This window comes from Dama dama, chromosome 2, assembly GCF_033118175.1.
Source record: "Dama dama isolate Ldn47 chromosome 2, ASM3311817v1, whole genome shotgun sequence".
Classification (NCBI taxonomy): domain Eukaryota; kingdom Metazoa; phylum Chordata; class Mammalia; order Artiodactyla; family Cervidae; genus Dama; species Dama dama.
In genome coordinates this window covers 19,537,343-19,681,521 of record NC_083682.1, presented here as the reverse complement: position 1 = coordinate 19,681,521, position 144,179 = coordinate 19,537,343, and the positions used below count along the sequence as shown (strand labels likewise).

The 144,179-nt window shown below is 39.6% G+C and overlaps 1 pseudogene; it reads left to right on the top strand.

The window, feature by feature from the left end:
- The first annotated feature begins 72,168 nt into the window (after nucleotides 1–72,168).
- Nucleotides 72,169–139,031, top strand: LOC133067966 (cytosolic iron-sulfur assembly component 2B-like; annotated as a pseudogene).
- The last annotated feature ends 5,148 nt before the right edge of the window (nucleotides 139,032–144,179 follow it).

The following is a 144,179-nucleotide window of genomic DNA, read 5'->3' as shown; positions in this document are numbered from 1 at the left end:
TCCTGGGGCACTGGCTTGAGCTCCTGTGGGTGCCCCAGGAGTGTACAGTGGTTTTACATGGGCCCACTATGTTACAGAGGCCGCAGTTAGACCTGTAATCATGGTGGCTGCCAGCACTGGAATAGCTGCTGCATTAAAGCGAACCCATCCAGCTACGGTTGCAAGACGACACTACCTTTTTTAAAAAAATATTCGTTTATTTGGCTGCATTGAGTCTTAGTTGCAGCACGTGGGATCTTTGTGGCATCATGCAGATCTTCGCTGCAGTGAACAGATTCCCTCTAGTTGCGTCGCATGGCTCCAGCGCTCGTGGGCTTCAGTAGTTGTGGCACACAGGCTTAGTTGCTCCACAGCATGCCGGATCTTAGTTCCCAGACCAAGAATTGAACCTATGTCCCCTGTGTTGTAAGGCAGGTTCTTAACCACTGGACCACCAGGGAAGTCCCTGATAGTGCAGTTTGCGAGCACATCCTGTGGAGCTCTGCACGTTACTGCAGAAAGAATACCAGAACCATCAATTGGAGTAGAGGCTCTCAAGCTTTAGCAGGAATCAGAGTCCCCTGAGGGACAAGCTGAAATCAGATTTCTTGCCCACATGCCCCTGGTTTTTGACTCATGAGGTCAAGAGTGGAGTCTGAGAACTTATATTCCAAACAGGTTCCCCCACGATCATTGACGCTGATCCAAGAAGCCCACACTGAGACTCTCCAAGCTTGTGTGGCCAGGAAGCTGTGACTTACAGAAAGTCCACATCAAGGTGTGTCTGTCCCACCTTATTCTATAAAAAAGACCCACCCGAGTGCAAATGACAGCAGAGTCTACAAATGCCATTTAAGAAAGGAAAAAAAATTACCATCTACCTGTAAATATGGCACTGATTCCACCGCAAAGCTCACATAGCTTGCATTTGCTTTTTTCTTTTTTCCCAAGATAGAACCTCACAGGTTGAGAACTATGTTATCACCATTTTCAGTAAAACCAATCGATGCAGATCTATTTTCTAAAACCTCAACTCAGAGTGTGGAATCCCACTTGGAATTAAACTCTGATGGAAGTTTCATTAGGTATGTGTTCTTACTGACCTGTTTCTTCTACTTTTTAATTTTAAAAAAGTAATAAACCTTAACCTTGATTCATTTTCAACAGCTAAATAATTTTATTTCCTAATGATGAAAAAGTAATAAAAGCTTATTTAAAAATAGAATATGAGGTCACTAAAAAGCTTTATATTCACTCAAGTATTTTACAAATTTGAGGGGAGTTTTCCCACATGTTGTATCATATCATAAGTATTTTCTCATAGTAGGCTTCCCTGGTAGCTCAGACTGTAAAGAATCCACCTGCAATGCAGAAGACCTGGATTCGATCCCTTGGTTGGGAAGATGCCCTGGAGAAGGGAAGGGCTACCCATTCTAGTACTCTTTCCTGGAGAATCCCATGGACAGGGGAGCCTGGCAGTCCATGGGGTCACAAAGAGTTGGACATAGCTGAGCGACTTTCACTTTCTCGTAGTATTAAAATATACTTTGGAGAAAGAAAAAGATTCTACCCAAAGGCCAAAGTGAAATAGGAACTGTAATGACCCAAAAAATAGTTGTATGTGTAAATAGGAGACAAGATAAAATTGTAGATGGAAATTAGCTTTTATTGTTTAATCAAGTTCTACAACCCAAAACGTAGAGATGGGAACACAAAGTACAATTTCCAAAAGGAAAGTTGCCCTAAGCTCTCAGAGAGATGCAAACAATTACATTTTATATACCTACAATTCCCATGGGAATTAATAAATGTATCTTCTGCTCCAAGTTCAACTTGTGTTGCTCTGTTAATTTATAAATACTGCATATCTGCCTCTTTCTATCCTCAAGTTGTCCTTTCAACCTTGCTCCTTTCTACCTAACAAAATAGTGTTTTAATGCCAAACCCTACCTTCACAACCAAAAATCAAGCCATTATTTGGATTAGCCAAATAAAATATTTCTCTAGCATTAACCAAGATAGCCTTTGTTAGTGGTTTTCAGCTTTGGTTGCAAAGCAGAAACACAGGGAGATTTTAAAAACAACAACAACCACACTACTAAAGCCAGAGAGACTTCCACGGTGGTTCAGTGGCTAAGACTCTGCAGTCCCAATTCAGGGGGCCCGGGTTCCATCCCTGGTCAGGGAATTAGATCTTACATGCTGCAACTAAAGATCCAGCATGCTGCAAAGAAGATTGAAGATCTGCATGCTGAGCTAAGACCTGACACAGCCAAATAACTTAATTAATATTTGAAAAAAAGAATGCTAAAGCCAGATTCAGTTTGGTTGTACCACTTGATTTGTGAGATCTTAGTTCCCTGACAGGGATCAATCCAGGCCCCCAGCAGTGGAAGCACAGAGTCCTAACCAGGGAATCACCAGTGAAGTCCCAGAGATTCTACTTTATATATAAGGGGCAGGGGTGGGAGGTTGCTGAACTAGCAGAATAGGCATTACCTGGGAACTGTCAGAAAACCTGAAGTTCCATCCTGGACCCAGTGAATCAGAAATTCTGGGACCTCTGTGCTTTAACAATCCTCCAGGTGATTCAGGTGCTTGCTGAAGTTCAAGAATATCCTAGGCAACTGAATCCTTTGCATATGCAGAAAGGGGCAAAGTGTTTGTTCAACATCATGAATAATGAACGTAGACATACCTTGGCAATACTACAGGCTGGATTCCAAACCGCCACAATAAAGCAAATACCACACAAAAAAGGGATCACACCAATTTCACACCAATTTCCCAGTGCATATAAAAGTTATGTTTACACTATATGGTAGTCTGCTAGTGAACAATATCATAGTCTAAAAGAATGTATACTTCTTAATTAAAAAAGCATTTCATTGCTAAAAAATCCTAACCATCATCTAAGTGTTCAGTGAGTCATAATCTTTTCTTTTTAAACTATCACTTTCAGTTTACTTAGATCTTATTAAATGTCTCTCAGCAGCGTTTTAGTTTCCAGTGTATATGTCTCTCACATCTTCTGTCATATTGACCCCAAGGTATGTGCTTAGCCACTCAGTCACATCTGACTCTTTGTGACCTTTCCTTCTGCAGGAGATCTTCCCCACCCAGAGATCAAATCTGCATCTCCTGCATTGTAGCCTGCCAGGCTCCTTTGTCCATGGGGATTCTCCAGGCAAAAATACTGGAGTGAGTTGCCATGCCCTCCTTCAAGGGATCTTCCCAACCCAGGGATTGAACCCAGGTCTCCTGCATTGTAGGCAGATTCTTTAATGCCTGAGCCATCAGAGTATTTAATATTTTGGCAGTTTTTTTAATTTCCAGTTTTTCCTTGCTAGTTTACAGAAATACAGTCAAATGTGTATTCATCGTATGTCTTACAAGCTTGTTAAACTCACATAAGAGTATTAAAAGCTTTTTTCTGTATTCCATTATTGTTTCGTTGTTGTTTAATCGCTAAGTTGTATCCAACTCGTTTGCAACCCCATGGACTGTAGTCCACCAGGCTCCTCTGTCCATGGGATTTCCCAGGTAAGAACACAGGAGTTGGATTGCCATTTCCTTCTCCGGGATATCTTCCTGCCCCAGGGATTAAATACGTGTCTCCTGCATTGGCAGGCAGATTCTTAACCAATGAGCTATCAGGGAAGCCCTCATATTCCATTATATTTTCTAAATAGATGATCATGTAGTCTGCAAAGTCAGACAATTTTACATGATCTTTTTGCTGGTAGATGGTTTGAAATATTGCTGGATTTATCCAAATGTGTCACAAAGACAAGAAGTAAGCAAATGCTGTTGGAAAAATAACCGCAATAGACTTCCTGGACAAAGGGTTTCCACAAACCTTTAATTTGTAAAAGACACAATTTAATGTAATGGATTAAATCAAAGAGCAATAAAATGAGGTATACCTGTAACCACAAGCAGTGAAGAGCACTCACGTTGCACTAGGCACTGTACTAATTGTTTTACATGATTTTACATTGATCATTTCAACAACCCACTGAGGAAATACCATTACTATGTCTGTTATTTTAATGAGAAAACAGACACAGGGGTAGTCATTTGCCCAAGTACACACAACAGCTAAGTGATAGATTTGGGATTCAAATTCGGAAGTCTAATTCTAAAATCTCAAGCTCTGAGCCAAATGATAACATCATAAAGATTCTAATATGTGCTTCTCTATTCTGCCCCCTACTTTGGCTGTAGCTACCTAACCTCCAAACCATCCAAATGTTATTAAATGCAGTTTAACAATATAATGGGCTTCCCTGATGGCTTAGATAACAAAAAAACCTGCCTCCTAATGCAGAAATCTTGGCTTTGATCCCTGGGTCAGGAAGATCCCCTGGAGAAGAGAATGGTTACCCACCCCAGTATTGTTGCCTGGAGAATTCCATGGACAGAGGAGCCTGGTGGGTTACAGTCTATGGAATCACGGAGAGTCTAACACCACTGAGTGATGAACACTTTCACTTAACAATATAGCACTTTATAAGTAATATTCTTTGCTAGCAAATTTCAGAGGTCTTCCCAGCTAGGGCCTCTTTGTCATGTTGAGTATCTCCACCAGTGTAACAGGGAATTTAAGGTTCATTTGCAAGAAAAACAATCACAGGGTTAAATTCAATGATCTACTAATACCATCTGGACCGTGCTCACCTCTGGCAGAATCAAAAACATAATATCTGGAACTCAAAACCCTTAGCCCTGTCTCCTAATGTTAAGTGGATTTGCCTTAGTTTCTGGACTTGAACTTGGATCTTGACTCATAAACTGAAGAATGATGCCCTAAATAGCTAGCTACTCAGGGATCTGGATAGTACTACTTTCTAAGCAATGAGTAATGTCACTTATGGGAAAGTGTCCTATAGATAGTAAAGCTCTATACAGCTAGAAGGAATTGCTATTAAGAACATGTACCTCCAGGGAGAGACTTAAGCCATTAGGAACAAAGAGTTTGGCTTGTTTAAAGAAAGATTCTGCATAAAATCATGTCAATTGACGAGATGGACTCTTTCCATCTCTTCCCTGGCAAGATGTAAGATACTGGGGAAATCACCGTTATCTTTAAGTCTCAGTTCAAGTTCTGTGCTGATGTTAACATGTTTATAACTAGACTTGACAAGTCTCTTTTCTTTCCTGTTTCAGAACCACATACAGTAGTAAAACATTTTTTGCACTTGTATCTGATATTTTCTTCCCAAGGGAAATCCCTAAGTGGGCTTTCCTTTCTTAACATCATTTCCTCCTTTGCTATGACCTAAGATCCTACTCTTCCTCCTACTAACCCAAGAGGCCCATCCTCTCTTGTCTTCTGTGCCTCATTAGTTGCTCTGACCCCAACTAGCCCATATCCTGCTGTGTTCTTGATGACTCTGACCCGGTTCACCGGAATCTTTCAACGAGCCAGTGGTTTTCTTACTCCTGGGGTACTTTGTGTTTGACCCATGGGATTGCTTTTCAACAATTCATTTGAAAACAAATCCTTAAAGATAAAGTAAAATAATCAGTTGGGTATGGTAAAGCTGAAGCTCCAATCCTTTGGCCACCTAATGCGAAGAGCCGATTCATTCTGCTACTGAGAAAGTTTGAGGGTAGGAAGAGAAAGGGGTGACAGAGGATGAGATGGTTGGATGGCATCACGGACTCAACGGACATGAGTTTGAGGAAACTCCGAGAGATAGTGAAGGACAGGGAAGCCTGGCATGCTGCAGTCCATGGGGTTGCAAAGAGTCGGACATGATTTAGTGACTGAACAATAACAAAATGGTTAAGTCCAGAAGTTAAAGGACTTAATGCAAGAATTGGGAAAGAGATCCAGAGGTAGATTCACTCAACAATATTTAGATTTAGTTTTCTCCTCTTCTGCTTTTGGGTGCAAGTATGTGTACCTGATGCACAGTGAAGCCAAATAAAATGAAATGTCAAAATTTGGAGCAGAGAAAGATTTATTACAGGGAGGGACATGAGAAGGGCTTCCTTGGTGGCTCAGAGGGTAAGGCATCTGCCTGCAATGCGGGAGACCTGGGTTCAATCCCTGGGTCGGGAAGATCTCCTAGAGAACGAAATGGCAACCCAATCCAGTACTCATGAGAGAACAGTATATAACTAGTGGAATTTTGAGAATTCTACATCTTGACCTGAATTTTATGGGTCCTGACTCTTTGGAAATAAGTCAAAGCACAACTGCGGGAAAAACAAATCTCTTCCAACAGCCTTGCTTCTAGTTTAGACTTTATCATGTATTAAACAAATGACTTTAACAAGTTGGTTGGTGTTTCCTGTCTAAACTATATGGTTGCCAAGTGAGGTCTACACATCCTGTTATAATTATTGCTCAGATGAGACCATGTGTGCAAAAATATTTAGGAAACTTAAAATACTCTAAAACATTAAGAGTGGTGATATTTATTTGACTGTAGCGTGGTCATCTCTCACTAGATGATGGATCTCGTTAAGGGCAATAAGAGGTCTGAGCCCAGTTCCAGCAGTGTGTTTTTGGGGTGGGGAGTCTCCCGCACCTCCAACCACTTCTCAGGCACTGGGGGGTATCCTACCTGGAGACAGTGTCAGACCCCACAGGTGAAGGGCTCTGTTTGCAGGATTGCCCCTCTCTCATTTCAGATGGCAGTGGTCAACCCAGATTATCACCTGAGCTTCACATAATGACTATAGATCAGAGGTTTCAATGATCCTCTCCTTGAGTTCGATTAATTTGCTAGAGCAACTCAAAGAACTAACAGAAACCTTTTACTTACTAGATCACTGGCTTATTATAAAAGACTATAACTCAGGAACAGCCAAGATAGCAGAGATGAAGAGGAAAGGAATGAGGAAAATATTGGGGGCCTCCATGCCCTCTCCAATCTCTCCCCCAATCTCCCCCAGTCTCCACATGTTTGCCAACCCACAGTGCCTCTTGGTTTTTATGGAGGCTTCACAATTTGGGCACGGTTGACTAAATCATTGTTATTAGCAATCAACTCACCTTACAGTCCCTCTCCCTTCCTAGAGATGGGGCAGAGGTGTGACTGTAAGTTCTAACCCTTTGATCAAGTGTCTGGCTCCCCTAGCAAGCAGCCTCCATCCTTACGTGCTTCTCAAAAGTCACCTCTTAAAATAGCTGAAGACATCTTTGTAGCTCTCATCGCTTAGGAAATTCCAAGTGTTTTAAGAGTTCTGGGCCAGAAATGGGGACAAAAACCAAAAGCATATTTCTTATAAATGTCACAAGAAGACTATTTGTTTGTATACCACACAGAAGCAGGACTGTACTTTAATAAACATTTCATAAATATTTGTTGGTAAGTTGCCCAATATAGTCTCTGCCCTTAACTTCAATTTTGCTATTACTTTTGTTAAAAGGGAATATTCCTAATATGGAGTTTTTATGTGAGGAGGAAAATTGCAAGCTGTTATTTAACAAGATGTTCAGGTTGATGCCAGAATACAACTTTTCAGCTTCATCTTCCTTCCAAACTAAAAATGACACCCTCTCTTATTTTTCTGAGCAAAGTCTTATGCAGACTATAGAGCAACTCCAGGGGTGTGGTTATAATGAGATAGCCATCTCCCTGGGGCTTCACAGGCATTGGTTCTGTACGCAGACTTTACTCCAGGGGTATGACTACATCTCCATAACCACCCCCTCTTCGCCGCTTAGCCCCCATCCCACTAGTTCAGACATCCTTATGGCTTACCTCATTTAAGTAGAATAATAATTTTAAAAGACTTGCAAAATTGCAAGTTAATTGTGTCTTAAATTTCATGAATGCAAATGTTTCAGACTCTTTTCAGCATATTAGATCAGATGCTGTGGTCCTCAGTCTGCCCCTGAGGCATCCGGCTCAGTGATGGGAAAACCGACTGGAGAGCCTAGTGCCAACAAAGGATGCAACTTAATTAGCTCAGATCTTTACAGTTTTACAGCCTGAATGGAGAGAGGCAAGTCCCAGGACTCCCTCCCAGGAAATCAGGATGTGCACAATGATGCAAGAAGCCTGAGATTTACACGGTCACTTTTTGATTACTGCTTAGTATGGGGTGCAAATAGCTTTGAGGAAATGGAGCCCCAGAGAACTTTTAGTGTGAGTGAGATGGTGATCAGAATGCCTTTGATGGTTGTTGGATCCTCCACGTAGGTCATTTCAAGGATACTGCTTTGTCCATGTGGAAATGAGTCCAGAATCAGGTGAAGGAGAGAGAGCCCCCCTACTTCCCGACTCACCACCTTGCAAAAGCTGAAATAAATGCACAAGAAGCTGGAGAACTTTCTACTTCTTTAGAAATTGATAACATTTGGGATATGTTTAGGATAATTTCCAGTCAGCAAACTTTTTTATTCTTTAGCTATTACAAAGTGCTCGGTACTAAATGAAACATTGTGTGGATGTGTATGAATTAAATAGTCAGTGACAGATCACTTGGGAAAAACCAAAAGGGAAAATAATGAATGAAGGCAAAAAAAGACTTTGAAAATGTAAAACCACCCTTTTTTAAATGAATTATAAGTTTAATGACATTAGGGATTGTGACTATTCTATTCATATTTTAAATTGTATTTCACCTTTTCTCAATCCAGTAGCAAAGAACATATATTCAATAGATATAAATAGATAACCAGTGGGAATTTGCTGTATGAAGCAGGGAACTCAAATTCAGTGCTCTATGAAAACCTAGAAGGGTGGGTTAGGGTGGGAGGTGGAAGGAAGGTTCAAGAAGGAGGGGACATATGTATACCTATGGCTGACTCACGTTGATGTGTGGCAGAAACCAACACGATACTGTAAAGCAATTACCCTTCAATTAAAAACAAAAAAAATTAAAAATTTTTTAAAAATAATGGAGGTGTCCTTTTAAGTAACAACAATAAAAGTAATGATTACTAAAAAAAAAAAATACACAGTGCTTATTTCTCCAATGAACTATAAGTTTAGTGAGATTAGACACTGTGACTATTTTATTCATTTTTAAATGGTACCTCACCTTCTCTCAACCCAGGGTGGAGCGCAGCACTCAGCATCGAATAGGTATTCAATAATTGTTGAATGAGCATGCAAATGAGTGGTGAATAGTGTGAGGCAGGTGGTAAGGACTCAAGGAGATGAGTGCTCGGGAGAAGCAGTGGTAGTTAAGCTGGACCATTACACCCAGGAGGAGCTGGTAGAGAGTGAGTGGTGAATAGGGTGAGGCAGGTTGTAAGGACTCAAGGAGATATGAGTGCTCAGTAGTGGTAGTTAAACTGGACCATTACATCCAGGAGGAGTTGGTAGAGAGCCGGCAGAATAGCACAGTGCTTCTTCTTTGTTAAATAGCTTTATTGAGATGGATTCCATATACCATACGATTCATCTATCTACATTGTATACCACAAGATTGTTTTAGTATTTTCACAGGGTTATGAGACCATCATCTAATTTTACAACGTTTTCATGTTCCCCAAAGGAAACCCTGTGTCTATGAACAGTCACTTTCCCATTCTCCCAACCCCAGCTCAAGTTCTAGATAACCACTGATCTCTTTTCTATCTCTATAGATTTTACTATTCTGGACGTCTCATATAAATGGAACGATATAATAAGTGGTCTTTTGTGACGGACTTACTTTGTTTTCCAGGTCCATTCATGTTGTAACATACATTAGTACTTCATTCTATTTCTATAGCCAAATAATTTCTATCCTATGGCTATCAGATTTTATTTAACCATTCGTCAATTGATGGGCATATAGATTATTTCCACTGTTTTACTATTATGAGTCACAACTACTATGAAAATTTGTATACATGTTTTTGTGTAGATATATGTTCTCATTTCTCCTGGTTATATACCTTAGGGATAGAATTACTGGGCAGTATAGTCACTTTTATATTTAACATTTTTAAGAATTACGAAACTCTCTTCCCAAGCGTCTGCACCGTTTTATATTTCCGTCTAAAACATACCCATCGTCCAATTTCCTTACCTTCTTGCTAACACTTAAGAGGGTCAGTCTTTTTGATTATAGCCATTCTAGTGGATATGAAATGTTAGTTCATGAATTTGATTTGCATTTCCTTAATGCTTAATGTTGATGTTGAACATCTTTTCATGTGTTTATTGGTCATTTTAATTTATTTATTTATAAGGTCTATTCAAATCTTTTTCACGTATTTTTATTTGAGTCATTTGTTCTTTTGTTAATGAGTTATAAAAGCTTTTTATATCTGGGTGTAAGTCCTTTATCAGATACAAAATTTTCAAATATTTTCTCTCAATCTATGGGTTGTCTACTTCATTTTCTTGTATGATAGTTTAGAAATATATAGTATATTAGACTTTGATTTTAATACAGTGGGATTTATTTTGTGTGTATGTGTGTGTCTTGCTGTACTTTTAGTGTAGAATATGAGAAAAGAAAGATTTCTTGGCTTCATGTATAACTTAAAGTTATGAAGAAATGCTTTTATGTTTTCTCCTAATAGTTTATGATTTTAGCGTTTACATTTTGAGTTCATTTTTGTGTATGGTGTGAAGTAGGAGGGCATAAGCTTATTCTTTTAATGCGTGGAGGTTCAGTTTTGCCAGTACTATTTGTTAAAAAGGCCATTCTTTTTCCCACTAAACTGTTTTGGCACTCTTATTAAAACTTAATCAACTATACATATAAGGTTTTATGGGCTTCCTAGGTGGCACAGTGGTAAAGAATCTGCCTGCCAGTGCAGGAAACTCAAAAGACACAGTTTTGGTCCCTGGGTCAGGAAGATCCCTTGGAGGAGGAAATGGTAACCTACTCCAGGATTCTTGCTTGGGACATCCCATGAACAGGGCAGCTGGTGGGCTGCAGTCCATGGGGTCCCAAAGAGTTGGACATGACTGAGCATGCATGAGAAACTGATAGTGTTTTATTTCCTGAATCTAAACTCCATTCCACTGTTCTATTTGCCTTTCTGTCAGTACTATAGTGTTATGATTATAGCAGATTTGTAGTAAGTTTTTAAAATCAGAAAGTGTGAGTCCTCCAACTTTTTTTCTTATTTTTCAGATGATTTTGGTCATTCTTGTTCCCTTAAATTCTCACATAAATTTTAGGATCAGGTCATCCATATCTATAAAAAAGCACCTGGGATTTTGGTAACGAATGTGTTGAATCTGTAAATCAATTTGGGTTATGTTGACATTTTAACAATATCTAGTCTGTCGATAAATGACCATGGGGTATCATTCCATTTATTTAGACCTTCTTTCATTTCTTTCAATAATGTTTTGCAACTTTCAGTGTATAAGTCATACACCTTTGTTAAGTTTATTCCCAAGTATCTTATTCTTTTTGATGGTAGTTCAAATGTAACTGTGTTTTAAATTTTGTTTTTAGAAGGCTCATTTTATGGCTGTTGTAGACAAATACATTGATACTTGTAGTCTACAACACTCCTGAACTTCTTGATTGGTTCTAATAGGTTTGAAAGTTTATTCCTTCGTATTTTCTATCATTATGTTTAGAGTTTCTACTTAGGGTTGACTCCTAGCATGCTTGCACATATTTCATTTGCCAAAGCGTATCACCTAGACAAACCTTAGTTGCTTTATGCATTCATCACATGTTTTCATACATGCTATAAAAACTATGAGTACTTAGGTATCAATACTTAATAACAGCAATAATTTTACTACTTTAGTGAGGACAGTCCAATGTGAAATTCCCTTTTTTTCCTTTGAATTCTTTTTCTTACAAGTGCATGGCAGTGATTGCAACGACTGCTAGTATAGTTTATATCCACTGCACCATTCATCATTTTTTCCATCACAGCTTGTGGATGATACACACAAATGTTAGTATAGTGAAAAATGCAATTATTTTTGTATTAAAATAATTTGACCCAGAGGGCTCCTTAAAAGGATCTTAGAGAATCCAGGAGACTATGGACCACACGTGGAGAACCCCACTACAATGTACCATTGGTGGTGTTGGTTTAGTAGCTAAGTCATGTTCAATTTTTGCAACTTCATGGACTGTAACCCTCCAGGCTCCTCTGTCCATTGGATTTTCCAGGCAAGAATACTGGAGTGGGTTGCCATTTCCTTCTTCAAGAGATCTTCCTGACCCAAGGATTGAACCTGCATCTCCTGCATTGCAGGCAGATTCTTTACCACTAAGCCACTAGGGAAATACCATAATATACCATTGGGAGGTTCAAAAGAAAGAGGGGATTCACCAATACAAGCAACGGCATGAAAGTATATACAGGCACAAGCAACATGTAGTTGCTGGAGAGAATACTGCATATTTAAAAGGATCTAATGGAGAAAAGATGAGGGCAGATTAGGTATTTAAATGATATTGATTTAGTGGAGCAGGAAATTGTAAGACTTGGAAGTTTGGTAACCACACATAAGATCTACATAGTAGTTTTGCTTGATTTGGTTTGATTTCTGACTTCTGAGTCAAGCATAATTAAATGGCCCCAGAGCCACTTTTATTGTCCATTATCCCAGGTCAAAGGTTCTTAAATACAAATAATCACAAATAATGTGCCACATCTGAGGAGTTGCCACAGATTTTATATTGGGTTAACCAAAATGTTTGGGATTTTCCATAAGATGTTACAGAAAAACCTGAACAAGCTTTTTGGGCCAACTTAAGACATTGTATAGTATTATACTTCTTACTTCAAATCAAAAAGCACTGCACTCGTTATTAGAGAAATACAAATCCAAACTACAATGAGATATCACCTCATACTAATCAGGATGGCCATCATCAAAAACAAACAAACTAACTAACAAAAAACTACTAAGAATAAATTCTGGAGAGAATGTGGAAAAAAGGAAACCCTCCTGGTGGAAGATAAACTGATACGGCCATTATGGAAAACAGTTCAGTGGTTCCTTAAAAAACCAGGAATACCAGCAATCCCACTATTGGACATATACCCTGAATAAAACACAATTTAAAAAGACACATGTATCCCAATATTCATTGCAGCACTACTGGCAATAGCTAGGATGTGGAGGCAACCTAGATATACCTCAACAGATAAATGGATAAAGAAGTAGTGGTATGTATATACAATGGACTATTCAGTTCAGTTCAGTTCAGTCGCTCAGTAATGTCCGACTCTTTGCAACCCCATGAATCGCAGCATGCCAGACTTCCCTGTCCATCACCAACTCCTGGAGATTACTCAAACTCATGCCCATCAAGTCGGTGATGCCATCTAGCCATCTCAGCCTCTGTCACCCCCTTCTCCTCCTGCCCCCAATCCCTCCCAGCATCAGGGTCTTTTCCAATGAGTCAACTCTTCTCATGAGGTGGCCAAAGTACTAGCATTTCAGCTTCAGCATCAGTCTGTCCAATGGACTATTACTCAGCCATAAAAAGGAGTGAAATGGAGTCATTTGTAGTGATGTGGATTGACTCAGAATCTGTCATACAGATTGATGTGAGAAAGAGAAAAACAAATAGTGTATATTATGCCATATGTACATATATATATATATATATATATATATACACACACACACACACACACGCGCGCACACACACACACACACATATATATAGGGACGGCCGAGCCTGGTGGGCTGCTATCCATGGGGTCACACGGAGTCAGGCATGACTGAAGCGACTTAGCAGCAGCAGCATATGGGTATATCTATTATACCCATATATATATGGAGTCTAGAAAAATAGTCCTGACGAACCTATTTGCAGGGAAGGAATGGTGTTGCAGATGTAGAGAATGGCCTTGTGGACACAGCAGGGGAAGGAGAGGATGGGACGAATTGAGAAAGTAGCGTTAGCATACATACACTATTGTGTGTAAAATAGAGAACTAATGGGAAGGTGCGGTATAGTGCAGGGAGCTCAGCCCAGTGCTCTGTGATGACCTAGAGAGGTGGGAGGGGGGAGGGGAGGGAGGCCTAAGAGGGAGTGGAGATGGATAGACCGATAGAGAGATAACAGATAGGTATGACTGACTCATGTTGCTGTACAGCAGAAACTAACGCAGCCTTGTAAAGTAACACGTTTTGTTTTAAATGGAGCACTGAAGTGATCATTGGAGTGGGCAGTTCTATGCATGAGCGCAGGCAGCAGAGGCAAACACTGCAGATGGGTTTACGTGAAGCTCCTGAGATTTGTTTATCAAGATCACTCACTTTATCAGGCCCCTTCCAAGACCATGCACTTAATTTTTGTATCTGCAAACGTATATTGTTTTTCTTTGAGAGGTTGCCTCAATGTTTGTAAATTGGAGGGCCCACAAAGCCAGGTTCATCCCTGGTGGCGGCTGATCCCCAGGGACGAGGTTTCATCTGCAGTGTGCTCCATGCTGTGTCTGACTTCTCTGAGACATGGGCTCTGAGAGGCACGCAGATTTATCATGACAGACAGGCACTCACAGGAAAGGCTCAGGATATAACGCAGAGTAAGGGCCTGCTGTCAATGCCGGACGTCTTCTTCCCCCCGACGGCAAGCTGAAGGCCCTTCCAAAAGCAAGAAGGACTGACCACTTTCCAAGGTGAACCCAAGTTGATTCCTGAAGTCAGATGTGAACCTTCAAATGATAAAACCAACTCTAATGTCCCAGTAATTTGCAGACATACTGTGTCTTCTTTCTCTATTTTTATGGAGTCGTTTGAGAGCATTTAGCCCACATTGTCTTCATGGACTTTAAAACAACTCAAAAGAGTAACAGAGGCCTCAAGAGTAACCCGTGTGTCACACAGACATCCCTTGGGGCCTCAGACAATCAGTTATGGATTCGCTCTACATTAATGCTCTTGGTAGTTTGATTCCCAAAACAAGGTAGCACTTTCAAATGAAGTTCAAAACAGCATAAAGCCAAATAATAAAGAACATACAAACCTGGAGTTCCTCCCCTGGGGACCAAACAAACTCAGAACCATCAACAAAATGAAAAGAAAACACATTTTAATGAGAGGAAAAATACACTGACATTTTTAAAGAAATAAAATTCCATTTTATTCCCTATGGGGTTATATGGATCAAACCATCTGATACCATGTAGCCCCATGGATTTGAGCTGGGCCTTCAGAGTTTAGAAAATACTCATTCCTCTTTCCATGACATAGTCATACCTCATCCTACAAGGATATATGAACCCTCCAGAGAGGCGGGGATGTGGATAGTGGAAGAATGAAGAAAGGGGTTGTATTTTTCAGATTATTACGCACTGAAATATGCAGGAAAGACTAGATTTCTTGTTAGCCCAGCCAACAGCAATGGGAATCCAAGCTTTCTTGTTGATGCATCTGATATCTGATAACTTACATTACAGATACCCATGGTCTGTCTTTTCATTTCTTTTTATCCACCTTAAGTCTGACTATTTAATTAGGTTAAATGGGTCATATTCTAGGGCTCTGGTTATTTATACAGCATTTCCTATGTGTATATGTATAGTCAGTCAGCCTCAGGCTATGTGATAGTCTTTATTGTGTTGCTGGGCAACTTTACCTACCTGGAGGCAAAATGCAGTATCTACAAACTGAGGCCATGGCCACATGGAGGCAGTGTACTCTCTTGAGTAGCTTCCCATCCTTACTCAGCAACAACAAACAAGATCTACAACAAATAATCTAGGACTTCCCTGGTGATTCAATGGATAAGAATCCTTCTGCCAATACAGGGGACACAGGTTCAATCCCTGGTCCAAGAAGATCCCACACACCTTGGAGCAACTAAGCCACAACTATTGATCCCGTGCTCTAGAGCCTGTGTTCTGCAACAAGAGCTGTTTTTGTTGTTCAGTCACTAAGTCATGTCCAATTCTTTGTGATCTCATAGACAGCAGTATGTCAGGCTCCCCTGTCCTTCACTATCTCCCAGAGTTTGTTCAGATTCATGTCCATTGAGTCGGTGATGCTATGTAACCATCAGGTCCTCGGTCGCTCCCTTCTCCTCTCGCCTTCAGTCTTCCCCAGCATCAGGGTCTTTTCCAGTGAGTTGGCTTTTCCCATCAGCTGGCCACAGCAAGAGAAGCCCCCACAATGAGAAGCTGGTGCACCACAACTAGAGAGGAGCCCCCCGACTTGCTGCAACTAGAGAAAGCAACAAATAACCCAGTACAGCCACAAATAAATAAATAAAAATACAATTTTTAAATAATTAAAGAAAAGAAAATCTTTAAAAACAATGTGTTCATATAATCTACATCTCAGCAACATAACATAAAAGGTAGCATGCCCAACTGAATGTCCTTGAGAGAATTTCCTAAAACTAGGATGCTCTAGATTTTCTTTGGGATTGCCTTTCTTTGGGATTGGAATGAAAACTGACCTTTTCCAGTCCTGTGGCCACTGCTGAGTTTTCCAAATTTGCTGGCATATTGAGTGCAGCACTTTCACAGCATCATCTTTCAGGGTTTGAAATAGCTCAACTGGAATTCCATCACCTCCACTAGCTTTGCTTGTAGTGATGCTTTCCAAGGCCCACCTGACTTCACATTCCAGGATGTCTGACTCTAGGTGAGTGATCACACCATTGTGATTATCTGGGTCATGAAGATCTTTTTTGTACAGTTCTTCTGTGCATTCTTTCCACCTCTTCTTAATATCTTCTGCTTCTGTTAGGTCCATACCATTTCTGTCCTTTATCAAACTCATCTTTGCATGAAATGTTCCCTTGGTATCTCTAATTTTCTTCATGCGAAGAGTTGACTCACTGGAAAAGACCCTGATGCTGGGAGGGGTTGGGGGCAGGAGGAGAAGGGGATGACAGAGGATGAGATGGCTGGATGGCATCACCAACTCGATGGACATGAGTTTGAGTAAACTCCGGGAGTTGGTGATGGACAGGAAGGCCTGGCATGCTGCGATTCATGGGGTTGCAAAGAGTCGGACATGACTGAGCGACTGAACTGAACTGAACTAGATTTTCTTCCATTGCCTCCATGGTTCCCATTTTCCTTTCACGGGTCCTCAGCATCTATTTATCCATGTCAGAGAAATTGAGACAAGGATTTTGTTTTTAATCCCAGAATGGACTTATCTTTGTTTATCAAACCTGATGGAGGGCTAGGCCTTAGGCATCATCATCCTCTCTTTCAGGTATTCACATTCTGATAAGAAAACACTCTTGAGAGATAGGCTAATGCAACTCAGTGAGAAATTGTTATATGCTGCACTTTGCACTAAGTAAGCAAGATGTATCAGCTTTCCCGGGGTGGCCTCTTACTGAAAAGGATGTAGTGAAAGAAGGAAAGAGGATAAGGCTTCCTCCAACCCTCTACCCCCTCTCCAGCCCCACCAGAGTAAGAATGGCTTTGTTATCTTAGGGACCTAAGAGATTCACAAAGTCAAACAGTATCTCCCTTAGCTTTTCTGAGTCCATTTACTTTAGAGGCAGTTATGATCCTTAATGCATATGTTACAGGCTAAATTAGAGAAGAAAATGGCAACCCACTGTGGTATTCTTGCCTGGGAAATCCCATGGACAGAGGGGCCTTGTGGGTTATAGTCCATGGGGTTGCAAAGAGTTGAACATGACTTAGCAAATAAGCAACAATAAGGTAAATATATTCACTGGCACTATGGCAGAGTGTAAAAAGCCTGGATTTTGAGTCAGAATTTATGAACTTTCTACCGCTTTCATTTACATGATCTGAACTTCAGTACCTCAAAGGTAAAAATGAGGCAACAGATATTTCAAAAATCTGTAGTTGTGAGAAAACAATAAGGTGAATTAAAGGGGTGATAAACTAAGAATAAGGACAAATAAGGACAGAATCTCTGTTGTGAATAATTTCTAGTGAAGTGAGTTTGCTCAGTCGTGTCCGACTCTTTGCGACCCCATGGACTGTAGCCTACCAGGCTTCTCCATCCATGGGATTTTCCAGTACTGGAGGGGGTTGCCATTTCCTTCTCCAGGGGATCTTCCCATCCCAGGGATTGAACCCGGGTCTCCCTCATTGTAGGCAGACACTTTACCCTCTAAGCCAGCAGGGAAGCACTGAATAATTTCTAGAGAAACATTAAAACTTTCTATCAAAACTAATTTATTCTCCTCCTGTAAACTATATGGCGAGGTTCACAGGCCGCTAGGAGTTATCATGCAGAAGTTATCATGAGCTTTCCTGGTGGCTCAGATGGTAAAGTGTCTGCCTGCAATGTGGGAGACCCAGGTTCGATCCCTGGGTCGGGAAGATCCCCTGGAGAAGGAAATGGCAACCCACTCCAGTACTCTTGCCTGGAAAATTCCATGGATGGAGGAGCCTGGTGGGCTACAGTCCATGGGGTCGCAAAGAGTCGGACACGACAGAGCGACTTCACTTTACTCACTTTATGTGATTTCCATCTGCTATCTCTATGATCCACTGATTCACATGAAAGTTAGAATCTTCCTGAATCATGCATACACTTCGATCCAAGTTCATGCTTGTTTAAATTGTGGGTCCCTAGTTGGATTTCAGGGACCTCTGTTAGAAAATCCACCATGAACTAGATGAACCTAGAATCCAGAGAGGAGAATAAAAAACTGAAATGTTTCAAATAACAAAATGGTGGATCTGCAAAATTCCAGATGTGTATGTGTAAAGGATAGGTCTCAGAGCCCAAGCAAACCTACTGAACAGCCCAGAGAAAGAATAGCTTCTTCTGAACTTGAACAAAAAAAGTGTGAGTAACGGTGACCTGAAATGGTAATAGCAACAGTGAGTGCCGGGACACTCTGGGTAGTGATCATTGAACATCCACAGTGAAGGATCACTGGAGAATCGCTATGTCAGTCATTTTCATGGTAGATTTTATAGCATTATAGGAGCTACTGACACAGGCACACAGCCCAGGAAGCACTGATACCATTTGAACAACAGACACGGAAGTATCGACAGTCATCAGTGGCAGTGTGGCCAGCATCAGTCCAGGCGAAACAGAAAAGAGTAGACTGTTGGAGGCATGAAAACACTATGGTTAAGACCAACCAAGTGTTCAGAGAATGGCTCTGAGCAGAGGGCAAAATAACAGTCACTCAGGACAAAATTCATAGGCCTCCCCTAGTGGTCCAGTGGTTAAGAATCTGCCTTCCAATGCAAGGAACATGGGTTCAATCCCTCGTCTGGGAGCCAAGAGCCCACGTGCCATGGGGCAACTAAGTCCCCTTACGACAGTGAAGGTTCTGCATGCTGCAACTAAGATCTGACACAGCCAAAAATAAATATGTTTTAAGGTGAAATTCATGATTAACAACCAGAGCAGTGCAGGACACCAGGTCTCATCCTAGACAGAAATGACTTGAGAGTACAGATGAGTTGTCTCTGGAAACTACCAGGTGTCTGACCAGTACAGAGCCTCAAAAGCAAGGATTCAGATGATTCAGGTGACCTCAGGTTACACATGTAATTAACCTCAGCCTTACCATTATTATGCACTTATCTTGTACAGTCACTGTGTGAATAAATTCAGATAAAGAAAATTCTTGGAAAATTCATGTGAAATGTTTGTGATCTATCTTCCTTCCCATAGAATGAAAGCTCCCTGAATTCCATAAATTTATCTATCCTATATTCTCTATATGTCAGTAACTAGAACAGTATCTAGAATACAATAAGTGCTCAATATGTACTTGTAGAATGAACTTGTGGCAGTTATTTTATTACCCCTGAAATAGCAATAGCCAGCAGAAGTCCTTGGATAAATGTATTTGGTGACAATTTAGTGGGATGAGGACAGTCCACTGAATCCATAGATAGGATTGATTTATTGGATCAGAGCACTGATTTTAATTATTCCTGTTTCCTGAAGGAACTCAAGTTCAGAGAGAGGAAATGCCTTTTACTGACCCACTGAAAATTGAATTTTGAGATTTGGAAAGAAAGCCAAGCTATCGAGCCTTCCAGCCCTGAGTGTTCAGATTTCAGTCAAATCCTCTTGCACATCAAGTTACGTGTCTGTTTCTCTAAATTCTAGGTGAAATTACACCCAACTGCCATTCCCCAAAGGTTTTTCTCTCTTAAAAGATTTGGGGACATTTATCATTGTCCCTTATAAGATACCATGATTGATGTGGTCAATTTTGTTTTGTGCACGATTATTAGCATGGGCATTCCTTTTCACCTTTCTTATGGCACACAGACATTTTTTTTCCCCAAAAAACCACAGGTTAATATGGACTACATCCCACTCCAGAATCTAGCTGTTACTATCAACAAAGGAGAAATTCAAGTTTAACTAATTTCATTTCTGGGCTTCCCAAGTGGCTCAGTGGTAAAAATTCAGCCTAACAATGAGTCAATAGAGTATTCTAGTTTTTAAGAAGGAAGCTATCAAAACATTTAGATTAACCATAGACACAAGCAGGAGACATAAGATAAAATTGCAAGCAATTCTATTAAAGCAAGAAAAGAGACACTTGCTTTTTTCAGTGTTGTTGTTCAGGGAGGGAGCTCTCTGAATGATTGATAGAAATAAATAAAATTACTAACAATAGAAAGAGTTGGCATACCTCAGTGTTCAACTGACTAAATTGAAAAATGAACCAGGGCTAATTGCATCTTTTTGGGAGACAGAAAGCATGGAAATAGGACAGGCCCACTGCTTGGGCCTTAAATGCTGTTATATCCAACATCGATAGGTGGCTCAACGGTAGAGAACATGCCTGCCAATGCAGGAGACACAAGAGATATGGGTTCAATCGCTGGATTGGGAAGATCCACTGGAGGAGGAAATGGCAGCCCACTCCAGTATTCTTGCCTGGAGAATTCCTCAGACAAAGGAGCCTGGTGGGCTACAGTCCACGGAGTTGCAAAGAGTCAGACACAACTGAGCAACTGGGTATAAGGCACACAAGACAACATCTCCACAAGTGGGATAATGTTATTTATGAAGCTTGAGATCTGCCCATTTTGCATATGGTAAAATCCAGTGAATTAGAAAATGATAATGAAGAGCTTATAATAGTGTCTGTAAACATCTAGGAGAACTTTTTTTTAACTTAACTTTTAAATTCCCTTTTTTTTTTTTAAACATGAAGGCCTATAGGATTTTCTATTAGCTAATCTAAAATAATATTATAATACCCTACTGGACGTCCAGCCCTGAAGAAGTAGTCTAATGTGTCATATGGAGATAGGAAAGTCTTCTACCAATTATTCTTTTCTAAGTTACTACAAAATATTGAATATAATACCCTGTGCTGTACAGTAGGTACTTGTTATTTATCTATTTTATTTATAGTTGTGTGCACATATTAATCCCAAACTCCCAATTTATCCCTCCCTCCCATTTTCCCTTTAGTAAACATAAATTTGCTTACAATGTCATGAGTCTATTCCTGTTTTATAAATAAGTTCTTTTGTGTCATGTTTTAGATTCTACTTATAAGTGATATCATGTGATATTTATCTTCCTATGTCTGAGTTTTGTTGTCATTGTTTGCTATCAAGTCATGTCCGATTCTTTGCTACCCCATGGACTGCAGCACACCCGGCTTCCCTGTCCTTCACTGTCCCCAGGAGTTCGCTCAAACTCATGCCCACTGAGGTGGTGATGCCATCCAGCCATCTCATCCTCTGTCATCCCCTTCTCCTCCTGCCTTAAATCTTTCCCAGCATCAGGGTCTTTTCCAATGAGTTGGCTCTTCACATCAGGTGGCCAAAGTATTGGAGCTTCAACATCAGTCCCTCTAATGAATATTCAGGGTTTGGCTGACTTATTCACTTAATATGATCAAGGTTCAAGGGAAGCCTGTTCTTCCCAGCTAATTCTCTCTCTCTTACTTTCTCGCCCCCTCACACAGATTCACTTGCACACACAGACACTGATGTAGACACCCACAGGAGACCACTGCTGAGTAGGTCATGAGACAGTTTTCCATTATCCAAGGGAGAAGCTCTGTCTCATTACTTCATAAGTTGTCCTTGTAATATGCAATGCTCTGTATCCTATCCCACTATTTTCCTTTTTATTACTTCCTCCAATCTCTATATCTCTAGCCTATTTCTCTCTTTCTAGGGGTTAAGTAGCCTAATGAAAAATCCCTAAGGCGAAAAAAAAGTCCTCAGGGGCAAAAGTGAGGACTGTGTGTCCATAAACTTTTATGAAGACTCACACTGCAGACAGGAATCCAGGCTTGCAAGCGAGCTGTAAACCCAGAGGATGTGCCAAGTGCAGACGGGCCTCCCCCACCCACACCTCCCCATGCCCTGCCGCAGATTTCTTATCAGGCTCTAACTGCCAAACGGAAAGTGTGGCCTAAAAGTAAAACATCACAGGAATTAACAGTTGTGAGATATTTAGTGGTGAAGTCAATATTTATGTACCCTAGGGATGCTTGAGAGGGAAGAGGAAGGAACATGGAGTGAGGGTGGCAGAGAAATCTGCTTGGTTAATTTATCTTTCTTCTGATTATCATGTTGTTGTTGTAGTTTAGCCACTGAGTCTTGTCCGACTCTTTTGCCATCCCATGGACTGTAGCCCACCAGGCTCGCTTGCCCATGGGGTTTTCCAGTCAAGAAAATCCCATGGTTAGCCATTCCCTTCTCCAGGGGATCTTCCTGACCCAGAGATCAAACCCAGGTCTCCTGCATTGGCAGGCTGATTCTTCACCACCCAGTCACCAGGAAAGTCATAATTGTTGTATTATTTGGATGCAAACCTTTTGCATTTGGATGCACCATTTTTCTCCGAGCCCACACTCAAGTCAAAAAGGAACATGTGAGTGATTAGCATTCCTCTCTTGTTTGTTTGGATTATTCTAATATCGTCCACACTATTTTTCCTGTTAACAATGATTATTGCTAATAGGTTTTAAATTATCTTGCTAAGTTACTATTGTTGATTTAAGAAGAAAGATGGCATCAGGCCTCTTTCTGAGATGTGCGGAGAGCCTCCAGCAAGCGCTGTTCAAACCTAATTTATACATTCGCAGGGAGGCTGGAGCCAAGGCTTCCTCAGGCCATTAACCTAAACTGGATTTCAGAGAAGAGATTCTCCCTTGGACAATTTAAAAGGCAATCTTCATGCTATTACAACTTTAATTTTTTAAAGCTTTGCCTTTTTACAAGACACGCTTTACCTTCTTACATTGTCTTCACTCTCTCTCTCAGCTTAATTCTTCCTTTTCCCAGAGCACATGTCTATTTATAACCCCGCACTCTGGCATGAAGGTACATTGGAAAGACTGTAACCCTGATAATAACTGTTGGTGGCAGATTATTCAATTATGACTTCTCTTATTTCTCTAAGGATTCCTTAAGACTCTTTCTTGGCTGCCGTTTGGTTCTTTGTGCAATCATTGCAAGCAAGAGGGGAAAATGGCAGTGCATTAAAATTTTTTAATAAAAATAGAAATGAAAGACAATCCCCGGCTTTATTTCCAAAAAAGGGTAGAGGGGTGAACTTTTAATAGCAAAAAAAAAGCTTGGTAATCAGGGAACTAGTGGCTTGACAGTAGGCAGTGTCAATTAGATCCCCAGAAAATAGTGGAATAGCTTCCACATCAATAAGGATTCCCAGGAATGGAAAAAGAAAGTAGGAATCCTCAATATGAGTCATTAAAAACTTTTTGCCCTAAATTAGTGAGGCTTTTTCAGTATTTGTATGGGAAATGTGAAGGTGAAATGACCTAGGGAAAACGAAGCTATAACAAGTTAGGGAAATTACCTGAAAAATTAGAAATGTACACTTTTCATCTGATAGCAGTCATGTTCCTATTGTGTGATCTGACAAAAGATTAAATTCTTCCTATTTTGTAACACTGACACTTTTAGAAAGATATGGTAAGAGAATACGATATTTAAATTTTTTACTTTTAAATATTTATTTATTATCATTTTGGCTGCATCTAGTCTTAGTTGCATCACTCAGGATCTTTCATGAAGCTGCACAGGCTTATTTGTCCCACTGCATGTGGGATCTTAGTTCCCCAACCAGGGATTGAACCTGCATCCCCTGCGTTGGAAGGCAGGTTCTTAACCACTGGACTACCAGGGAAGACCCAGGAAATTTTAAACTGTCCTGTCTCCACTGTCACTATCCTCTGCATACTTTATTTATTAACTCTCCTTTGTGCTTCTGCCTGGCTTTTATTTTTCCTGAGTGGTCTTCCCCTGCAGACTAGTCATCTGCAAAGGCAATAAAGAAGATGAAAGGATCAACATTCTCACTGCTGGTAGAAAAAGTTAACTAACAACCTGCATGGACAGGTTAGGGCTGATAAAGATTTAATCAAGCAGAGGAAACCAGGCTAAGACCAGAATGCTAAACAAATACCCATAAATGTGGAGTCTTGCATATAGGTCAAAAAGACAAGACAGAGGAAAGAAGTCCTTCATTAGCAGGAGGTGAAACTCATGGGGCAATGCTAGTTGATGTTAAATGTAATACAAGTCATCAGTATTTTGTGCCTTATGGAAGATCATATTGTTAGGAACATAGGGTAGACATCTCATTTCATTTCATGCTGGGTAGACTGTCTAGACTGTTTGGGACACACTGTGATCATCATGCTTTAAGAAACCTGGATAGCCTCAAATAGGGTTTCTACCTGATAATGAGAAGATATAAATTGGGGCAGGTGAGAAACAGCCAGAAGTTTGAGAGTCCTCTTAGGTTTCCTATTATTTCCTAGGCTGTACAGTTACCAAACTGCTGTTAAAAAGAGTAGAAACAAGGCCAAGAATGGACAATGTCAAATTTTAAAATGGTATCTTTTAAACCTCCAACTCAAAAACCTGTGAGTTTTATTTTAAAGATTTTTTTTTTTGATAGGGACCATTTTTTAAAAGTCTTTATTGAGTTCATTACAATATTGCTTCTGTTCTATGTTTCAATTTTTTTGGCCACAAGTCATGTAGGATCTTAGCTCCCCAGCGATGGGGTGAACTTGCACCCCCTGAATTGAAAGGTGGACTGCCAGGGAACTCCCAATGTAAATTTGAGAATCAGGATGTCATTTTTTTTCCCCCTGTTTGTCCTTGGGAAGTAGGCTTATATATTACTACCTCTGTTTTTCCATCATTGAAATGAGAATACATGAGCTAGTCTTCTTTGTTTTGGTATATTACACTTTGTGAAATATTTTGCAGTGAGCGAGATAGTGTGCATATGCCAAGAATTAATTAGCACTGGCTTCTGCCCTGCACTGCTTACCTCGGAAAACTGAGGAAGGCTCTGAGTCATGGCTGCATGGAGGTGGCTGAGAAGGCGGGAAGTAATGAGAAAGGGCTGTGCACTCTTCGGGCACACACACTGGCACTTTTCAATAATTTATGCAGCTTAATCCCATTGAAAAATCACATTCTCCAAAGAACACCCCCAGGTCTTCTACATGTTCGAGCTGGCTGAAAGTAATATGGGGAAAATGAGAGCAAGGGCTGTGCTTAAGGGAGCTTGTCTGACCTGCCCAGAGACCCTTGGTATTAAAACCGGCAGTTTGCTTAGCTAATAATAACTATACTCAAGACTTGTCATCTTCAAAGAACTTTAATTAATCCTCATAACACCCTGGTGGGCTGCAGAAGGTAAGTGTTATTATCTCCATTTCATATGAGGCAAAATGCAGGCACAAATAGAGAAGGAAAATGGTTTGTTCGAGGTAGCAGGTGTAAAGTTAAATTTAGCACTAAGGAATACCTTAAACCACATGCCTTCCTGAAGCAAAGTCCCCTTAGTGATGTATATGGGGCAGAGTGCGTGGGGCTGATGTTAAGAGCTACAGCTGATGTCAAGAGGGGGCAGGTGGAAAACACAACCTGACCAAAATGTCTTACCTGAGACACAGGAGTAGAAAAAGGATAACCAGTGAGAGCAGAGGAAAAATGAATCTGGGCAGAGGGTGTCATTAAAAAAATAAAGGAGTCAGTGAGACCATCTAGTTTTGCTCTGAGCATACAAAATTATTCATCTCTGATGCAATAATCTTGCAGTCCAAAATAAAACAACTAAAATAAAAGACTTCAAAGTCTTAATTGCAATAAAAACAGAGATGGAGGAAGAGATGGAAGCAGAACTGTTTAGGGACATGATCGTTCTGAGGTTTTTGACTGGGTGGGTGAGTGACCACTGTGGATGGATGGCAGTTTTTTTTCTTCTACATCACAAATGTCTCCTATTACGTATCTGACACCCTTTGCCTCTGTGATTACAGCCTACAGAGTTTATGCTATGTCTGTCATTTTACAAACTCCCTTTAGTTTGCGTTTCCTTAGGAGGATAAAAGACTTGTTCCACTGTCTGTTGATAGTGAATGGCACCCACCAGATTCTGTAGTCACGTGATTAGGGCTTGGAGGGTCTTCAGGAGAGTTTCGGCTGACATTATCTTTTCCAGAGGAGGATACAAAGGTCAGGAAAGAAATTTGACTTGCTCAAGCTCAACTTGATGGAAAATGAAGGCATGGGAAATGGAGACCAGGTATATTGCCTTCTGTGATCAGTCTTCTTAGAGAAAATTCTTAAAGTCACACTTATAACATTTGCATCAGTTGCCTTAAGAGTGCCTACAATGAAAATCTTTGGAAAAGCTATTAAACACTTCAAGAACACAAGGTCAAAGATGGTGGACCTTAAGGAGATGAGAGCCAGAGATGTGGCCGAAACTCCCTAACTGCAATTTAGCTGTATAACTTTTTTTTTTTTTTTCCAGATTGGCGTGGGACATTTTTAAAACATTTATATTCTTTTTGGCTGTGCTGGGTCTTCATAGATGCATGGGCTTTCTCTAGCTGCAGCAAGCAGGGATTATGAGTTGTGGTGAGCGGGGGCTACTCTAGTTGAAGTGCGAGGGCTTCTCGTTGTGGTGACCTCTCTTGTTGCAGAGCAGGGGTCTACAGTGGGCACAGGTTTCAGTAGCTCCTAGCTGAACAGTCCTGAGGAGCTTTAGCTGCCAAAACAAAGGTCTGCATTCTGGATTGGTGAAGTCACAATGAAAAGAGAGATGCAGGAGTATATAGCCCTTGGTGATCCCCTTACGCTTTCATAATTATCTGATCCAAAAAGGTCAATAATTATCTGTCCCATTGCAAGTTGAGAGAGAAAATAGAACTGTGGGTGTATTTCTGTAGCCATTTCTCTGAAATAGAATAAATCATGTTAGGAAACTCAAGGAATCATCTTATATCTTCTGAGTTTCTAAAAATAGTATATTGAAAAGGCCAAGGAAAATGATCAGAGAACACCAACACTATATGAAAGAAGGAATTTGAAATGATACCTGAAATGGGGCCTGGAATGTATCCAGCAGCTCAACACACTAAGCTAAATTGTTTCCAGTTTATCTGAGATGATTTTGCTATGTGTTTGAAGGGAACGCATAAAGAAAAACAAGAGGGGAAAATCATGGTAATTTCACAACAGGACATGTCTGAACTCTGAAGGAAAACAAAACAACGTTATTTCTTATGAGTCCCAGTGAGAATGGCAACAGATAACAGGGAAGGAGAAAGCAAAGATTGCAGCCACCTTGAGGAATTAAGTTAGGAAAAACAGGATTTGACAGGAAAAAGTGCGTGTGTTTAAGTCAATTGTTTGTGTTTGTTTCTGGAAGAATGCTGGCATATTCAGGAGGGTTTTCTTAGAGTTGGTTGGTTATTTTTTACTCACTCACATTTGCATCAGAAGGAGGCATCAGTCTCTGCCTCTGTAAACCAGAACACCAAGTGGAAAAGTCATTTCTCCATTTCCCAGACATCATGTGAAATGGACTTGTTCCAAGGCAGGTCCTGTCTCGGGGGCAATAGACGTCAGAGGACTACGGAAGGATCTTCCTCCTCTCAGGCCGAGTGGTCCACAGTGAGTGTGAGACGGCCACTATTATGGGATGTCAGAGGCTCCCAGGTAGTGATGGAGACTCTTGCCCATCTACTGTCACCTGGATCCTTTCTCCCTTCGGACAGTGAGTGTGCGTGCTGAGAAGCTTCAGTCGAGTCCTACTCTTTGCAACCCTATGGACCTTAGCCTGCCAGGCTCCCTTGTCTGTGGGTCTCTCCAGGCCAGAATACTGGAGTGGACTGCTGTGCCCTCTTCTAGGGGATCTTCTCAACCCAGGGATCGAACCCGAGTCTCTTATGTCTCCTGCATTGGCAGATGAGTTCTTTACTTCTAGCGCCACCTTGGAGTACCCGCCGCCGAATGTTTAGTGTGCTTCACCTACGAGGAGAGTCTAGTGAAAGGAAGATTCGGGTGACAGCTTTGATAATTCCCTGATGTATGCTCTTCCCTAGAGACTAGACTCACTGTCTTATGAAGAAATACCTCTTTACGGGGCTGTAGATTTCTAAGACAAAATATGTATGCCTACCCTCCCCATACCAGCATTTCTTTCTGTAGAGGAAATTAGAGTGAATCGTGTGATTTTTTTTTTTTTTTTTTTTTTTACGTTCATAGGTTTGGAATGAATCTACAGAAAGAACATTTCTCACAGAGAAATTTGATTTCTTTTCTATATATGCTATGGCAGAATGCTTCATTTGGGGCTGAATATTTGTTTTCTCATGTTCAATCTGCTAGGAGAACATCTTCCAAAATCCACTCCAATCCTGCAAACAACCCACACTCCAACTACTTGAAACAATTCTATTTATCCTTCAAAGACAAACCCTCCTTCATGTCTCTAACAGATTTAATTGCTCCCATTTTTGTCTTCCCATAATCATTTGTGAATAAAAATGCATTAATGTCAATTAAGTATGAACGTTTTGATGAATGAACACAACTTACACACTCTACTATGAGGGTAATGAGTTTGGAATAATAAAAAAAAAATCCTGGGTTTAAATCCAGACTTCACCACTTGGTAGATCCCTTATCTCTTGGAGACTCAGATCCCTCATCTGTATAATGGGAATATACTGACCCTGCAGGATAGTTGTGAGGTTTAGGTACCTTCTATATAATGCACTCAGCATGGTACTCTTAAAGGGGCTCAATAAATGGCAGCTATTATTAGCCTACTGTATTATGGTCAATTATGCATGCAGTTTTATCTTATAGGCAATGAGGAGCCATTAAAGCTTATTAAGAAGGGAAGTGGCATTAGAAAGGTGATTTTGGAATACAAACTAGGGAATGTGTAAGGAAATGAAGAGCTGACAGGTGATTTAGATAAGAAATAAGCAAAATCAAAATAATACGCTTGGTTGTATCAGGACCCTGATGAGCTGGGAAGAAGCTAAGTGAAAATGCCCAGCCGCAGAGATGGAAGCAGTTCCCTGGATCCTTGCCTGTTCCTCTGTTATTCTCCTCGACCATTGACTGCCCTTTGTTGCTGTGCATCTGTTTCTTCTTCTGTTTCCTCTATCTGAGCACACAGCTCAGCATTATTGCATCACTTGGGCTAAAGTCCTACTCCATTCCTTCTGTCTCAGGAGCAGCAAAAGCCAGTTACGAATGACTCATTCCTCGAATTTCTAATTCTCCTTCATTTTACCTCAATATTTGTAGCGTAAGGAAGAATATCACGAGAACAGGCTTTTCTAGGTATAAAATACATGGCACTGTCCTTTATTAGTCAAATTAGAGCATTTTTTTTAAGTCTTTATCAAATTTATTACAATGTTGCTTCTGTTTTATGTTTTGGTTTTTTGGCCACAGGGCATATGGGATCAAACCCATACACCCTGCATTGGAAGGCAATGTCTTAACCACTGGACCACCAGGGAAGTCCCATAGAAATCTTTTTCAGAGAAGAAGAAAATAGACTTGAATAGGGCATAGTTTTGAGGGACCACCACAGCGCTGTTCCATTGCGAACAGGGAAAAGAGAGGACAAAACAAGCAGAGAGTTAAAGCGAGGGATTAGAGTTAGACTACATGGGGAATGCCCTGAACTGCAGGATGGACATATAACAAGATAAGCTGTACAGAAACATTCCCCAAAATCTTCTTCCCAAGTACATTGAAAGATAGGAGAAAGAAGCTGGTACCTAATCAGCTTCAAGTCAGGCTGGGTGTGACTAGGTCACTCTGAAGGACCCTTGGCAATCCTGGTCTCTTGTGCCTTTGGATGCAAACCTAAGAATAGAAGCTATGCTACGAGTGGGAAAGAAAAGCCCATCCTGCACTCCTCCATACCCAGGCTGGGCTCCGAGGATCCAGTGAGATATCAGACTTGCAGGTTGTTCATCACAGATGATGTCCTGAGGCCCCTTCAATAAAACCAGCGCCCCCAAGACTCCACTACCCTGCTTCTAAAATCCCTGAGACCTGAGCGGGCCACAGCATGTAGATCACAGGGAGGTGAAATAAGCCAATAACACAGGCATCTTAACCATTTTAGAAGAGTGAAACCATTTAACCCCCAATGTAATGGCTGTGGCGTCTCTCCAAGGAAGAAATAAATTGGTTTTAACTTACGCAGCTTGGGCTTCGGAGAGAAATAAAAAGGCAAAATAGAAAAGGCAAAACTGTTGAGTATCTCTGGGATCTTCCTTTTAGCTGTTTGTGACTGCAGAAACAAGAAGCATCGGCGTGGAGTAAATCTAATCACATTTAGACACAGCCCTGTAGTCAATAGAGAGGAGAAGGAAGATATTACAGGACTCTAATCTTCTTGGAGATGGAAACAGGGAAGAAAAACCCAGCAAAGGATTATGAAGTTAGCTGGCCCTCTGTTAAACACAGAAGAGTCATGGAGGTGAGCTCTGCCTGGACAAGTCCAGCGTGCGCTGGGTATTAACAGCGTCCTTAGGAACAAGGTGGGTAGGGCTGGATGTAGCCTGCGGTGTTGCCTGAGTTTAACAGGGGCTGGAAGGAACTCAGCAGAGAGCTCTGGGCTAGCTCTGTCTTTTGTTGCCACCTGCAAATAATTGCAAAGAGGTTACTTGAGAGATGCCTTGCAAGACCTGCCATACTCTTTGTCCCCACGATGCTCCTCCTTTTATACAGTGAAAGCCACTTATCTCCATGTGCTGGCTACCATGTCATCCTGACACCTGGGACCAACGTGTCTTTAGTCAGTGAGGGATGGAAGAGCCATGGTGGGATAGACAGCATCAGGGCTGTCTGATGCTGATTTCCTCTGACCTTGTATTGCAATTCTGGAAATTTTAGAATTTCTAAAATAACATTTGTATGTTATCTGCATCAGATTATCTGCATTTATGAAAGTACACAAAACTTTTAATATTTGTACTTTACATATGAATATATTATATAATACAGTGTAGCTCTCAGATGTGTTTATTATCATAAACACACAAGACATAACATATATGCTATATATGTATAATATTGATATGTTTATGTTATATATTATATGTAATCATAAATACAGCTAATCTGAGAACTAGATGTGTTACACACATACACACACTCATAATTTCCAAAGCTAGTGACTTCCCTTCAAACAGTGGTTCAGGGTCCAGTCTCATTTTGTGGCTCCATCACCTTCCACCATGGTTTCCAAAGTCTCTTTTTCATCTGTATCAGGTCAGCAGAAGATAAGACTATGGAGAGTCTGGAGGGGAGGTTTTGCTGGACCCGATCCAAGTGAGCATTGTATTTATTTTTTTTAAGATTTTTTTCTTTTTGACATGGGTCTTTTTTAAAGTCTTTACTGAATTTTGTTACAATATCGCTTCTGCTTTATGTTTTGGTTTTCTGGTCACAAGGCATATGGGATCCTAGCGTCCTAATGAGGGATTGAACCCACACCCTCTGCACCCGCTGCATTGGAAGGTGAAGTCTTAACCATTGGACAGCCAGGGAAGTTCCCGGTGAACATTCTTAACCTGAAACTGGGGCCTCATTTCCTTTAAGGCTTCTGTCTTGTTTTCAGTGGCTGCTCCTTCCACTCCCCTGTACAATTTCCATCCTTTTGTAAACTACGTTTGAAAGGTCTTCTTGGATTAGAAACTGGCCCAAATGAGCGAGGCTTTGACAGAATACCTTGGCTCTTAATCCTGTGAAATATTCTGCCATGGTAAATAGCAAGCATCATGAACATGAATGTTTTCAGCTCAGGTAACAGCTGGGAAGCCTCTCTCTCAGCATGGAATTGAAAAGGAAGTTTCCCCACCCACTAATTTTGTGATGTACTGTTCTGACTATACAAGGACAAGAAGTAATGCTTGAAAATAAGACAAGATCCTGTTTAGTTGAAAGTTTTAATTACACTTATTAAAGCAATCGTTATTATAATATAACACTACTTGCATAATACATTTGATTTACAAAGTGCTCCTTAAGAACTAGTTCCTAAATAAAATAATGAATTTGCAAACATTCATTACAAAGTCGGCTTTCTGGTGACTCAGAATCTGCCTGCCAATGCAGGGGACACAGCAGGAGCTGTGGGTTCAATCTCTGGATCAAGAAGATCCCTTGGAGAAGGAAATGGCAACCAGCTCTCGTTTTCTTGCCCGGGAAGTTCCATGGATAGAGGAGCCGGGTGGGCTACAGTCCATGAGGTCGCAAAAAGTTGGACGTGAAAAAAAAAAAAAAAGTTAGTATATGGGACTTCCAGTTGAGTTTAGAACTGGGGTTTCTTTCCCTAACAAGGACACTATCTCTTTGGGTTTCATAATTCCCTGACTGGAAAATGGAAGACTAAAAACTCAGTGAATATTGTAAGGATCAGATCCTGTTTGAGCATTAAGAATAGTCCACGTTAAGGGCCTGTTACATATTCATAGTGTGGGAGAGCGTAGATAAAAATATGACTTTTGAAATTTTGATTTGTGATCATCTCTGAATCCATATGTACTCATTAAATGCCACTGAATACATTTTTAATAATGAGAAGGAATTTGACAAACGACCTGTCTGAGCTGAACAAAGAGATTTAACACAGCAGATCTCACACAGCAGAGAAAATACCTGGAGAGTGTTAAAATCCCATTTGTTAAAGTATATCGTATTATGTTCAAACTGTCCATTTTAAGACCAGTTGCTTGTAATAATCACTGTCACAGTGCCTTATAGTCCTATCTTAGTCACTGAAGGGCCAATTTACTCCGTATCTGCAACATTAATAGGTTTGATGCTAGTCTTGAGTACACACATTTCCTAACAATACCGTTCCAGGAAGGGGAAACCATTCTTATCGTCACATTAAGCAGTGCCATGGAACAAGACTTCAACATTTTCTCTTTTGTGTTTGGTATCTCTTTCTTCCCCAAGGATTGGAATTAATAGAGAAGAAGATAAGAAATGACCTTCTTACAAATGCACTGTGCTACGGCATTTACAGTCTAGGTCTTTTCAATTTTGGGATGGTAAACAGGGCTGAGCATATTTAGTTACCTCCCCATTATTCAGTGGATACATTTGATTAACTTTGGAAATCTTAGTCTTAACTCTTTGCTTTTATTTGTGCAAGTTCAGAACCCTTCATCTCCATACCTAGCTGATAATTTCCTGGATAATTCATAATTCCCTGGAGAACTCACATTTTATATACAGTATAATTAAGAAAATATTTTATAGATGGATAATGGGAAGCTCGGAGAAGGCAATGGCACCCCACTCCAGTACTCTTGCCTGGAAAATCCCATGGACAGAGGAGCCTGGTAGGCTACAGTCCACGGGGTCGTGAAGAGTCAGACACGACTGAGCGACTTCACTTTCACTTTCATTTTCATGCATTGGAGAAGGAAATGGCAACCCACTCCAGTGTTCTTGTCTGGAGAAGCCCAGGGACAGGGGAGCCTGGTGAGCTGCCATCCATGGGGTCGTACAGAGTCAGACATGACTGAAGCGACTTAGCAGCAGCAGCAGCAGCACTGGGAAGCTACTAAATAGCACAGGGAGCTCAGATCAGTGTTCTGGGATGACCTGGAAGGGTGGGTTGAAGGGAAGAAAGGGTCAAAGGAGAGGGGATATATGTATACATATGACTGATTCATCTTGTCTTACAGCAGAAATTAACACATTGTAAAGCAATTATACTCCAATTTTTTTTTATACTCCAATTTTAAAATAATAATAAATAAATAAAAATATACTATCAATTCAGTTCAGTTCAGTTCATTTGCTCAGTCGTGTCCGACTCTTTGCGACCCCATGAATCGCAGCACGCCGGGCCTCCCTGTCCATCACCAGCTCCCAGAGTTTACTCAAACTCATGTCCATCGAGTTGGTGATGCCATCCAGCCATCTCATCCTCTGTCATCCCCTTCTCCTCCTGCCCCCAGTCCCTCCCAGCATCAGGGTCTTTTCCAATGAGTCAACTCTTCGCATGAGGTGGCCAATGTATTGGAGCTTCAGCTTCAGCATCAGTCCTTCCAATGAACTATACTGTGATATACATAAATGATCTAGTGGAAAAAATATTCTTGTAAATAAAATCACAGTATGACAAATCCAAATATAAATGACTTTCTAAAAAAATGTCTGATGTTCAAATTACCACCAATGATAACAAACTACATTTGTGTTGCTAAGAATGATCTGTATAGATCACTCTATTTCCACTCATTTTGTCTTTTAAGAAGTGAAAGAAAACCACATGCAACTCATGTTCATTTAAAGTTCATTTTTAGCAAATAGCAGATATAATTCCAAAATAATTGAAAACAGGTAAAATACCAAAGTCAATGTGATAAATATAATGAATATAAAGAAATGGAAACCTAAGCCTAGGTAAATGCTTAAAGATCATTCAGTTACTCCAGTTTACAACATAGGTTGATGATTCACAGTCAGACATGTTAAGTGACTTTTCCAAAGTCCCACAACAGAGAATAGCAAAGATTCAGTCATCCTAAATTTCTTAACAGAAACCTAAGGATAGTATTTCTTTTGACATTTATCAAGAAGGGATTGTTCATGGAGTAGATTCCATTCCTTCATGACAGGAAGTAGTAATGACATTTCTAGATGTTCCTTGTTCACATTTCTGCCTGAAACAAAACAAAATAAACCCTACATGTTAAAGGCATTAACTGCCCACTGTTGTCTTTTATATTCCTGAAGACATTTTTTTTCCTTCCTCCTCAGCACCCAACACCTGTAATTGTTCTTTAATATGGCTCAACACTCTGATTCTTTCTTTAGCAATAATCTCTCCACAATTTTCTTCAGCCACCCCATCCCCTGGCTTCTGGTGCTCCACCTTTAAACTCTTCATATCAAGTAGTCCTTTCTCTGCTCTTCATCTCTTCTCAGCTCAATTTCTCTGACATTCACTCTCCTACAATTCACTTCCCATCTAAATCTTCAACTTAGTAACACGGCCAATTTCTCACTGTCTCCAAGCACCCTCCTGTCTTCACTTTCCTCTCTGCCCATCTTAGATTTCATGATCCATCGTTCAATATAATCATTATATACAAATACCACCCTCTCCCCTCTCCCTCTTCATCTTTCATCCTGCAGTGGCAAAACTCCTGGTCATAACCAGCAATTCTTTGTCTTTTTGGTACCTACATTTAAGCCTGCCAAATATAACAAGAGAAAATAATATGACTAGGATGACTAGATTAACTTTAAATTCATAATTTAAAAAGCTATAATAGGCACTAAACATGTCCTGGAAATTCTATTTTTCCATCCACTAAACCCTCAATCATCTCCTCCTTTCTCCCTCTTGTTAAAACCGAGAGATTTCTTACTTCCTATTAAAGGCTAGTTCTCCACTTGTGCCCATCATTTTTCTCCAATTCAAGTTTCTTACACCATCAGCACTCCTTTTCCCCCTTCATATATTCATCCATCAGACCTATATCATAGATTATATAGAATATAAAAATGTTGTTGGTTTGATGGCAGCTATAGGAAGGAATCCGTGTTTTGTTTCAAGTGTCTGAACAGGATACTGGTAAGATATGATTTACATTTAAAAAAATAAAAAGGTCATTGCAAAACTATAAAGAGAGAAAGTAAGAGGAGGGATACCCCTTAGTATCTGTTGAAACAGAATAGAGAAGATGGTGGCTTGACCACAATGGGTTTAGAGAAGTGATGGCAAGTGGCAAGATTAGAGACATCTATTTCAATATAAAATCAAAATGACTTGTGGACAGTGTGAATAAAGGGTGATGAGGGAAAGAGGAATTATGAATGAAACTTAGATTTGGGACCAGAAGAATTGGCTCATTTATTCCATTTCCTCAACTATTATTCATTTTTAAATGAATGATTATATATTTCAAACATATAGAAAACTGCAAAAATAACATCATAAATTTTCAGGGAACCACTATGCTGTGCTTAGTCGCTCAATCATGGCTGACTCCTTGTGACCCCGTGGACTGTAGCCCACCAGGCTCCTCCGTCCTTGGGGATTCTCCAGACAAGTGTACTGGAGTGGGTTGCCATGCCCTATTCTAGGGGATCTTCCCAACCACGGGATCAAACCCATGTTCCCACATTGCAGGCAGATTCTTTACTGTCTGAGCCACCAGGATTTAAGCTTGAGCTTCCCAAGATTTAAATAAGGATGTTAATATTTTGCCATGTTTCTTCAGATGTCTCTCTTTTAAGAATGAAGTATTACAGAAAAAGATAAAAGTGTATGCTATTTCTTCTTCCCTTCCCTCTTTAGAGGCAGCTATTTTTCCTGAAATGGATGTGTATTTTTGCCATGAACATTTTTTCAATTTCATTTTTCTCTATACGTATCTACCCACCAATTTTTAAATACTGTGTCATGTTTGAAAATTTAGATAAGTGGTATATTTTGTGGGCTTCCCAGGTGGTAAATAATTCGCCTGCCAATGCAGGAGATGCAAGAGACTTGGGTTCAATCTCCAGGTCGGGAAGATCCACTGGAGTAGGAAATGGCAACCCACTCCAGTATTCTTCCCTGGAAAATCCCATGAACAGAGAAGTCTGACGGGCTGCAGTGCATGAGGTCGCAAAGAGTCAGACAAGACTGAGCAACCAAGTACACTTGCATGCATTATATTTTGCAATTATTTATGAGCTCTCCTTTCATTCAAAATTGGTTTTTGAAATATATCCATGCAAATGTAGATTAGTTTTTATATTTTACTGTTTACATGTTATAGAATTGTTTGAATAAATTTATTTTACTTATTCCCCGTTAATGGGCAGTTAGCCTGTCTGCCCTGAATTTCTCATAACAAGGCATCAGGGAACATCTTTGCAGAAGTCACCCCCTGCAGGCAGACTATTAATACCAGAACTATCAATACTTTCCCCAAGGATGACTCTAAGAAATAAAGTAGCTAGGTCATAAAGATAGGCATCTTCTGTTTTGGGGTTTTGTTTTGTTTTGTTTTTAACATACTGCTAAATTGATTCCTGTTTTCTGGCATTGTGTCTATTTTTAAAAATTTTTATAGGTGTATAGTTAATTTACAATGCTGTGACACTTTCAGAAGTACAGCAAAGTGACTCAGTTATCAGTTCAGTTCAGTTCAGTCGCTCAGTCATGTCTGACTCTTTGCGACCCCATGGACCACAGCACACCAGGCCTCCCTGTCCATCACCAACTCAAACTCATGTCCACTGAGTCAGTGATGCCATCCAACCATCTCATCCTCTGTCATCCCCTTCTCCTCCCACCTTCAATCTTTCCCAGAATCAGGGTCTTTTCCAATGAGTCAGTTTTTCGCATCAGGTGACCAAAATATTGGAGACTCGGCTTCAGCATCAGTCCTTCCAATGAACACTCAGGACTGATCTCCTTTAGGATGGACTGGTTGGATCTCCTTGCAGTCTAAGGGACTCTCAAGAGTCTTCTCCAACACCACAGTTTAAAAGTATCAATTCTTCTGCACTCAGCTTTCTTTATAGTCTAACTCTCACATCCATACATGACTACTGGAGAAGGAAATGGCAACCCACTCCAGTACTCTTGGCTGGAAAACCCCATGGACGGAGGAGCCCGGCAGGCTACAGTCCATGGGGTCGCAAAGAGTCAGACACGACTGAGCGACTTCACTTCACTGGAAAAATCATAGCCTTGACTAAATGAACCTTTGTTGGCAAAGTAATGTCTCTGCTTTTTAATATGCTGTCCAGGTTGGTCATAACTTTCCTTCCAAGGAGTAAGAGTCTTTTAATTTCATGGCTGCAGTCACCATCTGCAGTGATTTTGGAGCCCCAAAAAATAAACTCAGCCACTGTTTCCCCATCTATTTGCCATGAAGTGATGGGACCAGATGCCATGATCTTAGTTTTCTGAACGTTGAGCTTTAAGCCACCTTTTTCACTCTCCTCTTTCACTTTCATCAAGAGGCTCTTTAGTTCTTCTTCATTTTCTGCCATAAGGGTGGTGTCATCTGCATATCTGAGGTTATTGATATTTCTCCTGGTAATCCAGCTTGTGCTTCATCCAGTCCAGCATTTTTCATGATGTACTCTGAATATAAATTAAATAAGTTATAAGTTAAATTGGAAGTGGTCAAACAGGAGATGGCAAGAGTGATCATCGACATTTTAGGAATCAGCAAACTAAAATGGACTGGAATGGGTGAATTTAACTCAGATGACCATTATATCTACTACTGTGGGCAAAAATCCCTTAGAAGAAATGGAGTACCCATCATAGTCAACAAAAGAATCTGAAATGCAGTATTTGGTTTCAATCTCAAAAATGACAGAATGATCTCTGTTCATTTCCAAAGCAAACCAATCAATATCACGGTAGTCCAAGTCTATTCCCCAACCAGTAAGGCTGAAGAAGCATTATGAAGACCAACAAGAACTTTTAGACCTAAAATCCAAGAAAGACGTCCTTTTCATTATAGGGGACTGGAATGCAAAAGTAGAAAGTCAAAAAACACCTGGAGTAACAGGGAAATTTGGCCTTGGAGTACAGAATGAAACAGGGCAAAGGCTTACAGAGTTTTGCCAAGAGAACACACTGGTCATAGCAAACACCCTCTTCCAACAACACAAGAGAAGACTCTACACATGATCGTCACCAGATGATCAACACCAAAATCAGACTGATTATATTCTTTGTAGCCAAAGTTGGAGAAGCTCTATACAGTCAGCAAAAACAAGACCGGGAGCTGACTGTGGCTCAGATCATGAACTCCTTATTGCCAAATTCAGGCTGAAATTGAAGAAAATAGGGAAAACTATTAGACCATTCAGGTATGACCTAAATCAAATCACTTACGATTATACAGTGGAAGTGAGAAATAGATTTAAGGGACTAGATCTGATAGACAGAGTGCCTGATAAACTATGGACGGAGGTTTGCGACATTGTACAAAAGGCAGGGCTCAAGACCATCCCCAAGAAAAATAAATGCAAAAAGGCAAAATGGCTATCTGAGGAGGCCTTACAAATAGCTGTGAAAAGAAGGGAAGTGAAAAGCAAAGGAGAAAAGGAAAGATATACCCATTTGAATGCAGAGTTCCAAAGAATAGCAAGGAGAGATAAGAAATCCTTCCTCAGGGATCAGTGCAAAGAAATAGAGGAAAACAATAGAATGGGAAAGACTAGAGATCTCTTCAAGAAAATTAGAGATACCAAGGACACATTTCATGCAAAGTTGGGTTCAATAAAGGACAGAAACGGTATGGACCTAACAGAAGTAGAAGATACTAAGGAGAGGTGGCAAGAATACACAGAAGAACTATACAAAAATGATCTTTATGACCCATATAATCACGATGGTGTGATCACTCACCTGGAGCCAGACATGCTGGAATGTGAAGTCAAGTGGGCCTTAGGAAGCATCACTATGAACAAAGCTAGTGGAGGTGATAGAATTCCAGTTGAGCTATTTCAAATTCTAAAAGATGATGCTGTGAAAGTGCTGCACTCAATATGCCAGCAAATTTGGAAAACTCAGCAGTGGCCACAGGACTGGAAAAGGTCAGTTTTCATTCCAATCCCAAAGAAAGGCAATGCCAAAGAATGCTCAAACTACCGCACTATTGCACTCATCTCACACGCTAGTAAAGTGATGCTCAAAATTCTCCAAGCCAGGCTTCAGCAATACGTGAACTGTGAACTTCCAGATGTTCAAGCTGGTTTTAGAAAAGGCAGAGGAACCAGAGATAAAATTGCCAACATCCATTGGCTCGTCGAAAAAACAAGAGAGTTCCAGAAAAACATTTATGTCTGCTTTATTTACTATGCCAAAGCCTTTGACTGTGTGGATCACAATAAACTGTGGAAAATTCTGAAAGAGATGGGAATACCAAATCATCTGACATGCCTCCTGAGAAACCTGTATGCAGGTCAGGAAGCAACAGTTAGAACTGGACATGGAACAACAGACCCAGTTATACATATACATATATTCACCCTGTTGTGTTTCTTTTGAGAGTCATTTCCCATATAGGCCATTACAGACTGTTCAGTAGCGTTCCCCATATTCTACAGTAGGTCTTTGTTATCCATCACCAAACTGATTTCTAAAGAGATTTTTCTAATTTACAAAGCGTATTAGCACGTCTGTTTCCTTGCATCTTCAACCCTGCTTACAGTTCTTGGCTTGTTTAATTTTTCCCAATCTGTCGCACCTGAAATGATATTTCGGCCCTGTCTTTTTCTCTCTTCTTCTTCTGCTCTGGCCTTTAGTCTCATCATTTACTAACTCCGCCGCTTTCAGTCATCGGTGATCTTTCTGTTGTCAAATCGAACAGACACAGTGAAACCATGCAACGTGGCTGATGGCTCCCTGTTTGAAACTCTCTCCTCTCAATCACGTAGACAGCTCAGAGTCTCACGACCTCCCTGACAGCTGCATTTTAATCTCTTTTCTTTCTGTCCTCTCCTCTTCCTCAGGACCTGGCTTGAGCCATCATTTCTGTTCTATTATTTCTTTCTAGGTGACATATCCTTTCTCATCACCTAAAATGCCAACTTTATGGTGATCCCTACGGATGACACTGCTCTGCACCTTTATGCTTCTAACTTGTTTGCTCTATTTTAATGTACCATAAGCACCTCAAACACAATATGTCAAAATATGGAGCTCTTTATTTCTACTACTTGGAATTTCCCCAAATGCTCCTCTTTCACTAAATAGACCATCATTATCTGTAGGTTTACTAATTCAAAAACCTAAGTGTCAGACACTGCCCTTCTATTTCTTTTAGCTCTAACATCCAGTATTTAAGATTTCCCAGGTGGCACAGTAGTAAAGAATATGCCTGCAACGCAGGAAACACAGGAAGCGCCAAGTTCCATCCCTGGGTGGGGAAGATCCCCTGGAGGAGGAAATGGCAACCCACTCTAGCATTCTTGCCTGGAGAATCCCATGGACAGAGGAGCCTGGCGGGCTACAGTCCATGTGGCTGCCAAGAGTCAGACATGACTAAGTGCCTGAGCACACACACATATTCAATATATAACCTAGATATCTTGTTTCTTCTCTCCAGAATGTGTTTCGTATCTCTCCACTTCTCTCCTTGGTCTCTACCACCACTCTAGTTCAAATTTATCACAGCCTCAAAGTTTATATTCCCAACCAATATCCTCAACTTAGCTCTTGCCTTTATAGGCCATTTCTACCCAGTGACTTGAGTGAAGTTTTCAAATGAGAGTCAGTTTCTGACTCTTTCCTGTTTCAACCTGTCCAATGACTTCCTATTTCTTCTTTGACTAAATTTCATTGCTGCTGCTAAGCTGCTTCAGTCGTGTCTGACTCCGTGCGACCCCATAGACGGCAGCCCACCAGACTCCTCTGTCCACAGGATTCTCTAGGCAAGAATACTGGAGTGGGTTGCCATTTCCTTCTAAAACAAAATTACATTGCAGTTTGACTGAATTTCCAATCTTTACTATGACCTAAATATGTCTGTCAAATCTCTAACATCACCGCACACTCCTCTCCCTATTTCTCACCAGGCTTCGTGCACACTGTTCTTCTGGTGGTTTCTGAAATATGGTTAATTCCATCTAGAAGCTGGAGGGTAAGGGAACCTAGGTCAGGCAGTTCCTAATGGTTAGGGCTCAAGGGCACCCAGTGTGACAAGAAATGCAGTACTAATAGGAACTATCCAACGCAGGAGGTCAGCCTTCAAGCTGCAGACTTGAAGGTGGGCCAGACTCTTTCACTTCATGGCACTTGATACAAGTTTGCCAAATTGTTTCAATTTGAATGAATGAACTCAGAAAATAAGCATCCAGGTTTCAGCTCCACTTACAGAATCTGTAGAGATATTGAAACTCTATAACATTCATATTTAGTATTTTCCAGGAAAACACAGATGCTGAAATAATATATAAAAAACAATGTGGAAAATACCACTTCTCCAAGAGAATCTCTAGTATGGAAAATAATCAGATTTTAAATATGTACATTGCAATACTTCTATCCATACACATACATTTTATCATGACATAGATCATATATCAAATTAAACATATATGTGTAATATGCACACATGATATATACATACATACACATAATGTTTAGGAAAAATATGACAATATACACTGCTGTATTCACTCCACAGTTTAATAAATAAAACATTACTAATGAAGCATTTATGTGCTTCTTCGTCATTATCTGCCTTTTCTTTTCATATTAAATCTTTAATTCATCTGGAAGAATTTTCCTATATGATAAGAAGAATGGAAGCATGTTTTTCTCAAGAACATACAATTGTCAGAAGTACAAATGGACCAACATTTTCTCATTTATCAGCAATATCGACTCATGTATCAGATTTCCATTATATATGGTTCTTCTAGGATCTCAATTCTGTCTTGTTGGTCCATCTGTCTAAGCTTCTATTAATCCTACTCTATCTTAATTGCAATAGTTTTTTTTAAAAAAAACTTGGTGTCTTTGGGGGAAAGTCTCTTGCCTGATTCTTGTTTCAGAGACACTTAATCAATTACTGGCATAATTTTATAATTAACTTGTCCAATTCCATAAAAATAATGTTAGTCAGATCTTTTTAATTGGAATTATGTTTTGAGGAAAACTGGTGTTATTTTGTTCTACCGTGAACAATATATGTCTCTCCGTTTAGTTCAGCCTTCTTTAATATCTTTCTATTGTTTTAATAATTTCCACAAGTCTTATATTCAATACATCTTTTGACAATTATTTTCCCTAGGAAACTTCTACTTTATGTTTACTGTATAAAAAGCCCCCACCGCACCCCACTTCAGAAAACCATATATTCTACTTTCCCTTTTGACTACTGGTCTTATATTAGCCAGCACTGATAGACTTTTTATTAACTTCAATAAATTTACCTGTAGATTATCTCTGGTTTTCTATTTAGATTGTCATATCTTTTGAGAAAATGATAATTCTATTTCTTCTATTCCAAGCACTTTATGCTTCTTTTTACTTTTCACTAAGTAGATACAGTATGCTTAAATCTTGTTTTTAAAATGTAACAATTTTTCTAAACAATTTTCAAGGTTTAGATTCACTTCTTAAATTTCCTAAAGTAATTAAGGTACTTAGTTAAGAATTAAAAGCAGGCTCAAAAAGACACTACTCCTGCCCTGTAATAGAGCCATAGATTTGCCTCAGGTTGCTCAGTGGTAAAGAATCTGCCTGTCAACGCCAGAGATGTGGGAGACATCGTTTCTATCTTTGGGTTGGGAAGATCCCCTGGAGAAGGGAATGGCTACCCACTCCAGTATTCTTGCCTGGAGAATCCCATGAACAGAGGAGCCTGGCAGGCTAGAATCCATGGGATCACAAGAGTTGGACTCGATTTAGCAACTGAGCATGCATTTGCCTCTTGGATAGAGCATCCCAACAGCCCTGCTCACTTCACTCTTCATTTGCTGAAGCTACTGCAGAGTTTGAAGGCCATGGAGTTCAAGTTGTGAGAACAATTACATCAGCTTCAGCCTTTTCCCCTCTACTGTTCAGTCAAACACATTAGGAAAGTGAGGCTGGTATCAGAGAGAGAGAGAGAGGAGGGGTGGAGGGAGGGAGAAGAGTGCCCTCATCCATTCACCAGTGATAAGGTGAAGATGAGATTTTTTTTAAGCAGAGCAATTGTCTATGGAATCCTGGTGATTTTGAAAAGAAACATGATCACTCAAACGAGGAAAGGAAGAAGAAAAGAGGCAGGGAAGAATGGAAAAACTGAGAAAGCAATTAGTAACTAGATAAGCTGCTTTGTTCTCTTTCCATGATTACATTCTAAAATTTCCACTATAACCAAGAGTAGAATAACGGAGGCAGAAGATAGGATAAGTGAGGTCTTAGAAGATAAAATGGTGGAAATAAATGAAGCAGAGAGGAAAAAAGAAAAAAGGATCAAAAGAAATGAGGACAACCTCAGGGACCTCTGGGACACTGTGAAACGCCCCAACATTCGAATCATAGGAGTTCCAGAAGAAGAAGACAAAAAGAAAGGCCATGAGAAAATACTCGAGGAGATAATAGCTGAAAACTTCCCTAAAATGGGGAAGGAAATAGCCACCCAAGTCCAAGAAACCCAGAGAGTCCCAAACAGGATAAACCCAAGGTGAAACACCCCAAGACACATATTAATCAAATTAACAAAGATCAAACACAAAGAACAAATATTAAAAGCAGCAAGGGAAAAACAACAAATAACACACAAAGGGATTCCCATAAGGATAACAGCTGATCTATCAATAGAAACCCTCCAGGCCAGAAGGGAATGGCAGGACGTACTGAAAGTAATGAAAGAGAATAACCTACAACCTAGATTACTGTATCCAGCAAGGATCTCATTCAGATATGAAGGAAAATTCAAAAGCTTTACAGATAAGCAAAAGCTGAGAGAATTCAGCACCACCAAACCAGCTCTTCAACAAATGCTAAAGGATCTTCTCTAGACAGGAAATGCAGAAAGGTTGTATAAACGTGAACCCAAAACAACAAAGTAAATGGCAACGGGACCACACCTATCAATAATTACCTTAAATGTAAATGGGTTGAATGCCCCAACCAAAAGACAAAGATTGGCTGAATGGATACAAAAACAAGACCCCTATATATGCTGTCTACAAGAGACCCACCTCAAAACAAGAGACACATACAGACTAAAAGTGAAGGGCTGGAAAAAAATATTTCATGCAAACGGAGACCAAAAGAAAGCAGGAGTCGCAATACTCATATCAGATAAAATAGACTTTCAAATAAAGGAAGTGAAAAGAGACAAAGAAGGACACTACATAATGATCAAAGGATCAATCAAAAAAGAAGATATAACAATTATAAATATATATGCACCCAACATAGGAGCACCACAATATGTACGGCAAATGCTAACGAGTATGAAAGAGGAAATTAATAGTAACACAATAATAGTGGGAGACTTTAATACCCCACTCACAACTATGGATAGATCAACTAAACAGAAAATTAACAAGGAAACACAAACCTTAAATGACACAATGGACCAGCTAGACCTAATTGATATCTATAGGACATTTCACCCCAAAACAATCAACTTCACCTTTTTCTCAAGTGCACACGGAACCTTCTCCAGAATAGATCACATCCTGGGCCAAAAATCTGGTCTTGGAAAATTCAAAAACAAATTGAAATCATTCCAGTCATCTTTTCTGACCACAGTGCAGTAAGATTAGATCTCAATTACAGGAAAAAAATTGTTAAAACTTCAAACATATGGAGGCTAAATAACACGCTTCTGAATAACCAACAAATCATAGAAGAAATCAAAAAAGAAATCAAAATATGTATAGAAATGAATGAAAATGAAAACACAACAACCCAAAACCTATGGGACACTGTAAAAGCAGTGCTAAGGGGAAGGTTCATAGCATTACAGGCTTACATCAAGAAACAGGAAAAAAACCAAATAAATAACCTAACTCTACACCTAAAGCAATTAGAGAAGGAAGAAATGAAGAACCCCAGAGTTAGCAGAAGGAAAGAAATCTTAAAAATCAGGGCAGAAATAAGTGCAAAAGAAACTAAAGAGACCATAGCAAAAATCAACAAAGCTAAAAGCTGGTTTTTTGAAAAAATGAACAAAATTGACAAACCATTAGCAAGACTCATTAAGAAACAAAGAGAGAAAAACCAAATTAACAAAATTAGAAATGAAAATGGAGAGATCACAGCAGACAACACTGAAATACAAAGGATCATAAGAGACTACTACCAGCAGCTCTATGCCAATAAAATGGACAACTTGGATGAAATGGACAAATTCTTAGAAAAGTATAACTTTCCAAAACTGAACCAGGAAGAAATAGAAGATCTTAACAGACCCATCACAAGCAAGGAAATCGAAACTGTCATCAAAAATCTTCCAGCAAACAAAAGCCCAGGACCAGATGGCTTCACAGCTGAATTCTACCAAAAATTTAGAGAAGAGCTAACACCTATCTTACTCAAACTCTTCCAGAAAATTGCAGAAGAAGGTAAGCTTCCAAACTCATTCTATGAGGCCACCATCACCCTAATTCCAAAACCAGACAAAGATGCCACAAAAAAAGAAAACTACAGGTCAATATCACTGATGAACATAGATGCAAAAATCCTTAACAAAATTCTAGCAAACAGAATCCAACAACATATTAAAAAAATCATACACCATGACCAAGTGGGCTTTATCCCAGGAATGCAAGGATTCTTTAATATCCACAAATCAATCAATGTAATACACCACATTAACAAGTTGAAAGATAAAAACCATATGATTATCTCAATAGATGCAGAGAAAGCCTTTGACAAAATTCAACACTCATTTATGATTAAAACTCTCCAAAAAGCAGGAAAAGAAGGAACATACCTCAACATAATAAAAGCTATATATGACAAACCCACAGCAAGCATCACCCTCAATGGTGAAAAATTGAAAGCATTTCCCCTGAAATCAGGAACAAGACAAGGGTGCCCACTCTCACCACTACTATTCAACATAGTGTTGGAAGTTCTGGCCACAGCAATCAGAGCAGAAAAAGAAGTAAAAGGAATCCAGATAGGAAAAGAAGAAGTAAAACTCTCACTGTTTGCAGATGACATGATCCTCTACATAGAAAACCCTAAAGACTCTACCAGAAAATTACTAGAGCTAATCAATGAATATAGTAAAGTTGCAGGATATAAAATTAACACACAGAAATCCCTTGCATTCCTATATACTAACAATGAAAAAACAAACAGAGAAATTAAGGAAACAATACCATTCACCATTGCAACAAAAAGAATAAAATACTTAGGAGTATATCTACCTAAAGAAACAAAGGACCTATACATAGAAAACTATAAAACACTGATGAAAGAAATCAAAGAGGACACAAACAGATGGAGAAACATACCGTGTTCATGGATTGGAAGAATCAATATTGTCAAAATGGCTATTCTACCCAAAGCAGTCTATAGATTCAATGCAATCCCTATATCAAGCTACCAACGGTATTTTTCACAGAACTAGACCAAAGAATTTCACAATTTGTATGGAAATACAAAAAACCTCGAATAGCCAAAGTAATCTTGAGAAAGAAGAATGGAACTGGAGGAATCAACCTGCCTGACTTCAGACTCTACTACAAAGCCACAGTCATCAAGACAGTATGGTACTGGCACAAAGACAGAAATATAGATCAATGGAACAGAATAGAAAGCCCAGAGATAAATCCACGAACCTATGGACACCTTATCTTTGACAAAGGAGGCAAGGATATACAATGGAAAAAAGACAACCTCTTTAACAAGTGGTGCTGGGAAAACTGGTCAACCACTTGTAAAAGATGAAACTAGAACACTTTCTAACACCATACACAAAAATAAACTCAAAATGGATTAAAGATCTAAATGTAAGACCAGAAACTATAAAACTCCTAGAGGAGAACATAGGCAAAACACTCTCCGACATAAATCACAGCAAGGTCCTCTATGACCCACCTCCCAGAATATTGGAAATAAAAGCAAAACTAAACAAATGGGACCTAATGAAACTTAAAAGCTTTTGCACTACAAAGGAAACTATAAGTAAGGTGAAAAGACAGCCCTCAGATTGGGAGAAAATAATAGCAAATGAAGAAACAGACAAAGGATTAATCTCAAAAATATACAAGCAACTCCTGCAGCTCAATTCCAGAAAAATAAATAACCCAATCAAAAAATGGGCCAAAGAACTAAACAGACATTTCTCCAAAGAAGACATACAGATGGCTAACAAACACATGAAAAGATGCTCAACATCACTCATTATTAGTGAAATGCAAATCAAAACCACAATGAGGTACCATTACACGCCAGTCAGGATGGCTGCTATCCAAAAGTCTACAAGCAATAAATGCTGGAGAGGGTATGGAGAAAAGGGAACCCTCTTACACTGTTGGTGGGAATGCAAACTAGTACAGCCGCTATGGAAAACAGTGTGGAGATTTCTTAAAAAACTGGAAATAGAACTGCCATATGACCCAGCAATCCCACTTCTGGGCATACACACTGAGGAAACCAGATCTGAAAGAGACACGTGCACCCCAATGTTCATCGCAGCACTGTTTATAATAGCCAGGACATGGAAGCAACCTAGATGCCCATCAGCAGATGAATGGATAAGGAAGCTGTGGTACATATACACCATGGAATATTACTCAGCCATTAAAAAGAATTCATTTGAACCAGTCCTAATGAGATGGATGAAGCTGGAGCCCATTATACAGAGTGAAGTAAGCCAGAAAGATAAAGAACATTACAGCATACTGACACATGTATATGGAATTTAGAAAGGTGATAACAATAACCCTATATGCAGAACAGAAAAAGAGACACAGAAATACAGAACAGACTTTTGAACTTTGTGGGAGAATGTGAGGGTGGGATATTTCAAAAGAACAGCATGTATGCTATCTATGGTGAAACAGATCACCAGCCCAGGTGGGATGCACGAGACAAGTGCTCCGGCCTGGTGCACTGGGAAGACCCAGAGGAATCGGGTGGAGAGGGAGGTGGGAGGGGGGATCGGGATTGGGAATACATGTAAATCCATGGCTGATGCATATCAATGTATGACAAAACCCACTGGAAAAAAAAAAAAATAAAAATAATAAAAAATAAATAAATAAAAAAATAAAATTTCCACTATATATTTTTTTCCCTGTTTTGTCTACTCCCCTTTCTATTTACCAGTTATTCCAGTTCATCTCCACTCACATAACCTGGGGAAACTCAGGGACATTTCATCTTAGATCAAGGAATTAACGTCTTACAAGCAAGTATGTAATCAAGGGACGTCCCAGCACCCACCTTTGGTCCTTCAGAAGAAATAACCTTATAGAAATCAAAGATCTTTACAGTCAGCATTTTCAATTGCAAAATGCTCTCTCTACATGAATTTTTTCTGGTAACTAAAACACAATAATTTAAATATTATGCATATGGATATGTAGTCATTGGGATGAGAATATTTCTCAAATGTATTGCAAACTTATTTTCCTTACTAAACAGAATATTCTTGATGTGAGTTCATATTTTCTTGATGACTCAGGGCCATTGCTATGGCTCAAATATAGTGCTGCCCTAAGGGACGATCGTGGTACTAAGGACTCTACAGCCAACACTTACTGGCCGTAGGCTGCCAGACATTTCCCGTTAGTGAACCTGCTGTCTCCTTTCTTTCTGACGCCTGTCACTTTTCCATGCGTCTGCTTCTAACAGTCCCCTACTTTGCTGCTTCTAATTTGTTATCCACTGTAACCTTGGAAGAACTGGTGGTTGCTATGGGAAACCAGGCAACTGAGGTTATAAAATCAGTAACCTGAATACTCCTGACTCTGGCCTGAAGAGAGCTTCATTCTTTGTGTCCAGAATAAGGAAGACCACTGAACAACTATTATTTTTGGACTTTAGAGGCCTGGTTGGGGAACTTAAGACATAGTACTTTTAAAACTATAGCAAAAGGAAGAGAACTCTATCCTAAAGGCTTGGCAATCTTTGATTATGTGTTGGGAAAAACAAATAAGGATCCTTTCCTGTATGAATTATTGGCAAAGCATCAGTGTATCACTTGCATGGAGATTATTCTAGACTTGAGTACAAATTAGGTATCGGTAGTAAAATAAGACCAAATTCTATCATTAGTAAGAATAGAACCACACTTTTATAAAAGGATCTAGTTAGCATCAGGCTGTGGCCAGAAATTTCTCAAGGTAAACAATTCTCTTAAAGGCATTGGTGGCTCAGATGGTAAAGAATCCACCTACAATGAGGCATACATAGGTTTGACCCCTGGGTGGGGAAGATCCCCTGGAGAAGGACATGGCTACTCACTCAAGTATTCTTGCCTGGAGCATTCCATGGACAGAGGAGCCTGGAGGGCTACAGTCCATGGGATCACAAAAGTCAGACAAACACTTTCACTTTAATTAGAAGAAACCAACTGTTTATTTCAATGGTTATTGTTCCTGTTGTTAAACATATAGAAATTTTTTGAGATTTTGTTTTTAATGTAGACCATTTTTTTCAGTCTTTATTGAATTTGTTACAATATTACTTTTTTAAATGTTTTGGTTTTTTGGCCGTGAGGCATGCGGTATCTTAGCTACCTGACCAGGGATTGAACTTACTCCCCCTGCTTTAGAAGGCAAAGTCTTAACCACTGGACCACCCGGGAATTCCCTAGAAATCTTAAGTGAAAGCTAAATACTGAATTTTTGAAAACTTGTAGATAGCATATCAAAATAACTTGGGGATAGGGGAAAAAAATCTCAAAGATACCATTCTTTCTTTGATTAATTAAACTGTTTTATACTTATCTATAGGACTTTCCAGGTGACACCTGTGGTCAAGAAGCTGCCTGCCAATTCAGGAGACCTAAGAGGTATGGAAAGGTTCGACTGCTAAGTCTAGAAGATCCGCTGGAGCAGGGCATGGCAACTCCCTCCAGTGTTCTTGCCTGGAGAATCCCATGGAAAGAGGAGCCTGGCAGGCTATGGTCCATAGGGTCGCACTGAGTTGGACACAACTGAAGCAACTTCCCACACATGTATGCTTATCTATATGCTGCTTATAACCTTTTAATATTAGTGTACGGATTTTTCACGAGTGAATTCTCAGATTCACAAAATAAAAACTCTGGAAGACTGGCAAAGCAAGTCCAAAAAGGTAAGACGCAGTAGGGATCACTGGGTTATTTTTTCTCTTTTCTCATTCTTTCTACCTGTTTCTGCCTCTGCTTTCTTTACTTGGGCAGAGAAGGACAGGAACCCAATTTCAAGACCTATATGCTGGAGCAGAAAAAGACAGAAAACTAGTTCATTAGGTACTTCCTGACCTTAAAGCGCAATATGTGGAGAAACTGACAGCAGCTTGACTCAGTCTGCTTTGGTGCTAGAATACTGTAAACCTCCCCAAGCTAAGGTGTGGCTGAACCGTGAGAACAGGGAGGAGCCTGCAGCTCTGGGGAGCATCACATGGCACTTTTCTAGGAGGAGTACCTGTACCCAGCAGCTGGTGAAAACCGGGTGGCTGTCACAGAACCCCCACACTGGCTGCAGCTTTTCCCACTAGTTGAAATGGAAATCTGGGACTTCCCTGGCACTCCAGTGGTTAAGACTCTGTGCCTCTCCTACAAGGGGCATAGGTTTGATTCCTGGTCAGGGGACTAAGATCCTGCATGCTTCATGGCATGACCAAACAATAAAAAAGATTTTTTTTTAAGTCTTAAGAAAAGAATATATCTTAAAAAATAATGAATTGGAAAGCTGATTCTGAGAAGCCCTTCATTACAGGACTGGGGCTGTGTCACTGAGAAGAGAGGTTCAGCACAGAGAATTATCATTCCTAGACGTACTGAGCAGTGTGAATCCCAGATTTCTCCTAAGGATTTTCTCTCTCACTTAGCCTGGTATGCATGCTTAGTTGCTCAGTCGAGTCCGGCTCTTTGCGACCCCATGGACTGCAGCCTGCCAGGCTCTTCTGTCCATGTGATTTCCCAGGCAATGATACTGGAGGAGGTTACCAGTTCCTTCTCCAGGGGATCTTCCCAACTCACAGATCGAACCCAGGTCTCCTGCATTGTAGGCAGATTCTTTACCAGCTGAACCACAAGGGAAGCCCAAGAATACTGGAGTGGGTAGCCTTTCCCTTCTCCAGAAGATCTTCCTGATCCAGGAATCTAACCAGGTTCTCCCACATTGCACGTGGGTTCTTTTCCAACTGAGCTATCAGGGAAGCCTAAATCTTCAAAACCCACCCTTTTTGCCTTATGGGCGGAGACTGACAGCCTTGACCCCCTGGGGTGCTGGGGGGGGGGGTGTCTCTGTGCCCTCAGGCTCAGGTTGCATTCTCCTTGACCCTCTGCTCTGCAACCTGGAAAAGAGGGCTTTTATGGGCTTCATCAACTGGACTGTTTTCCTGGGGCTTGTTAATTCTGGCTAACTTTAGGGACTATCAAGAGACTGAAAGTGGGAGGAAAATGAAATCAGAGTATTTTTTCCCTCTATTCTCTTCATTCTGTTTTTATTATTATCATTGGAATATAATTGCTTTAGGATGCTGTGGTAGTTTCTGCTAGTTTCTGCTGTAGAACAAAGTGAATCAGCTGTATGTACACATATATCCTCTTCCTCTTGAGGCTTCTTCCCACCCCTCTCCCCATCCTACCCCTCTAAGTCACCACAAAGCATAGAGCTGAGCCCCCTGCGCTGTATGTCAGCTTCCCACTAGCTATTTTCGCCATGGTAGCGTAAGTTCTTCCCTGGTGGCCCTGCAGTAAAGAATCCCCTTGCAATGGAGGAGATGCCGATTCAATCCCTAGATCAAGAAGATCCCTGGAGAAGGAAATGGCAACCCACTCCAATATTCTTGCCTGGGAAATCCCATGGACAGAGGAACCTGGTGGGCTATAGTCCATGGGGTCGCAAAGAGTCAGACATGACTTAGCAACTAAACAACAACAAAGTGTATTCATGTCAATGCCTCTCTCTGAATTTGTCCCATTCTCCCCTTTTCCCTTGTGTACACCTCTGTTCTCTATTCCTGCCCTGCAAATAGGTTCATCTGTATCATTTTTCTAGATTCTATATATAAATGTGTTAGTATACTGCAACTTGGCTAGTTCTTTTTGCAAGGAAGTCCTATTACAGCCACCCCTTTCTTTGCCCAGAGGTCTGCAACTGTTCAGGTTCTTGCCTTTTCAGGCATTGTGATACCAGCTCCTAGCTATAGCAAGTCCTAGGAGACTAACCATCACCTTTGCTTTCCCATATTCCTCTCTCCCTCTTTGTGAAAATTCTCTTTATTAAAACCTTTTCATTACAAGGCATTTATTTCTGCTTGAGTATCTGGCAAAGGTGGAAAAACAAAAGGGCCAGTTCACGGGAAGGAGTAGATGGAGGCTGGGGACACATAACTCGTGGAACTTGCTCAGGTATAGAAGGTCCTACTTATACAGCCATTGAGAAATATGATTTAGGACTATCCCTTGGCAAAAATAGAAACAAAAAATATGTCTCCACTAAAGCATAATATAATGAAAAGGATATTTGAACTAAAGTCAGAAGACCCAGAGCCAAGTCAAAACGCGTCCTTTTTTATCACTGTATGTATTTTGGAAAAGCACTTAAAATCCTTGAGCTATTTTTTCCCATAAAATTGTTTGGCCTGAGGATCAGCAGGGATAATAATGGGGGAGCACTTTATAAACTGAGAGGCCCTGTACAAATAGTAGCTGTTATTGTTATTCCTTCTATTCTCTATTTCCCCACCTTCCTTTTATAGCTCTTACTAAATTATGTTCTGCAGAATGCTAGTTTTGATGGACATTTTAAAAGGGAATCTTAAATCCAAGTATGTTTGAGAAATACTGAATATTATATTGTCTGGATATTCATAACACACCTAGTATGCTAAAGATTCTGATAATTGTGGTATTAAAGGAACTCATTGAATTTAGTTTAATCAAGCAATTCTCAGATTGATGTACCGAGAAGCCCGCATTTCATATGATTATCTGGTCGAACTAGTGTATTTTTGAACAAGCCTGATAAAGGTAAAGATTTCTCTATTTCCCCTGGATCCCTGGTACCTTGCCAGTCCAGACTGCCCTCCTCAGAAGCATCGTGATGTACTTTAATTCCTCAAAGCTCAAGGGATTAACTATTCATCCAATGGTTCAAAACCACTCCCCCACGGCCCCCCCCCCCCACCAAAATCCATTTAAAAATTTTACCCTAGGACTTCCCTGGTGATCCAGTGGTTAAGAATCCACATTCCAAAGCTGGGGACGCAGGTTTGATCCCTGATTGGGGAACTGAGAACCCACATGCCTCTGGGCAACTAAGCCAGCCGGCACTTTGCCAGGAAAGACCCCAAATGCTACAATGAAAATCTTGTGTGCTGCAAATAAGACCTGACACAGTCAAGAAAATAAATACAATACTTTTTCTTTTCCCCTGGATGTTGCATTCACATGAACTTCATTGGTTTACCCAAATTTTGGTGATCCTCCACCCTAAAACTTCAATAGGAATTCAAATGCCTCTGCAATTGGGTATAAATGCTATAACTTAAAAAAAAAAAAGGACAATGTGGTGGATGGATAAGGAAGGTTGCATATGTAAAATGGGCTGGAGTATGCATAGTGTAGACTTCAACACTTTTTTTCCAGCAAAGAAATGCAAATGAGGGGATGCGATAGCAATAGAGATTTAACAATGAGCCCATTTTTATTTAAAGTCAAATTTCTGTAAACTCTAGCGCTTTATAGTAACAGACCATTTGCTATGTATCTCTCAACTCATTTCACTGGACACATCTGAAGGAAATTCAACCCTTGACCTTTAAGTAGATTTCTTTACCTGACAATAACGATGAGACCCTGATGAGCATTCCAGTCGCTAGGGAATCGAATTTTTAGGGGGGATCTTAGTTCCCGGAGCAGGGATCAAACCCAAGTCCCCTGCAGTGGACCTGCAGACTCAACCAATAGAACGCCAGGGAAGTCGCTAGGGGAATAAAAATTCAAGACTATTTTCTCCAAAAGATTTTGGGTATAAAGAGAGGAAGTAGAAACTGCTGGTGAAAGTCTGGCTTGAATCACCGAGATACTCATTTGTTCAAAGTGAAGGTTTTAGTTCTGAACAATCTTTCACTCCATAGGTTTCTATTTCAGCTGTTTCCACTGTTCCTTCTCTTCTCAGAAGTCTCTTGGCATTGCAGTTAAAAAGACAACTAAGCTTTGAGGCTTACTTGGGGGTAAAAACAAGGAAATATTCAAGCTTGAAAGGTAAATGTCGGTGTCCTTCCATCTTTCTAGAAATGCTTCTTTATCTACATGGCTGGGAAAAAAACACCTTGAAAGCTTTTAGTGATCCCCGGTGGACTTGGCTCTGTAATGGTCAGATAATGACCTGAGTTTCTGAGCCTCACAAAAAATTTTGCTGGAAACAAGATCATACTGGACTGGATTTATACTCAGGTTCATGCTATTATGTATGTATCTGTATACTTCCCATGTGCCAATAAAACATTAAACCTGTTCATGGGAATTTTCCAAATGAAGATTTTTGAGGGGATGTCTTGAAGATTGTGTTGTTACAGTTCCTCATTGATCTGTTCTCTGATTCTTACTTTCCTTTCATTGAGAATCAGCATATGAATGTGAATTTTTCACATGAACGCACCCAGGGACCTGAAAAACTATTTGACTCCATTCATTAACTGCTCTATTCTGATTGATTTTCTCATGTCCAATCATGTTTCATTATGATTCTCAGTTTTCCCAAGTTCACTACGTGTGCTTATTTATGAAAATCACTCTGGCCATATTCTTCAGCCTAGAGTTTAGAAAGTGCCATGTTTAGAAAGTAGTAAGAGACAACCCATAACCAGAGCAAGAGGATTTATGGATTCCTAGAAACTGTGGCTCTTCTACATTGGTGTGCTTGCGAATGGGTGAGGTGATAATAGAGGGTCATTGATTTGCTAGTCATTGTGGGAAGTGACAAGTTGTGTTTATCACTACATACACAGGAAGGACTTCATGCAATCAAAAGAAAATAAAATGCTTACTTGCCTTAGAAATGTCAGTACACCTCTAAGTGAAAGCTTGGTCCCTGGCAGGTCTGCTGGGAAAGATTAGATTAATTTTCTATGTATTCCAATTGGCAGAATAAGCTCCTGAACACAAACATGGAGATTTGGGATGTGAGCATAATCTTAGACAAAGGATGAACGATCCCCGTCTTCAGTGATGACTCACCTTTTCATGGCTGAATTCTTTATATCAACAGCCAGCTCTTCCTGTAACTTTCTGACTTTGGGGTGTGAGCTATAGAGTTTAAACCCTTTCTGAAAGCAATTTTGCTTCTCCTCTAATAAAGACTGCTTTATTAGAATACACTGGCATTTTGATTACACCATTACACAGAAACAAGTTTTTGATAAAGACTTTCACTTAAAAGCAATCACTATTCAAATCATAATTATTATAATTAAATTATTCTTATTAAGTAATTACCCACATCTACTCATCTAACTGTGGCAATAGGAGAATTGACTGCATTCCACTAAAAAAATTAAAATGCTGCCAAGGCAAAAAATGGGTTAAATGGTCCAAATTGCTTCCCATTCTCCCTTTTCTGCTTCTCTCTCTGTCTCCCTCTCTCCCCACACACATGCATGGCTTTCTCATAGCATCTGTTTTCCTATTTAGAACCCAAATCTGCTCAGATAGAAGCCCCTAGCGTACCACCATAGTACCACCACTAATGATAAAATTCCTACCTATGTGGAGAGTTTCTCTCTGATTGTACCTGTGCTGTTAATTCCTGTGACTGTTAACCATGAGCTGGGGAAGACTTTTCCATCACTCACGATGTACTCCTTGTAGAGGGAGCTCATTTGATCTAATCCCTGGCTTCTCTACGCCCCTTATTTACTCTGACTAGAGAGAAGAAATGGCTGAAACTGAGGGATAAATTTGGGAAAAGCACTTTAGGCATGCTTGGTTCAGCTCCTCTCTTACTCCCTTTGAAGACCAGCTGCCTAAAGGAAAGAGAAATTAAACTCTCCCCCCAGTGAGTCATTCTTTGCTTTGCAGAAGGGGAATGCTTTGCCTCATCTAGTGCTCTGAATGGGAACGGTGACTGTTTGTTTCCAGAATTTAGTTACTAGGCTCTTTTAGCTCTGACTCTAAGGCATATCCTCCCATTTAGACTTCATGATAGAGCTTCGAGACTAATGTTCTATGAACAGCCTCAGAAATGCCATAATATCCTTCTTTCTGGGACTCAGAGTGGCTGGGTGAGATTTTATGGATGCCAGTTCTCCAAACCATTCATTACTAGCTATAAGAAGCCTCGTCTGTTTATCCCAGTTTCCATAAGAATATTATCATTTTCTATATGTGCCCTGAAGCGAAAAAAGCTTGAAAGACAAACTTTTTGTCAGCAATAGAGGTGATATTTTTATTTTTCTTGTGCCTGACTTTTGTCTTAACTTGTTCAGACCAGAGCAAGAAGAAGGCGTCTCTTTATCAAGGTGCCTCAGAGCTGCAGCATTGGTACTTACGGAATAATCTTTACTTGGTTTTTCCTCCTCCCTAAGACTGATCATGCATTTTTTTCTCCTTGTGAATCTAGTTTCATTATGTGGATGTTCCTTTTGGGTGCTCTCTTGGTGTTCAATGCTTTCCACCTAACCTTCTTCCCACCTTTCCAGCAACTGGCATTTTCCTTATATGATTACTGGTTTTATCACATGCCCATAATTTTAAAAATAATAATAATTGGGATTCCTCAACAAAAGTACACAGTAAAAAGCATGGGCTGTGGAGTCAGATAAACTTGGTTTAAATTCTCAATCAAACACTTATTTGACCTTGGACAAAATACATATATCTTCAAAAATGTCAGTTTCTTTGTCTGTCATGTTGGGAGGTTAATTGTGCCTGCCTCTCTGTATTGTGAAGATTAAACAAGATTAAATATATGCATATAACACTTAGTATAGTGTTTGACATATAGCATGCATTTGACAAGTATAACTATTATTATTACTAAGAACAGAGACTTGCAAGAAGTCCTAGGAAATCTTAGGAAAGTCATCTGATATCTACTACATTATTCATAATAAGAGAAGCTTTATCTTCTACCATAGATGATCAGATGATTAGAAATCATAAATAGCATTAAAATAAAAATATTATAATTTTCTTTGTGTGCCTTATTATGAAAAAAAAAAATTGGGAAAATGACAGGGAAAAATGCAAAACCAGGCCAAAAAGATTATAGTAATTCAGCAGTCTGAGGTCAGTAAGTTGTTGGTTCACAATTGGGCTTCCATATAACTAGCAGAGAAAGGAGACAAAGGAAAGAGACAGGCACTCCAGACTGGTAGGTGGCAGGTCTAATAAGCAAAGGAATTTATATTCAGGGCTTGTCTTGGACAGACCCATGATGAGTAGATCTCCACACCCGCCTGCCAGAATCATATGCCGGTACAGAGGCTTTAACTGGGTTCAGTCACACATATGCTGTCCAGATGGTCTCAGTAACACCTTACTCTCTCAAGTCTGTGTCCTTGGAACGGCTCCCACTGTGGAAACTGTGGGCAGAGGGCACATTTCAAGGACAGGCAAGGCATGAAGAGCCTCTGATTGTCCAGGTTCAGCTTTCTGGTGGAACCATGCCCCAGGAAATTACGAAAGGAGTCGGAGGCCATCCAGGAGTTCCCAACTGATGAGGGATCTGCAGAATGACTAGATAGCCCCCCTTCCTCAGGTGAGGGTTCTAAACATGCCCTAGTTGTGTCAACTGCATCTGGCCTAACCCAAGCTTTTCCCTGTCACCCTAAATGAGGCTACCGCCATTAGGGGATGAGGGAAACAAAGAACCATGGTATAGATACTCATTGAATGGACAGTGATTGGGGTCACATTACTGAAAGAAAAGCTTCTATATGCACATTGCTTTGAACTGTTTGAAACATTTTTGTATCTATAGATCTCATTTTGACCTCATAGTAACCTCACGAGGTACTTGGTGGAGCATTGAAATCTTCATTTGAAAAATAAAGAAATCTAGATGAAAAGAACTAGAAAGGGTACTGAAACAAAATATCCTTCCAAAGAGATGCCACAGCTGAAGCTCTGCAGTCTCACCTCTTTCTCTTAGGTACGCTATTGTCATATATATTGAGTAGTTCTCGCTTGGTGACCCATGTGTATGTATGTGTGCTCAATTGTGTCTGATTCTTTGCAACCTCATGGACTGTAGCCTGCCAGGCTCCTTTGTCCATGGGACTATCCTAGCAAGAATATTGGTGTGGGTTGCCATTTCTTACTCCCAGAGATCTTCCCCACTCAGGGATCAAACCCGCATCTCTTCTGCATTGGCAAGTAGATTCATTACCATTGTGCCACCTGGGAAGCCTCATATGTACATTTACTGGCAGCACCATGCAGCTTGTCAGAAGCCCAGGTGGTGACCCATATTTTATTATAATGTGAAAAATTTTAAATGATGGTATCAAGACGAATAATAAAGTTTCCACTTCTTGAATATTCTAAAATATCTATAGACTAGCTTATTTAACCTTCACAATAATTCTGCAATATAGTTATTATTAACCTAGATATTGGATAACCTTAATAATCAGATATTAAGAAAACATAAAAATATGAATCCAGGCTTTTATATCCTCAAAACTTGTTCTTTCTGTCTTTGCACATTATCTTCCAAAATGAGTCTTTAGAGCAGCTATTAAGAATGGAACAGAACCTGAGTAGCAAAGAGTATTGAATTTATCTATAAATATCCTTGGCTTACCTTCAAGGAAATGTGGATTCAAAAGGAAAAGTATGATATGTGGAAAAGCCTGATAAAAGCTTTAAAATTTGGAAACTATTTCAGTTTTTCCAAGAGGAATATTCAACACATTTAGAGTCTCCAAGAGTTAGTAGACATTGACCTTTAGTTGTTCCCAAGAATCTAACCAGAAGTAGTTTCTACTAAGTCAAGGAATATTTGCAAAGAATTTTCAAACTTCCCTGATAGCTCAGTTGGGAAAGAATCAGCCTGCAATGTGGGACACTTGGGTTCAATCCCTGGGTTGGGAAGATCCCTTGGAGAAGGGAAAGGCTACCCACTCCAGTATTCCGGCTTGGAGAATTCCATGGACTGTATAGACCATGGGGTTGTAAAGAATTGGACACGACTGAGCAACTTTCACAGACATACAAACTACTGCTCTTAAAACCCCCATCGACCCCAGCCAAAACCTGTAAAAGAGTGTGCTGAAGTGAAGTTAATCTGATTCTAATCAATACACACTCACACAATATAAAAGGCAATGAAGAGCAGATCAACATGAAAATAAAGGACAAATTCCAGCTGCTTTATTCTCCCTTCAAGGACATACATGTATATGTAAAGAGTTTCTATATGTTAGATAAGCTAGAAATAGAGGCATTCTGTAGTTAAGAAAGAATGAGAGAATTCTTTCTGACATTACATCTTAGGAGACTCTGAAATATCTGTCTTTTATTTTTTTAAAAGATTTATTTATTTATTTATTTATTTATTTATTTATTTTTGGCTGCACTGGATCTTTATAGCTTTGCATGAACTTTCTCTAGTTGCAGGGTAGGGGGGAAGGGGGGCTACTCTTGAGTTGCAGTGTACGGGCTTCTCATTGCAGTGGCCTCTCTTGTGGAGCACAGGCTCTAAGCATTGGGCTACAGTAGTTATGGTGCAGGGGCTTTGTCATCCCACAGCATGTGGAATCTTCCTGGACCAGGGATCCAACCCATGTGCCCTTCATTGCAAGGTGATTCTTAGCCACTGGACCACCAGGGAAGTTCTCTATCTTTTACAATATAACAAATGCTTTCAGAAAGTTAACATGTATCCAATTTTCTTACTTCCAACCCATTCTGAGTAAAGACTAGTAATATGGTTCAGGAAAGAAAGAGACATGGTAACTTCAAATCAATCTTAATGGACTTGCTACTTCAGGAAAATGAAAGACTTTGGGGCATTACTGATTATAGAGGTAAGGGAAATACATACTTAGAATGTGATTCATTATACAGTATTATTTTAGTCTGCAAGGAGACTGTCACCATGCTAAGTTGTGGGAGGGAGATGAAGGACAAATGACCAAGACCTTGCTCTAAGTAAACTGAACAAACTTGGTGGAGAGACAAGGCTTCTATCAATGAAGTTATCACTTATACTGCTGCTGATGGAGAGTGAACGTTCTCTTTCCCAGGAAATCACAACCTAAATTGGACAAATAATCTACTGTGTGAAGCAATCAGAAATAAACCCAAGTGGACTTACAGGACTAGCAGGCTGGCATGACTAACATAATGAGTGCTTTGAGTCATGTTCAGACACCCTGAAGTGTTTAGCAGAACCTTGCTGGAGTAGGTGAAAGCTTAAAAGAGCGAAGTGGGAAGTGGATTACAATTCTGTTACTCCTCCCTCCTCTTTTGATCTTGCTTTATCTGATGGTCTGTGGGCTCTCTTGTCCTTCCTAAACCATTGACAGAGAATCCTAAACAATTGTAATAAGAAGTCGCTGATGTTCAAGACCTAAATCCCTTAGGTCTGACACTTTCCACTGCTCAACATTGGAGATAAGGGCTGTCGGTGCCTGTCTTCCTGCCAGCTTTCTCTGACTACAGATTATTCCTTTTTCTTCTTTGAGCCTCTGTGCTTTACATCGCCTAAGGATAAGCCTGGCACTTTTTACCACGGATGATCCAATTAGCGGAGAAGGGAGCAGCCCAGCTTGCAACAACATACAGACTCTGGTATGAGCCCCACAGAGAAAAAGCAACACTTTAGACACTCTTTGTGCATAGCTGCCTGCCTAGTCTGTCTGTGATCTTAGAGCAAAGACTTAGGGAACTGTGTTAGCTGCCCAAGGTTACCATTCAAATCCAGAACAGATGGATGAGAAATCATGTATGTTTCTATCAGCGCAGGTTCACTAAATACCTCCCACATCTGGACCTTTCTGACAGCCACTTACTATTTTTTTTAGACTGGACAATAGAAAAAGAGAATTTTACATGAGGTTGAAATTCCCCAGAGAGAGTGTATTTATACACTGAACTAAGAGGCACCAGTATGTGTAACTTCTCACATTTTTTATCCTGAAACTTAGGAAATTCTTCTTACTGTTTATAAATGGCCTGTGGGTTGAAGATGAGGAGACTGTGGGCCTCTTTGGAGTAGATCAGAATTCAAAATGATCTTAGTTCGTTCAGTTTTTTTTAAGAAGAATTGCTCAGGCAACAGCATCTGTTCAGAACTAGAGAAGATGCAGAGAAATACAGAATCCCTTTCTGGTTCTCCAGGGCTACCTGTTGAGGTGAGATACTTACCATTTACATTCTCAGTTTGTAGTTTATAGATATCAGTTGGTCTAGTGGGGGTAGTATACTGCCCAGTTAGCCACCAGATATTTAGGGAATTTTGTTTGTTTTTGTTTTTTAATGACTGGAGTGTTATAATCTAGTATGGGAGATTCCCTTGTGGCTCAGCTGGTAAAAAACCTGCCTCAATGGGAGACTGTGGTCATAACATAAATCACTTTAGAGATCAGAGATGCTAAATACCTTGTAAGGCTCAAACAATTGCCTAAGTCAAAATGTCAGAAGCATCTTTCCCACTCATAACTGAGAGAGCACAGTGTTGACTTTTTACCAGCCCCAAGATCTTTGCCTTAACCTAGCCCCAAGGCCCATTATTTGAAACAACAGATGAGAACTTCTGTGTTGGAGACTGTATCAGCCACCTTAGGCTAAATAGGATGCAATAACAACCCAGGAATCTCAACGGCTTGTAAAAAGAAGGTTTTTTCCCTCATGTCCCATGTCCATTTTGGGGTCTCTTGGGGCTCTCATCCATTTACTCATGTCTTGGGTCCAGGCTAAAGGATAGACCCTCTCTAGGATATTTTCAACTGGGATTCAGCAGAGGATGTAGTGAAATCATGAAATGACACTAAAACACCTTGAAGGCAGAGCATATCATTTCCACACATATTTCATTGGTTAAAGTAAATCACATGACCAAGCTTGATATCAGCAATGCACAAATGTATAAATCCTTTTTCAGAGAGAAGCAACAAATATTTTGGATGAAAATACAGTTTACTTTAAAGGAAGTGGAGTGGAAGGAGAGGTTTTTATTATATACTGAATATAATACAGCCTCTTAAAAAGGGCTCTAGAAAGAAAATCCACTTCTGATCACAAAACCAGAACAAATTAATTCTCTGACTCCCTTGAATTTGAGCTTCAGAAGAAGAAAGTGGAAACCCTATCAGAAGAATAAAAAATCAGATCAAATTTATCTATGCCAAAATTATACATTTTACTAAGACATAATTTACATATAACATTGTGTAAAATTAAGATGTGCACTGTGATGATTTGATGTATTTGTATATGGCAATCTGATTACCATCATAGCTGAAGCTAACACCTCTATTGTGTCACATAATTATCATTTCTTTTTTTGTGATTAGGATATTTAAGATCTGGTCTCTTAGCAAGTTTGATATTTACATTATAGTTGCTGTTGTTTTTTCAGACACTAAGTCATGTCCAACTCTTTGTTACCCCATTTACTGTAGCATGCCAGGTTTCTCTGTCCATCTCTATCTCTCTGAGTTTGCTCAAACTCATGTCCATTGAGTCAATGATGCCATCCATCCATCTCATCCTGTCATCCCCTTCTCCTCTTGCCCTCAATTTATCCCAGCATCAGGGTCTTTTCCAGTTGGTCAACTCTTCGCATCAGGTGGCCAAAATATTAGAATTTCAACTTCAACATCAGTCCTTCTAGTGAATATTCAGGGTAGGTTTCCTTTAGGATTGACTGGTTTGATCTCCTTGCTGTCCAAGGGACTCTCAATAGTCTTCTCCAGCACCACATTTCAAAAGTGAATTCTTCAGTGCTCAGCCTTCTTTATGGTCCAACTCTCACATCAGTACCTGACTACTGGAAAAACCATAGGTTTGACTATATGGATCTCTGTTGGCAATGTGATGTCTCTACTTTTTAATACACTGTCTAGGTTCATCATAGCTATTCTTCCAAGGAGCAAGCAGCTTTTTATTTCGTGTTTGCAGCTACCATCCACATTGATTTTGGAGCCCAAGAAAATGAAATCTGACATGGTTTCCACATTTTACAATATAGCATTATTGTCTATAATCACTGCGCTAATGGATTTGAGCTCCAGAATTTATTTATCTACTGGCTGAAAGTTTGGGCCCTTAACATCTCCCCGATTCTCCCAATGCCTGCTGCTGCTGCTGCTGCTATGTCGCTTCCGTTGTGTCCGACTCTGTGTGACCCCACAGATGGCAGCCCACCAGGCTCCTCTGTCCCTGGGATTCTCCAGGCAAGAATACTGGAGTGGGTTGCCATTTCCTTCTCCAATGCACGCATGCATGCTAAGTCACTTCAGTTGTGTTCGACTCTGTGCGACCCCATGGACAGCAGCCCACCAGGCTCCTCTGTCCACAGGATTCTCCAGGCAAGAATACTGGAGTAGGTTGCCATTTCCTTCTCCACTCCCATTGCCTATCCCCTGGTAACTACCATTGTCCTGTTTGTTTTTATGGTTTTCACTTTTTAGATTCCACTGTAAGTGATACAATATAGTATTTGTCTTTCTTTGTCTGGCTTATATCACCAAGCATAATACACTCAAGGTACATTATTACAAACACTGAGATTTCTTTCTTTCTCAAGGATAATTTTCTATTGTATAGATGCATCACATTATCTTTTCATCTGCTGTTGGGTATTCAGATTGCTTCCCTATCTTGGCTATCATGAACAATGCTACAATAAACATGGGAGTTGCAGGTATTTTTTGATATCCTGTTTTTATTTCCTCTGAATATGTACCTAGAAGTGAAATTGTTGGATTATATGATAGTTTCACTTTTAGCTCTTTTGAGGAACCTCATATTGTTTTCCATATTGGCTAAACCAGTTTCTACTCCCACCAACAATACACATTGTACATTTTTCGCAGCATGTTCACATGCTTGCCAATACTTATCTCTTGTCTTCTTATGGATACCCATCCTAACAGGTGTTAAGTGATTCATCATTGTGGTTTTGATTTGCATTTCCCTGATGATTAGTGATGTTGAGCCTCTTTCATGTATCCGTTGGCTATTTCTATGTCTTCTTTGGAAAAAAAAAAGAATGTCTATTTGGTTCTGCCTGTTTTTAAAAAGATAGTTTGGGTATTTGTTGTTGTTGAAGTTGTGTGAGTTTATACATTTTGGATATGAACTCTTGATCTGATAGGTGGTTTGCAAATGTCGTCTCCCGTTCCATAAGTTGCCTTTTCATTTGCTGAGTGTTTCTTTCGCTGTTCATAAGCTTTTTGGTTTGAGGTAATAGCAGTTTTTAGTTTGATGTAGTAGAACAAACTGGTCATCTCCAACATCTTTTATTCTCTCTCCCTGTTTTCACTGCCAAATCAGATCTACCTCCTAATTCTATCAGCAGTACTCTCATTAGCCCAGTCATGCAAGCTTGCATTATCTTTGTGTTAAATAAATAAAATTCTATTTGTATTTTTTTTCTTAACCCTCCTTTGCCTTAACTCAACTCCACTCAAATACTCACCACTTCCTGTTAATAATTTGTGCATATTTTCTCTTTTTATCTGTCCCCAGGCATAGGAATCAAAACCACATGTCTTCTGAATGAGAAAAATATCTTGCACACAAGAAATAGAATGGTTAAATCACCTTTATAGAAAAATTTAAAGGCTATGAATATGAAATTGTTTTTATATGTTATTAACATAATGTTTGTTATTAAAAATTTTAATAGAATCATTTTAAAGTACCGACAATATGGTACATGAGCAATGACATTATAGCTGCTAGATTAATTCTGCAGTCATTATAGAGTATGTTGGCAATACTAAATAGACACACTCAGCTGGCACATTTAATGATATCACTAAGATTTTTGTACACAACAGATTTTGATTAATGGTGATAAGAAGCTTTAAATAGTGTTTTTTAAAAGAACTTAGTAGTTCTTTTTTGTAAACAAAAAGAACTTAGTAGTTCTTGATTGTAAATGAGTAACTATAAAAAATCTTTCAACTGCCAGAAATGATTAGGAGTGGATAGAAATTATTTTGACAAGCTTGTGTTTAAAATGTTAGACCTTGTAAATTCACACTTATAAAAATCTTATTAATATGTGTAATTTATGCTAGTTCTCACTTTGATTCAAAAAACTACCCTAACTTTCCTCATACTCTTTATATCCTTTATTTGTCTAAATGGAATATGATTTCTCATGGACATTAATATGATATATGATTTGGGGTTTTTTCATTCTGAAATATTGAGATAGGAAATTTGAAATTCTGATTCTATAACATTTTTACAAGAAATTAAGAACTTCAATATAAAAATCTCCTTCAATGATGCATTGCTTTTAAAGAATGAAATAAAGGTTCAATAAAATTCTTAAATTCTTAATGCTATGAATACTAGAGTAGTGACATGTCAATAAAATTTAAATTTAAAATACAAGCTCAGTTCAGTATCAGTATCAGTTCAGTCGCTCAGTCGTGTCGACTCTTTGTGACCCCACGAGCTGCAGCATGCCAGGCCTCCCTGTTCATCAAACTCCAAGAGTTTACTCAAACTCACGTCCATCACAACAGTGATGCCATCCAACCATCTCATCCTCTGTCGTCCCCTTCTCCTCCTGCCTTCAATCTTTCCCAGCATCAGGGTCTTTTCAAATGAGTCAGCTCTTCGCATCAGGTGGCCAAAGTATTGGAGTTTCAGCTTCAACATCAGTCCTTCCAATGAATATTCAGGACTGATTTCCTTTAGGATGGACTGGTTGGATCTCCTTGCAGTCCAAGGGACTCTCAAGAGTCTTTTCCAGCGCCACAGTTCAAAAGCATCAATTCTTCGGCGCTTAGCTTTCTTTATAGTCCAACTCTCACTTCCATACATGACTACTGGAAAAACCATAGCCTTGACTAGATGGACCTTTGTTGGCAAAGTAATGTCTCTGTTTTTTAATATACTGTATAGGTTGGTCATAACTTTCCTTCTAAGGAGTAAGCGTCTTTTAATTTCATGGCTGCAGTCACCATCTGCAGTGATTTTGGAGCCCAAAAAAATGAGATCTGCCACTGTTTCCCCATCTATTTTCTATGAAGTGATGGAACTGGATGCCATGATCTTAGTTTTCTGAATGTTGAGCTTTATGCCACCTTTTTCATTCTTCTCTTTCACTTTCATCCAGAGTCTCTTTAGTTCTTCACTTTCTGCCATAAGGGTGATGTCATCTGCATATTTGAGGTTATTGATATTTCTCCCGGCAATCTTGATATTAGCTAGTAATGATTATTGTGTTGTAGAAATGGTAAACAGATTGGTGATTTCCAAGGGCTCAAAGGAGAGAGAGGATAAGTAACTGAACCACAGGGCATTTTTTAGGGTGATGAAGTCATGCTGTATAATATTGTAATGAGGGATGTGTAACAACATGCATTTGCCATTACCCATAGACTTTGGTAGCAAAAGGAATGACTTTTAATGTGTACAAAAATTTAAAATATCATTTAAGTGTTTGAGAGGCCTCAGGATGTACTACTGCATGTGACAAATGATCTAAGTTGTGCGTGGTGGTGGAAAGATGCTGAACTAAGTAATTTCAGAAATGAGTGGAGTCTTTAATACTTAAGGTCAAAAGAACTGTACATAAGCACGTACTCTAATTAGATAAAGTTACTTCTTTCTACCATATGATTAACAATTCTGAAACCACTATATATGTATCCTGAAACTAAACAATTAAGTTAAAAGATGATGAGAGTTGAGATCCAAATTTCATAATATTGGAATAAGATGCTACAAAGAAGCCAAGGAAGAAACTAGAATAATCCATGTGATAATGAGTAGTGTAATATGGTTATTAAGAATAATAACTGGGATCCTGGAAAAGAAAAAAGACATTGTGTCAAAACCAAGAAAATCTAAATAAGGTATGGACTTTGCTTAACAATACTGCATCAATATCTGTTCATTAGTTGTGACAACTGTACTATATTAATGTAAGATGTTAATAAGAGGGGAAATTGGGTGTAGCCTCCATAAAAGCTCTCAGTATTTTCTAATCAATTTTTCTCTAAAGCTAAACTACTCTAAAATCAAATTTTACTCTCAAACCCATGAAAGACAATCTATAAATCCAGTAAACAATATACTTCATGCCCCTCAAAATTAGAGATAATTAAGCAACATGAATGAGACTTTGAAATAAATTGCTTAAAATCCTCAAAGTGACATACGATGAAATAGTATCCAGGCAAAAAAAAGGGGAGGGGGGCGGGGAATTGTAAAACCTGTTCAGGCAAATGTGAAAAAGAGCCAAGGCAGGTCATTTAGAAAGACATGGTCTTAGTCAATTAGTTTGACTCAAGACATCCTCAGGTCTTCCTTGATTTGGTTGCTATGCTTGCCATCATCTTGTTTAAAATTTATGGGCAGTGTTAAGGAATTTAAGCAGATGAGTGCTATGTGTTGTGACTTATTCAGGATTGAGTTGAATTTGGGAAAGCTAGAGGGTGAGGAGGGCTTCCCTTGTGGCTCAGCAGTAAAGAATCAGCCTGCAATGCAGGAAATGCAGGCTTGAGCCCTGGGTCAGGAAGATCCCCTGGAGAAGGAAATGCAACCCACTTTAGTCTATTCTTGCCTGGGAAATCCCATGGACAGAAGAACCTGTCAGGCTACAGTCCATGGGGTTGCAAAAGAGTCAGACCTGACTTAGCGACTCAAAAATAACAACAACAAAGGGTGGGGAATTAGATAACAGTTTTCTTAGTACTTCAAGTATAAACATATTATATGTAACAAAAGATGGGGTAATAAGAAGATTAAGAGAAGAGTATGAATTTTAGACATATTGAAGAGGTGGAGTCAATTGGTCTTGGTGATTGGTTTATGTTCAGGTATATTGAGAAAGAAGTGATACGTATGTATGAATGTTAACAATAAACCTGTTAAGTGAAACAGGATATATGGATTCATTGACTGATTGCAGAGAGAGTTACTATGCACCTATTATATACCATGTGTAAAGTAGATCCTTGAGAAAAAGCACTAAATAAGACAAATGCAGTTACTGCTCTTGTGGAGCTCAGAGTCAATTTGAAGAAAACATATATTAACATATAATTATGTAAACCTGAATTAATATGAAAATGCTATGAAAAAGTGCTTTTAGAAGATTAATAAAGTAATGATATCCACTGTGAGGGTTAGGGGAGCTGTGCTGAGCAATGTAAGAGGTAGGAAAAGAATCTGAGGACTAAAAGTTAATGATTCTCCTTTGGATGATTTAAAGTACATCCTTTGGTGTAAATATCCTCTGGATAAACAAAAGATGCCCACCTTTTCTTCAGCATTCTTCAATCAGGTGGTGGTGTTCAGTTGCTAAGTCATGTCCAACACTTTGCAATCCCATGGATAGTGGTATGCCAGACTTCTCTGTCTTTTACTATCTCTGTTTTATAAACATTCATTTCAGCTTGTGGACAGATATAGAAGTGTTTTATTTTTCTCTCACCCTGCAACTAAAATCTTGATCACAGGTTGCCAGTATCACCCATGGTCCATGTGGGTCATGACATTTTAGTGCCTATTGTACACCAAAAAACAGAAAATGTAGAAGAATAAAACAAGCATTAGGGAGGGTAATCATTTGGTTGGGGGGCCATGTTGGCCATAGCACCACGGTTGGTGTTTTGTTTGTTTCAGTTTGTTTTTTTTAGAAAAGCAATTCTTATTGTTTCTGGGATGAATGAGACAAGAGTCTCCAGGAGGCAGGTGCAATGACCTCAAGAACTCTAGGATCCCTTCCAGCATCTGAAAACATAGGTACCTGCTTCCCTTGAACCCTGTCTTAGAAACAACGCCTTATCTCTTCCACACTAAATGATTTCCACTCTTTTTAGCTCATATTCCAATCAAGAGTCCTGGTTTAAAAGATACATTTCTAGAGACTATATTATAAAAAACTGATAAAACAGGAAGTAGAAAAACTACTGAGTATGGAGGGAATTTTTATCTGTAATTCTAACTCTTTCTTAGCCATTAGCACTAGTCCTAAAATTGAGGATTACATGAAGTAGTGCATGCAAAGTGGTTAGCAGAATAAGGAACGAAATGTTAGTTATAACTATTATTTGCTATCATGATCTTAGAAAGTAATATTAAATGTGAATTGTTTATTTCCCCTAATCATGTTTTTTTCTGATTTCTCTTCTCTATGGTGTCCATGCTCCTGTCTAACTTCCACTAAATTTAAATCTTAACTCACTTTCAAATGTCTTTTTTTGGGGAATCATTTTGTACAGATTTTTTTTCTTTTTAACTTGGATTGCCTCATTTTAGGAAAATGCATGGTGAGAGAAAAATAAAATCCTGCTATGCATGCATATGTGTTCAATCATGTCGAACTCTGCAACCCCATGGACTGTAGCCTGCCAGGTTCCTCTGTCCATGGGATTTCCCAAGCAAGAATACTGGAGTGGGTTCCCATTTCCTCCTCCAGGAGATCTTCCTAACTCAGGAACTGAACCCATGTCTCCTGTGGTTCCTGCATTGGCAGGAGGATTCTTTATCACTGTGCCACCTGGGAAGCCCCAAAACATTTCTGCATCTGCCCATAAGCTGAAATGAATGTCTGTAAAACAGATTAACTTTAGAGGGAACTTTTTCATTAGAGGCAAGATGACCTTTTTTTTTTTTTTTTTTTGTAAATTTATTTATTTTAACTGGAGGCTAATTACTTTACAATATTGTAGTGGTTTTTGCCATACATTGACATGAATCAGCCATGGGTGTACATGTGTCCCCATCCTGGAACCCCCTCCCACCTCCCTCCCCATTCCATCCCTCAGGGTTATCCCAGTGCACTGGCCCTGAGTGCCCTGTCTCGGGCATTGAACCTGGACTGGCGATCTATTTCACATATGGTAATACACACATTGCAGTCTGCTGTGTTCAGAAGATCCAGATGAGGCCTGGAGAGCCTTATCACATAGGTCAACTCCAAGGTCACAAGTCACCAGGGAAGACTGAGTTTTGCATAGAACCCATAAGGAGACTAGCTGGTTGAATCTAACTTTTTTTTATTGCCTGTGGTCCTAGGGGGATGATGAGTGTTACCCTTCTGTCACCAGAAGATCCCGGGGGAAGCTGCAAGGCTGAAGCATTTTTGGTGAGTAAGGAATATCTCATCATCCCTGGAACAGCTGTCACACACAAGGTAACTGGGGTGAGCCAGCACGGCAGATGCAAGGAGCAGCATCTGGGCGCTTCGCCTCTGATGTCCTGGCTGCGTCGGTGGGAGATCATGGGGTTCTCAGGAGCATGTTAAGCTCAAGAGCATTTGATTCTAGTAATTACCTGGGAACCGTCTGACTAATCTGCACACCTCACCTACAGTGTTGAAGACATTATTTCCAGGGAGTGATAAATGGCAACTACTTAATTGTTTGGAGAAAAGGTGGTGCAGTTTCAATTTGGCCTGTTTCCCAGTCTGGATAACCATGAGTGCCTTCCAAAAGAGCATCAATAATAACACTCTGTAGACAGCTAGATCCCATTCCATTGATATTTCCTCGAGGCAGTATTTCTTGTCTGTTCTCAGGGGAGGGCTAGTATAGTATTCCTAATCTATTTTTCCCATTAGGGAAAATTAGATCTATGAAAGCAGTGGCAAATGTTCAAAGTCATACAATGAATATCAATGCGAGAGGCAAAAATGAAACCCAGGTGACCAGTGCCTTAGTAAACTAGACTGCAGGAGAATAAATGGCTTCGGGTATTGTATTTGAAGAGCTTTGTTTTTCTCCCTGAAATGGGAGTGAGCAAGGCTGTTGGATATTTACAAACACCTACCACCATCCCTTTGGAGGCTGACTGAATCAATGTCCATTTCCTTCTTCCACCTTCCCCTCCTCTTCCTTCCCTTTCTCCTTCACATTCTCTGAAAATACTATTTCAATCTCAGCTAATCCTTCCAATGAGTCTATCTCTCCCAGAATGAAACAACATCTCCCCCCTCCTTCCTTCTTCCCTCCCTCCCATTTCCTCTCTCTCCTAATTCCATCCCCCACATGTATTCAAGGTGACAGAGATTTATCTGGAAAAAGCCAACTAATCAAAGTCAACAGATGGTGACTCGGAAGAGCAGATCCTAGACAAAGAAGAGACGAGACCATAGCTTTTTTCCTCTGGCCTTTGGAAACTTGAGAAAAGGGGGAAATCGCTCCGGTGGGCTGGCGTTTGATTTTCACAACTTCGTGTTTCTCTCCTTCTTGGCCAGCCCTGCCGCCTGCCGGTGCCTGACCTGCCAGAATTAAGGTCAGCCTGACAGGAAGTGCGGAAAGGATGTCGACAGAAAAGTTGGATGGTAGAGCACGCTGTGCTCACAGCCAGCTTCCCTCACACACCTGTCCAATTAAGAATCCGGGCCCATCCTGAATAAATGAGATAGCAGCTTTTACTCTGAAGTGGAAGAGGATGCTGTGAGCTCCCGCTGGAGCCGGCCTCCTCCTGGGACCGTGGCAGGCGTACCTGGCCCAACGTCCGAGCAGAGCGGGGCTCATCTGCTCCATCCTGGTGTGCAGCGAGCCCCGTGGCTGCCTCCGTGCCCGCCACCTGGCCACGGCCGGGAGACGGCCAGGTGCTCCGTCTCCGATGGTTCTGTGCGCTTGGAGCTCTTGGTGATCAGTTATCTGTCCTCCTCTTCATGAGGTTTGCCAGGGATTTCTGCTAGATGGTAGGGAATCCTGTATACTAACCAACTGGTTCAAGTTTGAAGTTGTCATCATTCTTACTTGCCTTCTTCAAGGGTGGACAGTTTCAGTAAATTCCAGGGATTTTAGGGATGCCAAAATACAGAAATTCTTGTGATGTGACTAATGTCTTACCCTTTGCGGTGTGCACTCACCTTTATGATCACACCCTGTATTAGTGACAATACCCTCCCCTCTTTCTGTCTGCACACACACACACACACACACACACACACACAAATCTACTTGTCCTCAGGGAGGATAGCACAGTTATGCACGGTTGTGGGTGTTTTCACAGTATAGGTTTGAGTGAGGGAGGACCCAGTTTAAATCCAAGTTGTGTTTATGACCGAGATCCTGACTGAGGAAGAAGTCAACAGAAAGGAAGACATGTCAGGAACATAACCTTGGTCCAATGACAATGCTACAGACATTAAGAAGAGCAAACGATTCCTAGCAGACTGTAATTTGTTCACTGATTTAACTACTATAAACTTAGAAAAAAGAACCAGCTACCAGTAAGAAACTGCAAAAACTAATTAACTCAACTCTATGTGAGAATTGAGTAGGCAGACTAGTCTAGCTTTGTCACCTGTTTAATAAAGTGAAGCACAGATAAGAGGGACCCATTTCATGTCAAAGGATCTTGGCTTGCAGGTGTCTAAAACTGCCTCTCCTGAGCACCTTCCACCCACGTTGCTGATTATTAGTGGTCACAGGTCTGCAGGCTGAAAGGGTGTGTGTACGTCTGTGTGTGTGTATGTGTGTGTGTGTGAGAGAGAGAGTTTTGGAAGTAGGAGAATGAGCAGCTCCAGGGTCATGAGGCAAGTGCTTCCCTGCTGTGAACCTTCATAGGGACACAGCAGTGAGGATCCTGAGACACTCCAAGAAGTCATAGCAACAGCAGAGTCCCCATCACGGAGGACAGTGGAAAGTGATGTGGCAGGTACCACGAAGAACTTGTGAAATCAACAGGAGATTCCCAGACACGGCTAAAGGTGTTGCTACAATGTCAGGTGGGGTTCAAATCCTACAAACAGTCTACTCCCTCTTATTTTATTCCCAAATAGGTATGTCCTAAAGAAAGAGTATTCACCATGGAATACTACTGAGTGTGAGGGCTAAAAATTGCCTGAGAAAATTCGAGAGAAATGCAGTGGACTACTGAAGGTCATATAACCACTATAGATAATGCTGTGAGTAAAAACACAGTAATTGTGTCTCTTAGTGAATTAATTTCCTTGTTGGATTTGTGCCAGATTTTTTTCAACCCTTTAAAGTATAACCACCTGTGAGTGGCAAGGTAGTTCAGTATTTGTATGCATGATCTCTGAAGGCTGACCATCAGGGTTTGAATTCTGGTTTCACTTTTTACTAGCTGTGGGACTTTGCACAGATTGTTTACCCACTCTGTGCCTCAGTTTCCCTGGGTCTAGTAATAAAACTACACCATACAGTTTAGCATAAAACAAATTCTTACGAGTAAATCTCTCTTAGGCAAAAATTTATATACAGTTCAGTTTAGTAGCTGAGTCGTGTCTTACCTTTGTGACCTCATGGACTACAACACACCAGGCTTCCCTGTCCATCACCAAATCCCGGGGTTTACTCAAACTCATGTCCATCGAGTCGGTGATGCCATCCAACCATCTCATCCTCTGTCGTCCCCTTCTCCTCCCACCTTCAATCTTTCCCATCATCAGGGTCTTTTCCAATGAGCCAGTCCTTCGAATCAGATGGCCAGAGTATTGGAGTTTCAGCTTCAGCATTAGTCCTTCCAAGGAATATTCAGGACTGATTTCCTTTAGGGTTGACTGGTTGGGTCTCCTTGTAGTCCAAGGGACTGTCAAGAGTCTTCTCCAATACCACAGTTCAAAAGCATCAATTCTTTGGTGCTCAGCTTTCTTTATAGTCCATACATGACTACTGGAAAAACCATAGCTTTGACTATACGAACTTTTGTCAGCAAAGTAATGTCACCACTCTTTAATAGGCTGTCTAGGTTGGTCATAGCTTTTCTTCCAAGGAGCATGCATCTTTTAATTTCTTGGCTGCAGTCACCATCTGCAGTGATAAAATTTGTATTAGTAATATTTTTATACAAAGGATTGAATTTTTTGTCTCAAAATCATTCTAGAAGCAGTTATAGAGCTCTAACATTTCTAACTCGTTGGATAAAAATATGGGGGCAGAGAGTTTAAGTGACTTGGAAGAAAACAGCTACAAACACCTACCATACATGTACATTTAAAGGTGACTGCCAGCCTAGAGTTCAGAATAACACCAAAGAAAGTCCAAAATAAACCAAAACTGTACATGATTCATTGATGGCTTTCAGTAATAATGTGCCAGAAGAGCGGAATAGACCTTTAATAAATCAGCAAGAGTGCTATCATTGTCAAATATATTTACAAAAATATTTTATGGAAGAGGTAGGAAGTTCAAATTATTGAGCTGTTGAGTCCCCAAGCAGAATTTTAGAAAGTGCTTATTTTTTTTTATTAACTGCAACCTTTCCTATCTATCATTCCCATTATTTAAATCAACTTAGAAGGAGTAGCAACCACTGCTTTTTATCACAGAGTGCCTTGCAAAATTAGTCATGTGGCAGGGTGATGTCAAGCAGATTCAATTCTCCCTTAGAAGTTTTTATTTATTTATTCATTTACAAGACTTTTATTGAGCACCTACTATTTATGGACACATTGAACAAGGAGATGGGGACAAAAGGTCACTACCAACAGTGAGTACCCAGCGTTGAGGAAAAAAAGAGATGCCACCAGGTAACCAGAACACAGCTGGACAAACGCTCTGATGGACAAACACAGGTCATAGCAGCCATGCCTCGTGTGTGTGTAAGTGGGGGCCCAGGGGAGAGAGATTGTTTCAAGGTAAGAAGGAGCCAAGGGAACATAAGGTGTGTTCTGCTTCTTATGGATGAGAGGGTGTCCGTCAGGCATAGGGGAGTGAAAGGAGACTATCCACACAAGGGAAGCACTATGGACTCAGGGACGCAAAAATGAGTGTGGATCCTTTGAGAAACTCCAGGCAGCTCAGTACGACTGGACCCTGAGTTAGAAGGAGGTGGTGAAAGATGAGACTGCAGGAGAGGTAGGTACAGAGAAGACGTAAGATCACGAGGAAACTTGTATGCCAGCCCAAGTGGCTGCACCTCACTCTTTGAGACTTAATGCAAGAAAGGAAGAAATTCTGGAAATGGTTGTGGTCAAAGCAGAAGTTTTGGGTGCTTGATTGAGACCAGCTTATTGACCCCGGTGTTGTGGAGCATGCAGCTGAGCATGGTGGAGCCAGACTTCCTGGATTAAAGCTGGTACAATACAGCTGTACACTAAAGCTGTACAACAGAGCTGGTACAATAAGGCTGCTTGTACTTAGTATCTCTGTGACCTCAGCCACATTGCCTAAGCATTTCCTGACTCAGTTTCCTCATCTATAAATAGCACTTTTGCTATTTACAGGGTTGTTTAGAACAATGGCCCCCCAACATTTTTGGCACCAGGGACCTGATCTGTGGAAGACAATTTTCCCACAGACTGAGGGGCAGCAGGTGGATGGCTTCAGGATGATTCAAGAGCATTACATTTCTTGTGCACTTTATTTCTATTATTATTATATCAGCTCTACCTCAGATCATCAGGCATTAGATTCTGGAGGTTGGGGACTCTTTGTTTAGAAGATTCAGTGAGTCTGTACACACACAGATCTCAGAACAGAGCAAGGCAGATAGTAAATAGTTGATAAATGTGTGCTGTTACTATTAATGCAGCATTGCTCTGATTTAGCTGCAGAGCTCCTTTTGTGTAAACTGGGAACTTAAGCAAAAGCTGTGGGGAGTGAAAATCAACTCTGTCCTGTAAAAATGAGGAAGGAACATCACTAGCAGAAGGATCATCATCTACAACAAATAAACAACCATTGAACACTTGTGATTTCAAGCAAATGAGTTAGTTGGATGGAGGAATTCTGACAGTGTCAGCTTGCTACATGGCTATTGACTGAAATAAAATCAATTAAGTTTCCTTAGATATCTGTATTTAAGGCTTTTAAAAAGTATGTCATATAGATTTCTGATACAAACATTTTAAATTATGAAAGATAATATAGAAGCTCAAGAGGGATGTGTGTATACATAGAGCTGATTCACATTGTTGTACAGAAGAAACTAACATAAGTTGTAAAGCAACGATACTCCAGTTTAATTAAAAAAAGAAACCTCCCTCTTTTCCCTGCTGGGCCTCCTGGAGGCATCCTTTCCTCCTTTGAGATAACTAGACTTTTTTCTTTGTTTTGTTTTCTTCTGTATTGCTTTGTTTTTCCATCTGGGTCCTCCTCTGTCTAGAAACAATGTATCATTTCACACAGGGAAACCTAACACATATGAACACACAGATTGGTATGAGATAGAGATGTGTTTTACATAAATACTATACACTGAAATGTAACTGTTAAACAAAAAATGACCTTTGAACAGGGCCCCATTTTTTCAGCACTCGCCTTTCTGGAGCAAGAGTCCTGATGCTAGAAGAGGGGAAAACAGATGCTTAAAGAGAACAGAACCAGCTCAAATTCTCTTCCAGACACTTGAAACAGACTCTCTCCTCGATAGGGAGGTGACAGCCACGGAGCAGAGAGGAAGTCCCACCTCACACAGAGCTCACACCCCCATCTCCAGCCCCACCCCATACCAAGGTGATAACTAACAGCACAGCCTGAGGAGTCTGTCATTCACATTAAATCCTGCCGGCCCTGCCAAAGTACGGGCACACACTCGCTGAGCAAGGACACCACACATAACAACACCCGTGTAAGACCGTGATTGTAACTGTTACACCTCAGCTAAGCAAAATGGAAGGGCAGAAGAATTACTCTCAATTGAAAGAGCAAGAGGAAACTCCTGAGAAACTAAATAATAAAACCAAAATAAACAAGTCACCAGGTAAAAACATTCAAAACATTGCCAATAAAAATTGCTAAATAATAAAACCAAAATAAACAAGTCACCAGGTAAAAAAATTCAAAACATTGCCAATAAAAATTGCTAAAAGAATTGAGGTAAACAATGAAACACTTCAGCAGGAAACTAAATAATACAGGAAAGACCAGAATAGGAACGAAGAATTCAATAGCTGAAATAAACACATACACACACACACAGACACAGAAGGAATGAATAGCAGATCACTGAATGATACATGAAGAACGCATAAGTGATCTGGAAGATAAAATAGGAGAATTTACTCGATCCGAACAGCAAAAAGAAAAACATTTTTTTAAAAAAGAAAACATTTTAAGAGATTTGTTGGAAAAGACAAATATTCACATTGTAGGGGCCCCAGGAGGAGAAGAGAGAGAAAGGGGATAAAACATGTATTTCAGGAAATTATGACTGAAAACTCCCCAAACCTGAAAAAGGAAACAGATATCCATGTACAAGAAGCACAGAGGGTCCCAAACAAGATGAACCCAAGCTGACCCAAACCAAGACAGAGTATAATTAAAATGGCCAATATTGAAGATAACAAGAGAATTCTAAAGGTAGCAGGAGAAAAACAAAGGGTCAGATACTAGGGAATCCCCCTAAAGCTGATTCTCTGAAGAAACTCTGCAGGCCAGAATGGAAAGGCATGATATGTTAAAAATGCTGAAAGAGGAAAAAATTGCAGCCTAGAAAAAAACTACCCAGTGAGATTATAATTTAGAACGTGTATGAGGTGTGAAAGTCGCTCAGTCGTGTCTGACTCTTTGTGACCACATGGACTGTATAGTCCATGGAATTCTCCAGGCCAGAATATTGGGTGGGCAGCCTTTCCCTTCTCCAGGGGATCTTCCCAACCCAGGGATCAAACCCAGGTATCCCACATTGCAGGCTGATTCTTTACCATTTGAGCCACCGGGGAAGCCCAAGCCTACAGGAGTGAGTAGCCTATCCCTTCTCCAGAGAATATTTCTGACCCAGGAATCGAACCAGGGTCTCCTGCATTACAGGCATATTCTTTACCAGCTGAGCTACCAGGAAAGCCTCATGATTTAGAATAGAAGGACAGATAAAGAAATTATCAGACAAGTAAAAGCTAAAACCCATAACCTACTCTAAAAGAAATATTGAAGGATCTTCTCTGAATGGAAAAGAAGTAAAAATCTATAGGAAAGAGACAATCCCATTCAGAAAGGCAGATATATATTAACAGTAAGAACTGAGCATCAAACACTGAAATAGCCAGTGTCCAACAACAGACGAAGTTTTTTTATACATGTAATATATGTACATGGAATAGTAGTCAGCCATAAAAAAGAATGAAATTCTGCCATTTGCAGCAATATAGATGAACCTAGAGAATATTATGGTCAGTGAAATAAATTAGAAAGACAAAAGCACTTACATGTAGAATCTAAATGATAGTACAAATGTATACAGCAAAACAGAAGCAGATTCACAGATAAAGAAAACAAACTAGTGGTTACCAGTAAAAAGAGGAAAGAGGGGAGGTCCACATGAAGGGCATGAGATTAGGAGATGCCTAAGCAACAGGGATATATGGTATAACTCAGGGGATTATAGTCACCATCTTGTAATAACTTTCAATGAAGTATAGTCTGGTGGCTCAGATATTAAAGAATCCACCTGCAATGGGCAAGACCCGGATTCCAACCCTGGATCAGGAATATCCCCTGGAGAAGGCAATGGCAACCAACTCCAGTATTCTTGCCCAGAGAATTCCATGGACCAAGCTTCCTGGTGGGCTACAGTAGCCGATGGGGTTGCAAAGAGTAGGATATGACTTAACACTTTTGCTTTACTTTCAATCTGCAAAATAGTTAATATGCTATACACCTTAAATTAATATAATATTGTAATCAGCTATGCTTCAGTTAAGAATAAATAAATACAGGACTACCCTGGTGACACAGTGGATACGAATCTGCCTGCCAGTGCAGGGGACATGGTTTTGACCCCTGGACTGGGAAGATTCCACATGCCATGGGGTAACTAAGCCCGCATGCCACCACTACTGAAGCCACGCTTCTAGAGCCTGTGCTCCACGATGACAGAAGCCACCGCGTTGAGAAGCGCAGACACTGCAACTTTAGAGCAGCCCCTGCTCGCCACACCTAGAGAAAGCCCGTGCAAAGCAACAAATACCCAGCATGGCCAAGAAGAAATAGTTCTCAAAGTTTTTTAAAAGAATAAATAATAAGTAAAAATTATAAAATTCAGAAAGATTTTTCCAGTCATCAGTACCTAAAGTATTTTGAAATTAAGATTGAATGTTGACTCATATCCAGCATGTATTAATATTATGTCTTTAACCTTTGATTTGCTATTTAATTTGGAAGAATCCTTGTTACTTGGGATAAAACATGATTCATAGAAAATTTTCAAAAATTAAATAATGTACATTATAACTCTTTCAATAGCAATGTAAACAAAACCATCTCGCTCTTAAAAGTATACACAGTTTCTTTTTTTTTTTTTTTATTAGTTGGAGGCTAATTACTTTACAATATTGTAGTGGTTTTTGCCATACATTGACATGAATCAGCCATGGATTTACATGTGTTCCCCACACAGTTTCATCATATGGATACGGAATAATTGTTTTAACCAGACTTATATTGATGAAGTTTAGATTTTTTTCCCAATGATTCTACTTTTATATGCAATTCTGAAATTTATATACTGTGCATACATTGTTTCACATAAAAGAAATAAGGCTTATAGGTGGTATTTCTGAGTCAAAAGTATGTGAATTTTTATAAGTAAAATTGTACTTCTGGAGAACATGTGGATTTGACTCTATTTCAAAAATCCCAGGAAATAAAAGAAAATGAATGTAATTATTATTTATCTTATGTAACATTTAGGTTAAATGTAAATAAAGCATGTAGTAGTTTTCTTTTGTTATGTGTTTTATACAGATTACACCAGTACCCTTTGCACATAAAATATATACATCCATTTCTAAAATTTATAATGTACTTTTACCATTTCAAATGACTATCTGCTTTTACAGTTACATTTTCTTTCGTTACATAAGTTGGTTACATCAATGATTCATTTGGTGCTGAATTCTTGTTCTGAAACTCAGCTCCAAATCGCAACACAACTTTCTAAAACACAAATTTGGTCATGTCAGTTCAGTGCTTGAGCCTTTTAGTGTTTCTCATGGCCTTCAAAAATCTACTAGGTCAAGAAGAAAAAAAAAAATCCTGGGCAGACTCTTGGTACAAAGTCAAGCAACTTAATCCACACTGCAATCCATGTGCTCAAAGGGACGTTCACACATAACAAAATAGGAATGACACCTCTGGAAATGGGCAGCACAACAACTGTGAAAAGAAATAGCTCAGACCCTCTCCCCTATAAAAGGTCCAAGTGTCCACAGGAAAACCCTCAAGCATGACCTTGAAGAGGAAAGCACATGAAATTTGAAATCGGATAGGCCTGTACTTGACCCGCTTTCTATATTTAAAAAGTACTCGAGCCTCCCTTCCCACTTGTATAAAATGGTGAAAATAATATAGTATATAACTCCAAGAGATTTTGTAATAAGTAAATTAGGTAACACCTACAAATACATGTTCTCCCATTTTTGTCTTTTCACTTCTCATCTTTTCCAGTCACAGGACACAACTATAAAGGCAGAACTTGACTTTAAAGTTTTATAGTTTTGATGAGAAATCTGCAAACTACAACCTGTAGATCAAAGACTGCCCACTTCATATTTGAGGATTGTCCACAACCGTGAACTGAGAATAGTTTTGCATCTTTAAGTGTTTTAAAAAATCAAAATAAAAATAGCATTTCATTATATGTGAAAATTGTATGAAATTCAAATTTTGTTATTCAGAAATGGTGTCATAACACACTCAGGTTTTTTCTTATAGTCTGATTGCTTTCATGCTGTAATGGCAAGGCTGAGTCATTGTAACATAGACAATGCTTCATATACATTGCAAGAGACTGAAAAGCTTAAAATATTTATTATCTATTTCTTAACCCCAAATCTAGCTAATGCTATTATAATGTGTTTGTATATATACATACGTAAACATAAATATGTTCGTATGTGTGTGTATTTCCATATTTAGTGGTGATATAAGCTTTGTGGATTAGCTAAATTATTTTAGACATGTTCCATCTTTTTATGGATATATATATATCCCTCCATCTTTGGGGTATAGAGCAGCTTATCACGTGCACCATGAGGAGACACCTGAGGCCTATTCCTTAGGTGCAGGGGTCACCAACCTCCCATCTAATGCCTGATCATTTGAGGTGGAACTGATGTAATAATAATAAAGTTCACAATAAATGTTATGTGCTTGAATCATCCCCAAATCATTCCCTCCTTCCCCAGTCTGTGGAAAAATCGTCTTCCACGAAACTGGTCCCTGGCGCCAAAAAGGCTGGGGACCCCTGCTTAAGTGCTCCCCTGGCCAGCCGTAGAGTTGAGGGATTTCTATTTGGCTAATAAAGACTATAAGCATAACAGAATATTGACTTTGTAAACTTATGGTGACTGTCTTGGATAAATCTTTTATAGCAGTGTAGCTGGATCACCCTAAACTAACAGGGAGTCAGAAATTCACTGAGTTTTCATAACTTGTTGCATGAACAGCTTTTTTGCCTCCTTACAATGGGTGTTTGCTCAATAAATGGCTATGTGAGTGATAGAATTCGATCTGAAGTTTTCCTCTACTACACTTTGTTAGTGAGATTGTAGAGGTGATTTTAGATGTGTAGCTAATCCTGATCTACTTCAAACTATGAGCATTTCCAAAAAGGATCCAAGCATTGTGCATCATCAAACTGACTGGGGGAAGTCCTAAACCCACTTGATATTTTGTTGGCAGATGTTTTTTACTTAACTAGTAAACCATAAAGTAATTATTGAATATTTGCACATCCTTTCAAAAAAGAAACTTCAGTGGAGCTTTCTCATTTAAAAAGACTTAAAATGTCATCAAACTACATTTACTTTTATCTTTCTGGATTCTCAATATAGAAAGAACTGGAAAATATATGGGTATGAATTCGGTGAAGAGCCTTCAATAGGAATCTTAAATGGTTGAAAGTAGAACATGAAAAGCAGTGAAAGACAGGACCTGTGGGTATTATTTTCACAGAGAAGGAGAAAATGTGTTAGGTGACCAAACCAGTCCTCCACTTTCTTCTCTCTTGTTCCCCATCATTTATCCCTTTCGCTGGGTTTATAAGAGGCACAGGAATAATTGTTTTGTTGATCTTCAAATGTAATAAACATTCTCTTTTTTACAGTGATTAGCTGAAATATTGGTATAAATTAGTTTGATCAATCTCCTTGGGTCCTAAAATTAGTTCTTTTGTGTTTATCCCTTCATTTAACCAACAGGCATTTATTTAGTAACCACAAGGTGCTGCCAAATTTTCTGGAAAAGATTAATACCCCCCAAACTCACATTTTCTAAGGCTTTACAGCTTAAAAAGATATCTCACAGTACACTACCTCTAATTTATCTTCATGCAGTCCACGTTTCCCCTCCAGCCTGTGAATAAGGAACATGAATAGAAGTAACTCAGAATCTGCCAGCTCATTGCCCCCACCTTTATGGTCAAGTACATCAAGATCCCCCCTTGCTCATTAGACCCATCATTTCTGGGAGGACCCAAGGGTGAGCATAGGTAATAGTGAAAGAAATGCAGGTTATTTAATGCCCTCATATTCACTGGTATCCAATGATCATAAAGTCACTGGTGAGTGGAGAGCCATCCTCCCCTTAAACGTGGTATCCTGCCTCCTGACATGCAAGTTCTCTGGATACACTGTACTGATTCCCCATCCCAAAGAAACCTAAGTGATACTTAGCATCTCCTTCTACCCTTCCATCCTGACTGCTCTGGAGTTCAGGATGTTTTCCTTGAGGAAACAAAGGCTTGGAACACCTATCCTGGTCTCTCTCCTGTTCTTTACCTGGACACTAGGATGTCTGTGTCTTGGGTCTCACAGAGCCCTCTCTTCTGGGCCTCCAGTACCCCTCTACAGGAGAGATGACAGTTTCCATAGTGGAAAACCAGATGCAGAGACCAGATCCAAGTCTTCCTTCTCCGTGTCCCACTTCCTCCAGCTTCCCTTCCCCTAAGGTGCTTAGATATCCTTTTCTATATTGCCAGCTAAAAAGGGCAAATGAAGCCCTGGGGTCTATCTGAACACGGACTCCATTTGCAATGACCCTTACAGTTACTTACCTAGTAAAAACATTCAAACCGCATGAGAGCCTGAGTGATTAAATAACACGTTTTTGATCACACAGTCAGCAAGTAGCAAAGCTAGCATTTGAGTTCAGCTCTTTTTCTTCTGAATACTTTATTTCTCAGCTTCTGACCCTAAGTCTTAAAGTGGTTGCGAGTAAAAGCCTTTGTTGCCTGGCTTTTCATCTCTTAGCAAAATTGGAAAAGAAGAGGAGGACAAATACTTGTCTTTGTCCCTTTTTTTTTCTAAAAAAGAGTTTCTGCAGGCTAACACTGAATATAAATAAAAAATGAAGGAAAAAATCCAGTTTGATCATAAACTAAAATCACATCCTTTTTATTATCCCTTATTCCCCTAATAGACAATGACTGTAGAAGCACATAATTGTGAAGAAAGACTATTTTGCCCCTGATCTGCCACCTGAGGCTTGAAGAAGAATGAAAGCTTCTTGCTCTGAAAAGGATTTAGTGAGGTCAAAAAGACTAGTTGCCTGGGTTCTCATTAATGCATGGATATTCATTGCTTGAGTTTGTGCTGGGACTTCCTGAAATATTCAGAATGACTCTTGCCTTGAATCCTAACCATAAACATTGCTTTATACCTTTAAATACCAAAAATGTTTTCAAAAATAAAGAAACTATGTATATATCATCTCAGGAGGAAAAGAATATAGTACATAATAACCAGGGGCGTGTTGTTTTCCAATTTTAGTTGATACAAAAGAAAATATTACCACAAAACCAGCAAAGCTCAAGTAGGCAGCAAACTAAACAAAACCGATTTTTGTTTTGTTTTCATTTGTTCGAAGTTACAATAGGCAAGGATTATTAAGCTTCTTTGTGCCATGAACCCCTTCAGAAATCTGACATAGCGTATGAATCTCGTCTTAGAATAATGTTTTTCAATGCACACAATCAAACACATAGGCTTATACAGCAAACTATTCATATCAAAATACAGTTATCAAAATCTTTTTAAAGGAGGCATAAAGTTATACATATGCTTCTTTATTAACACTTAAAGAAAAATCAAACAGGGAGGCAAAGTAGTGATGTGGAAATATCCATAACAAAGTCACAAGTACCGCTAATACTACTAGAGTTTGTGGCTCTCATTAACGATGGAAAGAAATGTTCAATTCCAATTTGAATTTAGTGAAAACAAAAATTTGTCTTCATCTGAATTCTTGGACCCCCTGAATTCTGTCTTCAGATTTGAAAGTTCATGGCTCTCAGGTAAGAAGCCTTGCTATATAGCGACAATGGGCAGATTGTAGATTGAAGGTGACAGCCAGATCTGGGTGTTTCTCAGCTCTTCTGCTAGGAAGAATGAAATGTAGGGAAGTCTTCGGCAGGTGTCTTGCCTCTCTCTTTGAGGTCTTGCCTTTCCTCGGCTCCTGCTGTTTAGCAGCTTGTCCATCAGGATTTGGGCCACATGCTCCTTCTCTGTGTCTTTTTAGTTCTAATGTTTGAAATTCACTCCTTGTGTAAAAATAGTGTCCCCTGGCTTACCAAAGAGAAGATCAGCATCTTGAAGAAAAGAAAAATCCCTAGCTGTGATCAAGTTCCCTTGTGAGGACCTTAAAGCACATGGAAGTTTCCCCTGAACTGTTTCCTTCTGAACTTGAACCAGCACTGGCTGAGGTTCTCAGCAAGTGGCCTCTGGGAGAAGAAAATAACCACACACGAAGGTGGTGCAAGAGGGTTACGGAGAAACAGGGAGATGGCACCAGGCCTGGACCCTAGTAGTGATAAAGTGGAACGCCTGCTGCCACACACACTCACACTGAATGTGCAGCCAGAGACAAGCAAAAATGCATGTTTCTCAGGTTAATGAGCCAGATGTCCACCCAACTACACCAAGAGTTAGAACCTAAAGACTAGGGCTGTCATGTTAACAAAACGTTCCGAGACTTATAAAGAAGGCCCTGAGGATGCCTGCCTTGTCCTATCCACGTCATTCTGGAGCATTGTTCAACAGGCCCACCCAAGAAGTATTTAATTTTCTAGGCTATTGTAGCATCATGCTGATTTTACTGTTTACTGTTAAGAGCCCAGACTCTGCAGAGTTGTATTAACTGATAGATTTGTATCTTGTAGCAATGCAAATGATTTATGTTACACAGAAAAAAATAACTTCCAAAGCTGTGGTTTTATTGCCCTGAAGGTCATTAAACATTTTGTTTCTAATCTTATTCTAACATTCCTCTTTTATTGTTAATTGGCTACAAATACCCAGTTGCTCAGCTTTACCACCTTACTAGTTTCCACGTCAATTAATAGACTGAATAAAATCTTTGACATGGGCTAATTTTATATTTACATGAGCTATGTTTCTAACTTTTGTACATTATATGTTGAGAGCAGTTTGAACAAATTCTTTCGGAAACAACAGTCAGGATTAACCCGTGTCCACTAGAGTCACAAACGTCTTTATTCCAAGAAATGGGGCAGTGGTCCTGACCCTAGATCCACTCCATGGGTCCCTCAGATGGTTCAGACTGAGAAGTGTTTAAGGGAACAGTTGCTCAGTCACAGATTAGACCAGTGGTTCTCAAATCATTGCCTCCAGGGCCTGTTAAAATGCAGATCTTTGTGCCCCAATCCCAGAGTTTCTGACTTAATAGGTCCAGAATGTAGCCCCAGAATTTGCATTTCTTACAGGTTCTCAGGGGTTACTAATGCTGTTACACTGGAAGACTGCATTGACAGAGGCAAGGAGGCAAGCAGCTGGGACTTAAGTCTTTCTTTCCAGAAGGACTCTAACCCATTAGTAAGAAAGAGTCATTAAGCGTGGTAAGTTAGTGTCTGTGAGATCTTAGTTCCCCAACCAGGGATCAAAACCAAGCCCCCTGCAGTGAACACACAGGGTCTTATCCACTCGACCTCCAAGGAAGTCCCACTGTCTTTAAAACTAGTTGTTTTTCTCCCAGGATTTGTTCTCCGTCGGGGTTAGATGCTGGGGATATTCCTTTGTTTTGTATCCTAGGGTTATTCCGCTCCTCTGGTTCCCTTCTTCCTTCCCTTGTATATGTCGTGCACACTCGCTCAGTTGGGTCTGACTCTTTGCCACCCTGTGGACTGTAGCCTGCAAGGCTCCTCTGTCCAGAGAATTCTCCAGGCAAGAATACTGGAGTGGGTTGTCATTTCCTTCTCTAAGGAGATCTTCCAGACCCAGGGATCGAACTGAGTGTCTTGCATCTCCTGCATTGGCAGGTGGATTCTTGTGCAATTGTAGGCTTATGTTCTCTCAGGACTGGGTCCTCTGACCTCAGCAATGCTGCTCAGATTTCCAGGACTGCCAGTATCTCTGCCAGTGACGGCTGAGCAGTTGCCGTGTCGTGACAGCTGTACCCATTTGCCTGATGGATCGGAGTTGTCAGTGCAGCAGGCTCTCGTCCCTTTAGGGTGTCAGCAGACAGATGAAAAGTTTCTCACTAACACACGCATCCCTCCACCAAGCTCATGCCATTTGCATTTCAACTAGCTGGGGTCAGACAGCACAGAGTGAAAGCTAGAAGAAGAAGCCTTTTCTTCTTCTCTCCCTTAAAGGACACATTATTTCCATTTACCATTTTTGTGTCTGCCTACATATCTCTTTGATTCATATTTTCATTAGGCTAACCAATTAAAAATCATTGATTACGCCTTAGTCTGTGCAAGTCTCCATGGTAGGTTTTCAGAGATACTAAATAACAAACAAATAACAAAATAAAGGATGAACCCTGCCTTATTTCATAATTAGTTTATATTTATTTTTAGTTTATAATTTTTTTTTTTTGAGATGTTGAACCACCGCACACTAGGGCCAGCCTCAAACTAGCTCCAAACTACATTGTTTGAAATCTGCCGTTTTGTCCAGGCTTCCAGAATCTATTTCCTGCTGTAGGAATGTTAGCTGCTGAGCTCATTCTTTTGTTAGCTGGGTCTCCGGAGTATTCAGCACATGTTTATCTGCGCCCCCCTTCTTCCATGTCTTTACCTTCTGTGATTAGATTAAGACAAAGAACTGCACCCCACATAACAAGCAGAGATCTGCTATCTGACTTTCTTCTGGTTGCTAATTCATTTGAAACTGAAGGTTTTTCTACCTTCTCTCATCTTGCTTTCTGGTGCAGCATTCCTGAAATGAACCCATTCACTGTCAGACATCCTTGTTACATCTGCTGTGAACCTCTGAAGTTATAAAGCCAGTACATTATCTTGGTCTTAGACCACATGTACCATCCTGGCCATTTGCTGCCTGCCTGAGGGTTTCTACACCTCCCACTGACTTCAACTTGCATAGATTTCCTCTCATTTCAGTCACTCACAGCCTCTCCAGACAAGACCCCAGGTCGGTACCATGTGTAGTGTTTCTGACACCACCCTGTGCCCCTCTGTCTCCCTTTTAGAGTTTTTCCATCCTGTCTCCCTCTTTGTTGGCCCTCATGCCTCCAGTGGAAGGATGGTCATAGTTACACCAAGTCATTACATCTCATTCTCTTCTTCACCCATGATCTTCAGGTTAAAGCATTTGGGAGGAGCTATGGAATGAGCATTTGCTTAAAGAAATATTTTCTTCTTGATTTTCTTTTCTGGTTGGAAGTTAGCTGCAAGGGCAGGTGTGACTGGGAAAGATCTGTCTCCATCAATCAGAGGAACAGAGCAAATCAAAGAGAATTTCTTCAACTGCACTGGTCTGTACCATCTCTCTCTCACATCAAAATGTTACATTTTTTGGGGGGGAAGGGGTAAATTAGGAGATTGGGACTGACATATACACAGTACTATATATAAAATAGGTAACTAATAAGGACCTACTATATAGCATGGGGAAATCTACTCAATACTTTGTAACTACCTACATGGGAAAAGAATCTAAAAAAGAGGGGATATATGTACATGTATAACTGATTCACTTTGCTGTACACCTAAAACTAAGACAGATTTGTAAATCAACTATACTCCAATAATAATTGTTTTTTTAAAAAATGTTAAACGTTCTGTCGAACTAATGAATAAGGATATTTCTTAGTCCCACCTCCCATTCCCACAACCTCCTCCACTGAGTCCCCTCGATTGAACTTATTCTTAATCCCTTCCCTGAACATTCATTCAGTATTCATGGTCATTCATTCAGTATTTAGAAACCATATTTGCCTTTTTTTAATTTTTCATCTTCCAAGCATGTCCATCTCATGTAGATTTCAAAACATCCTAAGAATACAATTTAGCAAGTCCCTTGGGGCCAAACTGACCTGAGTTTTATTTCAAGCTCTGTCACCATTAATGTCTGTCTTGGAGGAAATTATTCATTTCAAATACTTCATTTGTGTGATGGAACTCACAGTGTCTATTTTGAAAGTGTGTTGTAAAAATAAATTCAGACACAATTCTTGTAGTACTTAGGGTGCATGCCTGGCAAATTGGTATTCTTTAAATGGTACCTGCTGTGGTTATTATTACTGTTGTTGTTGTTATTACTTATTAAGTTGACCCACAGAGAGTGGGCAGATAGCATGAATCAGTTCACATGACAAACACTGAACTGTTGGTAATGACAAGATACAATGCCTGGATTTGTAAGCTTTGATGAGACTGAATACCTATTTAGGTGATCTGCAGAGATCGTCCTTGGACTAAGCAGGAAACATACTCTGGGATGATAGCTATTGCATTGTAAATAGACCACAGAGACCTGGATAAACACTTTCCTAGTGACCTTATAAAATCTGATGTTGATATCCCATTGCTATTGTGGGTTTCATTTATGTCTTGTTTGTTGCCTCCCAATATCCAGGTTATGTTTAAACAGTTGGAAAAAAAAAAAAAAAGAAAGTACTTGCTGTTTTGCAGGTTTTGATTTCCAAGAATGTTTACCACTTCAGTTCAGCCAAAGACAAAAATCCTTTTCAATTTCCCCAGTCTCCAATTATTCATGAAAAATATCAAACTGAGAAACAAAGGCTTTTATTTAAGACAAAAAAATGAAGGGTGTTTTTCAACCTTAGCAACATCAAACAATCTTTCACATTGAATGTTGACAACTTCAAGAGAAAAGGCTGTGATTCTATCATTTTGCTAAGGAAACCCTCCTTTTTCCTGGTGTGCTCTGGGGTTAATAATTTAAAAGTCAGCAATTCCTAAACCAAATTATTCTTTGCTTACAAGAACCGCTGCCAGGAATCTCTGTGTCAGGATGCTGCCCCAAATCCAGAGACCAAAACATGACATGAATGAATTGATGTACACATATTAATGGGAGTCAAAAATAAAGTAAGAAGATTAGAGAACAATGCAATGGAACCTCTCTTTCTAATACTGGGTTTTTGCTTATACTGTTTAGGGAAACATTTTTTAAAAAAAACTGTAATTCTAAGAACAATAAGCTTTGGTCAAAAGTAGGGTGTTAGAAGAAAAAGAATAATTTAGTCAACACTGATTTACCTTCTATTGAGGGTCCCAACAAACAGATACATATTTCCAGAGATAAAGTAACACATGCATGCATGTATGCTAAGTCATCTCTGTTATGTCCAACTCTTAGTGGCCCCACGAACTGTAGCCTGCCCAACTCCTCTGTCCATGGAATTCTCCAGGCAAGAATACTGGAGTGGGTTGCCATGCCTTCCTCCAGGGGATCTTCCTGACCCGGGTATCAAACCCACATCATTTCCTGCATCTCCTGCATTACAGGTGGGTTCTTTACTACTGAGCCACCAGGGAAGCCCCAAAGGAACGTGTACATTATACCAATATCAACAATATTTTAGTGTCGAGGATAAGCATCTGAAATATGTGTATTCCTAAGATTTTATTCACTCAACCTGCTGGATGCATATTAATGCGGGAGGTTTATGGAGAACTGCCTACAGAGCACCAACTCTGCATGTGCTAAACATTATCATCAGTTCTCCAGAGATTCCAGGTACAAGACATGGGTCACATTCCCACACAAAGAGCTCAGGATCTAATTGGGTAGGCAAGAAGAAGACTTCATGCAGTTGATTAAAAGTTAAGTAACAGAATCACAGTTTATAATAAGAATAAGATGCCATGAGATAGACTGGGCTCAAGCCAAGTCAGACCCTTGGTTGACACTAGAGGGTCAGAGGAGGGTGAAATTGATATCGATTAGGGTTCTTGACCTCCTTAATCAATAGAAATTGATCCAAGGCCAGACAAGAAATTCAAGCAAGGCTTTATCGGGGGCCCCTACTGCCACAGAGGGGAGCAAGAACAAGTAACAGGTTCGTTTGTTCACTCCTTAAGGTGGGTGGGGGAGCTGGTTCATTATGTGGGGTTAGAACAGGGCCAGGTCCAGGGGTCAGACCGGAGGGGTGACTTAGGTATTCTCCCCAGCCCTTCATGGTGTTGAGTGAGGGGGGGCATGCACAGTACACTACAGCTCCCTACACCCTGATTTTTTCTCCTGGCTCTTCAGAAGTAGCAATTGGGCTTTTTGGTCTTTTTGTATCTTTTTATACAGAATTTGCCCCAACTGTGCATGCAAGTTAAGAACTAAAGTTCCTTATATGGATAAGTTCTTTGTAGTTTGTTGCTTGTGGAGATATTTGCCCAGGTGCAAGCACTGCAGCAACGGGTTCCAGGTCCCAGGTCCCAGCCTGTCTCAAGATCATTGAAGGCCCAGGTCTCTTTTGGGACCACTTGCAGGAAGAAGTAGGAACTGAAGCCATAGGGTTCTACTGCAGTTTTCACTCCCTTTCCTGAAATTAGAGAGAGAACCAGATCGGGTCAAGGTAAAACATTTTCCTTTTATTACAAACTATTATTTCTTTTTTTAAAATGCACTTTATATGTAATGTTAGTTTAAATGAATTATCATTACATTAATACAATTTGTGGATAAAATTGACATCTTTAAAACAATTAACACTGATTCAAAAACATGAAAAAAATTTTGGAAGCTCAGAGTATAAAACCTGGAAAGAACTTAGAAGTGTAAGTAATTCTACACTTTGCTTTTACAGACCAAAAACAAACAAAACTAAAACAAAAACTGAGGCTCAGAGATCTGAAGTGACTCACTCAATACCTGAAGGACACGTAGCTCATCACTGCAAAGCAGACTTAGAACCAGATGTTCTGTGGCTTAATTTAGTTCACTTTTTATTATAGCACATCATCTGTCTCCCTTTAGTAAAAGCAGGTTATTGCTTTACGCAGGGTGGAGCCAATAGCTCAGAGAAATTATAATTTTTCCAGTCAACAGCCAATTAACTTTGAGAATCCATTTCTTAGCACTCTACCCCTCTTATTTCTTCCATTCTTAACCAAGACACTATGTGAGCGCAGATAGAAAATAGATAATTTTTCAGTTGCCAAGAAAAAGAATAATTAGGCTCAGAATTGGATCACCTGGTTTGGGGCCTCACCTTGGCTACTTACCAGCAGAGCTACCAAAGCCTTGAGTTATTCATCTGCAAATTATGTGTTAATAATAAGTTAATGTAATGAATGCAAGTAAATAGTATAATATTGATACATAGTAATGCATACTTAGTAATGGAAAGTATTAATTAGTACAATGCAAAAGACAAATGCATTTGTCCATGTAAAAGACCTTCGAAGGGGACTTCCCTGGTGATCCAGTAGCTAAGACTCAGAGCTTCCAATGCAGGGGGCACAGGTTTGATCCCAGGTCTGGGAACTAGATCCCACAACTAAAGATCCCACATGCTGCAACTAAGATCTGGCACAGCCAAATTTTAAAAAAATTTTTTAATACATATATATATATATATATATATATTAAGAAGTCCTTCTGCACAAAAGAGGTTTTTACAGAGATAAGTTAACACCTTTACATCGGGCAGAAAAAACTAAAGACCCATAAGAAACTAGGAAGGGAAAACTTTTTGTTTGTTCTTTGGTGGGTTTTTTTGTTGTTGTCACGGGATTTGTTTTGCTTTGGTTTGGTTTCCTGCATATACAAGAGAGATGTTTTTATGTGACAGATATCATCCTTCATTCTAAAACTGAGAGAGGAAGAGTGTGTGTGCTTGAATCAGAGATATTTATATATGACTTGAGGGGGAAATAGCTTTTAGGGAAGAAGTCTGTTTGAGATCCAAGAAATCTAACCTTTAACAAGAGGAGAGTCCTTCCCACCTTAAGCTCCTCTACCCCTCCTGTCACCTAAGATACTATATATTTTTAAACTATTTATTATAGATTGGAGTAGAGCCATTTAACAAACTTGTGACACTTTCAGGAAGACAGCAAAGGGACTCAACCATGCGTACACATGTATCCACTCTCCCCCAAACCCGCTCCCATCCAGACTGCCACATGACATTAAGCAGAGCTTCTTGTGCTCTACAGTAGGACCTAGTTGGTAGATACTATCTTTAATATGTAGGAGGGGCTTAATAAAGGTGCTGAATGAGTACATGACTGAATAAATTATTGAGGGTAGTCTCTCAGCTTAGTGTTGTTTGATACTAATAGATTTTTGTCCTGAGAAATCTTCAGTCATCCCTTTGTGCTCCTTAAATAAAGTCTGGAGAGACTGTCCTCAGACCTCTGAATTTGTACGGTCATCTTGTTTACTATGTGGCTTCCTCCTATATGATCCTGCATGTCCTCTGCCAATGGGCCAGCAGGTGTTGTCTGTAAAGGGACAGAAAGTAAATATTTGAGGCTTTGTGAGTGACTGCCCCCATGAAATTAGAAGATGCTTACTCCTTGGAAGGAAAGCTATCACAAACCTAGACAGCATATTGAAGAGCAAAGACATTACTTTGCCAACAAAAGTCCATACAGTCAAAACTAGGCTTTTTCCAGTAGTCATGTATAGATGTGAGAGTTGGACCATAAAGAAGGTTGAGCAACAAAAATTTGATACTTTTGATCTGTGATGCAGGAGAAGACTCTTGAGAGTCCCTTGGACTGCAAAGAGATCAAGCCAGTCCATCCTGAAGAAAATCAACCCTGAATATTCATTGGAAGGACTGATGCTGAAGCTGAACCTCCAATACTTTGGCCACCTGATGTGAAGAGTCGACTCATCGGAAAAGACCCTGATGCTGGGAAAGATTGAGGGCAAGAGGAGAAGAGGTCCATGGAGGATGAGAATGTTGGATGGCATCATCAACTCAGTGGACACGAGATTGAGCAAACTCTGGGAGATAGTGAAGGACACGGAAGCCTGGCAGCATGCAGTCCATTTTAAGTTGCAAAGAGTCAGACATGATGGAGTGACTGAACAACAACAACAACAAAGTTTTTGTGAGCCATAGGCCCTCCATCAGCAGCGTGGGAGCAACCACATGTAAATGAATGAGCATAAGTGGATATCAGCAAATGGATACTGAAAGCTGAATTTCACCTAATTCTTGTATGTCATGAAACATTAGTTTTCTGATTCTTTTCAAATGCTTAAAAATGGAATAGGCAATCTTAGCACAAACAAGGACCACCAGTTGGATTTGACCCAGGGCTGGAGTTTGTGGACCACTGGATGATCCGGACAACAGTGTGGTAGGAAGAATTCTCCATTCAGATGAATGCCTAGGCTCTCTGATACTCCTAGGAGTCACTGAAAGCTCCCATCCTAGGACATCTTTAGAAAAATGTCTAAAAGATGCTCTTCTCTGTGGACAGGGTCTGACCCACCTTGCCCAGACAGATTAACCTCCTCCCCTTGTAATGGTGGTAACTCGGCCAAGTAAAGAGGAGTTGGTGCTCTTGTGCCCTGAGGTTCTGTCCTTCGCCTCCTCCTCTCTCCTCTCTGCTTTTCCTTCCTGTCAACATTGAGTTCATGAACTCTTATTCAGACAGTTGATAGATTCACTTTAATTCTCTCGAGAATGTTCAGGGACAGAGAAAAGACGTATTTTAATGCAACTCTGTTCTCATAGGTTAATAGGACCCAGCCCCAGTCCCCTTCAGCCTCAGAGTTGAGAACATAATCCTGAGTCTTAAGGACTCCTTTGTGACATTGATAATAGAACAACTAGAAAACAGTAAAGAGACTTGGCAGCTAACCTAACTAATGCTAAAAACGTTACTCCTGACCGAATAAAACAAGGGTAAGAAATGTTGGTTAGTGAAGTCTGTGTGTGGTGATGGTGGGGAGGGTGTATGGGTATGATTGTTAAAATGGAGTAAGATCTGTAGTGGTTTTTGCTGTGGGCACAGTGGTTTTTTGGAGTGTCTCGATTGTGTCTCATCTGAAATAGAAACAGTAAATGACTCCAAGCAAATTCACTGCACTGTAGGAACCTGAAGGTCCCTCCAGCTCTGTCAAATTCTGATTTGAGGATTTTGAAGATGTATCATTTTAGAAATAGGTAGCATCTGAAAATATTTTCACTCTCTCTTTTCTTTCTATGACATTATTTAGCATTTTTAAAGGATATGGACTACTAGGAGTTAAAAGGGGGATATTACTGAGCAAACATGCACTAATGTTAGGGCAAGGATCAGGAATATGTTTTCAATTCTGAAGGATGGACTTTCATTTATGATACATTTAAAGATGAAGAATCTGTGCCTCTCAATAGCAAAAATATTAGTTAAAACGTTGAATTCCTTTGGCCTCTGGATCTTGTGTATCCTGGGCCTCCAAACCCCCACGTTTGGACTAGGTGTGTGCTTTGTCCGGTTACTTCTTCTTCACCTCCAGGCTCAGTTCAGTTCAGTTCAGTCGCTAAGTCATGTTCAACTCTTTTTGACCCCATGGACGAGCATGCCAGGCCTCCCTGTTCATCACCAACTCCCAGAGTTTACCCAAACTCATCTCCAGTGAGTTGGTGATGCCATCCAACCATCTCATCCTCTGTCGTCCCCTTCTCCCGCCTTCAATCTTTCCCAGCATCAGGGTCTTTTCCGGTGAATCAGCTGTTCATGTCATGTGGCCAAAGTACTGGCATTTCAGCTTCAGGATCAGTCCTTCTAATGAACACTCAGGACTGATGTCCATTAGGATGGACTGGTTGGGTCTCGCTGAAGTCCAAGGGACTCTCAAGAGTCTTCCCCAACACAATTCAAAAGCATCAATTCTTCGGCATTCAGCTTTCTTTATAGTCCAACTCTCACATCCATACATGACTACTGGAAAAACCATAACCTTGACTAGATGGATGTTTGTTGGCAAAGTAATGTCTCTGTTTTTTAATATGCTGTCTAGGTTGGTCATAGCTTTTCTTCCAAGGAGCAAGTGCCTTTTAATTTCATGGCTACTGTCACCATCTGCAGTGATTTTCGAGCCCACAAAAACAAAGCCTGCCACTGCTTCCACTGTTTCCCCAACTATTTGCCATGAAGTGATGGGACCAGATGCCATGATCTTAGTTTTCTGACTGTTGAGCTTTCCGCCAGCTTTTTCACTCTCCTCTTTCACTTCATCAAGAGGCTCTTGATCGCCTCCAGGCTGCCTGTCCCCAATCCCCTCCCTGCAGAACCCCTTTCAGTTTCTGCTTCCCGACCACCATGAAAGCCTCTACTCATGACCACACGCTTACAGGAAAACACATCTCTTTTATTATTTTCATACCAAAGACCCCCAGACACTCACAGACACACTTATTTTTCAAACTCATTCACATCTGTTCCACGCTCTAGAAATAAACGATTTGTTTTTGTTAAACATGCTGACCTGAAGATTTGAGCTGTTAATTTTTATGAAATGCAGTAACTAATGTAGCCACATACCCTCCCCCCACTCAGCAGAAACATGTCCCAGATGTTCATTAGACACAGCTGAGGGCTGTTTTTAGATATGGCATTTACTGATTCTGCAGCGTGTTCTCTTTTCTATAGTTCCTCTTGAGCAAGGGCGGTGAACTCAAATCCAATAATCACTGGGCCTTGTTATTATGGCTGCGCTCCTTCAAGGATAATAGAGGCCCCTCCATGATGATCAGGGCTTGAAAAGAAGAATCAATTTTCTAATTTGTCTCACTGAAAATAGATGTAAGAGTTCCAGAAAGAATAGTATCGTGGGAGACAGAAATCCTGTCTTCTGGTTTTGTTTTCCTTCTAACGCTCTCAACGGCAGATTGTGAGAATGACAGAATGGAAAACAATGTCATAACACAAACACTCCGCAATTAAAAGAACTGGATCCAGAGTTGACAACGTGGGGTTCCACTCCTGGTATAGTTAATTATCACCCGTGTGATGTTAGACAATTCAGTTCAACCTTCTGTTCCTTGATTTTTTCTCATCATTAAAATAAGGGAGATGGTAGTCCCCATTTATTTTTCAGTTGCAAGCAATAGGAAATTCCACTTGTCTGAATTAAGCAATAAAAATGCTTTATTGACTTATAAGTATATCTTGAAGAACATTAGGTATTCCCTGGTGGCTCAGATGGTAAAGAATCCACCTGAAATGCAGAAGAAAGAAAGTGAAATTGTAAGTCCTTCAGTCATGTTCGACTCTTTGTAACCTCAAGAACTGTAGCCCACCAGGCTCTTCTGTCTATGGAATTCTTCAGGCAAGGATACTGGAGTGGGTAGCCATTCCCTTCTCCAGGGAACATCCCGACCCAGGAATCAAACCCAGGTCTCCTGCACTGCAGGCAGATTCTTTACCATCTGAGTCACCAGAAAAGTGCAATCCCTGGGTTGGGAAAGATCCTTTGGAGAAGAAAATGGCAACCCACTCCAGTATTATTGCCTGGGAAGTCCCATGGACAGAGAAGCCTGGTGGGCTATAGTCCATGGAGTCACAAAAGAGCCGGACAGGACTGAGCAACTAAACAACAACAACATCTTGAAGAACAGAGGTGGGATAATTGTCTGGGTTTGTTTCGTTCAGGGTCTCAGTGATGCCATCAAGAATCCAATTTCATTTCTTCTCTTAACTGTTTTCCACTGTGGCACTTAGTTCCAAATTTGGCTTGCTTCATGGTGGCAAGATGGTTAATGCAATTTCATCAGGGCTCATAGACCCATAATTTATCATCCTGAAGAGGGACAGAACCACTAACCAGCATTCTGAAGACCACAGACCAACCCTAAACAAAGGACTAAGGCCATGGAAATGGGATGTGATGATCAACGTGATCAATAAGGAGTCACCCCTCGACTTGGAATTGTATTCAGAATTTTTAATAGTATACAGTACTGTGTAGAGTACGGGAGTACAGTACTACAGTATCTTTATTTCAAGCCCAGGGTATCCAGACACAAGTGGAAAAGCAGCAGTGGGGTAGCTGGTACTACTGCACTTTTCAACGCATTGTACCATAAGATTAAAAATGTTTTCTTATTTTTTGTGTTTGTTTGTTTTTTGTGTATTATTTACATGAAAAGTATTATAACCCTATTACAATACCATACTATACAACCCACTGTGTTAGTTGAGTACCTAGGCTAACTTTTTTGGGCTTCCAAAGAAACTGGATTTATGAATGCACTCTAAGAATGGAACTTGTTCTTATGTAGGGGACTTACTGTATGCATAAATATACATTTTATATGTGCATGTGCTCAGCCACTCAATGGTGTCCGAACTCTTTGTGACCCCATGAACTGTAGCAAGCCAGGCTCCTCTGTCCATGGAATTTTCCAGGCAAGAATACTGGAATGGGTTGCCATTTCCTTCTTCAGGGGATCTTTCCTACCCAGGGATCAAACCCATGTCTCCTGCATTGGCAGGCAGATTCTTTACCACTAGTGCCATGTGGGAAGCTACATATGTTTTAAATACAGGTATAGAAATACTAATGTAAATGTATTTGTATGGATGTATATACATGTGTATGTGTATTTAAAGAGAATAGATCATACAGCCAGAGGAGTAGAGTATTAATATCTAGAGAATCTGAGTGAAAGGTATACAGAGATTCTTTGCATTATTTTTGCAACATATGTATAAGGGAGAAATCATTTCAAAATAAAACCAAAAGGGAAAGCAAGAGTGAAGTAAAATATAAGGAACAGTGCTGTAACATACTTACTGAACCACTAGAAAGCATCTCTGACTCAGGTTTCCAAGAAATATGTTAGTTACCTACAAGATCATAAATAAAACCAGCTAATTCAATATCTTGTTTGGGCCCTCTGGCCCAAATTCCATAAATACACACACATATATACACTCACATACTGGCAGACATTCACACTCACACACAGAACATGCAAGCCCACACCCAATTTTTGTTTTCTTCAAAACTAATTGAAATTCAATATATGCTGCAGGATGACATTTGATACTATAAACCTAGAATTGTTTCAATCTGCTTTTGTGAAAAGTATAGTTAAGACAACAATAGTAGCCATCACAGACAATGCCTTGAAATTGGAATTGAGCCATCATGGTTGGCAAAGAAAAAGCATCCAGCAAAACTAGTAACAATTTTATTCATTTCAGAGTCATACCAGTAATTAAAATGGTTTCAAAATTACTTAAGTGTATCTTCCCACCTTTGACAGCTAAGAGACCCATTCATAAATTAGCATATTGACCTGCATTTTTAGAGCTAAAAGTTAGAATTGAGAGTTGAAATGCCTGGGTCATGGAATCCTGACTTTCTTCTTAAATAGCTTTATGATTTTTACCAAGTTCTTTCACTTCTCTAAGCCTCAATTTCCTTTTCTGTAAATGCACATAATTATACCTGTCAAAAATATGAATTAATCCAATGCTATTATTTACGTGAAAATGCATTTCAAAACTTTTAGTTCTATTTCTATGCATATTTATTTGCAAATCAGGATTCTTTTTATGATTTTTTTTAATGTGGACCATCTTTAAAGTCTTTATTGAATTTGTTACAACATTGCTTCTGTTTTTTGTTTTTTGGCTGAAAAGCATATGGGATCTTAGCTTCCTGAGAAGGGTCTGAACTAGCACCCTCTGCAGTGGAAGGCAAACTCCCAACCACTGCACTGGACCCTGGGAAATCCCTAGGGATTCTTAAAGATACAAAGTTGCCTATATTTATAAACATAACCTTAGTAATATAATTAAGTTAAAGCTTTCAGTCTTCTTTTCTCTGTTACATGTAAGCCTCAGAACACGTTTCTGACATGTTTGGCCAGAATTAGACCTATAACCACAGCTTTCCTTTTGTGTGCATTTATACTTTATTTTTTTCTCCATTACTGAAACTTGTTGATAAAGAGAATAAAACCAGACCTTTCTCTCATTAGGACCAAGTACACTGTAACCAATCCATTAGATAATGGGTACACCACATTTATATTTATACCCCAAATAGGTTGTTTGTTTTCATACCTACATTTGTTTTACCACATATATCTGTCTTAATTTTGTTTTACCACCTATATTAGTGTCCTATTGTTGCTGTAGAAAATTAAAGCAAACAGTGGCTTAAATGGTACAAATTTATTATCTTACAGTTCTGGAAGTCAGAAGTCTCATTTTGCTAAAATCAAGGGGTCCGCAGGCATCGTTTCTTCTAGAAGTTCTAAGGTAGAAGACATTTCTTGCCTTGTCCTGATTTGTGGTCCCTCCTCATCTTCAAAGGCAGCAACAGAGGGTTGTTCACAGGGAATCCCTCTGAGAATCCTGTCTCCCTCTTTCACTGTCACCTTTGCGATTATACCAGACACACGCAGAAAAGTAAGGATATTCTTACCATCTCAAGTTCCTCAAGTGCACAATCACTTTTGCCACAAAAACCAACATATTCACAGGTTCCAAGGACTAGTGTTTGGACATCTTGAGGGGGACATTGCTGTGCCTCTCACCCATCCAACTGTTTATTTTTACAGAACTCATATATAATGCATCTAAAATATTTTCTGGATATTAGTTTACACCTTTCCATGACGTGAGTATTGGATAAACAATGTCATTGTCATTAGAGTTGGAAAGATGGAATCTCAGAAAAGTTACATGATATACACAGTTATTTGGCAAGTTAAAGGAGAGAAACACTTGATGGTCTTTATCTAAGGATGCAATCCCACATCTTTGTAACCTCCACATCGGCCTAAATTTTCTTCCACAAATATCATTTTGGAATTCAGTTCCCAAGAAGCCTGTCCATCTATGTTTTCCAGAGAGCTTACCCCCTGGAAGTCCCAATGCAAAAGTGGAACCATTTTGCTTTTGTGAGATCTACATGTTCCAGGTGGGCTTAGATAATGCTGAAATCCTGTTTTTTTAGTTGCTTTTATTTCTCTGTATTTAATGCTGCCACAAAACCTTTAAAAATATTTGAATTCATTGTGTCTCTATTTATTGTGTTCACACCTTGAGGCGCTTTTGTAGAGAAAGCAATTTTTAAATTCTGGGGGAAAAAAAGTATTAAATGGAAACATATTTCAGGAAAGGACCTCTAGAGGTCACATGCTTTTGCCTCCCACCTGCAGGCAGAATTCTCCCCAAGCTCCTCCTAGATAAGTTGTTTATTATCTGTCTGGTACTTGTAACCAACAAGAAAGAATCCAATAAATATGACAAGCAGTTTTAGCAAAAAACAAAACATTAAGAAAAGAAATCTCACCCTAAAAATAAATACATATATATATATATATATATATATATAAAATCTTGCTACCCACAAACCATCCAAGGTTTAGATTACAATCTCATAGAACAGGGGGGTAAAAACCTAGGTGACTACCAGTTCACTAAAAGATCAAGGGCTGTGCAATTTATTTTCATCAGTGTTCATGGGCATTTACTTTATGTCCTAGTGAGATTGAGCACTCTTTTGGAAGAAGAAATGTACCTTTTCTTCTCTGACATTGTAACATTTTCTATAAATACCACCACCATCATGGAAGAGTCACAGAGAAACTGTTCCCTCTCTATGACTTGATAAAAACAAATGCTGGGGCTCCACTGGTGGTCAGTGGTTAAGAATGTGCCTTGTAGCAAGATCCCTAATTAAATCCTAAAATAATTTGTGCACATTTTACAATGTGCCTGGACCTATTCTAGCCTGGCTTGCTTCAGTCCATGGGGTCCTGAAAAGTCAGACACAACTTGTCGAATGAACAAGACTCATTCTAAGCACAGAGGTCTTTTTATCTACTAGAAAAATTTTGAGAAGAGATATGAACCCTCACACACGTTTTAATTGAGACATAGTATTCTGCATCATGAGATGTAAATAGTTGCAAAGGATATGATTTCTGTATTTTAAATATGGCTGCTTTAAATTAAAACATTCCCATGTCTGATGAAATTTAATACAGTAGTGATTTGATACCCATGATCTTCCATTTATGAAAATACAGAAACAAACAAACCCTTCTTTAATAGTTAAATTTTTATATCCTTTTTTTTAATTCCTAAAACTGTTTTCAATCATCTTCCCCAAAGACTTTTACCCTTAATTAAGTTTAATATGTGAAAATCTATTTATCACTATATCAAAATTCTTAGCTTTAAACATGTTTGTATGCACATCTAGTTGTCAAAATTTTCTTCTGAATCAAGTTACACTGAAATTACTCAAGTAGAATTAATCTATTTCAAAATTTAGTAAGTAACTATTAGATACACAAAGTTCTTTTTAGGGGGGTCAATTTATCTCATAATAAACATACCGTTCCAAATTATACTTTGCTTAGCTCAGGGTAATCTTCAGCAGTAAAATGGGCTGAAAGTTTTGTCATTCTTTGTTAAGTGTGAGTAAGAAGGTTAACAACAAAAGAGACTGTGATAAAGAAACACCGTACCTAGAATTGAGTTCAGAGGAAACTCATTTCTGGGAAAGATAACATAGGAGGTTGAGAAAGTGAAACTTTATTCCCTAAACACTAGTCATTCTCCTGTGCCCTTTAGAAAGCCTTTGCTTGGACTTCCCTGGTGGTCTAGTGGTTAATCCGCCAATGCAGCGGATGTGGATTTGTTCCCTGGTCTGGGAGGATCTCACATGCAGCGGGGCATCTGAACCTGTGCATGGCAGCTACTGAGCCCCTGCACCCTCGAGCCTGTGCTCTCCCCCGGGAGAAGCCACTGCCATGAGACGCCTGGCCACTGCAGCGAAGAGTGGCCCCCACTGTCTGCAACTCGAGAACACCCGCATGCAGCCGCGAGGACCCAGACCAGCCAAAAATTAAAGAAAAATAAGTCTTTGCTTATCCCAACTCTAAGGGAGCTCTAGTTTGAGACCCACTGTGCTAGAGAGCAACTTGAACCTGTCCCAGGTAACACTAGTGTACCTAAAACACGGGTCAGCTAATTGCAGCGCACATGCACATAGTCATGGAAATGCCCCCTATGTGCTACTCGGCCCAGGAAAATGAGCAGCTAACTGCTTAAGGGGGAAGTAAAGCCACCAATTCCTAAAGATGGCAAAGAAACCGATTCATATAAGTGCACCACATATAATGTGAAATGAATGACAAAACCTGAGGGTGGCGCCTTGTAAAGGGACATCGAGGCTGAACTCATGTTGGGTATTATTTTTAAAATGAGGGCAACATGATCAGATTCTCTCCAGTGCTTAGGACCTCCAAACCTGGGGTGAACAAATGCTTGGGAGCTAAAGAATGTTTCTAAGATATATGAGAACAGGTATCAATGCTTTAAAAAAAAAAAAAAAAAACTGTTTTCCACATAAATGAACTGCTATTTTTCAAAGCCAATGAAGATGCAATTGTGGTACAAAAATATTTTGGAGGGGTTGCAACATTCATGCTAATTTGTGTGTTTGGAAAAGAGTTGTAGTTGGGGGAGTCTTCATACATGTTCTTAACAAACACTTACTGTGAGGCTGCAGTTCTAATCTTTTCTTGCTGTAAAAAGTGAGATCATTTTAATGGTGTGGGCAAAAAAATCTCTGATTGTTCACAACACAGGAAAAGGGAGTAAGCTGGCATAGATCTGAAAAAGGACATTCAGCAACTTTCAAAGTTAAGAAGAAAACACTTGAAAGAAGACTGTCCCCTTCCACAGAGGACCTTACTTTAGGCTGTCTCAATGTTTAAAAATCTGGGTTTATAAAGGCTAAATTTAGAAACTAATTATTCCCTTTTTAAAGGATTCACAGTAGGACATAAGTCAATAAAAAAGGAAGAAAACTCTCCAGCATATTTAAAATAGAATTCAATTTACATGAAACTTTTCGGAATCTCTCCTATTGTACCAAACAAGGTCAAGTTGTAAGACAGTTTTGTCCACTCTTTAATTACCATGCCTTGAAAAGATTGAGCACAAAACTCTTCAGAAGTTCAAAGTTGGATCTATGGATCTGAGTGCATACAATGCCCACAGGTCACCTTTTTTTGTTTTGGTTTCATGTTTGTTTTTTAGGCTATGCCATGCAGCATGTGGGATCTTATTTCTCTGACCAGGGATTGAACCCATGCCCTCTCCATTGGGAGCACAGAGTCTTAACCATTGGACCACTAGGGAAGTCCTGACACATCACCTTTAAAGCAAAGCAAGAATGGACACTTTTTAAATGCACAAATTGTCGATTATAGTATCATGTAACCATGCTGCAATGCCCACAGCTCTTGGATAGGATCAACAATCGACTCACACATAGAATACGTATCTTTGAGGGACCTAACAGAAGTGAGGCTCAATTCTGGAACATAAATTCCCAGTCCATCCTATAATAACTCCTGAATAATTTGAACATGAGTTATACAATGAAGTAGAAAGATTTAGGCACTGAAAACAAAATAAATGATCACTAAGATATTATAATGGTAATATATTAGGTCACTTTTAATTACAAGGGAACTAAACCAATGCAAATTGATTTAGGTAGGAGAGGAAACCATTCATGCAAATAAAGGTATAAGGGTAAATAAAACTCAGGAATAATTGGATATAGATGTTTAAAAAATGAAAAAGTGAAAGTTATTGGGAATCAGCTCCTTTCAATCTCTTGGCTTTGTCTTCTCATTTATTGACTTCGTTTTCATATAGTTTCCCACAAATGATGACAAACATTTGTCAAAAGTGTCAAATATGACAAACATATTTCCAAGTCTTCATGAAACACTTTGCCCTTATATGTAATCAGATTGATCAAACTATGTGAAGTCTTCTAGTGTTTCTGGGGATAAACCTGCTTCCTCAACAAAAAGTTGTCCCATTGATGACAATCCCAAAAAATGAGAGTGCTGCATACATTTCAAAAAGTACAAAATTGTATCAGTTTCTTCAGAAAATTTTTCACCAGCAGCACTTAGAAGAGTCAGCAACAGGTTTCATAAGAATTCAAGTTGCATTTGGAAGTTTATGTTAATGCATATATATGGAATTTAGAAAGATGGTAACGATGATCCTACATGCAAGGCAGCAAAAGAGACACAGATATAAAGAAGAGACTTTTGGACTATGTGGGAGAAGGTGAAGGTGGGATGATTTGAGAGAATAGCATTGACACATGTACATTACCATACGTAAAGCAGACGATCAGTGCAAGTTCAATGCATGAAGCAAGGCAGTCAAAGCTGAGTGCTCTGGGACAACCCAGAGGGACGGGGTGGGGAGGGATGGGGAGACACGTGTGCAGGAGTGGGTGATTCATGTCTATGTATGGCAATAACCACCACAATATTGTAAAGAAATAATCTTCCAATCAAAATTAATTAATTATAAAAGAGGAAGTCATTCAGAATTCTTAAAAATCTTCCAGCTCTTTCTGTTTTCTTGCCGTTTGCTCTAGACAAGCTTTTGTTCCAGAGATCCATAATTGCCATCTATTCCATCACTAGCTTTGTGGCTTTGAGCAAATGGCCTGAACAACTATGAATCTAAGTTTTTTCCATCAGTATGAAGATCGCTGGTGGCTAATAATTAAGTCATTAAGTTAAATAATATTTGCAAATCTTTTATCGTCTCATGTGCAGTTCTTTTTTCTTTTAGAAACTGAACTCAGGTGCTATAATGGGAATTCACAGGACGAAGGGCCACTCTGTAGAATATCTGAGCACAGATAGCCTTCACAGCACAAGTACAGTGGAAAATAATCTTGAAATTCTATCCGGAGACCAGGTACTATTAACTCTCCAGCTAACCAGATTTAAGACCTTAGGACATTCTCTTCACTCTTTGGATTTTAAGTTTATTCACACAGAACAGATAAGTGCTTAAACAAAGATTACTTCTAGAACTTCTATGTATATAATATTTTCTATGTATTTATCGTATCTTCTGTGTGCGCGCACATGCACACACACTCAAAGGCACACGCACACAGGTCCAACTCTTGGTGACCACATGGACTGTAACCCACCAGGCTCCTCTGTCCGTGGGATTTTCCAGGCAAGAATACCGGAATGGGTTGCCACTTCCTACTCCAGGGGTCTTCCCAACTCGGGGATTGAAACCATTTCCACTCGCATTGGCAGGCAGATTCTTTACCACTGTGCTATCTGGGAATCTCCACCTTCTATGTATTGATGTTGCCGTTCAGTCGATTAATCGTGTCCAACTCTGTGACTTTAAATCAAGAATTCAAATCTCTACACTAGTTAATAGACTTTTATCTTCAGGGACAACAAATCCCAACTTAATTGAGGTAAACAATATGGAATGTATTAGCTCACCTGACAAGAAGACTGAACAGAGGATGATTCGAAAGCTGATTTATTCAGTAGCTCTATGATCTGTTTATGGGTCTGGATTCCTTCTGCCTTTCCACGCTGTTGTCCTTGACAAATTGATAAGATGGTTACAGCAACTCCAGACAATACATAGTGTACATTGTTGCTCAGAGACAAAGAGGGACTCTTTCTTCTTGAACATTTTTGTAAGAAAAAGAAAAGCATTTTCCAAAAGAATTGGAGTTGGGGTGACTAAACAATTTATCTTCCAAACAGAGGCTGTTCTGTGAGTGAAAATGGAACATAACTGTCTTGGACTAATGATGTTTCACCGTCTGCATAGGGGTGGAGCTGGGGTTCTCCTCCCTCAGACAATGGGAGGACGAATGTCTGTACAAAGACTGGGATGGTTGCTGGGAAAACAAATAATAGTGTCTGTTGCAGCTATTAGCCGTTGACTATCCATGCATCTCTCTCTATGCTCATCTCTAGTTGATCTTTGATTTGCATTTACATGAGAAAAGCCTGTAGTTCCAGACACATCATGCTGTTGCTTATCTTTTTTGTTACTTTCCCTTTGTCTGGAATTATTGCCACTCATCCATTACTCGCTGGCTCCTACCTACCTGATGAGTCTCCATCATTAAGACAAAAGTACTCAGATCTCTTTCCTTAACCTCTATCCTCTACCTGCCTCAGGATAGATGTCTGTTCCCTATGCTACCACAGGATTTCATCTTACATCTCTATATTTTCCTTGCTTCCTCCTTGGAAGAAAAAGTATGACAAACCTAGACAGCATGTTAAAAAGCAGAGACATCACTTTGCCAACAAAGGTCCTTATAGTCAAAGCTGTGGTTTTTCAACAGTCATGTACAGATGTGAGAGTTGGACTATAAAGAAGGCTGAGCACCAAAGAATTGATGCTTTCAAATTTTGGTGCTGAAGAAGACTTTTACGAGTCCCTTGGGCTGCAAGGAGATCAAGCCAGTCCATCCTAAAGGAAATCAACCCTGAATATTCACTGGAAGGACTGATGCTGAAGCTGAAGTTCCAAAGCTGTGGCCATCTAATGCAAAGAGTTGACTCATTGGAAAAGATTCAAATGCTGGGAAAGATTGAAGGCAAAAAGGAGAAGGGGATGGCAGAGGATGAGGTGGTTAAATAGCATCACTGACTCAGTGGACATGAATCAACAAACTCTGGGAGATAGTGAAGGACAGAGGAGCCTTTCATGCTGCAGTCCATGGAATCTCAAAAAATCAGACATGAATTTGCAACTGAACAACAGCAACTACTGTACATTTTCCACTCTGTATTTAGATTTGGCTTGAGTGTTGAATTGTCTTTCTAAACTTAGAACTGAATAAATGAGGGTATAGGAGAAGGAAATGGCAACCCACTCCAGTATTCTTGCCTGGAAAATCCTGTGGACAGAGGGGGGCTACAATCCATGGGGTTGCAAGAGTCAGACACGACTTAGCAACAAAAGCACAACCACCACAGTCGGTGCCTGGCATAGTCAAATAACTGGAATAAGCACATGAAACACACAGTAAATTAAGAATGATTGAATAAACCTTAATCCAGACAGCAGAGTTCAGAAACTCCATACCATAAAGAGCCTGAGACACGTGCGCCCCAATGTTCATCGCAGCACTGTTTATCATAGCCAGGACATGGAAACAACCTAGATGCCCATCAGCAGACAAATGGATAAGGAAGCTGTGGTATATATACACCATGGAATATTACTCAGCCGTTAGAAAGAATTTATTTGAATCAGTTCTAATGACATGGGTGAAACTGGAGCCCATTATACAGAGTGAAGTAAGCCAGAAAGATAAAGAACATTACAGCATACTAACACATATATATGGAATTTAGAAAGATGGTAATGATAACACTGTATGCAAAACAGAAAAAGAGACACAGATGTACAGAACAGACTTTTGGACTCTGTGGGAGAAGGCGAGGGTGGGATGTTTCGAGAGAACAGCATGAATATTATCTATAGTGAAACAGATCACCAGCCCAGGTGGGATGCCTGAGACAAGTGCTCGGGCCTGGTGCCCTGGGAAGACCCAGAGGAATCGGGTGGAGAGGGAAGGGGATCGGGATAGGGAATACATGTAACTCCATGGCTGATTCATGTCAATGTATGACAAAACCCACTGCAATGTTGTGAAGTAATTAGCCTCTGACTAATAAAAATAAATGAAGAAAAAAAAAAGAGCCTGAGATTGAAAAAATAGATATTGGATTTCCAGAGTCCTAATGCCTAAGGTCTATCTTACCCAATCCAAATAAAAAGTCCTTAGCTAAATACTGATGTGAGCTAAGAGGGTTTAGGGAAAAAAAAACAACAGGGCTAGCTGCAGACAGCATCCAGGGTTGAGAGTCATTCCTATTATTAGGGTATAATTGACAACTTTCCTATAGACACTAATTCATTTGGTATTAAATTAATTAGAATTAAACAGGCCTTTAAATCATTTCTTATTCCTAGAAGGGGAGAAGTGTTTTTAAACGCAAAATCAAACCAAGGTTTTTCCCCACAACTTGTGGACACAGCAGGGGAAAGAAAGGGTGGAACAAATTGAGAAAGTAGCATCGTCACATGCAGACTATCACGCATAAAATAGATAGCTAGTGGGAAGCTGCTATGGAACACAAGGAGCTCACCTCGGGGCTCTGTGATGACTTAGGGGGTGGGATGACTTAGAGGGGAGGGAGGCTTACGAGGGAAAGGAGGTAGTTATAATTATGACAGACTGTGTTTTTGTAGAGCAGAAACCAACATAACATTGTAAAGCAATTTTCTTCCAATTCAAAAATAAATTAAAAAGAGAGAGAGACTGCCTCCTGGAGAATGTTACTTTAGGCTTCTCTGACACAAGATTGGTTGCAAGAGCGCATTTCACAGGGAATTTGTTCTTCTCTAAAGCCAACAGGGCAGGAAGAAACTGACAGTGGAATGCATTTTAAATTATCACAGGTTTGGATCCCACTGTAATTTGGGACATGCTATTTTTTAACAAGTTTCCTCTCTGGTAAAATTAGGTAACAGATCCTACCTCATAAAGTTATTATGAAATAATTAGCTAGGTAATATAAGTGCCAGGAACTTATTAGGCTTTCAATAAATTCTGCTTAACAGCCTCCCTCTCTTGAAACTGAGATTCAAACTTTACTTCAGATAAAGATGAAGTCGTGGATTCCCCAGAAAAAAATTAATTCAGCATCTTACTTCATACAAGCAAAAACAAAAACACAAAACCAAATTTCACAAACTAGATGACGACATCTACCTAAGAAACTCTCCTTGATTAAAATGAAAAGGGATGTGGTTATCTCTTTATCTTCCTTTTCATGCAGAGACCACAAAGCCAAAGCAGAATGCTGAGCATGATTGTATTACAATATGCATTGTGCATTTAGTTTTACTGCAAATCCCAATCTGTTCTTTTTCAAAACAATGCATATCTTGGATAGAACTGACTATTTTGCAAATTAAGCTCTTTAAAGGTGAGACTGGTTCTGAATTGTAGCCTAGAGGGTCTTTTTAGAATTTTATGTGCTTGAAGACTCTATGGGACAATCTCTTGAGATTCCTTACAGCTCTGGAGCTCTGTGGATCTATAAGTCAACGTATTCTCTAGCTTCAAGAAAAGCACACGAATTCTCTTAATGAGAACAGGGTCAAAAGGACACACTTCTTATTGATGAATCAACAATTCAGTCCTACCAAGACAAGGTGGCGTTAGTGGTAAAGAACCCGCCTGCCAATGCAGGAGACCTAAGGGACTGGGTTGGGAAGATCCCCTGGAGGAGGGCGTGGTAACACTTACCTCCAGTATTCTTGCCTGGAGAATCCCAGGGACAGGGGAGCCTGGAGGGCTATAGTCCATCAGGTCACAAAGAATCAAACACAGCTGAAGCAACTTAACACACACCCTCATAGACTCTTATGACAGTTCAGTTTTAGAATGGAAACGGAAATATTTTGAAAAAACAGTGATGGAGAAATGGAAATAGACTGCCGTAAAGAGTACCTCTAATTTAGAAGGCAGGGGTCTGAAACAAAATAATAGCTCATCTACTTTTGAGTCTGATGGTTAACTAGATAGTTTGATTTCAACAGATTAAGAATTAAACTGCGTGTGGTCTTGATATGACATCAAAAGATGGTCACCATTCATATTTAACATTGAAGCAAAAACCATGAGTAAATAGTACATGAACTCTAATATGATTTTCGGGCCTGATGGATATTTAGCTGAATAAAATCAACCTGTAAGTGAATAACTCAACTGATGTTGACAGAGGTACGGAGTGCTGTTTCCTCTTGATCTAAGAGAATAAAAACTAAAAACTCCATTTGTTTTTTTTTTTTTTTTTTTCTTTAATTAAGACTACAGCATTATCAGGCTTTAGAAGACTGAACAGAATGCACAGATGAATTGCTATTTAATTAAGCTTTCCAAGAAACTTTTGAAGCCAGCAGATTAAATACGGGCTTCTACTTTTTGTGGTATTTTAAGGAACTTTTAATTGTTTGTCTCATGGTTGATAAACTTTAAAAAATGTAAAATCAACACAATGTAAGCTGAGAAAAGCAAACCAATAGGGTTTTTTGTTTTGTTTTTCTTCTTTATTCATTGCTAATGTCAGAAGGCAGCGTTGGGAGCGTCCTGTGGCTCAGTGGTGAAGAATCTGCCTACCAGTGCAGGAGACACTGGTTCAATCTGGGATCCAGGAAGATCCCATGTGCCTCAGAGCGGCTAAGCCTGTGTGCCACAACTATGGAGCCCAGGAATGCAGCTGTTGAAGCCCCTGCCTCCTAGAGCCCATGCTCTGAAACAAGAGAAGTCACCACAATGATAAGCCCATGGACAGAAACTAGAGAGTAGCCCCCACTCCCTGCAACTAGAAAAAGCCCTCTTGCAGTGATGAAACCCAATGCAACCAAAATAAATAACTAAAATTATTTTTTAAAAAAGAAGACAGCTTTGGAAGTTTTCTGTGAACACATCTCTATATATGTTTGGAAGCCACTGTGCCTTGCTTAAGGTGGCAGTTCTAACCATAATATATTGTAATATCGTACAGAAAAAAAAAATCACTTTTGTTAAAAGAGCTGAATTTAAATATTCTTGGTCACTTCCATAGCTGTAATCAATATGTGAGCAAATTTAGGCCTAAAGAGATGAGTATAAAATAAGTTTGCTTTTCCTTTAACAACCAAATTGAAATGTTTTAGAATCTCCACTCCCTCTTAATGAGCAGTGATATCAATCTTACATATAGGTCCCCTCTCTAAATATATCCTAAAATCCTCAAAGATGTTCAATGTATCCTTGTATGTGTGCTTGTCATCACTCACATAATACTATCCTCCAGGGACCCAGAAGTCAACCCATGAGCAGCTGCAGGTGAGGGTTGTCTAGCTCTTGACAGTGGGAATCATTTCCTTCAGTTTAGTGGCTCAGGCGTGTCCCAGATATAGGATCCTGGTGGGGCTACTGACTCTTAATGCTTTCCTCTTCATCTCCTCTCATGACTAAGTTCATGAAGACCCAGGTTCAATCCCTGAGTTGGCAAGATCCCCTGGAGGAGGGCATGGCAACCCACTCCAGTATTCTTGCCTGGAGAATTCCATGGACAGAGGAGCCTGGCGGGCTACAGTTCATAGGGTCACAGAGTCAGACACGACTGAAGCAATTTAGCACACACACACACAATTGTTTTACTCAAGTCACAGCCATCATGCCAGGGTCTTAGAACCAGAAGGCCTCCTGTTTGGGGCCCATTCTTAACTCTGTCTGGGGTAACCCGCCACTCCATCTCTCTGTGCCCGTAAATGAGGCAAATCTCAGGCCCAAATCTCTTTGAAGGTATACTGTTATTTATTGACTGTCTTTCTTACCTGTTGGATCATCTCAGTTGTATTTCTCAGACTTGTTTTTATTTATCAGACATATTTTTATGAAGGGAGAGGTAGACTAGTGTTCCTATCTCCTTGCCCTCAGAAGACTCAGAATTATTTAAATCAAGGTATGCAGATCTTTAGAAGGGTTAGGTTCTGCTTATTTCTAAGACTCAAATGCAGAAAGAAATGTTGGGGGAAAAATGTTCTAATTTCCCCCCATGAATTGCATATAACTTCCAGGCTCCTGCATGATTTGAATGATCACTTATAAATCATTACCATTTATTGTGTGACTAGCTTGTATGAAAAATGTTGCTGATTGACAGAGGTTTTTGTAATTATGACAGTTATATCTTCCAAGAGTTTAATGATTTAGTACAGTAATTTTCAAATGAGTTTTATGTTTTGTGTTTTGTCAAACATTTGATTAAACTTCTGTTTTGCTTTTATATCCAAACTATTTTTAAAACTATAATAAAACAAACACACTTAAAAGTATTCTATTCCAACTTTTTATACTCCATTAGATATTAATTTAATAACTTGTCCTGCCAGATTAACTTGGTTGGGGGCAGACCTGGGAATAAAACTTTGAACTTTTTATGAATGTGTAATTGATTAGGAATGATGTAGCTTGGCAATGATCCTTTTAATCAGGGCTTCAAATGGCTGCTAAGGTAAAATTGTACAAGGAAGCAGTGTAACACCTCTTTAAAGGCCAAGCTATCCAGCATCTCTAGATTCTTATGCTTAAGATACAACATGTTGTCTTATGATAAGTTAGTATTCTAAAATTAGTGTCATTATAAATTTTTGTTGCTTACTATGTTTTTGGTTAACTTGTAAAGTTAAGATCTTGATAGTTTTGGGCTTGCATACAAAAAATTTTTAACTTTGGATTTTATATTAATTGAAATGACCTGAAAAGTTTTGATGTTTTGGGTGAATGTTTGACATATATGACCAAGGTATCTAATTCTTATTTTTCTTATGGTATTAAGTAGGTCATAAGATTATAGATATTAAATACATTTTACTTAACAATAGTACTTTTAAATGGATGCATAATCCATTCATTGACACTCACCATATCATGTTCATATGAATTCTTCCTGATTTCCTCTAAGCTAGGAGGTCCTTTCCTTGTGTTCCTATAAGTACTCTCAAAATATATACAGGGATCATGGAATATTATAGTGTTCAGTTTGGGCATCTGACTCTCCCTGGGGTTATGACGTCATTGAATATAAGAACTGGGACTTTTATTCCATATCCTGAACAACACTGTTTGCTTTATAATTGGAAATTAGAACATTAATGCCTCAATTATAGATTTGCATACTATCGAATATTAGGTCAGAAAAAAACAGTACTTTAAGATACTAGGACAGCTGTTTTCAAATCTGTGAAAGGACGTCTGAGTTTTAGTAAGACTCTCCTTTTGTTCTTGCTTTCATTCTTGCTGCTGAGAAAGGTTGAACTAGGTTAGATACGAATACATTAAGAAAAAGTACATTTCAACTCAATATTAATAAGATATTTTGAAAATTATTTCATTTTTCTTGGCCTAAGAGGTCATCTGGTATCATATTTGGATAATTTCATCATTGGATGGATGCTGGATGATAAGACCAGTAAGTTATTAGAGATCTGCTCACTTCTTTAATAAGAAGGAATGTCTAATTTTTGCCTTCTCCAGGAGTCAGATCTCAAAAATTCTATTTTTATTCCCAAATAGAGGGAGGTAAACAAATAAAAGACAAAATAGGAAACTTTTTTTCTCAATTGAAAAAGGAGAAAGTTTTCTGCTTTTCTCAGAAAGAGCCAACATATGGCTCTTTTCAAATTTATCTTTGTGAATTTCTTTGTCAATTCGATTCTGTGCTTGGCTTTGTTTTGCTTGTTTTGTTTATTTTTAAGCATTTATTTAGTTCTAGCACAGGTAATAAAATGTGACAACTTTTGTGCTTTACGTTAGTCATTAGAACTGCCCGGGGAAATTAGTTTGGAGAGAGTTTCATTTCACAAATAAGAAGTTGAGGATTATAAATATCATATATCTTGCCCAAAGTCAGAGATATTAATCATACTCACCTCTGATGGAGTGCTTACTGTATAAGAGATGCTTTACAGATGTTAATTCTAATCCACACAACTCAAAAAGATTTGAGTTTTGGAGGTAAATTTTTATTAAAGTACATGTTACAAAGAAAACTGCACAGATTCTAAGTGTATAGGTCCATGAATTCTCTATAAATGAATACATTTATATAAAAACTTTCTAGATGACAATATAGAACATACCAATGCTCTAGAAATTTAACTTGCCATCTCTCTTTGTTACTGTTCTGGCCCAAGGTAAGAACCATCCTGATTTTTGTAACCATCAATTAATTGCATCTGGATTTGAACTGTTAAAACAATGAATTCATTTTTGTTCTCCCCTGCATCTGTGTGAATTATCTTTGTGGTTCTGTACAGTAAAATTTCACTATTTTAATTGCTGTATGTTATTCTATGTAAAGGGTTTCCCAGGTGGTACAGTGATAAAGAATCAGCCTGCTAATGCAGGAGATGCAAGAGGTGTGGGTTCGATCTCTGGCTCAAGAAGTTTCCCTGAAGTAGGAAACAGCAACTTGCTCCAGTTTTCTTGCCTGGGAAATCCCATGGACAGAGGAGCCTGATGGGCAACAGTCCATGGGTTCACAAGAGTCTGACAAAACTGAGCAACTGAGCACGCACACACACACACATACATTCTATATTAAGAATATATCACAAGTTATTCATTCTCTAGTAAATGTATATGGTGTTTCCAGTTAGGACCCTTTCGAATTGTATCATTATAAATAATTTTGTTTACATTTTTAGTGAATATGTGTATGCATTTCTCTTTTGGTGTATATTTGAGAGTAGAATTACTGGGTATATCTAAATGCAGCTTCAATACACATTAAATATTCTTCTAAAATTTCCAACTTATGTGTCTACTACAAGTGGTATGGGACAGTTCCTACAGCTAAATATATTTGCCTAAATTTGTTATCAATCCCTGGGTTGGGAAGATCCCTTGGAGTAGGAAATAGCAACCCGCTCCGGTATTCTTGCCTGGAAAATCCCATGGACTAAGGAGCCTGGTGGGCTACAGTCCATGTAGTTAAAAAGAGTCAGACACAACTGAACACATACACACACAAATTAGTTATCACCAACTTTTTCTTTTCTATGTTAGATATTATGGTAGGTAAAAGCTTTATGATATTCACCACTTTTTCAAATAGGCCATTTATGTATCTCATTGGTGAGGTGTCTGTTCAAACTTTTGCCAAGTTTATTTTTCATGTGGTTCTCTGTGTTTTAAAAAATTATTTCTAAAAGCGTTACATATTGACTTTATATTCTGACTTTGTAATTCCAGTAGCCATGCTATACTCACTCATTATTTCTAATAACTTACTTTAGATGTTCTGATATTTTTTACACATACAGTCGTATTGCCTCTGAATAATAGCAAATGTTTCCTCCTTCCCAACACACACACTGTTCTATTTTGTTTTTCATTTTTTTGCCTTAATGCACTGGTTAGGGCTCTGGTACAACCCAAAAAATAGCCAGAAGCCTTGTACATTTTTCAACTGACGGGCAGAGGGAACTTTAAATGATTTATAAATAAATACAATGTTTGCCCTATTTTTTTCCACAAACAATTTATCAGGTTATGGAAATTTGCTGAGTTTTTGTGTGTTTGTTTTCTTTGGTTGACTGATTAGTTTTAATGAGAAACAGAATTTTAAATTAATAGACTTTATATTTAGAAAATTTTAAATTTACATAAAAATGGAGTATATACTACAGAGCTCCTATCTCTCACACACACACACACACACACACACACACAAACACATTTTCCAATTATTAACTCATACACACACACACACACATTTTCCAATTATTAACATCTTGCATTATGTTGGTACCTTTATTACAATTAATGAATCAATATTGATACATTATTATTAACTGAAAGTAATATTTTCTATTTCCATTTGCTCTTCAGAAAGTAAGATTCTGTAGGTTTTGACAAGTACACTCACTATTACAATATCACACGGAATAGTTCACCATCTGAAAAACCCTCTGCACTTAATCTAATTATCCCTCCTCCACCTGAACACTTGGCAACAACTAATGCTTTTTTTCCTTATGTTTGCTTTTATTTTTTCCTTATATTTAATGTAAATGTCTAGTAAATAGCGTACAGTTAGTCTTGCTTCTTTTATTCATTCTCATCATCTTCGTCTTTTCATTGGTATATTTAGACCATTCACATTGAAAGTGATTATGGGTATAGTTGGGTAAATACCCAACGTATTTCATACAAGTTTCAATGTGTTGTACTTGTTCTTTCTTTTTTTAAGCTTCTTTTTTCTGACTTTTCTTGTTTTATTTGGACATTTCATATGACTCCATTTCCTTTTCTCTCTTAGCATACCAATTGCACTGTTTTTTAAATTTAAATCTAGGTTTCCTTAGAGTTTGCAGTGTATATTAACTACTAATTGAAGTCCATTTTCTAAGATTACTGTACCACTTCATACATAGTTCTAGGATCTCATAAGAGACTATTCCTGATCTTCCTTCTCATCTTTTATTCCATTGCTGTCATTCAACTGTTACATGTTGTGATCACCTGATACAATGTTGCTATTATTAATTTGAGCCAATATTTATTATACCAATAATAATAAGTAAAACAGAAGATTTTCTTTTAACTTTATTCTTCTCTAATACACTCACTCTCTTTCATTCTGCAAATCCAAATCTTTTTCCTGTCTCCTTTTCCTTCCCTCTGAAGAACTTATTTTAATCATTCTTGCAAGGCAGAACTACTAGCAATGAATTTCCTCAGGTTTTATTTGAATGGAAAGGCTTTTTTTTTAATTAGAGTATAGTTGCTTAGAGTTTTGTGTTGGTTTCTGCTATACTAGAACTCTGTCTATAGTAAAAAAAATTTTCAAAATTTTCACTCTAGGCAGAGTTCTAGGTTGGTGGGGATTTTTAAAATTACTCTCTATACTTCTTGTTAGTACTGTCTCTGACAAGAAGGCCAAAGAAAAATGGACATTTCTTCCTCTAAAGGTAAAGCATACCTTTACTCTGACACCTTTGCAATTTTTTTCTGTCTTTGACTTTTACAACCTGAATATAATATGCCTATGAGTACTCTTCTTGTTTTTTATCCTGCTTGTTACTCTCTGAGCTTCCTGCATCTGTGGTTTGGTGTCTGTCACTAAGGAAGATTCCATGGAGAAGGAAATGGCAACCTACTGCAGTATTCTTGCCTGGAGAATTCCCTGGACAGAGGAGCCTGGCAGGCTACAGTCCATGGGGTCACAAACAGACATGACTGAGCACGCATGCAATAATAGCTCCTTAAAATCTTCTAGGTGGCACAGTGGTAAGGAATATACCTGCCAATCCAGGAAATGCAAGAGATGTGGGTTTAATCCCTGGGTTGGGAAGAGTCTCTAGGAAAGGAATTTCCTACACTCTCCAGTATTCAGAGAAGGCACTGGCGACCCACTCCAGTACTCTTGCCTGGAAAATCCCATGGATGGAGGAGCCTGGTAGGCTGCAGTCCATGGGGTCGCTAAGAGTCGGACAGGACTGAGCGACTTCACTTTCACTTTTCACTTTCATGCATTGAAGAAAGAAATGGCAACCCACTCCAGTGTTCTTGCCTGGAGAATCCCAGGGACAGGGGAGCCTGGTGGGCTGCTGTCTATGAGGTCACACGAGTCGGACACGACTGAAGTGACTTAGCAGCAGCAGCCAATATTCTTGCCTGGGAATTCTCTTGGAGAGAGGAGCCTGGTGAGCTACAGCCCAAAGGGTCACAAAGAATCAGATATGACTTATTAATAGCAACTAAACAACAGCTAAAGTGAAAGAATCCCTTAGAAGAATCTCTTAGAATAAATGGAGTAGCCCTCATAATCAACAAGAGTCTGAAATGCAGTACTTGGATGCAATCTCAAAAATGACAGAATGATCTCTGTTCACTTCCCAGGCAAACCATTCAATATCGCAGTAATCCAAGTCTATGCCCCAATCAGTAATGCTAAAGAAACTGAAGTTGAATGGTTCTGGGAAGACCTACAACGCCTTCTAGAACTAACATGAGAAAAAAAGATGTCCTTTTGATTATAGGGGACTGGAATGCAAAGTAGGAAGTCAAGAGATACTTAGAGTAACATGCAAATTTGGCCTTGGAGTACAAAATAAAGCAGGGCAAAAACTAACAGAGTTTTGCCAAGAGAATGTACTGGACATAGCAAACACCCTCTTCCAAGAACATAAGAGAAGACTCTATACAAGGACATCAAATCAGATGGACACCAAAATCAGATTGATTATATTCTTTGCAGCCAAATATGGAGAAGCTCTATACAGTCAGCAAAAGCAAGACTGGGAGCTGACTATGGCTCAGATCATGAACTCTGTATTGCCAAATTCAGACTGATATTGAAGAAAGTAGGGAAAACCATTAGATCATTCAGGTATGGCCTAAATCAAATCCCTTATGATTATACAGTGGAAGTGACAAATAGATTCAAGGGATTAGATCTGATAGACAGAGTGCCTGAAGAACTATGGATGGAGGTTCGGGACATTGTACAGGAGGCAGTGATTAAGACCATCCCCAAGAAAAAGAAATGCAAAAAGGCAAAATGGTTATCTGAGGAGGCTTTATAAATAGCTGAGAAAAGAAGAGAAGCTAAAAGCAAAGGAGAAAAGGAAAGATATACCCAGTTGAATGCAGAGTTCCAAACAATAGCAAGGAGAGATAAGAAAGCCTTCCTCAGTGATCAGTGCAAAGAAATAGAGGAAAACAATAGAATGGGAAAGACTAGAGATCTCTTCAAGAAAATTAGAGATACCAAGGGAACATTTCCCACAAAGATGGGCTCAATAAAAGACAGAAATATATGGACCTAACAGAAGCAGAAAATGTTAAGAAGAGGTGGTAAGAATACATAGAAGGACTGTACAAAAAAGATCTTCATGACCCAGATAACCATGATGGTGTGATCACTCACCTAGAGCCAGACATCCTAGAAAGTGAAGTCAAATGGGCCTTAGGAAGCATCACTATGAAAAAAGCTAGTGGAAGTGACAGAAGTCCAGTTGACCTGTTTCAAATTCTAAAAGATGATGCTTTGAAAGTGCTACACTCAGTATGCCAGCAAATTTGGAAAACTCAGCTGTGGCCACGAGACTAGAAAAGGTCAGTTTTCATTTCAATCCCAAAGAAAGGCAATGCCAAAGAATGTTCAAACTACCACACAATTGCACTCATCTCACATGCTAGCAAAATTCTCCAAAGAGGCTTCAATAATACATGAATCATGAACTTCCAGATGTTCAAGCTGGATTTAGAAAAGGCAGAGGAACCAGAGATCAAATTGCCAACATCTGCTGGATCATTGAAAAAGCAAGAGTGTTCCAGAAAAAAAAATCTACTTCTGTTTTATTGACTACACCAAAGCCTTTGACTGTGGAAAATTCTGAAAGAGATGGGAATACCAGACCACCTTACCTGCCTCCTGAGAAGTCTATATGCAGTTCAAGAAGCAAGAGTTAGAACTGTACATGGAAAAAGAAAAAAATGAAAATAAAATAAAATAAGAACTGTACATGGAACAAAAGACTGGTTCCAAATTGGGAAAGGAGTACATCAAGGCTCTATATTGTCCCCCTACTTATTTAACTTATATGCAGAGTACATCAAATGAAATGCCAGGCTGGATGAAGCACAAGCTGGAATCAAGATTGCCAGGATCAATATCAATAACCTCAGATACGCAGATGACACCACCCTTATGGCAGAAAGCAAAGAAGAACTAAAGAGCTTTTTGATGAAAGTGAAAGAGGAGAGTGAAAAATTTGGCTTAAAACCCAACATTCAGAAAACTAAGATCATGGCATCTGGTTCCATCACTTCATGGCAAATAGATGAGGAAACAATGGAAACAGTGAGAGACTTTATCTTTTGGGGCTCCCAAATCACTGCAGATGGTGACTGCAGCCATGAAATTATAAGAGGCTTGCTCCTTGGAAGAAAAGCTATGACCAACCTAGACAGCACATTAAAAAACAGAGATATTACTTTACTAACAAACGTACATCTAGTCAAAGCTATGGTTTTTCCAGTAGTCATGTATGGATATAAGAGTTGGACTATGAAGAAAGCTGAGCACCAAAGAACTGATGCTTTTGAACTGTGGTATTGGAGAAGACTCTTGAGAGTCCCTTGGACTGCAAGGAGATCAAACCAGTCCATCCTGAAGGAGATCAGTTCTGATTATTCATTGGAAGGACTGATGCTGAAGCTTAAACTCCAATACTTTGGCACCTGATGAGAAAAACTGACTCCTTGGAAAAGACCCTGGTGCTGGGAAAGATTGAAGGCAGGAGGAGAAGGGGATGACAGAGGATGAGATGGTTGGTTGGCATCACCAAAGTGATGGACATGAGTTTGAGTAAGCTCTGGGAGTTGGTGATGGACAATGAAGCCTGGCGTGCTGCAGTCCATGGGGTCACATAGAGTCAGACACAACTGAGCGACTGAACTGAACTGAAACAATAGCAATACCTCTTTAAATAGAGTTATGTCTTGCATCTCTCTTAGTTATAATTTTATCTTATATACTGGGGCCCTGTTTATGTGTTGGTGAAGTGTTGGGGAAGGGAAGTAATCTATGCTTTTATGATTGAATCTCAATTGTTTAATTAAGTCTAGTTCCCTGCACTGAGAGCTGCGGAAGCTTTTCTTGGGTGTTTTTTTTTTTTTTTCCTTCTTCTTTTCTCCTCTCCTTTTGTGAGACGGAAAGTATAAAGGCAGTTGTCCAACTGCATTTTTACCAGGTCAAGTAAGTCTTTGGCAGAGTCATTAGTCTTTTCCTCCAGTATGATTTGGGCATGTTTCAAAATGGTTACTTTTGCCCTACCTGGCTTGAAATATTAGGGGGGTTTTCTTTGATCAAACTTAATTGTGTTTGGCTGCAAAATTCCAGTCTTTTGGCACAGTAACTCTTTAAAAGAGAGTTAGAGCTAACATATGCAGTTACCCAATGGGTAATAGTAAAGATACCTTACAACAAGTGTTAAAATAAATAACTGGAAGACTTCCCTGGTGATCCAGTCACTAGGATTCTGCACTCCCAGTGCAGGGACCCTGGGTTCAATTCCTGGTCAGGAAACTATATCCCACATGCTGCAACTAAGACCCAAATAAGTTTTAAAAAATAATGAATATCTAGGAGGTATTTGACATACATTGTAATATTTAATCAAAGAATCTGTCATATACAGTTTGTCAATTCTGTTAAACAGATGAGAAAATTAATGCTTTGAGAGGAAAATTATAAATTCAATGCAATACTTTTCTAAGCAACATACTGAAAAAAAAAAACTTGTAATTTTCTACATTTATAAGTTCTCTCTTATGTAAGGGTTTTCAGATACTACTTTCTAAGAAAGATTATATCTTCTTACATAAATCATAACTCTTCAGGAAAAGTACTAAATATAAATTTTATATAGCAGCTTAAAGTGTTGTTTTAGAACAGATTATCTGAGAATGTTTTATACTCAGGCATGCAAATTGACGGGCATACCCTTGATTGAAATAATGGTTCTTTCAGGCCTCATAGAATGTTTCACATTTTGAAAACCTAATTAAACCAATTATATTATAAAAGCTCCATAGAGGTATCTTCAATTCTTGTTTTAAAGACATTTTAACTTAAAAGCCTTTATCACTAGAATAAGTGAAAAATGATAGTTCAGTTTTGGTTTACCTTTCACATCATTTTTTGTGAACTTTGACTTAAAAAAATTTTTGATTTGCCATTTAATTTTTTTTATTCGAGTACAATTGCTTTACAATGCTGTGTTAGCTTCTTCCGTACAACAAAGTGAATCAGCTCTATGTGTACATATATCCCCTCCCTTTTGACTCTCCCTCCCATCCCCATCTCATACCCTCAAGAAACTGACAACCGCAGTACTAAAGATGGTTAGCTACTCAGTCAGACAACTTTTCTTGTATATGTGCAATTCATGAAGACTTTTGTTTTCTTTATTTTTTATTTTCTGACTTTTACTTTTTTCAGGGTGGACTGAACTTCCACTCACTGAGGTACTGAATTCTTTACTATGTAGATGTAAAAGAGATACCAAGATCAGTTTCTGGAGTGGTGAGGGATTTGGTGAAGCTGTTTTCTCCCTGAAACAAGACAGTCAAGGCTAAACAACCAAAATGGATCATTTCAGAACTCTGGCCAATATCCAAAGCCACTGAAAGAACTGAAAACCACCCAAGATAAACTGCCAAGCTCTGATAAAGCAGTGGGACCTGTGAAGTGTCGTTTTATTTATTTGACTGGGATGAGTCTTAGTTGCAGGATGCAGGATCATCAATCTTCCTATGAGATCTTTAGCTGCGGCATGAGAACTCTCATTTGCATCATGTGGGATCTTAGTTCCTTGACCAGGCATCAAACCGAGGTCCCCTGCTTTGGGAGTATGGAGTCTTAGCCACTGGACCACCGAGGAAGTGCCTGTGAAGTTTTAATTTGGAGCTATTCCCATTTCCTTCTTTCTCCAGTTTAGTGGTGTAGAAACCAAAATCTAGTAGCACCATAAAAGATAGAGAAATGTGAATTTTTTTTTTTTTTTTGATCTCTATTAAAAGCAAAATCCCCTAGAGCACCATCAGTTTGTTGTCCCAACTTGGAGCTCCCTCAAAAATCAGAGTATGTCAGCTATTTTATTTGATTCAGAGCTTGGGTGGGGTAAGGGGGGCTTACCCCAGGGCATCAGTGAAGCAGTGGAAAATAACTGGCGGCATTTAAACTATCTGAGGTAGTCACCCTTTTGTTGGGGCAAACAAGACTCAGTCGGGGAATTTAAAGGAAGTCCTGTAGAACCAGGCAAACATAGGGGTATTTTAAAAGCTATGACAAATTCTTGGGGATCTAAAAGTCTGCCCCAGACTGTGTTACGCTCAGGAAAGCCCTGGGGAAAGAAAAAACAATAGTCATTCATGTCCAGCTTACTTTGAGGGACCATGCAAGAAAAAAATGAAAGCTAAGACTAAATGAAAGCAAACTTCTGTCTGAAGTTTGAAGCTGTGCCTTTTTATGTAGATTCTCTTGGACAAAAGGCAGAAGATATTTCCCTTTTAGGGAAATCTTATGAACACTGATTATTTAGTCACCAAATTTTACTGAGCAATGTATGACTCATAGGAGGCCAGCTTGAAAAATAAAAACAAGAAATGAAAGAAGAAAAAAAGCTAGCAGAGAACTCAGTGACAGACACTAAGGGGAACATAAAATCTACAGAATTAGCCCAAGAAAGTGCTAAACAAATTAGTAGCAGTAAAAAAATATGACAATTTAAAAAGTTGGCAAATAGAAACTCTGAAGTTGGAGAGTTCTGAATTGAGAGTTGTTTCAATATATTGTCTAAGATCTCAAATTTTTAATTAAAAAATTAGAAGATATTCAGAAAAACAGGAAAATGTGCTATATAAACAAGAAAAAATGCAGTCAACATATAACATACCCAAGGAGGTGGAGCAGATTTTGTACTTAGTAGATGAAAACTTTGGGCCAACTATTACATGTTCAAATAATTAAAAGAATTAAAGCATGTGAGTGATGTCTCATGACCTTCCCAGGTGGCACTAATAGCAAAGAATCCACTAGAGTTGAAAATTACAGAAGTAAACTATAGAGTTTCTAGAGTTGAAAATTACAAAAAATAAAATAACTAGAAGGGTACAACAGCAGATTTTAGCCAGAAAAACAAAGAGTGAGCAAATACAAAGATACATTAATAAAAACTATTCAGTCTGAGTACCAAAAAGAAAAATTAATGAACAAAAAGAAACATACTCAGAGCCCTCTTGAACATCATGAAGTAATGACACAGACACAGTGGAAGTCCCAGAAAGAGAAGGGAAAGAGGTAGAAAGTTACTTGAAAACATAGTACCTAAAAATTCCCAAATTAAGTGAGAAATAGTAGTTTTCATATTTAAATGTGTATTTCTTTCTTAAATTTTCTGTCACAGGGCACTAAACAGGATGGCTTAACTGACTCTAGAAATTTATCACCTCACAGTTCCACAGGCTAGACGCCTGAGATCCAGTGTGGTCAAGTGCTGGTCCTCCCAAGGACTGTGAGCGAGAATCTTTTCCATGCCCCTGTCTTAGTTTCTGGTGATTTGCTAGCAATCACTGGTTTTCCTTTGCTGGGTGATGCATCTCTCTGATTTCTGCCTTCATCTTCACTTTACAATATCATTGCATGCATATTTATCTGTGTCCAAAGTTTCCCTTTTTTATAAGGATACCAGTCATATTTGATTAGGACCCATCCTAATGACCTCATATGAACTTGATACATTCTGTAAAGGCCCTGTTTCCAAGCAAGGTCACTTCTATGGTATTAGACTCCTTGAACTGCAAGGAAAGCAAACCAGTCAATCCTAAAGGAAATCAGTCCTGAATACTCACTGGAAGGACTGATGCTGAAGCTGAAACTCCAAAACTTTGGCCACCTGATGCAAAGAACTGAATCACTGGAAAAGACCCTGATGCTGGGAAAGATTGAAGGTGGGAAGGGAAGGGGATGACAGAGGATGAGGTGGTTGGATGGCATCGCGGACTCGATGGACATGAGTTTGAACCAGGTCCAGGAGTTGGTGATGGACAGGGAAGCCTGGTGGGCTACAGTCCATGGGGTCACCAAGAGTCAGACATGAATGAGCAACTGAACTGAACTGAAGGTATTAATTAGAGGTTAGGACCTTACATATACGTGTATTTTTGCGGAGGTGACGTCATGCAACCCATGACCATCTCAGCCTAGTGTGCATCATGTACATGGTTAATATTAATAATATGTATATATGGTTTAATTTATTTTCACCATAAAAGAACCTTCTCTGCATCTTTAGCCCAGGTAAATGGAATGCTACTGCTTGAAGAGAGAGGCTTAGGAAGGGAAAGATCACCCAAAAAGGAATGGCAACATTTGGCTGATGAAAGGAAGTGCTATGCACTTAGAGAGAGGACAGCTGGTGAGCATGGCTTATTCAGGTGAAGAGGGTGAAAGAGTGGGCAGAGTCTTTTATGCTCATTTCTGAAAAGCTAAATGAAACCTGGCAGTCAAAGCTACAGTTTAAGTGTCTGCTGCTGCTGCTGCTGCTAAGTCGCTTCAGTCGTGTCCGACTCTGTGTGACCCCACAGACGGCAGCCCACCAGGTTCCCCCATCCCTGGGATTCTCCAGGCAAGAGTACTGGAGTGGGTTGCCATTTCCTTCTCCAATGCATGAAAGTGAAAAGTGAAAGTGAAGTCACTCAGTCGTGTCCAACTCTTTGCGACCCCATGGACTGCAGCCCACCAGGCTCCTCCATTCATGGGATTCTCCAGGCAAGAGTACTGGAGTGGGGTGCCATTTGAGTGTCTAGAGCCCACTTAACGGGGTCACCATCTGGAGGGGCTGTTGGCTATAACCCCAGGGAATGTCTGACCCTTTGTTTCTTGACTATAATAGCTGCCATGTCCTGAGTTCTTATATCCAAGGTGGGATGCTAGATGCTACCTTACATTATTACATCTTGCGCACCTTAACAGACTTCTGAGGAAGCTTGTACAGATGGGAGAATGAGGCTCAGAGTGGTTTGCTATCTTTTTTAGCACTAGGTCATAATGGGACTAGAGTTTGTACCCTTGTTATATGAGGTGAAAGTTTCTCAGTCTTTGACTCCTTGACTATCCTTGGATCCAATGCCTTTTCTTCTCCTGGTTCATACTAATCAAGTTGTCTGAGATGTGTGGTAGGAAGTGCCACTAGACTGCCATCAACATGCCCTGCCCAATGGGCAAGCAGGTGAACTTGGGACACGTTCAGGGGCCTGAGCCTTAAGGTCTGCTGCTGAAACTGTTCTGCTTCTTTTGCAAAAGTCAGAGCTGGGTGGCATGCATGCGCGTGCACACACACACACACACACACACACACACACACACACACACTAGTGGAGTATGTGTGAACCCTTACCTGGCAGCAAAGCCATCTCTGGTCCTCTTCCTGTCTTACCACCTGCCATAGACTCCTTCCTTTGAGCCCCCCTTTCAGACTTGTATCTTCAAACCTAAACTCCAACATGATGGTCTTTGAAGTGGAGACTTTGGGAGGTGATTAGTTCATAAGGGTGGAGCACTCATACATGGCGGGGGGGCTTCCCAGGTGGCACAGTGGTAAAGAATCTCCCTACCAATTCAGGAGATGTGGGTTAGAGCCCTAGGTCAGGAAGAACCACTGGACTAGGAAATGGCAATCTACTCCAGTAGTCTTGCCTGGGAAATCCCAGAGGAGCCTGGCGGGCTACAGTCCAAGAGGTCCCAAACTGAATGACTGAGCAAGTACACACAGACTCAAGAATGGGATCAGTACTCTCATAAAAGAGACCCCAGAGAGCTTCCTTGCCCCTTCCACCATGTGAGGACACAGTGAGAAGAGAGCCTTCTCTCTGTAAGATGGAATCAGACCCTCACTTGACACCAATCTGCCAGAGCCTGGATCTTAGACTCCTTAGCTTCCAGAACTGAGAAATGTACAGTGGTTGTTTGAGCCACCTAGTCTATGGTATTGCTTTATAGCAGCCCCAATGGACTAAGGCATCACCTCAAATCCAATGCACTCTAATGCTGTGCTGTGTGGTTTAGTCACTAAGTCGTGTCCGACTCTTTGCGACTCCATGGACTGTAGTTCCCCAAGCTCCTCTGTGCATGGAATTTCCCAGGCAAGAATACTCCAGAGGGTTGATATTCCTTTCTCCAGGGGATCTCACCAACCCAGGAATCAAACCTGTGTCTCCTGCTTGGGAGGTGCACTCTTAACCACTGAACCACCTGGAAAGCCCAAATATACTCTAACATTGAGATCCTATCCTGCTCTGGTATATTCCAAATGTGTAACTGGGTATACGCAGTACAATCTGTTAAAAGGTGGCTTGCTTTGACTTAATTTTCTCTTTTCCCTCAACTTCTAAATTTCTTATTTTCATTTATTTTCTCCTACAATGTAGAAAGCAGCCAGATTGCATTTGACTCTGCTTTATAGTAGAAGAATCATTGATTATATAAGTGCAGTTTGGAAAATAAGATGTGTTAACTTCTGCATTTCCTAATTGGCTTGATGATAAAACTTTCAACAGTTTTCAAACAGCTTTAGGGATAGAAGTGTGTGTGAATCTGTGCACTTAATAAGTACAGTTTAGTTAGTAGTTCAGTTCAGTCACTCAGTCGTGTCCAACTCTGTGACCCCATGAACCACAGCACGCCAGGTCTCCTGGTCCATCACCAACTCCTGGAGTTTACCCAAACCCATGCCCATTGAGTCGGTGATGCCATCCAACCATCTCATCCTCTGTCATCCCCTTCTCCTCCTGCCTTCAATCTTTCCCAGCATCAGGGTCTTTTCAAATGAGTCAGCTCTTCCCATCAGGTGGCCAAAATATTGGAGTTTTAGCTTCAACATCAGTCCTTCCAATGAACACCCAGGACTGATCTCCTTTAGGATGGACTGGTTGGATATTCTTGCAGTCCAAGGGACTCTCAAGAGTCTTCTCCAACATCACAGTTCAAAAGCATCAATTCTTCAGCGCTCAGCTTTCTTTAGAGTCCAACTCTCACATCCATACATGACTACTGGAAAAACCATAGCCTTGACTAGATGGACTTTTGTTGGAAAAGTAATGTCTCTGCTTTTTAATATGCTATCTAGGTTGGTCATAGCTTTTCTTCCAAGGAGTAAGCATCTTTTAATTTCATGGCTGCAATCACCACCTGCACTGATTTTGGAGCCCAAAACAATAAAGTCAGCCACTATTTCCACTGTTTCCCCATCTATTTGCCATAAAGTGATGGAACCAGATGCCATGATCTTAGTTTTCTGAATGTTGAGCTTTAAGCCAACTTTTTCACTCTCCTCTTTCACTCTCATCAAGAAGCTCTTTAGTTCTTTGCTTTCTGCCATAAGGGTGGTGTCATCTGCATATCTGAGGTTATTGATATTTCTCCCGGCAATCTTGATTCCAGCTTGTGCTTCTTCCAGCCCAGCTTCTCATGATGTACTCTGCATATAAGTTAAATAAGTGGGGTGACAATATACCGCCTTGACGTACTCCTTTTCCTATTTGGAACCAGTCTGTTGTTCCATGTCCAGTTCTAACTGTTGCTTCCTGACCTGCATACAGGTTTCTCAAGAGGCAGGTCAGGTGGTCTGGTATTCCCATCTCTTTCAGAACTTTCCACAGTTTATTGTGATCCACACAGTCAATGGCTTTGGCATAGTCGAAAAAGCAGAAATAGATATTTTTCTGGAACTTAGTTAGTAGGGGTAAGTGTTATTTTATTATTTTCTAGAGCAGGCCACCTGCAAAGCCTATTTTGACAGATTATCTTTCAAGCTGGTCCTGACTAATCAGCACACTTTCTTCCTGCAGCCGGACATGCAAAGTTTATTTATAGAAAACAAATATGGTATTTTTAAGAAAAATATGTTTTTCTATTACATCTATAACTTATGAAGTTAGTATTAACTTTAACTAAGGTAATTCTATCCTCTAATCATAAGTCACTTGAGTGAACAGAGAAGGAAGAAGAGCTTGTTGGATGTGATTTTAAGCTGCCCAACATGGCTAAATCTTTAGGCAACTTTCTCCTTCTCTGAAATAAAACAACCTTAGGGAAAAGAGAGCTAGGCTAGACAACATTGTTCACAAACCTCAGACTGCTGAGGGAAATGAACCTAGGCATACAGCTGCAGGCATTTCAAGTGCCTATGCTGGGTCTGAAACCAAAAGTCTTAATTCAAAGGTTTCATCTTAGAAATTTTTGCCTAAAGACTATATCATGTACCTGACTGACAAAATACAGCCAGACTTTCTTTCTTTTTCTTCCTTTTTTTTGTATTTTATTGAAATATGTATTCAGAAAAGTGTTTTCCCACTGCAAATGTATAGCTCCATGAGTTTATTTTACAACGTGAACACCTGTGTATTCAACACAAAGATCAAAAAACAACATCACCTGTGCCCTGGAACTCTCCCATTCTCTGTTCAGGATTTTCTGCTTTCCTCTCCAGACTATGCTGAGAATCAGGCTTTAAAAAAAATTGCTTGTGCCTGCATACCTTTATTCACCTGGAGACAAACCTCAGACATAGTACATGAGAAGGTACAGGAAAAAGGCATTCTATATCTTTCCTGAAACTTGCTTCAGAAGACCGGCACTCCCATGGATGGTACAACGTTTGGAGAAGACCTCTGGGGAGGCAGAGGTATTCTTCATGGAATCCCAGGATGGAATCAGTCTATGGAAGTCTTCACTTTGGAGATTATTTGCTCTTTTTCTTCTTCCCAACTGGGATTAGATAAGCAGTTGAAATAATCGTTATGAATATACGAGGTCAGTCTCAGTTGTTAAATCCTTAATTGGGGTAAGTGTCTTGTTCTTTCCATTTTGCTTTGGGGCCATTCCAATCATCTCCTCTGTTCTCTGGGCTCTGCTGTCTTAATACCTATTTCCCTAATATTTCAGATAATTTTCTCCCCGGATATTTTACCAGTCACAGACTTTAAAATGTTTAATATTGTTAGATAGTGCCCTTCTCTGCCAATGTCTCAAGCAGCTTGCAAAGGTGAATGCTTTGTTCACTTTCTGTTGTATATCTTTTAACAAATACAGATAATTTTTACTTTGTCATTTTCACTCACAACAGTCTACATGTGTAGGCAATATGTTTCAAAACATTTCTTAATCAAAGGTGGAATCAATATAAAGAAAGTACTATGGTTATAAAATGTTTAGTGCTTCTGATCAGTAAAGAAGCTTCCCCAGGGATTTCCCTGGTGGCACAGTGGTTAAGAATCCACCTGTCAGTGTAGGGGACATGGGTTTGATCCCTGGTCTGGGAAGATCCCACATGCTGTGGAGCAATTAAGCCCAGGTGCCACAACTACTGAGCCCATATGCAACAACTACCAAAGCCCGCACACCCTAGAGCCTACTCACTGCAACTAGAGAAAGCCCATGCACAGCAATGAAGACCCAGCCCAGCCAAAAATACACACATAAATAAAATTTTTTAAAAAGAAGAAATTTCCCCTCATTCCCTTTCTATTACTCTAGATAAATCATAGGTATGAGTGAGGTTGCAGTTTCAGTAAACTATGCTTATAACCCATGTGAGAAGTGTGAATAAATAACTTCTTTTGTACTTTGGCTCAGTTGGTAAAGAATCCCCCTGCAATGCAGGAGACCCAGGTTCAATTTCTCGGTGGGGAAGCGCCCCTGGTGAAGGAAATGGCAACCCACTCCAGTCTTCTTGCCTGGAAAATCCCATGGACAGAGGAGCCTGACAGGCTACAGTCCATGGAGTTGCAAAGAATCGGACACAACTTAACAACTAAACCACCACATTTTGTACTTTACTGAACTTAGAGCAAAAACTTATCCTTGAGTAAGTACTCGATTTCAGTTTTCAAGTGGAAAAAATTCAGATTTATTCAAGAACTTGTTCATCCAGGTACTAGATAAATAAGCTTAACAAGTCACCCAACACCTAAGAGTCTCAGCTTTGTCCTTCCAGTAAGGAGATGTATTTGTGGCTGATAGACTTCTATGAGTCCGCTGTCATGGCAAAGTACTGCACAAAAATAGATTCCCTTGACTTTCTTCATGTTGCCCTGGGGCCAAGACAGGGACACACTCTTTGAGTCATCATTTTGCCTCAAGAAACCCACTGGGTTACTGCACAGGCAGATGCAGTTTCTTGCTAGAATCATAAGCAGATTTTTGTAAATAAAAACATCCCCACCAACACATTATCTGTCTACAGGAACTCTGTCCACGTTCATCATGATGCTGACCCATTGACCCCTATATTAATTTCAGGAAATAGTGAACCACCACCGTTCTGCTGGTGACTGGGGCAAGGATACTTCCTGTGGCAATGAAACACACACACATAATTCTTCATAAAGGCATTGGATCTTGAACCCTGGAATCGCTACCACACATAAATCTGAGTTAGACAGACATTCTGGAATAGATTTTCTACTTCTACAGGATATGAATGATCTCACTCCATCTGAGGATCTAATTAGCTTTTCTTAACTACATTAGCAGAATGCTGAGAAATGGAATATCTTCCCCCATATCAGTAAACAAAGGATGCCACAGTCATCAGTGAGGGTGAGCCACCCCACCCTCTGCAGCCACCACTGAAGGTGAGCTGGTAAGCCCTGAGGGAACTCGGGAAGGAAAGAATACCTGCCATCTAGCAGCCACCAGACTGAAGACACTCCTTAAGGTGAGCGCTGAGGAACTCAGGATGAGAAAACACAGGATACTAGTCCCAGATAGCTGAGATGCATATCCGTGAGCCCAGACAATGGCATCTTCCCATACATGGAAATGCACTAAATTCCTTATCTTGGGCTATCTGGTTTTCTTTAATTAACAGTAATCTTTTGATATTCCCAACTATCTGCCCTTTGTTGCAAAACTTCTTTGTAGCATGGTTTCCCCCTCGCCTCCTCAGATCAGTTCCGTCAGAGTTACTAGAGATTTTTGCCTCCTGGACTTGAAGTCCTAAAATTTATTGCCGAATAAAACATTACTTTCAACATTTAGGTTGTGATTAATTTTTTAAGTTGACAATGCCTAGTGCAAAGATTTTCTTTAGGGTGATGGGAAAAAAAAAAACAAAACACAGTTATCTATAAGCAAACACAGAATTCTGATGTCTCTGAAAAACCAAAATCTATCCTCTTGAAAGCTGTCATTCTCTAATCCTCATTTGATGTGAGCTGCATATATGGAGACTGCACAGCATTATTAGTAATAGCACATATTTTGCAGTCATATATCCTGACGTTGGGCTTTCCAGGGGGCACTAGTGGTAAAGAACCTTCCTGTCAATGCAGGAGATCTAAGAGACGTGGGTTCGATCCCTGGGTCAGGAAGACCCCCTGGAGGAAGGCATGGCAACCCATTCCATTATTCTTGCCTGGAGAATCCCATGGACAGAGGAACCTGGTGGGCTACAGTCCATGGGGTCACAAAGAGTTGGACAGCACTGAAGCAACTTAGCATATCCCATGCACGCATCCTGACTCTACTCTTTTCTAGTTGTGTGATCTTAGGAGAATCAACTTACTCTTTTCTTCCTCTGTAAGTAATACTGACACCTGCTTTTGAGTGTGTTGTGAGGATTAAATGAGATCTATACGTCAAAAGCTTAGAACAATGTCTAGCAAACAGAAGTCTGTGCATGTGTGCTTAGTCGTGTCTGACTCTTTGTAATCCCATGGACTGTAGCCCGCCAGGCTCCTCCGTCCATGGGATTTCCCAGGCAAGAATACTGGAGTGGATTGCTATTTCCTTCTCCAGAGGGGCACTTATTAAACTGAAGCTTTTATTATTATTCACATTGCATCTGCTTATGGAGACATATAGGAGTCAATTGATTCATTTCCATTATCCAGCGATAACATTTCTTCTGTACATCTAGCAACACTGCCTTCCCAGACACGAATTTTATATTCTAAATTGTTGTGGGGGGGAACCCACACAATTCAAATTATTTCGTGCCATTAAAGCACTTATGTTGTAAATGATGGGCAATCAAATCTCACGCCTCAAAGACTAGGTTGGTCGTTTAAAAGTCTCCATTCTTTCTAAATGCGGGTCCTCCATGGCAGATGGTGCTGTCAGTGATATAGTGCCCTTCCTACAATGAGCAAGGATGGTTTAATAGGGCCTTACCTTTACAAAGTAATTTCCCTGCTAGTTAAGAGTGTGTGCTCAGAAGTCAAATTATGCAACTTATAGCCCAGCTCCTTCATTTACTTATTGTTTAACCTTGGATAAGTTATTAAATTTCACTTATCCTTAGCTTCTCCAGCAGAGAAATGGAGATAGTAACAGCAATTACCCCAATGTATTGTGGATGTGTTCAATGAAATAATGAGAAGCCTTTAGCTGTATTTGGCACACACAGTTTTGCCACTAATTTCTTAGCAGTTATAACTTTATGTTTGCCCTGTTTATGGTATAAAGACTGCTGGAGGCTGATAGTTTACATCAAAAGAGGGTAGTGACTCCACCGATGCTTTTAAGAAAACTCTAGAATACCTTCCTTACAAACTTCCAAATATTATTACCAACTGTGAAGGAAACAGTGAATCTCTGTGACACCAGCAGATGACTGTAGGTCCACTTCATGACGTAACAGAGGTTTCATTTACTAATTAAATGGTTACCTGGTAACTGCAGACAGGCTATCGGAGTCTGAACCTGGTTTTATCTCTTCTCCTCGATAACAAAAGGTTGCTATTGGGGACTGTTGCTTCAAGCCCCTCTCCGCTTACAGAGTAAGAGAGTCTGTGTGTGCACACTAGCCCCTCTTACATATGCACATATCTGTAACTGTTTGCATAGATTGTGCTAGAGGTGGTCATAGTGATGCCTTGAATTCTAGTCCATTCCCACATGGATCATTCTAGCCTCTTACTGTTGCAGGAAAGGGGGACCCCTTCCAGGGTCTGAGAGTGGTCTCTTGTCTAACACTTGGAAATGGATTATCAGAGAAGACACACTTACTGACAAAGCAAGAGACGATCAGGAAAGGGGGCTCTGATGGAGAGCAGCAGTGTAAGGGAACCCAGAAGGACTGTTCTGCTATGTGGCTTGCAGTCTTGGGTTTTATGATAATGGGGTTAGTTTCTGGGTTGTCTTTGGCCAATCATTCTGACTCAGGATCTTTCCTGGTGGCAGTCAGCCAACATAGAGTCCATCGAGATGAAGGAGGATTCAGGGACATTAGTAGGAAATAGGGACTGGAGTCTCCTCTCTCCTTTGGACCTTCCCCTTCCTGGGAGGTGGTAGCTTCTCAGTTCCACCTCCCTTATCAGGACCTCCTACTGTAAGACAGAGAACTCATGTAAGTGGCTACTACGGTGCCTGGCCAGGAACGGTGGTTTTTGTCGGTAGTTCCCCTATTATTGTTCTCTGGTGGTTCAGATGGTAAAGAATATGTCTACAATGAATGCAGGAGACACAGGTTTGATCCCTGGGTCAGGAAGATTCCCTGGAGGAGGAAACAGCAAACCCCCTCCTCCCTAGTATCCATGCCTGGAGAATTCCATGAACAGAGGAGCCCAGCAGGCTACAGTCCATGGGGTTGCAAAGAGTCGGACATGACTGAGCGACTAACACTTTCACTTTCCCCTGTTATTAATATTACTTAATATTACCCTTGCTTATTTATAAGTAACTGCCACTTCATCAGTGAGTAACCTGCCTCTTACCATCTGCTATCATTTTAATTGTTCAGTTCAAACGCAGATGTATGGCAGTATCAGAATTGTTCATCTGGACCCCTGCGGGAACATCTTTATCAGCTGGACATGAATGAATACTTATGTAGTCTCCGTTGACTTTAATCTTACAGACACCATTCCCAGTTACATAGGTCAGCACCTTTTCCCTCATCTCCTTCAGCAAGGTGTTCCATGTATTCATAATAAAGTTAGGTTGTTCTGTCAGATTCTGTATTCCATCCTGATATCCCATGACCTCCTTCATGAATTTCTAAAATATTTACATACATTAAGGCTCACCCTTTAAAAACAAAAAGTGAAGAGTTGCATTTTATTTGGTGGAAATTTTTAGGACTTCAAGCCTGGGAATTGGCATCTCAAGTAGCCCTGAGAAAACTGCTCTGGTGTGTGTGAGGGGAGGAGGGTGCTGAGGGGGTCAGGGGGCACTAGGATATATAGGAGTTTTGCAACAAGGCAAATAATATCTCATTTTGTTGATATACCATAGTTTGTTTATTCATTTACCTATCAAAAGATGTAATTGTTGCTTTATTTCTTGCATATTATAGATAAAGCTGCTACAAACATTCATATGCAAGCTTTTTTGTGTGCATATAAGTTCTGTTTCTCAGCTTTATTGAGATATAATTAAAATGTTATATTGCATAAGTTTAAGGTGTAAAAGTGTTGATTTGATACAATATATATTACAAAATGATCACCACCCTAATATTACCTAACACCTGCATCATATCACATTATCACCATTTCTTTTTGTAGTAAAAACATTTAGGATCTACTCTCTTGCTAACTTGCAAGTATATAATACAGTATTATTAGACATAATCACTACACAGTACATTAGAGTCTCCGGAACTTATTCATCCTGTAACAAGAAGTTAGTACTCTTTGGCCACCATCTTGATACTGAGCCGGACCCTGTGGGGCTCCTGAGCACAAAAGTCTTCCTGTGTCCCCCATTTCTTTGATTACAGGAAATAAGCTTCATTCAGCCTCCATGACCTTCCCTCAAGCAGTTGTTAAATTAGGGAAGGGAGGGGATTACCGTCAAAGGAAAAACAAGCAGTCAAGAGAACCAAGAGTGCAGTCGGGACAGGGTCTTGGTTCTCCATCAAGTGATACAAGCAACAATATCTCCCCGCTGTTTTGCAGATACTGAAACCCACACCAGGTAGGAGAAGTTAACGGTTAACAACAGAATACTGCCCACAAGGATGCAGACCATTTGGAACCAAAGCCTTGATGATGTTGATTTCTGATTACCTCACCACCAACCAATCAGAACAACGTCCACAAACTGACCACACCCTCTTTGAACCATTGCTATAAAAAAATCTTCACCACCCCCCTCCAGGTCTGGACACACAGTTTTGAGGGCTAATTCTTGTTGTGGGCCTCTTTGCCTGGCAACACAATAAAGCTATTCTTTTCTACTTCACCCAAAACTGTCTCTGAGATTTAATTCAGTGTCAGGGTACAGAGGCTGGATTTAATCTCCCCCTTTTCCAGCTCTCACACCAGCCTAGGCCCTGCTAACTACCATTCTGGTCTCTGTTTTTATAACTGGGCTTTTTAGGTTCCATATATACGTGATATCCTACTTTCTCTTTCCCTGTGTGACTTATTTCACTTAGCCTTAACACTTCTTTCAAAGTTCATCCATACAGGACTTAAAATCAGTTGTGTGAAAAGCTAGAAGTGCATTGTCTGCATCTGGTGGCAAGACTGTTTATCTCAGGAAGAAATTGCACGCCGGACTCCACAGCATCTGTTCAGTTTGCATTCTCATCAGCAATGATTGGCAGTTCTTGTTGCTCCACATCTTTGCCAACTAGGATTGTTAGCTGTTGCTGTTGTTTTTTCCCAAATTCTAGCTATTTAGGTATGAACTAGTATCTCATTGTTTTAATTTGTAATTCCCTAAGGACAACTGATGTTAAGAAGCTCTTCATATGCTCAATTTCTATCTGTATATTTTCTTTGGTGAAGTATCTGTCAAACTATTCCCCATTTTTTAATTGCTTTGTTAGTTTTTTTTTATTTTTGTGTTTTAAAATTATTTCATATATTTTTAATGTTTTTTATCAAATGTGTGTTTTGTAAATATTTTCTCCCAGTTTGTGGCTTTCTTTCCATTTTTTTCATAGTGTCTTTCTCAGAGTAGAGGGTTTTATAAAGTCCAACGTTTTATTCTTACATGGGTGATAGTTTTGATGCTACATCTAACAACTTACTACCAGATCTAAGGTAACTTAAATTTTCTCCTGTTAGTTTGTTTTCTAGAAGTTTTGTGCTTTTCATTTTGCATCTAGGTCTAAGATCTATTTTCAGTTCAATACTGGGAAATGTGTAAAGTTTGTTCTAGATTCTTTTTTTTTTTTTTTTTGCAAATGTATATTCAATTATCCCAGCACCGCTGGATGAAAGACTATCCTTTCTTCATTGAATTGCCTTCGGGTTTTTGTTAAAAATGAATTGACTATATTTTTTAACATAGTCAGCTTTTGGGGGGGCCCTCTCTTCTATCCCATTAACCTACATGCCTATTTTTTTCTAGTTCCATGCTATCTTGAGTATTGTATTTTTATAGTAAGTCTTGAAAATAGATAATATGAACCCTTCATCTTTGTTCTTCTCCTCCAGTATCTGTTGGCTATTCTAAGTCTTGTGCCTTTCCACATAAATTTTAGAAACAGGTTGCCAATATCTGAAAAATACATTATTGGGATTTTCATTAGAATTTTATTGAATATAGAGTTGGAAAGAATTGACATCTTAGCAATACTAAAACTCTCCAATCCATGAACATGGAATATCTCTCCACTTTTTTAGATCTTCTTTGATTTTTTCATTGTAGTTTTACAATTTCCTGCATGTAGACCTAGTATTAAATATAGGCTTAAGTATTTCATGACTTTAGTTTTATTGTAATGTTAATGTTTTGTTTTTATTCAAATTTCAGTAGCTAATTGTGAGTATATAGGAAATAAACTGGTGTTCATATGTTAAACTTGTATTCTGCAACCTTATTTTGCAGGTATGTTTAAAAGTTCCAGGAGTTGCTTTTTGTTTCTACTTTGGATTTTTCTACATAGCAAATCATGTCAGTTTTATTTCTTCCTTTCCAATCTTTGTGTCTCCTTTTCTTGTCTAATTGCACTAGCTAGAAATTCCAGCATATTGATAAATATAAATACAATGGACATCTTTGCCTTGATCTTGATCTTAGTGTAATTGTGTCCAATTGATGTGATAAAATGATTTTTTCTTAAGCTAATTGATATATTGGATGACATTGATTAATTTTCAAATGGGGAATGAGCCTTGCATCCCTGGAATTAATTCAACTCGCCATTGTCTATTATTTATTTTGTACATTGTTAAACTTAAGTTGCTATTATTGTGTTGAGGACTTGTGCATTTTTATTCATGAGTAATATTGCTGTGTGGTCTTCCTTTCTTATAATGTCTTCATCCATTTTGGCATTAAGATAGTACTAGTCTTATAAAGTAGAGGGCAATGGCACCCCACTCCAGTACTCTTGCCTGGAAAATCCCATGGATGGAGGAGCCTGGTAGGCTGCAGTCCATGGGGTCGCTAAGAGTCGGACACGACTGAGCGACGTCACTTTCACTTTTCACTTTCACACATTGGAGCCTTAGGAAATGGCAACCCACTCCAGTGTTCTTGCCTGGAGAATCCCAGGGACGGGGGAGCCTGGTGGGCTGCCGTCTATGGGATCACACAGAGTCGGACACGACTGAAGTGACTTAGCAGCAGTAGCAGCAGCAGTCTTATAAAATGAGTTAGGGAAGTGCATGCCTACGGTCGCGGCAGCGGTTCCGAGACGGTGGGCGGCGGCGGGATGGGGGGCGGTCTCCTGGAGAACACTAACCCCCTCATCTACGAGCGCTCTGGGGACCGGCCAGTGACCGCGGGCGAGGAGGACGAGCAGGTTCCAGACAGCACCGACGCGCGCGAGACCTTCGATTTGATTCGCTCCATCAATGACCGGAGCATCCCCTGACGCTAGAAGAATTGAATGCAGTAGAGCAAGTCCGGGTTCAGGTGAACGACCCCGAGAGCACAGTGGCCGTGGCCTTCACAGCCACCATTCCACACCGCAGTATGGCCACCCTTATTGGCCTGTCCAGCAAAGGTAAGCTTCTGCGATCCCTTCCCCAGCGTTTCAAGATGGATGTGCACCTTACCCCAGGGACCCAGGCCTCAGAGCATGCAGTGAACAAGCAGCTTGCGGATAAAGAGCGGGTGGCAGCCGCCCTCGAGGACACCCACCTGCCTGAGATTGTGAACCAGTGTCTATCAGCCCGGTCTTGAGCCTGGATTTTGCTCCCAGCCCCACCCAGGGCTCATGGCCTTGTTTTCTTCAATCACTGACAATAAGAAACAAACATTTTGCATTTTGTAATAAACCCTTAAATTATATTCATTTAAAAAAATAAATAAATAAAATGAGTTAGGAAGTGTACCTTCTGTATTTTCTGGCAGATATTATTGAGAGTTGTAGTTTCCTGTTTGAATGCTTGGTATAATTCATTAGTGCTTTCTTCTTTTTTGAAGAATTGTGTTTTTATTTTTAAAAAGTTCTTATCCAATTTCTTTAGTGGCTGTAGACATATTATGATCATTTACTTTTCCTTCTGTGAGTTTTGATTGTATCTTTCAAGAAATTTGTCCATTTGATTGAAGTTATCAAATTCATAAAATTGTCATATATGCATAAAGTTGTCATAATATTACCTTATTATCCCTATAATGTCCAGGAGATCAATAGTAATATCTCATTTTTAATTTATAGTATTAATAACTTGTGTCCAACTAATGGTCCATCAATATTATTGATATTTTGAAAGAATCCATCTTTTGGTTTCCTTGTTTTCCTCTATTGATTTCCTGTTTTCAATGTCATTGATTTTTTTACTCTAATTGATATCATATCTTTGCTTTGCTTGGTCTTAATTTGCTCCTTCTCTAGTTTCATAAGATGGAAGTTTGGGTTATCTGTTTTGGATTTTTTTTTAATTTACTTATTTATTTTTTCTAGTGCACATTCAATACTATATGTTTTTCTCTATGCCCTGCCTTTGATACATCCTAAAGATTTTGATAAGTTGTATTTTCATTTTCATTAAACTTTTAAAATTTTGTCTTGAGACATATTCTTTGACCCATTTGAAATTTAATGCTGTTTAATTTCTAAATATTTGCAAATTTTCTAGTTACCTTTCTGTTATTTGGGGCTTCCCCGACAGCTCAGTTGTTAAAGAATCCACCTGCAATGCAGGAGACCCCAGTTCAATTCCTGGGCCGGAAAGATTCACTGGAGAAGGGATAGGCTACCCACTCCAGTATTCTCGGACTTCCCTTGTGGCTCAGCTGGCAAAGAATCTGCCTGCAATGTGGGAGACTTGGGTTTGATCCCTGGATTGGGAAGATCCCCTGGAGAAGGGAAAGGTTACCCACTCCAGTATTCTGGCTTGGCGAATTCCATGGACTGTATAGTCCATGGGGTCACAAAGAGTCAGATGCTACTTTCACTTTCACTTTCTGTTATTTATATCCAATTTAATTCCATTATTGTCTAAGAATAACTTTTTCTAATTTCTATTCTTTTAAATAGTTTAATATATGTTTTATGATCTGGTTCAGAACATGGTCCACACCATCAGTAAATGTTCCATGAAAGCTTGAGAAGAATGTGTAGCTAGTAACTGTTATGTGGAGAATTCTATAAATGTCAAATATCTCAAGTTGGTTCATAGTGCTCCTTAGATCAACTATATTCTTACTGATTTCCTGCATACTTAACATATCAATTACTGAAAGACAAAACTCACTACATTTCAAATATAGCCAGCAAACTCACTATATTTCTCATCTTTTCCCTCTATAAGAAAGGTAGCTTTATTCTCCCTTCTGATTTTCTTTAAGATTTCTCTCTGCCTTTGATTTTTCTCCTTGATTTTCCATTTCTAGGAATATGGTATTGTTAGACATGTTTTGGGTATTTATTCCACTTTGGATTCTTTGAAATCTTAGATCTGTGGTTTAGCATTTGTTATCAGGTTTGGAACATTCTCAGATATTGTTGCTTTAAATATTGTTTTCCGTGTCATTCTTTATTTTCCTTCTAGCATGCTAATTAAGTGTGTGTTACACTTTCCAAAATTGTCCCATGGTTCTTTAACATTCTTTCTCTTTGCATTTTAGTTCAAGGTGTCCTACTGACCTATGTTCAAGATCATGAATTCTCTCTTCAGCTCTGCCCAGTCTACTGATGAACCCATAAAAGACATTATTCTTTCTGTTATAGTGTTTTTCATTTCTAGCAATTCCTTTTGATTATTTCTTCATGCTTTCATCTCTCTGCTCACATCACCCATCTGTCTGGGATGTGTGTAATGTTTGTACATGCCAGATGCTTCAAATTCTTCTGGTGTCCTAGATTTTGTCTCCACCCTGGATATATGCTTCCCCAAGAAATCTTCCTCAGAGAGAGTCTGTATAAGGGATTTGCTGCAAGATTCATTTTAATTTTAAATGCTTTAATGTTCAGTCTATTCCAATGACATTTTGGGGACCTGGATTTTAAAAAGTGATCTAGTGGCCATAGTACCCAAACTAAAAGCAGCCCAATGACTAGATTACTTGGTTCTGAAAATTAAAACCTTTGTCTTTTTTCTCACTGTTAAACTGCAAGAATGTTTAACTTTGGCTGTTCATATTCTCATTTATAAAGCTTTATAAGAACTGCTACTTTTAAAAACAAAAGAAAAAGTAAAAAAAAAAAAAAAAATCCCATAATATGATTAGGGGTAAAGAAAGGAGAAAGTTATACAATAGCAGAATTGCTTTAAAGTCTTCCAGACAATGAGCAACAGAAAGAAAATTTTCTGAAAGTCTTCTAAATGTCTTTAGGTAGGATGTATAAATTAATTCTTTCACCAGCAATATACCAGAGGCAGTGGCAAGTTATGATACATAGTATTAGACAGAAATAGTGAACTAGATATCAGATTCCATTCATGTCCATTCACTCAACAAATATTTACCAAATGATTTGTATTTGCCAGGCATTGTGAAGTGGTGTTACTAACTCATCCTGTGAAATTATGCAAATAATTTTGTTTTTTTGAGTTTCAGTTCTACAACACAGAACAAGGAGAATTATATTTGCCCACAGCCCTTATTTTGAGGTTCAAATGAGCTAGTAATTGTGGATGTCATTTGAAAAACATATAACAGACTGTAGTTTTATTTATTTACTTTATTTAAACTAATACAGTTTCAGTTCAGTTCAGTCGCTCAGTCGTGCCCAACTCTTTGCGAGCCCATGAATTGTGGCACACCAGGCCTCCCTGTCCATCACCAACTCCCAGAGTTTACTCAAACTCATGTCCACAGAGTGGGTGATGCCATCCAGCCATCTCATCCTCTGCCGTCGCCTTCTCCTCTTGCCCCCAATCCCTCCCAGCATCAGGGTCTTTTCCAATGAGTCAACTCTTCGCATGAGGTGGCCAAAGTATTGGAGTTTCAGCTTCAGCATCAGTCCTTCCAGAGAACACCCAGGACTGATCTCCTTTAGGATGGACTGGTTGGATCTCCTTGCAGTCCAAGGGACTCTCAAGAGTCTCCTCCAGCACCGCAGTTCAAAAACATCAATTCTTTGGCACTCAGCTTTCTTTAGAGTCCAACTCTCACATCCATACCTGACCACTGGAAAAACCATAGCCTTGACTAGATGGACCTTTGTTGACAAAGTAATGTCTCTGCTTTTTAATATGCTGTCCAGGTTGGTCATAACTTTCCTTCCAAGGAGTGTCTTTTAATTTCATGGCTGCAATCACCATCTGCACTGATTTTGGAGCCCAAAACAATAAAGTCTGACACTGTTTCCATTGTTTCCCCATCTATTTCCCATGAAGTGATGGGACCAGATGCCATGATCTTAGTTTTCTGAATGTTGAGCTTTAAGCCAACTTTTTCACTCTCCTCTTTCACTTTCATCAAGAGGCTTTTTAGTTTCTCCTCACTTTCTGCCATAAGGGTGGTGTCATCTGCATATCTGAGGTTATTGATATTTCTCCTGGCAATCTTGATTCCAGCTTGTGCTTCTTCCAGCTCAGCGTTTCTCATGATGTACTCTGCACATAAGATAAATAAGCAGGATAACAATATACAGCCTTGACGTACTCCTTTTCCTGCTTGGAACCAGTCTGTTGTTTCATGTCCAGTTCAAACTGTTGCGTCCTGACTTGCATATAGGTTACTCAAGAGGCAGGTCAGGTTGTCTGGTATTCCTACCTCTTTCAGAATTTCCCACAGTTTATTGTGATCCACACAGTCAAAGGCTTTGGCATAGTCAATAAATCAGAAATAGATGTTTTTCTGGCACTCTCTTGCTTTTTCGATGATCCAACGGATGTTGACAATTTGATCTTTGGTTCCTCGGCCTTTTCTAAAACCAGCTTGAACATCTGGAAGTTCACAGTTCACGTATTGCTGAAGCCTGGCTTGGAGAATTTTGAGCATTACTTTGAGATGAGCATAATTGTGTGGTAGTTTGAGCATTCTTTGGGATTGCCTTTCTTTGGGATTGGAATGAAAACTGACCTTTCCAGTCCTGTGGCCACTGCTGAGTTTTCCAAATTTGCTGGTATATTGAGCAAAGCACTTTCATAGCATCATCTTTCAGGATTTGAAATAACTCAACTGGGATGCCATCACCTCCACTAGCTTTGTCCATAGTGATGCTTTCTAAGGCCCACTTGACTTCACATTCCAGGATGTCTGCCTCTAGGTGAGTGATCACACCATTGTGATTATCTGGATCATGATCTTTTTTGTACAGTTCTGTGTATTCTTGCCACCTCTTCTTAATATTTTCTGCTTCTGTTAGTCGACATTCTAAGAATCAGCAAACTAAAATGGACTGGAATGGGTGAATTTAACTCAGATGACCATTATATCTACTACTGTGGGCAGGAATCCCTTAGAAGAAATGGAGTAGCCATCATGGTCAACAAAAGAGTCCAAAATGCAGTACTTGGATGCAATCTCAAAAATGACAGAATGATCTCTGTTCATTTCCAAGTCAAACCATTCAATATCATGGTAATCCAAGCCTATGCCCCAACCAGTAATGCTGAAGAAGCTGAAGTTGAACAGTTCTATGAAGACCTACAAGACCTTTTAGAACTAACACCCAAAAAAGATGTCCTTTTCATTATAGGGGATTGGAATGCAAAAGTAGGAAGTCAAAAAACACCTGGAGTAACAGGCAAATTTTGCCTTGGAGTACAGAATGAAGCAGGGCAAAGGCTAATAGAGTTTTGCCAAGAGAACGCCCTGGTCATAGCAAACACCCGCTTCCAACAACACAAGAGAAGACTCTACACATGGGCATCACCAGATGGTTGACACCAAAATCAGATTGATTATATTCTTTGCAGCCAAAGATGAAGA